This window comes from Balaenoptera acutorostrata, chromosome 7, assembly GCF_949987535.1.
Source record: "Balaenoptera acutorostrata chromosome 7, mBalAcu1.1, whole genome shotgun sequence".
NCBI lineage: Eukaryota > Metazoa > Chordata > Mammalia > Artiodactyla > Balaenopteridae > Balaenoptera > Balaenoptera acutorostrata.
In genome coordinates, this window is record NC_080070.1 from 116,062,611 (window position 1) to 116,206,789 (window position 144,179).

At 43.4% G+C, this 144,179-nt stretch overlaps 1 protein-coding gene across 1 annotated transcript; it reads right to left on the minus strand.

The window, feature by feature from the left end:
- Positions 1-3,578: 3,578 nt before the first annotated feature.
- Positions 3,579-116,489, minus strand: VWC2 (von Willebrand factor C domain containing 2). Its single transcript, XM_007178360.2, has 3 exons — positions 115,711-116,489; positions 93,244-93,373; positions 3,579-4,071 (listed from the first exon to the last, which is right to left on the minus strand). The coding sequence occupies exons 1-3, from the start codon at positions 116,392-116,394 to the stop codon at positions 3,920-3,922; spliced, it is 966 nt and encodes a 321-aa protein (XP_007178422.2). The 5' UTR covers positions 116,395-116,489; the 3' UTR covers positions 3,579-3,919.
- Positions 116,490-144,179: the final 27,690 nt, after the last annotated feature.

The following is a 144,179-nucleotide window of genomic DNA, read 5'->3' on the forward strand; positions in this document are numbered from 1 at the left end:
GTGTGCAATTGGGAGCATTCAGTCAAAATGGAAATCTTAATGTTTAGGAAACTAAAATCGTAGACTGGGGAGGTTGCTTTGGAGTGAGGAGCACGGAACAGTTCTACTGTGGAACCATAAGGAGTGGCAGCTGGAATGTGAAAAGTATGAACCGTAAAAATGCATTTAATCTAGAATAAGTGAGTTGCTCGCTCTAAACCAGATTATTCAGGAAAAATGACTGCATCAGCCATCGGAGTGCTAGTAAGTGGGCAGGTCTAGTAAGAACATTATGTTGCAAATTATATTGGCCAGAGAAGCCATATGCTGTCACCAATGGTGCCCACTAATTGGGACACCTGGAACTGTCCCCTTGTGCCAATGGGATGACATCTAGGTCACCTTTGTTAATTTTTTATTAATTCTAAAAAGTCAGATATGTCCTCCAGTACAACACAATAACATCTGACTTTTTAAAATTAATAAAAAGCAGACTTGCTCTCTCGCCTATTAAAGCAAATAGAGTGAGTTGTTAATATTTGCTAATTTGGCTTGTGTCTATACTTTTGTTTTCTCTATGTTTCAGTAATCTATATTCAAAATAATCGATGCAGTTTTCAATAATGCTTGTTGGAAACTGTATTTTTCATGTTTCAACTAATGGACACATTAAAAAGTCCATTTCAATGCTTAAAATCAAAACAAAAAAGTCAAAAACATCTGAATTCTCTGAAATTTTTTGGACATTTTTTAACATTGTACACATACAACACTTACATTAGGGGAGTGAAGAGAAGAGCTTATTAAACTTATTCATGATGCCACAAATTTTAAAATATGTAAGAATTTGTCTCATGTTTTATTGCACACAGGAGATGAAGACATTGAAGGTATGAAAAGATTGAAAAGAAACTAATCAAATGTGAGTTTCAAGGCATATAAATTCCTTGAGGTCAAGCATACGCTCACACCTCCATCTGTACTGCAGACTCTGGCACGTGGCTAAGGGTGCAGCTAACGTTTGTTGTGTACAGTAGTGAAATACGAGCGTCTGTGAAATGTACAAGTACTGATGGATCCATCCACCAAGGAAAGAGCCTGTGACTGAAAGAATGAATCTAATTTGAAAATCTAAAACATCAGATTAGAAAATTCCAGAATCACTCTATTGCTTATACAAGTAGCTTCAGGTTTTCAGATATTGATATAGGTTGAATAGTTTGAAATAAATTCATGTAATACATTGGTAAGCATGGTTTCCTTTTTTTTTCACTTGAATAAACCATTCAACAACATTTATTAGGTACTCATAGAGCAAGCCTATTTGAATTTTAAGAATTATGGCTCTCTAATCACTTCTGCACTAGAATTTTGAGGCTCCCTTTTTCAGTACTATGTCAAAACCGTATTTTGAAATCAATAACTTGGACCCATACTTTGCTCTGTTAGAGCAGTTTCATCATTAGGAATCTCAGCAAAATGTTCTATGGAAAGAGAGGAGGAAACCAAAATTTCCCCCGATATACCTTATGGATGTGAAAGTCTAATATCGACAGCATGAAATAAAGAACCTGAGAATCACATGTTTCTCTTGGACAACAATCAAATAGTATCATAGTATCATAATCCAGGTTCTGCCCTGTGTTTGGTTATGTAGCGTCCTTATGTGGAAAGAGGGGGGGGGTTACTTTACTGTAATAACGGCCCTGGGGCTCCAGCCTGGAGCATGCCTGGGACAAGGGTGGGTCACACGAGTTTAGACAATTGAACAGGATGGTGTCAGGTTCACGTTCTCTGTGCAACAAAATACCAGGTTTCCTGGAATTCTCACCACGTTTGAGGAGCCATCACCGTGATTTCCAAGCTCACTGCCCACCTGGGAGTGGTGACATCACCAAGGGGAGCAGGGAGACTCTGGGCCCCCTTGATGGGGTCTCTCTAGTTGCAGCATGTCTGCTGGGGTGAGAAAAGGCTGCTTGTGTGCTGAGACATCCCTGCTAACCCACCTCCCCAGGATGCTGGGGCCATTTGTTGACAAAATCATACCTTGATATAACCTCAGCTCATAAAAATCTTCCCTTGGATGATGGAGAGATGGCTGATTTCTAGTAGCCTTTAATACCAAAAAGTAAGTTCTGGAAAGCTGATCACACCTGAGAGTGTCTAGATGGCATTCCCCTGAGGATTTGCATGGAAAGCTGTGTGCAGAGCCCATTTGGCCCAAGGTGTTCTTGATAAACAAGATAAAAAATATAAGCATATGTAAATTTCTTGAGGATTCAGTTAGTGGTGGCTTTGCAGTTACTAAGGTCCACAATGGGTCAACATTTTATTGATGACAAAAGTATCCATTTTTCTTGGGTACTATTCAAACGTTAATGACTAAATGATGTCTTCTGTATGGAATGAAGCCTCTCTGACCACCCTTTGCTGACCTCTAGTTCAGCTCCCACCACGATGCACAGTGATTTCTTATTTGTGTTGCACCAGAGGCCAAAAGTCCATGAAGGCAGGAAACCATGATTTATTCCTTTTTTTGTGGTCACAATAATTTGTACTTAGATGCATAATTCAAAATTTTGGAATCAATAAATGTATGGGGGAAAAGCTTTTAAAGGCATTAAATAGTGACCATAGTTCTGCCTTTTCTCCCTAAACCTATTAAAACTCTGACTACTTTTTCATCAATGTGTCAGGTGTTGATGTGATTGATAAAGGCAGAAATATTCTATAACATGCACTGATCAGATCAGCGGGATTAGCAGTGGCTTCTTTCATCCAAATGAAGAGAAGTGGAGTTGGTTTGGAGTGACCTGTAACTCCAGGAACGTTGCCTGTGACCTTCGGCACTGTTGTTTTAATATATTCAACAGAACTGCTTTCTCACTGGGCTCTGGCACAGTGACTAATGCAGGGCTCTCATTCAGGATTCGACTGTGCCTGCCATGTAGGAGAGAGGATCGTCCCCAGGAGAACCACAAGTCCATGGACTAGGGAGGTGGGATGTCCGTGCCACATGTAGGTTGCAGGTATAGACTTGTTCAGGGGTTCAGTTTCCCTTACCTCTCCTCCAGAGAAACAGGGGTTCCCCTATTTGACTATGTGCTTCCGCATGAGGTCCCAATGATGCAAATAATCCAGCCTATCCTGTTCCTCAGTCTGGGGCATGATGTAAAGTCATACTTAGAAGAGAAAGTCAAGTAAGTGAAAATGAAATATCTGCGTGCATCCATCAATGGCCCACGACGTGGGAGCTTTGAATGAACAGAAAAAGTGTGTATTAGTTATCTTTGTACCTGCATCTCCCAAATGACTGAGAATGGAGATACTAAAAGCAGTAAGTTACAAGAAGGAAATATTATATTTGTGTGAATTCCACTGGATCTTCTAAGGATTGACACTATATATCTCTCTGTAATGAAAGAGAATTTGGAGAGGATCTCAGGGAAAATCAGTTCCCTTATCTTATGATCCATTAATGGATGCACTATTCCAAGATTTGAAGGAGAATCAGCGACCACAAATAATACCATGTGATGGAATCAGAAATGCAGAAGAAATGCAGGTACGCAGCGAGGACAGTTGACAACACAGCATTTTTAATCTGTATCTATAGAAAACATTTATAGAAGCTCTCTAATAGAGGGATTATAGAAATACATTTCATATATAATAGTGTACTTTAGTGTACTTACTGTGAAAATAGCACATTTATTTAGAAGTGGACTTTTTTGCCCAAAGTTCTTGTCGATGTTTTGAAATATGTCCATTTCCTTCTCCTGCAGTTGTTGTGACCAAGAAAAGAAAAAGTACCAACAGTTTTCCACGATTCCTCATCAAAAGTCTGCTCCTTTCGTTCGATATTTCCCAGAGGCATCCAGAACGTTCAGATAGATTGGGAAAGGATCCTAGAAAACATCTGTGGTCCGTGCGGCCAGTCCTACATCTGCCGGCACTCGTGCCTGGTGCACATGGCTTGCCTCTCAATCCTCCAGGTGCCCTCCTCGTAGGTGCAGTGACAGACGGTGCACTCGTCCGTCTTCACTTCCCTCCCAGCGGGGATGACAGCGGTCTCGGCAAAGCAATTTGGGCCTGGAAAGAAGAAACAGGTTGCACTTAATTAGGGAGTTAGCTTTACCCTGAATGTTTTATCCACTCCCTTTCAGGAAGGACAGTGAAAAAGTTACCATTTCAGGGCTATGAAGTGTTCCCACTTTTTTCCTGAAATGAAAGCCATGTTATTTAAAATGACACAAATGAGCTTATTTACAAGACAGAAACAGACTCACAGACTTAGAGAATGAGCTTAGGTTACCAGAGGGGGAAGGGATATTCAGGGGGTTTGGAATCAAAGGACATGTACACACTGCTATATTTAAAATGGATAACCAACAAGGACCTACTGTATAGCACAGGGAACTCTGCTCAATGTTATGTGGCAGCCTGGAAGGGAGGGGAGTTTGGAGAATGGATACATGTATATGTATGGCTGAGTCACTTTGCTGTGCACCTGAAACTATCACAACATTGCTTTTTTTTTTTTAAATCACAACATTGTTAACTGGCTATACTCAAATATAAAATAAAAGTTTTAAAGAAATTTAAAAAATAAAATTTTTATGAATGACAATCCTGTGTTTTTCACCGACTGTGATTTTCAATTCGGGGGCCTTCTACACGGGCCGGATCTGCAATCGTTTGATTCAATTAATTCCAAGTAATCATAGAAAAACTTGATTAATGGGGACTTTCAGAGAACCAGGCTTATTAGGAGAGAGAGCAGAAACAAGCGAAGTGCTTGACGTGACATAAATCCAGTGTTACTACCACACCTCTTAGAGCAGGTTTCAAAGGTCAGCTTACGGAACAACCACCTGGAGGGCTCTAGAAACACTGGTTAGTGGTCCCACCCCTTAGCACTTCTGACTCAGGTTTGGGCTGTGACCAGGGAATCTGCTTGGATAAAAAGTGCCCAGGTGATGGTGATGCTGGCCTGGGGCCACACTTTGAGAGGCACTGTCTCAGCATGAGCCAGGGGTACATCATCAACAGTCTTCCTTGAGAACTGAAGACCCCTCGATTCTTGATCAACATCACCTACCAGCTTCTCCACCAACAAAGGTGCCACATGTGCATCTTATTCCGTGTAAAATCCAGGACACAAAGAAATGGGTATCAGGGAGATTTCCAGGGTGAGTTTTTTCGGTTGAGACAAATGGTTTCTGTGTTACAGTTCATACCCTCAGCCATATGGGAACAACCGCTCAGCCTCCAGACCTTTCTCTGAAATGGAGACATCGGTCCTTACCACAGCCTGGAACACAGGGCTCTCACACTCATCCTCCCTCCTTTGCTTCTACAGCCTTTGATAACGTGCTCACACCAAAGCACGTCCAACGACACTGTATCAAGTCATCAAAGAGATGAAAAATGTTCATCTACAAAATTTAAAAAAATAAATGAATCCACCAAGACTCTAGGATAAAAACTGGCTTTTTTGTAATTCTAGTCAGAATAATTCTAAGCAGAGTAAGTCATGCTTCAGTGGCTTTGTCTTCTGTGTCAGCCAAGTGGCGAGGATCAGGGCTCCTGAAGGTGGCCCTGGAGACCTCAACCCCGGGTACCGCCCCTTCTCCCGCCAGGAACTCCGTTTTCCTCGGGCCCCTCCACTCAGACCCACCCTAGATTCCCCCCCTGACACCCGCCTGTCTCCCCAAGACCTCGAAGCATTAACAGTCATCCAGCAGAGGAGGACCCCAAACACAGATCCAACCCGGTTTTCTCTCTTGAGCACTGCTCCTGGGTTTCCAGAGGGCAGTGGTCTCTGCAGGTTGCTGACACTCCACGCTCACACGCCTGGAACCACTGCCTCTTCGGTCCCACGTGATGGCTGTGTTTGTGGTAAAGTCACTCCTGCATCAGCTTTGGTGAATCAGGATGCTTGAACTCCAGACCCTCCCCACCTGTAGGCCAACAGGAGGTCCCTGATCTCCAAACCCCCCACCCAGCCCACCTCCTGTTCCTCGGCCTTGGACTGTGTCCTCGGCTCTGTGAGGTCAGAGGCCAAAGGGCCACAGCAGCAGCTCCAGGTGGGACCCACCCTGTGAGCACTGGTCCCACTCAGCTCCTGGGATGCCCTGACTTTGACAGTTGACATCAGGTCTCTTTGGTGTGCTTTTTTCTTTGTTTCTTTTTATCTCTTTTTCAGAGTTTAATTTGAGGGTCCAATCGCCTTCTAATTTGCCCTAATATTTATCAGTGTGCTTTGCACATAGAGGGAACTCCATAATTGCCCAGAAAACCTGTACCTTTAGATACAGATATTCACGGAGACTTAACCTGTCTCCTCTTCAGAAAAATCTGGATTCATAATCTGGTACCACTACTTACTAGTTATGAGATCTTGGACTAAGGGATTTCATTGTTCTGAGCCTTAATGGCCTCATCTGCAGAATGGGAATGCCATACCTCACCGGGGTCCTGAGGATTAAACTAGAATAGATAGTACACTTCTGCCCTTAAGTTATTCAACAATTCCTATCTCTCTTGCTTGAATTAATCTATGTCATTGTAGCAGTCACTCCTAATGAGTTTTTATTAGTATTAACTTATGTCTATTTTTTTATCACTGTAGGACTTTGGATCTTTCTTTTTCAATGATTTGCAACCACTGCAGTCTTTATTCTTTTTTATATTCAAATTGTCCCAATTCGGCTTTTGAGTGGCCCCAGCTTTAGGCCGCTCCCTTGTCCTTCAGACACACTCCCTCAGCTGCTACCAGCCTCCTCCCCATCTGTGCCAACAACACATTTTCAGCTCACTTTCCCCACATCTGGAATCAGACTTTTCTCCGAGGGGCCCAGGTTCCTTTGATGGAGAGGAATATTGAGGATCCAAGGCCAGATTATTGCAAGTGTTCATTATTACTGGGGTGTCACTGCATCCAGCCCCTCTCAGTGGGCACAGGTGGGGACACACACACACACACACACACACACAGGTTTTAAATTGTGAGTTGACATTATTAGGATTCATAATTCTTTCTTCTTAGATTTTATATGTGTACATCTTTTCTCTTACAATGAAACACTTCAAATTGAACATATTTATTTATGTAATTGATCCTATTAACTCTTTGCTTAACTTTACTTAGATTTTAAGTTATGTACCTCCTCTTCCACTGAGACTCTTGTTTATTAAAATCACCAGCATATTCACCTATTTCCTCTCTCTCACAGTTACGTAAAAGAGTTTTAAAATGACACCGTAAGTGCTATTCCTAACTAACAGTAAGATTTTCTTAGTTCTTACAGTCGGTGTCCTTTGTTCAAAAGTCATCCAGCTCTTCTCTCCGCGTGGCCGTATGAACAGTGGTGTACAGCGTGAGGTTTGTTTGTCTCACTATGCTCTCCCACCCAGCCACTGAGATGACCAGCTTCACTAGCTCTAATGTATCCCCTAGTGTAACTTTCTTTAAAAGTATAAGCAAATTATTATTTATTTGTCTTTCTTTCATAAAAGGTAGCATACTCCTAACTCTACGTACTCGGCTTCTTTCATTTAAAAATATGTCCCAGAGGGTCACTCCACATCCGTACACAGGGCTCTTGTGAGGCAGCACCCCTGTGTCACCGTCACAAGCAAGGTCAGTGGGCATTTGGAAACCGGCCTCCCAAACCCCCCGCCGGGTATAGGAAATGCTTAAATACTGAGAGCATTTATTATCATTTGCTTCAGGCAAGGAAGAGATATGGTAAGCCTCTGTGAGGCTCACAAGAAAGTGCTGGTAGTGTATTAGTAAAATCTGTATTCACGAAGAAAAGCAAAATCCAACAAAAACACCAAGTGTTCAACAAAAACACCTAATCCTAGAGGTAGAAAGCAACAATTTACACTTTGTCTCATATAAGAAAGTGTTTGTTTCATAAGCTTTCAAAATACTTATATATAACGTCATCTCCTTATTACTGCTTAATGAATAGTGAGAAGAAACCCTGATTCTGGGTCTTCACTGAGCCTCAATTTTGGATTAAACTCAGGTCGAAGGTGCTACAAGCATCTGGACTGTCAGGTATTTGTCTCCCAGGCCTGTGATTTAAAAAGAGTAGTTGGGCTTCCCTGGTGGCGCAGTGGTTGAGGGTCTGCCTGCCAATGCAGGGGACACGGGTTCGAGCCCTGGTCTAGGAAGATCCCACATGCCACGGAGCAACTGAGCCCGTGAGCCACAATTACTGAGCCTGCGCGTCTGGAGCCCGTGCTCCGCAACAAGAGAGGCCGCGATAACGAGAGGCCCGCGCACCGCGATGAAGAGTGGCCCCTGCTTGCCCCAACTAGGGAAAGCCCTCGCACAGAAACGAAGACCCAACACAGCCAAAAATAAAAATTAATTAATTAAAAAAAAAAAAAAAAAAAGAATGTCCTGGAGGGATTGTTTAAAAAAAAAAAAAAAGAGTAGTTATTCCTGGTAAGAGATTTTACTATGACATAATTTGTAAAATTTTGACCGTTGCTGCATCTGGATTATGTTATAACCCCTCTCCTAACCCCTCGTAGAGATGTCTGTGTAGGTTCGGACACCACGTGGGGACACTTTTGTGTGACGTGGCAAGACTGAAAGGAGGGGAGAGGGAACTGTGTTCCAAATTCGTGCATTTTGTTCAAAAGTCACTTAACTCTTTTCTCTGTGTGGTTGTATCAGTGACACAGAGTTAGTCTGTACAAGTGTCGACCCTTGAAGAATTTATAAAATAAGCTTTCTTCATAGATATATAACTGAATCACTGTGCTGTACACCTGAAACTAACACAACACTGTAAATCAACTATACTGCAATTAAAAAAAAGAAGAAAAGTAAGCTTTCTTCATCTAAAATGATTTTAGTCTGAGTAGGTTATTCACATGACTTTTAGAATTATATGCACTGTTGCTATTTTTTCCTGCTTCAAATATTTACTTATGATATAGTTCCACAAAGTTACTGCTCCTGTACTTTGTAAATTCTTTTTGAATCAAAACCACATAAAAGTCTTTGGTAAGTTATGAACATTTCACTAAAATATAATTTCTACAACCTATTGATATTTCTATAACAGATTCCAATTACTGAAAATTTCTAAATCTTCCATCTTAAAAGCAATGTTCCTATAAATTAACCAAATTATGAGACTCTTGTACCGAACTCCCTCTGAATATGTGTGTGTACATACACACACACACACACACACACACACTTATTTTCCTATGAACCATATTACTTTAAAAATTTTTTATTTTGAAGTTATAGATTCCAGTCAAACCAGGAATTTGGTACCACAGGGAGAACCCATGTGCCTTTCACTCAGTTTTCCCGTTACATCTTACATAGTTATAGCACAAAACCAGTGGGAGGAGCTGACAGGTACAGTGGGTGTGTGCACACCTGTGTCATTTTATCATATGCGTAGTTTTGTGTGACCATCACCAGACCAAGATCCAGAACCGTTCCATCACCACCAAGATCACCCTCATGCCTCCTTTTTAGGGTCACTATTATCACCCTCCCCACCCCCCAACCCTAGCCCTGGAAATCACTATCCTTTTCATATCTATAGTTTTGTCATTAAAAGAATGTTATATATGTGGAATGGAACAGTAAGTGAACTTCTGAGGTTGGCTTTTGAAACTCAGCATAATACCCTTGAGACCCTGCCAAGTTGTCAAAAGTACCAATGGCTCATTCCTTTTACAGAGAAGATGTTTCCATGCTATGGATGGACCCCACTTTATCCATGCATCTACTGATGAACATTTTGGATTTTTTCCCAGTTTTTTGTCTATCAAGGATAAAGCTGCTATAAAAATTCACGTACGTGTTTTGTGTGAACATAATCTTCATTTCTCTGAGATGAGAGCCCAGGAGTGCAATTACTGGAGCCTACAGCAGTTGTAGGTTCAGTTTTATGAGAAACTGCCAAAGTGTTTACCAGAGTAACTATGAAATTTACATTCCAATCAGCAGTCAGTTTATTTGCATTCTCAATCATAATTATTTTAAAATTCTGGTTTGATAATTCCAACATGTCCTATCTGACTCTGGTTCTGGTCTCTTCAAACTGTTTGTTTGTTTGTTTTTTGCCTTTTAGTGTACCTCGTTAATTTCGTTTTGAATGGTTACCCATGATGCACTGGGGAAGAGGAACTACTCTAAATAGAACTTTAGTAACCCTGACAGCGAGGTGGCGGGAGGGTTCTCAGTCCCATTATTAGGTCTTAATCTTTTCGTATTTGCTTCTGGATTGTGAGCTTCACAAGTGTTTCTTAGCCCCCCACCTTGCTCCCTGGTTGTACGGATGGCTCCGGGGGCTGGAGTTGGGTATTTCCCTTCCCCCACTTCAACTGCGCTTTGATGAAACCTCAGCAGGTTAGGCTCTGGTCAAGTTTCTCCTGAGATCAGAACTTTTTTAAAAGAACAGAATGTTCTGAAATATTTCAAAAAGGATACGTACCCCCTTCTTCTGTGAAAAGATGTCAAAGTTCACGTAACTGTGCAGACCCTCCATGTCTGGGGCCCCCGGGGTTTTGACTCTCAGCAATTTGTCGCGTACAGGTTAGGTTTTCCTGCCCCGGCGCTGATTCGCATGGAGGTCTCTGCTCTGGTGAGTTTGATTCTCTACATCTGTCTCTATGTCTCTCCAAATTTTCGGGAGATTCAGTTTGCTTTGTGACCTTACTTCTCTGATGGATCTAAGAAGTGTTACCGATTTTTCCATTTGTTGAGCTTTTTACTTGTTTTTAGGATGGAGAGGTGACTTGAAACCCTACTGATTGATTTTTGAGCCAACTTTGCATTCCTGGGGAAAAAAAAATCCCTTGTGGTCATAACATAAAATTATTTTTATATATTGATGTATTTGATTTGCTAATAAGAAATGTTAAGAAATGCTGTTTATTTATTAAAGATATTGGTTTGTACTTTTTAAAATATTGTCTTTGTTTAGTTTTGGTATCAGGGTGACACTGACTTCATAGAATGGGTTGGGAAGTATTTCCTCCTCTTGTTGGAAGATTTTATAGAAGTGATATTAGTTCTTTAAATGTCTGGTATTTTTCTCCAATGAAAACATCAGGACCTGGAGTTTTGAGGGGACTTTTAAAATTATGAATTCAATTTCCTTAGTAGCTTTCATACAAGATTATCTGTCTCATATTGGGTAAGTTGAGGCAGCTCATATTTTTCAAGGAGTTGGTTCATATCCTCTAAATTGTTAAATTTATGTGTGTAGAACTGTTAGTATTCCTTTATTATCCTTTTAATTTCTGTGGAATCTGTAATGACATCTCCTGTTTTATTCTTAATATTAGTAATTTGCATCTTCTCTATTTTTTTTTTCCTGTGTCATGTTAAGGGTTGATCAGTTTTGTTGATCTTTAAAAAAACCACCTTTTTATTTCATTAATTTTCACAACTGAATTTCTGTTTGCAGTTTTATTGACTTGTTTTGTTTTTATCATTACTATTTTATTCTTTTTATTACTTTCAGTTTGTTTGCTTTTCTTTTTCTATTTTTTATAAATTTATTTATTTATTTATTTATTTATTTATTTACTTATTTATTTAATTTTGGCTGCCTTGGTCTTTGTTGCTGCGCATGAGCTTTCTCTAGTTGCGGCGAGCGGGGGCTACTCTTGGTTGCAGTGCACGTGCTTCTCATTGTGGTGGCTTCTCTTGTTGTGGAGCATGGGCTTTAGGTGCGTGGGCTTCAGTAGCTGCAGTGTGTGGGCTCAGTAGTTGTGGTTTGCGGGCTCTAGAGCGCAGGCTCAGTAGCTGTGGCTCACGGGCTTAGTTGCTCCGCAGCATGTGGGATCTTCCCAGACCAGGGATCAAACCCCTGTCCCCTGCACTGGTAGGCAGATTCTTAACCATTGCACCACCAGGGAAGTCCCTGATTTTCTTTTGCTAGTTTCTTGAGTTGGTGATTTACATTATTGATTCGAAAATTTTCCTCTTTTCTAATGTAAGCATTTAGTTCCATAAATTTCCCTTTCAGTTCTACTTTAGCTGTGGTCTCATAAGTTTTGATGTGCGGTAGTTGTATTTTCATTTTCATGAAACACTTACTTTAAATTTATAGACTTGAAGCCCAAGAACCACTAAGAAACTTGAAAAAAAAAAACCACATATGATAACTTGATGAGCTAAAATATAAATTACTGAAGAGAATCCTGATGTACAAAAGCAGACTCTGGTCACTATAATTATTCAGTGACAAATAAAGCCATATATATATATATGACTTCATTAGTAAGTAGGGGAATAGAGAGAAACAGTTTTTAATCTTATTTAATCTAATTATAATATCTTTATATTTATATGGTACTTTAAAAAATATGATGCATGCAGAAGAATTTTATAAATGGAAATGAGATTTAGAGGGAATAAATATTAGTCCAAGTCACATGGCTCATAACTAGTTATTGATACATTAAATTCTATTGCTGGCCTGGCTGTTACTCAAGGACGCTCAGGCTAAAAATGGCTAATTTCAAAATGAGCACAGCATATAATGCCTTTTTTGCCTGAGGAACAGTTGTTCAAGCAGGCAGTTGATGGGCGTTTGGTACCCTGAACTTTTCTGTGCTGCTCTGACTTCAGGGCAAGGAGTCCCCACCTGTCGTTCACATCACCTGCACAGTGACTGACTCGCAGTTTCAGAATAGCTTGTATCAGGCCCAGCCCAGGACCCGAGGTGCTGGTGGGGGGGGGGACTCAACACCAAGGAGGTCTCTCATCCCTTTAGGAGCCCCACATCCAGTCTCCCGAAATGCAGAGTCTGTGTCAAGCCCCCAGTTTTGCCCTAGTTACCAGTGTGAGTGAAAAAATGTCGCTGCCATATCAGTACACAAAGGATGTTGCAGCCATCAAGCCGTCACATTACAGCCTCCTGGACGGTGAGCCCTGAGGGAACTCAGGATGGAAACAGGATGCCTGCCATCTAGCAGTCAGCCACTGAAGCCCACCCCCAATAGTGTACCCTGAGGGGACTCAGGATGAGAAAGCACAGGACACTGGCCTCAGATGGCTGAGGTGCAGATCAAAGGGATGATTTCAGTGAGCCCAGACTCTTGCACCTTCCCATGCATAGAAAAGTGCTAAATTCCTTAACTTGAGATGCCTGGTTTTCTTTAATCAACAGTAATCCTTTGATGTTCCGACTCCCTGGTCTTTTTTGCAAAAACCCCTATGTACCCTGGCTCCCCCCTTACCTCTTTGGAGCAGTCCCTCAGGCTGCGTCCCGGGCTTAAGTTCTCAGTGTTGTCCTCCAAATAAAACATAACTCTCAACTTTTAGGTTGTGCATTTTTATTTTCAGTTGACACCAGCACAATCCAGCCCATGATATCATGTGTCCACTGACCTGACAATAAACTGGGCTGAGGCTCACAAATTCCAAACCAAGCCTGAACCTGCGGGGACATCTGTAATTAAGCGTCCCTCCTGGGTGCTCCTGTGTCTCTGGCAGAGCTGCCTGTCACAGTGCCACCCTCAGGGGCCCCCAGGGTCTCCCCGCCAGGGAGGAGGGAGGGTCATAGCGCACTGCACACAGCACAGAGCTGGAACTCAGGGTATGTACAATTGAGTTACAGTTTTACAATTAAATAATGAATTGACACAATGAAAATAAAACTGCCATGGCTACACAGAAGGGTAAATTGCCAACATGCTTTAGATTTTTACACGGCATGGTGAGTCACAAGAAGACAGGGCGTTAATGAAGAAAGGCCTAAGTGGGTGCCTGGGGACACCTCCTCCTCCCCCATCAGGGACTAAGCACTGAGGAAGAGCCCAGCACAGCAGGATAGCAGGGCAGCGAGGGAGACCCAGGCAGCCAGGAGCCCAGCATTCATCTTCTAGATCAGTGACACCCCCTTCTGCTCTGCCTCATCTTTTTAGCAAACCGTCTACTGAATTCTTAATTTGTTATTGCATTTTTCAGTTTCAACTTTTTCAGTATAGCTCAATTCTCACTGAGATTCTCCAACTTATCTTCGGTCTTCCTGTGCATGTTAACCTGTTACTTTAAAAACCTTCTGAAATAGTCACCATTATCTTGATAACCTGTGAGTCTCTCATTTCCTATTTTGCTTTTCTCTTGGTTTGGGGTCATTTGGTATTTCTTGGCTTGCCTGGCAATTTTGAATGAAATAACAGATACTGTGAAAGCGACATTGTACGGGCCCTGGATAGAGCCTTTTGGCTGACAGAGTACAGGAGGGCTACAGTGATCTGGCCGTGAATGGACTTGAGGCTTTGTTCGGGCTGGTCTTTTCCAGTCCCCCCTCACTCCTAGGGCACAGCCTTTCTTGAAGTCTTGGTTGAAAACTCCTGCTGTTTGCTGGGGCCCCTCCACACGCTCTCCTCAGCACTGTAGTCCTGGCAGGTCTCTGCAAGCTCCAGCCACCCAGCTGCTGCTTTCTGCTCGGGTTCTGCTTCTCTTGCCTGGCACATTGCAGCTTTGCAGTCTGCAAATGCCTTGAAGGAAAATTACACGAAGAATTTTGGCCTCACTTCTTTGTGGTTCCCTCCTCTTCTCAAATGCAGCCTCCCTCTCAGTTCCCAGCCACCCTGGCGGCCCCAACACCAACTTCCACCTCCCAGCTCAGCCAGAAGCTGCCACCCTGGGCTACGGCTTTCCGCAGGACATCTGTCCCTGCTCTAGATCCTGCAAATGCCCTGAGCAAACACTGGAGGGGTGAGTATGGAGCTTAGCTCAGTGAGCCTGCCTTTTCTCTGACAGCTAGACCTCCAAGTCCTTTGCACTCTGATATCTTCAAACCATTTTTTTAAAAAAATGCATGTATATTTTATCCAAACCTTAGAGTTGATCTCAATGGGAGAATTTTTCCACACACTGTATCATGGTGTGAATGAAAAATGTCACTACCACATCAGTACACAAAGGATGTTGCAGCAATCAAACCATCACATTACAGCTGCCCTGACAGTGAGCCTTGAGGGAACTCAGGATGGAAACAGGGTGCCTGCCATCACACCATCAGCCACTGCAGCCGCCAACCCCCGCCCCCTGCACTGAAGGTGCACCCTGAGGAGCCTCAGGATGAGAAAGCACAGGACACTGGCCCCAGATGGCTGAGGTGCATATCAAAGTCATGATTTCAGTGAGCCCAGACCCATGCATCTTCCCATAGATGCATAGAAAAGTGCTAAATTCCTTTACTTGAGATGTCTGGTTTTCTTTAATTAACAGTAATCCTTTGATGTTCCGACTACCTGGTCTTTGTTACAAAAACTCCTGTATATCCCAGCTACCCCCCTGACCTCTTCAGAGCAGTCCCTCAGAGCTACCTGAGAGCCTGTCTGGGCTTAAGTCCTCAGTGTTGTCTGCCAAATAAAGCAGAATTCTCAATTTTTAGGTTGTGCATTTTTTTTTTTCAGTTTACACTAACAATTCCCAAGTGAGAAAGGAGAAGATGATAAGTAGCCCTGTAAGATAGGATGTTAACCTGTAAAAATCGGTCAGACGTTTTCACTGTTTAGGCGAGTGGGGATGGTGACTCAAAGATGCTATGGACTTATTGATCTATAAAAAGTCAGACAGCAGGTTATGGAATTTAGCAATCTCCTATATGCATTCCTTTCCCGGATGATTCTATGCATCCCTGTATTTGAACAGGCTCTTTTGTCTTCCTGCTGGTTCTATCCTTAGCAAATTAAACACAATTTTGCATGTGTTGTCTACCCATTTATGTAAAGATATAATTTATATCAGGATTCAGTTTCACAGGTTATAGCAAGTACATCTGACCAACAATTATTAGGAAAATTATATGTGCAGCGTAAATGTATGTGGTTCTTTATTGCTAGGAACTCTTGCTTTGCTTTGCTTACCCTCCCTTTGTTCCTACAGGAGATGCGGGGTGGGCAAATTGAGGTGGAGAATGTTTGCACCACAGATATTAGACCTGGGAGGTCTTTTATTCAGACTCCCTCAACCCAGAGATGGGAAAGCTGAAACCTAGAAACATCAAGAGACTAGAACTGAGATTGTACATTAGACTTTCTTTTGCAAAGAATGGATTTGTCTCTCAAGCGTTTCTGGTACAATCTAACATGCCAGCTGGCCTGCCTGTTTCAAAATTGCAAGTGTGAATGACGACCACAGGGCACCCATTTGCTGTTGCCAAAGGCCTACTAAGGCTTTTTGAATTCAAATGGAATATTTTTAAAACATGTAAATCACGTTTTTCATTTATTTCCAATTTAGACCATTTCTCCCAATACAGTTTTAGTGGTCGCCGTGGAAAGCCGGGGTGGGAGTGTTGGAGCTCCTGGGACACACTGCTCACTCTCAGGGCGCAAGCAGTGTCCACACAGATGCCCGTGTGTGTCCCCAGATTCCATCCAGGCTACCACCCTGCAGCTGCCTCCTGGTTTCCTCCCCTTTGATGGCCCTAGGTCTCAGCTCCTGGGACCTCCTCCTTCAAGGGCCAGTCTAATGCCCGAGCTCCCAGATTCTGTCAGCATCTTCCGCCTTCTTCTGCAGTCTGTGTTTCCCTCTGATCCCCGCACACAAGGCACAAACATTCACCTATGTGGGGAAACACTGGCGCTGTTGCCAGACTGTTTAAATGATTCATCACCTTACTCTGGTAGTTAGACCTAGCTTTATTCAATACTACAGCACGTCATCAAGTTTAACCTTCAAAATAGAAGCCTAGGGAGCATCCTGAAAAAATGGAAGAAATGGCAGCTCCAGGAAATAGCCTTTTTCCAAATGCCATTAATATATCTGTGGACCAAAAAATGTCACCTGCCCTTCCAGTAAACAATGAATGTTGGGGCCACCAAGCCATCAGCCACTGTGGCCACCCCAGACCACAGTGGGCCCTGAGGGGAATTCAGGATGGAGAAAACCAGGATACTGGCCCTAGGTAGTCAAGGTGTGTATCAAAGGAATGATTTTAGTGAGCCCAGACTCTTGCATCTTCCCATACATAGAAGAACACTAAATTCCTTAACCTGAGATAGCTGGTTTTCTTTAAATAGTAATCTTTTGATGTTCCAGCTGCCTGGTCTTTGCTGCAAAGACCCCTATTTTTGGCTCCCCCCCTTACCTCTTCAGAGCCATCCTTCAGAGCTATCTGAGATACTACTACCTTCCAGGCTTGAAGTCCTGGGAAAGTCTGCCAAATAAAGCATAATTCCAACATTCAGGTTGTGCATTTTTTTCAGTTGACATATCTAAAAAGTCACCTGAAACATACACAAGGTCAGCAGTGAATATGAAGTGAATGTTGTGAGATCAGAAATGAGGGAACAGCCCACCATGATGCACCAGCAGCAACAAAAGGTAAACGGGCCATGGACATCTGGTCTCCCTTGCAGTTCCGTGTGTGGACAGTGACATAGCTGGCCTGTCCGCACATCCCAGCCATCCAGGCACTAGGATGAGCTTCTGAGTCACCCCTGAGGCAGTTCCTGGATTGGTCGGACCCCCCTCATATCGGGCTTGTACAAAGGCCGAGAGGGTCTCATCAATATTGAACGGTAAGCTTTGCAATCAGTAATAATGTTATGAATTAGAACAGAATCTATACTCATAATAGAATAAAATGTATTGAAACCACAGTTTTCCTAGCCTTCTTCAACACATAAATTGATATCTGAACAAGAACTGGATTTGGGAAATCAGTGAATGTCTAAACCACAGCTGCAGAGCTGACAACATGGATCAACACTAAGCTATTGTGAACAAATAAGGAAAAGTAAACCAAGCATTGCCTGTTATGTCACATGAGCCAGGATTCAACCTAAGGAGGAAAGAGAAGAAAGGAGATCTAGTGATGGTCTGGAAGGCATTTAACAACTGGCTGTCAGATAGAAAAAGGAAAAGGAAAGAAGACCTAGGAAGCAGAACTGCCAGTTATACTTTCATCAAGTCCACCCTGGAGCTGCCAACATGTGACTTTGGAAGAAGCTGCAGACTTGGGAACAGAAGTGACCTCCTGGGCATGAAACCCAGGCTGCTTAAGTAAGAGAAACTTGCCCTTAGCAGGAAGGTTGTTCGATGATTTTATCTAATTCGATTCTATGGGAAGACAAAACCTACGGCACACAGGACAGAAAATTATGAGACATTTTCAGTAGACCCAGAAATAGTCTGCTTCATTGAGAGTTTCCTCTTTTATTAATAAAAGTTCCAATTGCACAAAATATTCTCCTATACCTTTAAATTCAACTCCACAGCTAGTATCTTCTCTTTATTTTCCCTAGTTTTATAAAATCAATGCTTTTCATCTTTTTCCTTATTTGACTTGTTAGCAGTCATAATTTTATTGATTTGGTCGAAGATAGTTTTTGGTTTTATCAATTCTATTTTTTAAAATTTTCTAACTCATTTTTCTACTTGTTTTACTAGCTACTAACTTCTGTGTTATTTTTGGACTTTTTGTTTTTCTCTCCTTTGGAATCTTTGCTTGATTTATTTTTATCCTTGTTTAGAAATGGAAATATTTAAGACAATGATTTCCTTGAAGGGTAGTACACATTCACAGCTGACTAGCTCGATGGTTTGTTGTGTAGAATCCCTTCCTTCATTCTGCTCTCTGTGTCCCTTTAGTTCGAACTGGCCATGTTCCTGCTGGTATAATCCCCTCTCCATTCCCGGCTTCTGCTGAGACGGCTGATTAAGTCCACAGCTCACCAGGATCACTTTATCAAATAGTTTTTCAGCCGCACCCCTAGTATTCTCTTTAGAACCAGCTTTCTAATTTTCTGAAACATGGACAGGCTGAGAATGTTCCAAACCTCCAAGTTCTGATTCCCTTTTGCTTAACAATTCTGTCTGCAGTTCACCTCTCTCCTGAGAGCTGGCTGTCCTAATCCCTACAGCATCAAAGTGCTTTTCTCACCATCAGGCTCTGGGGGATTGCTGGCCACTGCTCTCTCCTCTGCACAGGACAGATCCAAGGCCAGTAAGACTTTCTCTTCTTTGTTGGACTCTTTCTTTCTTTACTCCAGAAATTTAAACATGAACTACTTTATGTCTGCATACTGGACTCCTCACCGCTTTTCACTGATGCTTGGTGAGGCATTTCCATTAACAGACTCAAAAGTCTCTTTAACTAAGAACATTTTTTGTTGTTGTTGTTAATTTGTGTTCAATCTGTTCACTGTTCTGATATCTCGTTTAGGAAGTGAGATTTCATGCTCTTCCCAACTTCTCTGTCAACGTTTTCCTTTCCATCTTTACACCGTTTGCCATGTCCACACCTCTAAGCTAACTCACTTCACTTCTCCACTGCAATATTTAAACACTGGAAAATAAAATTTTAGTTTTCTCATTAGCTTTCCTAATCTCCCTGAATTACTTTAAATCTAATTTCATAGATAGATCATTCTTTTCAACGTTTATTTTGAGAACCTAAATTACCTTTTATTCCAAATTTGTTTCCTCTTTCTTTTAGTACATTTCTTTCAGTACATTTATTTTTGCACATGAGTTTCTCTTTTTGGATCCCTAGGGCACCTGGTCACGCATCCATCACCCTGAGCTGCTTCTCCATGGCAGGGCCTTGCTTTGATGTCCGGCCTCTGATCTGGGAGGAGTCTCCCTGGACCAAGTTTCTGCTTGAGGGTACGGATCACCTGACTTACCATTCTTCCCTCTCTCCTCAAGGTCAGACACCTCCTTGGCCTCCCTCTTCATTTCCTCAAAGATGTTTCTTTTTGAAAATTTCTTGCCTGTCTAATCCTGTCTTGGTATCTCTGACTCAGAGGGCCCAGACTAGCACAATGAGGAAGACAAAGTCCAGGTTACAAGGTCGGGGGTGGGGGCAGGGAGGGGGTGACATAAAACACTTGAAGGCGTGTTGAGAGGACTGAGCCTTGGGGTGGCTTGCTGCTTCTGAGCAGGTAAGGGGGAGGAAAATTCAGACAGGAAAGAGATGCAGATGAAGCTTATAAATTGCCTTAATTCCCTTTTAGGAATTAAAGTAGAGAATCAGATTCCTTTTAATAATTTTTTGCCTGTGCTTCTGGAATGAGACAATTCTGATCTCATGGCTTTAGGGTCCCACATTAATCTCTTCATCTGCAGTCTGGGGGTGTGGAAGCTACAAGCTTGCCAGGAATCGACACAACGCTGTGTTCCAACACCTGTCTCATCTCTCCCTCCCTCCCTCCCCTGTCCCTCTCCACTCCTTTCCCCACACAGCTTGCAGAGTTGTATCCAAACTATTATAATGACACTCTAAATTACAGGATGTATGGGGAAAGAGACTAGAAGAGAACACAAAAATGAAAACAGTGGATGTTTTATTGATAGGAAATAGTAGCATGTTGTTCTCCTGTTTTCTAATTTATTTTTTATTGCCATAATATACGTGTAAATGTTTTAAGGCAGGGTGGCAGGGGGATGGGGGTGGGGAATGAAGCCAGGCTCTACAGAACAAATAGAACATTCCAGAAATCTATCCTACTTCTATTTGCCAACTTTGGACAACCTCCCTGTAAGGGTGGGTCACTTCCCTTAGTTTTGTTTTCTGTTCAATCAATAAAAGAATAGAACAAATATTGATTGTATCACCAGTTTGTTCTCCAGTTTTATGGCATATGTAAATCCACTCTTAAATATTTGTATACACTCATTCTCCATGTTAAATAATTTCTAAAACAGAAAAATAATCTGTGAGTAGCAGTTAAGCAGGCATGTGGTGCTTGGATGCTTACCTAGGGGCTGTTTTCCTTTCCTCTCAGGCACGTGAAATGATGCGAAAATACAATTTATTTTTAAGACAAGTTTCAACAAAGAATAGAAAAACTTAATCAGTTGCAGATTATACCAAATAATAAAAACTTTTATTTTAGTATTTGTTCATTCTTTCTAATATATCTGTAAATTCAACTCCAGATATATATCTCTTTAATAATACAAAAATAAATTACTAATTATTTCAGTTAACATTATTGTTATATAAAAACAATTTCAATCATTATTAAAAAAAAGAGAAATTTCCCTTCAAAAGCTTATTTATGGTTATGCTAATAGAAATCTAACCAAAGACATTTAGGGAAAATTGATACGTCCTAGAACAGTATCATGGTGGCATGTTTCAAGGACACAGGCAAAGCATGATAGATGCAGACAATAAGAATGTCTCAAAGAAACTGTAGAGGATAGCAGTTTGCACCCCCCCCCAATATGTCTCTTTGGCATGAGGATTAATTTAGGCTGATTATTTTGAAGACACAGAATGTCTTACATTTTTTAAAAATTAATTAATTAATTTAACTTTGGCTGCGTTGGTCTTTGTTGCTGCGCATGGGCTTTCTCTAGTTGCAGCGAGCGGGGGCTACTCTTCATTGCAGTGCGTGGGCCTCTCACTGTCGTGGCTTCTCTTGTTGTGGAGCATGGGCTCTAGGCACATGGGCTTCAGTAGTTGTGGCACGTGGGCTTCCGTGGTTGTGGCTCGTGGGGTCAGTAGTTGTGGCTCGGGGGCTGTAGAGCACAGGCTCAGTAGTTGTGGCGCACGGGCTTAGTTGCTCTGTGGCATGTGGGATCTTCCTGGACCAGGGCTCGAACCCGTGTCCCCTGCATTGGCAGGCAGATTCTTAACCACTACACCACCAGGGAAGCCCAGAAGGTCTTTCTTTTTACCTCCCCCTTAGCTGCCTAAAGATTTGAGATGAAGGGACTGTCCTTGGAACAGAATTATCAGCAGGGAGGGATTTCTGCAAAAAATTGGGGCGAGGGGTGGGGGTGGGGGTGGGGGGAAACTGGCAGAGCCCAGAGGCCAGAGTCCACTCTGTGTCCCACTGTCCCAGCAAATATTTGTTTACCAACATTTGCTTTTCCATCTCCACGTGAATTGCCTTCACCCCCTTTGAATTTCCAAGCCACTACTCCCAACATCCTCTTTCGTCTTTAACTGAAGACGGTATTTAAGATGAGGGCCTTGACCATTTTAGCAAGTTACTCAGTTTTCCTGGGTCTCTCCCATGTATACATATTATTAAATTTTGTTTATTTTCTCCTGTTAGTCTGTCTCATGACCATTTTACTCTTAGACCAGCCAGAAGAACTTAGAGGACATTTTCTTCCACCCCAATAAAACTATGGGACACATTTTGTGGGTCTAATCACACATATCTTGTAATTACATAACTAAGTAGTTTTCTAATTATTTCCCAGGATAACCCACACAACTAAAGCCATAACAGAAGACAAAGGGATATAGAGGTACGATAGGGGTGTGGACTAATGAGCTCTTTATTTTTTAAACATTCTAATAATTCACCATTATTCCAGATTTCCTGTTACCCCAAAAATAATTTCTGCCCTGGTCTTGTGAATGTCTCAAGTAGGACAAGCTGTATCGTCAGATGGGATGGAGTCGCTATGTAGGCGGGCAACACTCCAAAGATGTGAACTAGTAAAACCAAAAGAGAAACAGACTTGGAGAGCTGGGGCCAAACTGGACTCTCCTCTCCTCAAGCTCATGTACCTTCACCTCCTGGGCCACTTGCTCCTAAGGCCCCAGGACAACTGCAAGCATGTGAAACACAAAACTGGGTCCCAGGACCCAAAAGAACCAGGACCAGGAATGGGTACTTCCGAGCAAGGCCTCAGCCCCCAAGGAATGGAAAAGGAGCCAAGAAAGAGTGAAACATTTGAATGGATCAATTACCATAGGAAAGTTGGATAAAAAGTCTACTATTCAAAAAAGATGCCAATGCCAGGTAACCTGATGGTTGATTTTAATGTAACCTTTAACCCTAGAGCTATTTAAACTATTCTGTCATAGGATAAAATAAAGAGACCCCCCCCCCTGAGTAATATCATGAAGCCAGGAAAACTTTAATTCCAAAGTCTAGTAAAGATGGTAACAATGTACTGAGAAATGCAAGTATGGTTCAACATTAGAAAACTTATCAACATGTTTTATACTAATACCTATAACAGCAAATCCTTTATCATATGAAGTCTTTTGATAACATTTGGCAGATACTCTTAGTAAAACACTGCAAAGACAGAAAAGCTCTTAAATAAAAGGAAAGCTGTTTAACAAAATCTAATGAGAGTTGTCCTCTTGAATAATGAGGCACTAAAATCATTTCAGTTAAAATCAAGGACTGGGGGGGCAGAGTCAATATTGCGTACCAGGAGGATGCGGAATTCGCGTCTCCACACAACTAGGGCACCTACCAGGCACCCGTGGGGGACCATGGACACCTAAGGGGAAAGAAGGAACCCCAAGTAACCGGGTAGGACATGGGACGTGGGGAGAGTGAAGGGGGAGGAGAAGTGGAGGTGGGACAAGACTGGCACCCCTGAGGGGCAGCTGGGGGAGGGGAAGGGATCCCACACCCGAAGGGGGAAATTGGGGGACCATTTGGAGGGCAGAGGATCAAAAGGGAGTGTGACCAGGTTTCTCCTGCCCAGGTGGACCCCAGGAACCTGCTGAGATCCCAGGCCTGATCCTCTGCCCACCGAGGGCCCCTCCAGCCATGCAGGTCCTGAAGGAGAGGGAGGGAGGGAATGGGGAGCAAAATTAAAAGCCAGACCTCTGGGACCAGCACCCCTGAGGGGTGGCTGGGGGAGAGGATGAGTTCCTACACCCAGTGGGACCCAGCCACATTTAGGGGTCCAGCGGTGATGGGGGAGGCCCTGGGGGATACGGTGGGGGAGGGGCATGAAGGAACGGAAGGGAACGGGGCCAGCGCTTTCCCTGTCCACTAAGGCACCAGGGAACCTGTTGGGCTCCCAGCCTAATCCTCTGCCCTCAGAGCTTCCCTCCTGTCGTGCAGAGCCCAAGCCCCACCCCTACACCCCACCAAGGGCCCCATGTCTACACTCGGAGGCCCCCTCAGACAAAGGGCCTAAATCCCACCCACACACTCTCACTCAGGACCCTACCTCCAAACTCCGGAACTCCACACTCCAGAGGCCCTCCTTTCATGTGCTGCCGCTCCCCTTCTGCACAGGTCCTAAGCAGAGGCCCCGCCCCATGCTTGAACGATGTCCTGCCTAGCCCCGCCCCCAGGGCCTTTTCTGGCTGCCTGGGTCCTAAGCCTAGGCCCCGCCCCATGCTCAAATGTCACAGCACCACCCGCCTAGGTCCTGCCCCACCCAAAACGCCAGCTCTGACTAAGTTCCACCCCTGCCTAAACTCTGCCCCCATAGCCAAGACTTTATTATTTTTTCTTTTTTCATCTTTTAGATTGGGGTTCTGTTTCACTTAGTGGATTCATTGTTGTTGATTCATTTATATTTTTATTTTTTCTAATAAATCTTTTACTTTTCTAATTTTATTTTATTCTTTACACTTTGTTATTGTTCTCTCCTTTTCTCTTGTTCCCCGCCCCCCCCCCCATTTTTTTTTTCTCTGTTGTGGTTTTATTTTACCATGTTGCAGTTGTTTCAATTGTATTTTTATTTTTCCTAATATATTTTTTATCTTTCTAATTTTATTTTGTTTTATTCTTTGTTATTGTACCACTCCTTTTTTTCTTTTTTTTTCTCTTTTTTTCTTTTTTTTTGCCACACCACGCAGCTTGTGGGATCTTGGTTCCCAGGCTGGAGGTCTGGCCTGAGCTCCTGTGGTGGGAGCTCCGAGTCCAAACAGCTAGACTAACAGAGAACTTCAGACCCCAGGAAATATTAATTGGAGTGAGGCCTCCCGGAGGTCCTCATCTCAGCACCAAGACCCAGCTCTATCCAACTGCCTGCAAACTCCAGTGCTGGACACCTCAGGCCAAACAAACAGTAAGAGAGGAATAGAGCCCCAGCCATCAAAAAAAAAAAGAAAGAAAGAAACAACAACAAAATACATTACAGATAAAGGAGCAAGGTAAAAACCTACAAGACCAAATAAACGAAGACACAATAGGCAACCTACCTGAAAAAGAATTCAGAGTAATGATAATAAAGATGATCCAAAATCTCGGAAACAGAATGGAGAAAATACAAGAAACATTTAACAAGGAACTAGAAGAACTAAAGAGCAAACAAACAGTGATGAACAATGCAATAACTGAAATTAAAAATACTCTGGAAGGAATCAATAGCAGAATGACTGAGGCAGAATAATGGATAAGTGACCTGGAAGATAGAATGGTGGAAGTAACTGCTGGAGAGAAGAATAAAGAAAAAAGAATGAAAACAATTGAGGACAGTCTCAGAGACCTCTGGGACAACATTAAACGCATCAACATTTGAATTATAGGGGTCCCAGAAGAAGAAGAGCAAAATAAAGGGACTGAGAAAGTATTTGAAGAGATTATAGTCAAAAACTTCCCTAACATGGGAAAGGAAATAGTCAATCAAGTCCACGAATCCAGAGAGTCACATACAGGATAAACCCAAAGAGAAACATGCTGAGACACACATTAATCAAACTATCAAACATTAAATACAAAGAAAAAATATTTAAAGCAGCAAGGGAAAAGCAACAAATAACATACAAGGGAATCCCCATAAGGTGAACAGCTGATCTTTCAGCAGAAACTCTGCGAGCCAGAAGGGAGTGGCAGGGCATATTTAAAGTGATGAAAGGAAAAAACCTATAACGAAGAGTACTCTACCCAGCAAGGGTCTCATTCAGATTCGATGGAGAAATCAAAAGCTTTACAGACAAGCAAAAGCTACGGGGATTCAGCACCACCAAACCAGCTTTACAACAAAAGCTAAAGGAATTTCTCTAAGCGAGAAACACAAGAGAAGAAAAAGACCCACAAAAACAAACCCAAATCAATTAAGAAAATGGTAATAGGAACATACATATTGATAATCACCTTGAATGTAAGTAAATGGATTAAGTGCTCCAACAAAAAGACAGAGACTGGCTGAATGGATACAAAAACAAGACCCATATATATGCTGTCTACAAGAAACCCACTTCAGACCTAGGGACATATACAGACTGAAAGTGAGGGGATGGAAAAAGATATTCCATGCAAATGGAAATCACAAGAAAGCTGGAGTAGCAATACTCATACCAGATAAAATAGACTTTAAAATAAAGACTGTTACAAGAGATAGGAAAGGACACTACATAAAATCAAGGGATCAATACAGGAAGAAAACATAACAATTATAAATATTTATGCACCCAATATAGGAGCACCTCAATACATAAGGCAAATGCTAACAGCCATAAAAGGAGAAACTGACAGTAACACAATAATAGTGGGGGACTTTAACACACCACTTACACCAATAGACAGATCATTTGGACAGAAAATAAATAAGGAAACACAAGCTTTAAATGACACAATAGACTAGACAGAATTAATTGATACTTTTAGGACATTCCACCCAAAAGCAGAAGAATATACTTTCTTCTCAAGTGCACACTGAACGTTCTCCAGAGTAGATCACATTATGGGTCACAAATCAAACCTTGGAAATTTTAAGAAAATTGAAACCATATCAGACATCTTTCCCACCCACAATGCTATGAGATTAGAAATCACTTTACAGGAAAGAAACAGTAAAAAATACAAACACATGGAGGCTAAACAGTGCACTGCTAAATAACCAAGAGATCACTGAAGAAATCAAAGAGGAAATCAAAAATTACCTAGAAACAAATGACAATGAAAACACAATGATCCAAAACCTATGGGACACAGCAAAAGCAGTTCTAAGAGGGAAGTTCATAGCAATTCAAGCTCACCTCAAGAAACAAGAAAAATCTCAAATAAACAATCTAATCTTACATCTAAAGCAACTAGAAAAAGAAGAACAAAGAAAACCCAAAATTAGTAGAAGGGAAGAAATCATAAAGACCAGAGCAGAAATGAATGAAATAGAAACAAAGAAAACAATAGCAAAGATCAATAAAACTAAAAGCTGGTTCTTTGAGAAAATAAACAAAATTGATAACCTTTATCCAGACTCATCAAGAAAAAAAGGGAGAGGACTCAAATCAATTATATTAGAAATGAAAAATGAGAGATTACAACTGACACCGCAGAAATACAAAAGATCATAAGAGATCATACAGGCAATGATATGCTAATAAAATGGACAACCTGGAAGAAATGGACAAATTCTTGGAAAAGTACAACCTTCCAAGCTTGAACCAGGAAGAATTAGAAAATATAAACAGACCAACTACAGGTAGAAATTGAAAAATGTAATTAAAAATCTTCCAACAAACGAAAGTCCAGGACCTGATGGCTTCATGGGCGAATTCTATCAAACGTTTAGAGAACAGTTAACACCTACCCTTCTCAAACCCTTCTAAAAAATTGTGGAGGGAGGAACACCCCCAAACTCGTTCTACAAGGCCACCATCACCCTGATACCAAAATCAGACAAAGATATCACAAAAAAAGAAAACTATACACCAATATCACTGATGAACATAGATACAAAAAGCCTTAACAAAATACTAGCAAAGAGCATCCAACAGCACATTATAAGGATCAAGTGGGATTTATCCCAGGGATGCAAGGATTCTTCAATATATGCAAGACAAGTGATATGATACACCATATTAACAAATAAAAAAATAAAAACCAAATGATCATCTCAATAAATGCAGAAAAAGCTTTTGACAAAATTCAACACCGATTTATGATAAAAACTCTCCAGAATGTGTGTGCAGAGGGAACCTACCTCAACATAATAAAAGCCATGTATGACAAACCCACAGCAAACATCATTCGCAATGGTGAAAAACTGAAAGCGTTTCCTCTAAGATCGGGAACAAGACAAGGATGTGCACTCTTGCCACTATTATTCAACATAGTATTGGAAGTCCTAGCCATAGCAATCAGAGAAGAAAAAGAAATAAAAGCAATACAAATTGGAAAAGAAGTAAAACTGTCACTTTGCCGATGACATGATACTATACATAGAAAATCCTAAAGATGCCATCAGAAAACTACTAGAACTAATCAATGAATTTGGTAAGGTTGCAGGATACAAAATTAATGTACAGAAATCCCGTGCATTCCTATACACTAACAATGGAAGGACAGAAAGAGAAATTAAGGAAACAATCCCATTTACCATTGCAACAAAAAGAATAAAATACCTAGGAATAAACCTACCTAAGGAGGCAAAAGACCTGTACTCAGATAACTATAAAACACTGATGTAAGCAATCAAAGATAACATAAACAGATGGAGAGATATACCATGCTCCTGGATTGGAAGAATCAATATTGTGAAAATGACTATACTACCCAAAGCAATCGACAGGTTCAATGCAATCCTTATCAAATTTCCAATGGCATTTTTCACAGAACCAGAGCAAGACATTTTACAATTTGTGTGGAAACACAAGGACCCCAAATAGCCAAAGCAATTTTGAGAAAGAAAAACGGAACTGGAGGAATCAGGCTCCCTGACTTCAGACTATACTACAAAGCTACAGTAATCAAGATGGTATGGTACTGGCACAAAAACAGAAATACAGATCAATGGAACAGGATAGAAAGCCCAGAGACATATCCATGCACATATGGTCACCTTATCTTTGACAAAGGAGGCAAGAATTTACAATGGAGAAAAGACAGCCTCTTCAATAAGTGGTGCTGGGAAAAATGGACAGCTACATGTAAAAGAATGAAATAAGAACACACCCTAACACTACACACAAAAATAAACTCAAAATGGATTAAAGACCTAAATGTAAGGCCAGGCACTATAAAACTCTGAGAGGAAAACCCAGGCAGAACACTGTATGACATAAATCACAGCAAGATCCTTTTAGACCCACCTCCTAGAGAAATGGAAATAAAAACAAAAATAAACAAATGGGATCTAATGAAACTTAAAAGTTTGCATAGCAGTGGAATCCATAAACAAAACAAAACAAAAAAAACCCCTCAGAATGGGAGAAAATATTTGCAAATGAAGCAACTGACAAAGGATTAACCTCCAAAATTTACAAGCCGCTCATGCAGCTCAATATCAAAAAAAAAACAAACAACACAATCCAAAAATGGGCTGAAGACCTCAATAGACATTTCTCCAAAGAAGACATACAGATTGCCAACAAACACATGAAAGGATGCTCAATATCACTAATCATTAGAGAAAGGAAAATCAAACCTACAATTAGGTATCACCTCACACCAGTCAGAATGGCCATCGTCAAAAAGTCTACAAAAAGTAAATGCTGGAGAGGGTGTGGAGAAAAGGGAACCCTCTTGCACTGTTGGTGGGAATGTAAATTGATACAGCCACTGTGGAGAACAGTGTGGAGGTTCCTTAAAAAACTAAAAATAGAAATACCATATGACCCAGCAATCCCACTACTTGGCATATACCCCAAGAAAACAATAATTCAAAAAGATACATGTACCACAATGTTCATTGCAGCACTATTTACAATAGCCAGGACATGGACGCAACCTAAGTGTCCATCAACAGATGAATGGATAAAGAAGATGTGGCACATATATACAGTGGAATATTACTCAGCCATAAAAAGGAACAAAATTGAGGTGATTTCACTACTATTTGTAGTGAGGTGGATGTATCTCGAATCTTTCCTACAGAGTGAAGTAAGTCAGAAAGAGAAAAACAAATGCCGTATGCTAACGCATATATATGGAATTTTAAAAAGCAGTACTGATGAACCTAGTGGAAGGGCAGGAATAAAGACACAGACGTAGAGAATGGACTTGAGGGCACAGGGGGAAAGGGGAAGCTGGGATGAAGTGAGAGAGTAGCACTGACGTATATACACTACCAAATGTAAAATGGATGTCTAGTGGGAAGCTACTGCATAGCACAGGGAGATCAGCTCTGTGCTTTGTGATGACCTAGAGGGATGGGATAGGGAGGAAGGGAGGCTCAAGAGGGAGGAGATATGGGGATATATGTACACATATAGTTGATTCACTTTGTTGTACAGCAGAAACTAACACAACATTGTAAAGCATTTATACTCCAATAAAGATGTGATTAAAAAAAAAAGTCAAGGACTAGAAAAGGAAGCCCCTTCTCATCATTGTTTTATTTATACTTGGACACTGTAGAAAATGAAAAGGGACAAAGAATGAAATCACTCAGCAAACCCTGGGAAACTACTGAGGAGTCTATCCATTCTGCTGCTGGTTAAGAGGAGACACACAGAAAACCAAATAACTTTCCTTTCCGAAAAGGAAATGAGATAAGAATTCCATTTTCAATAGTGAGCACACCTAAAAATTCTAAGAATAAAATTAACAAAGTTAGCAAAGGGCTAACTTAAAAAAAAATAACTATGGAAAGAAATGACACAAGAACCAAAGAGAAGGACATACTGTATACCAAGAAGGGGACATTATACATCACAAATTCTGTGTCTCAGGGCCTTCCCATAGGGATGGGGCAGAGCTGTTTGTGAAGGCCACCAGCTTTGGGTCAAGACCCTGCATTGCTACCCCTGGAAGTCAGAGTGAAATAGGAGCAGACAGGCCCTCATGGGACAGAAGCTCTCCTTTGTCAGCTCCACTGCAGTATATGCAAGCTGGAATGTGCAAAGAGAAACCCTCTGTGGGTAAAAGAACATCATCTTTAGTCTCAAATCATTCCTACAAAGTTTTGCCAAGAGAGTATCCAGCAAATAATAAAAATGAATAAACACATTAGGAGACCAGTCAACAGGAATAAAATCTATAGATTTGAAACATAATTGCTCCAGATATTGGAATTATCTGACATAAAATTTTTTTTGAACTTTTTTTATACTCTGTTACAAGATGATATCAAGTAAAAATAAGGTTATTACCATTGGGTTTTATACAAGACTGCAGTTTGGGTCTATATGGAGACAGCAAATTTCCCTCTACTTTTCTATCTCTAGTCCTAGACCGTGTTAGGGTGTTTGGAACATAATCGGCTATAGTTAGGTAACTGTACTTCCATTTCTCCATGTCCTGAGATAGAAATTCTCCAAGACCAGAAAGAAATGAATGTAAACTCAATACATTAGTATAGCCCAAGGAAAAAAAAAATGTCACTCGTATAGGGGACTGATCAGCCATATCAGCATAGAAACAAAACAGTCACAAAGATAAATATCCAAGGGTATCACAGTAATTTGAATTTTATAGATAATTCCCCTGGTTCTAAGTCCATGCTCACCATGCAGACTTTTTTGCTTAATGATAAACTATTCAATTGTTTATGCATCATAAAAGTGTCACAGAATTTAAATGAAATTTGCTCACTATATTAAACAAGGTAAAAGACAAAAATTGAGAATTTTGGCAGAGAACTAGAAACTACAAAGAAAGAATCAAGTGGAAGTCCTAAAACTGGAGATAGTAATATTCAATATTAAGATGTCAATGGGGGAAGAAAAGAAGGCAATGGGAAGAAGTAACACAGAGTAGACACATCTGAAGATAGAGTGAATGAGCTGGAAGACAGGTCAGAAGAAAATATGCAGAACGAATCACAAAGAGACAAAAAATTAAAAGCTACGGAGAGTATGTGACAGACACAAAGGAGCCCTCAAGAAGATTAAACCAGGGGTCTGCAGACTCTTTCTGCAAAGGACCAAAGAGTGAACATTCTGGGCTTTCTGAACTAGACCATCTCCAGCAAACTCACCTCTGCCACTGTAGCATGAGCAGCCACGCACAAAACATGAATAAGTGTGGCTGTCTTCCAATACAACTTTATTTACAGAAACAGGCAGAGGGTCGAATTTGGCCAGTCATCCACATTGTTGAGTCCTGGTCTAACCTATGAGAAATTAAAATGCCATCAGTCAAGGAGAAAATAATTCATGGGCAGTTTTTAAAAAGATTATGGCAGAGAACTTTCAAAACTTATGAAAGACATCATGCCACAGATAAAAGAAGCCCTTTAAAAATAAAAGAGGAAAGAAACTCTCCAGAAAGTAAGCATAGAGGGAACTTACCTCAACATAATAAAGGCTATATATGACAAACTCACAGCCAACATCGTTCTCAATGCTGAAAAACTGAAACCATTTCCACTAAGATCAGGAACAAGATAAAGTTGCCCACTCTCACCACTATTATTCAACATAGTTTTGGAAGTTTTAGCCACAGCAATCAGAGAAGAAAAAGAAATAAAAGGAATCCAAATTGGAAAGAAGAAGTAAAACTGTCACTGTTTGCAGATGACATGACACTATATATAGAGCATCCTAAAGGTACTACCAGAAAACTACTAGAGCTAATCAAGGAATCTGGTAAAGTAGCAGGATACAAAATTAATGCACAGAAATCTCTTGCATTCCAATGCACTAATGATGAAAAATCTGAAAGAGAAATTAAGGAAACACTCCACATTACCACTACAACAAAAAGAATAAAATGCCTAGGAATAAACCTACCTGAGGAGACAAAAGACCTGTATGCAGAAAACTATAAGACACTGATGAAAGAAATTAAAGATGATACAAACAGATGGAGAGATATACCATGTTCTTGGACTGGAAGAATCAACATTGTGAAAATGACTATAATACCCAAAGCAATCTACAGATTCAATGCAATCCCTATCAAACTACTACTGGAATTTTTCACAGAACTAGAACAAAAGATTTCACAATTTGTATGGAAACACAGAAGACTCTGAATAGCCAAAGCAATCTTGAGAAAGAAAAACGGAGCTGGAGGAATCAGGCTCCCTGACTTCAGACTATACTACAAAGCTACAGTAATCAAAACAGTATGGTACTGGCACAAAAACAGAAATACAGATTAATGGAACAGGATAGAAAGCCCAGAGATAAACCCATGCACGTATGGTCACCTTATCTTTGATAAAGGAGGCAAGAATATACAATGGAGAAAAGACAGCCTCTTCAATAAGTGGTGGTGGGAAAAATGGACAGCTACATGTAAAAGAATGAAATTAGAACACTCCCTAACATCATACACAGAAATAAACTCAAAATGGATTAAAGACCTAAATGCATGACCAGGTACTATAAAACTCTTAGAGGAAAACATAGGCAGAACACTCTGACATAAATCACAGCAAGATCCTTTTTGACCCACCTCCTAGAGAAATGGAAATAAAAACAAAAATAAACAAATGGGACCTAATAAAACTTAAAAGCTTTTGCACAGCCAAGGAAACCATAAACAACACGAAAAGACAACCCACAGAATGGGAGAAAATATTTGCAAATGAAGCAACTGACAAAGGATTAATCTCCAAAATATACAAGCAGCTCATGCAGCTCAATAGAAGAAAAACAAACAACCCAATCCAAAAATGGGCAGAAGACCTAAATAGACATTTCTCCAAAGAAGACATACCGATCGCCAACAAACGCATTAAAGGATGCTCAATATCACTAATCATTAGAGAAAGGAAAATCAAACCTACAGTGAGGGATCACCTCACACCAGTCAGAATGGCCATCATCAAAAAGTCTACGAAAAATAAATGCTGGAGAGGGTGTGGAGAAAAGGGAACCCTCTTGCACTGTTGGTGGGAATGTAAATTGATACAGCCACTGTGGAGAACAGTGTGGAGGTTCCTTAAAAAACTAAAAATAGAAATACCATATGACCCAGCAATCCCACTACGGGGCATATACCCTGAAAATAGCATAATTCAAAAAGAGTCATGTACCACAATTTTCATTGCAGCACTATTTATAACAGACAGGACACCTAAGTGTCCATCAACAGAGGAATGGATAAAGAAGATATGGCACATATATACAATGGAATATTACTCAGCCATAAAAAGAAACGAAATTGAGTTTTTTGTAGTGAGGTGGATGGACCTAGAGTCTGTCATAAAGAGTGAAGTAAGTCAGAAAAAGAAAAACAAATATCATATGCTAGCACATATATATGAAATCTAAAAAAAAGAAAAAGGTTCTGAAGAACCTAGGGGCAGGACAGGAATAAAGACACAGACATAGAGAATGGACTTGAGGACACGGTGAGGGGGAAGGGTAAGCTGGGACGAAGGGAGAGAGTATCATGGACATATATACACTACCAAATGTAAAGTAGATAGCTAGTGGGAAGCAGCCGCATAGCACAGGGAGATCAGCTTGGTGCTTTGTAACCACCTAGAGGGGTGGGATAGGGAGGGTGGAAGGGAGACACAAGAGGGAGGGTATATGGTGATATATGTATATGTATAGCTGATTCACTTTGTTATACAGCAGAAACTAACACAACAATGTAAATAAATTATACTCCAATAAAGATGTTAAAAAAAAATTAGTAAACAGCTTGGAATATCATTATAAAACTGCCGAGAAAAAAACAAACAAATGAAAAAAATCAAATACAAAATCTTAATATCAACCAGAGAAAAATAGAGCAAAAAGCAGCCTGAGTGTAAAGTTGAACACTGGGAATCAAAAACAATGAAAAAAAAAATCTTCAGAGTTTTGAAAGAAAATGACAGTTAAAATAGAGGATACACTGAGGAAATATGATTTAAAAATTTTTTACATAAATTCAAGAAGACTTTTTGAGGTTTCACATATATAAATGATCATTGTCTGAAGAAAATGACAATATTAATGTATTGCTATACATGCAACAAAGTTGGAGGCATCATGTTTCCTGATTTCAAAGTATATTACAAAGTTATAGTAATCAAAACATACTGGTATTGGCATAAAGAGTGACATATGGACCAATGGAACAGATTGAAGAGCCCAGAAATAAACCCATACATATATGCTCAACTTATCTTCCACAAAGGCACGAGAATACGCAATGAAGAAAGGATAATCTCTCCAATAAATGGTGTTGGAAAAACTGGAATTACACATGCAAATGGATAAAATTTGACCACTAACTTAAGGTAAAACCTGACTTAAAGGTAAAACCTGAAACCATAAAACTCCTATAAGAAAACTTAGGTAAAAAGTTCCTTGACAGTGGTCTTGGCAATGATTTGTTGGATGTAACACCAAAAGCACCAGGGGAAAAAAAGCAAGAATAAACATTGAGACTATATCAAATTGAAAAACTTCTACACAGTAAAGGAAACAACAAAATGAAAACACAACCTACAGGATGGGAGAAAATGCTTGCAAACCATATTTCCAATAGGGGCTTAATATCCAAAATATGTAAGGAACTTATACAACTCTGCAGCAAAAACAAACAGATGACCCAATTTTAAAATCTGGCAGAGGACCTGAACAGACACTTTTTTAAAGAAGGAATACAAATGACCAAGAAGTACATGAAAAGATGCTCAACATCACTAATCATCATCAAATCCATGATATCATGTCACATCTGATAGGATAGCTATTCTTAAAAAAAAAAAAAAAAAAGTTAAGTGTTGGCAAAGGTGTGGAAAAAGAAAGGGAACCCTTGTGCACTGTTGGTGGGAATGTAAATTGATACAACTGCTAGGGAGAACAGTATAGAGGTTCCTCAAAAAATTTAAAATAGTACTGTCGTATAATCCAGTAATCCCACTTCTGGGTACATATCCAAAGGAAATAAAGTCATTATCTCAAGAAATACCTGCACTCTCATGTTCACTGTATCATTATTCACAATATCCAACATAAGAATCAACCTAAGTGGTTATTGATGGATGAATGGACAAAGAAAATGTGGTATATATACAATGAAATACTACTTAGCCTTAAAATAAAAGGAAATCCTGCCATTTACAACAGCATGGGTATAACTAGGTGATACTATGCTAGGTCAAATAAGCCAGACATAGACAAATACAGCATGATCTCGTATGTGAAATTTCAAGAAGTAGAACTCATTGAAGCAAACAGCAGAACTTTGGTTCTGCTGGAGGGGATGGAAAATGGGGACGTGTTGGTCAAAGGGTACAAACTCCCAGGTATAAGACAGAGAAGTTCTGGAGATCTAATGTAGAGCATGGTGACTATAGTTAATAATAAAGCATTGAATATTTGTGATGTATCTTAAGTGTTCTCACACACACACAAAAAACAACAAGGTGACCATGTAAGGTGATGGATAACTTGAGCTAATGGAAGGGGAAGACAATAAAAGACCCCAGACAGCCAAAAGAAATCAGGAAAGGAGAAGAAAATCTACTCCAAATGATATAGGATACAGGATGCTGACCCCTGTGACACAGGAATACACATTCTTTAACCACACTCACAAAACTCAGAGCACATTCCAGGGGAGGGGAAGTAGATGGGGCAGGCACAAGTGCCCACCAGTGGTGGCGGGAAATGTTGGAGGCGCCTTTGGACACCAGCACCTGTTTCAAAATAATACTAATAAAGGCTTCCATAAAAGCAGCCGATGCCTGAAAGTGACGGTGACTCTCCAGGGTATAAGTTAGGACCAGATATGAGGTTCTCTCTGTTCTCCCTCCCTGATGGATAAATCACAGCAACTACAGACCAGAATTGTCCATCCATGAGTCTGGATTTTGTTCATGGTAAGGCCTAACAGAGGAAGGCAAAGGATGAGTGGATGAACACGTGACTCGGGGACTATCTCTGAGCACCACCTGTGTGCCAGGAAAGCGCCACGTCCTTCTTCCCGATGTATTTTCTCATTGGATATTCACACCCCAGCGATGGATGCTGGCAGCAACATCTTTCCTCCCGCTTCCTTCTGGCATCATCTCTCATTCTGGCAGAGTCTGACATTCACATAGAAAGTTCTGCAACTCCAGGGTGTCCTAAGGAATAAACGTGGTTAAATGCATTTGAACCCGCCAAGCCTGTCAGAAGGAATTGGGCAAAACCACCGTGAAATGGGCACATCAAAAGCATCGCACTGATAAATTTAGACTTTGTGTTTTAAGTTGACTTGGCAGGTTGTGTCATATTCCTTAGATATGAAGGCTGAGCAAATAACGGAACTCTACCACTGTAATTAAGAGAATCGTTTTCAAGCTGATTAAGCCATATTTATGCATACCAAATGAAGCCGTGTTGACAGGTAATGATTGAATACACAAACAGGCTGTCAGGAGAAAGGAAGGAAGAAGGGGGATCTGAAAATGGGATAAAATGTCAAGGCTTCTGAAAAGGAAATTCTTCCCCTGACCCCGCCCTGAAGCTGCTCTTTGTTAATGCTCATATACTTTCTCCAAATAGGTATTTAGCTGAAGTTCTAAATTAAATATGAATTAGGTGAAAAGCATATCCCTGAATACACCTTAAGAATTACCTTATATTTAGATATGAGTTTGTGGTCTTAGAAGAGCTTTTACACACGTTTGATTATTTTTAGAACTCTGTGAGGCAGGTGCCATGGTCCCACTTTACAGATGTGGAAACTGAGGCTCATGGCTATTAAGTGACTCGTCAGAGGTGTCAACCACAGGTGGCAAGGAGAAAAATCAAAATCTGGACTTTTAAGTGAAAATCATATGTATTTTCCATTGCATCAACCATAACTGCTCCCCATGTGGAAAAGTGCCTCTCCCCCCGTATTTTCTAATTTTCTTGGACAGTACATCTTAGCGTCCTTCCACATAGACACGACTTAGTCAACCACTGACCCTAGAGTCCAGGTCCTCACCGATTACTCACACCCCTGAGACGGCTTCCGTATAAATCGTGGATTATTTCCTTAGAATGAACTTCTAGAAGTAGAATCCAGATCACACCTTCTAAACGCTTCTAATACTTTACATACATTGTCAAGTGGTGTATGATTTCACATCCTCGGTGCAGAGGATGATGCCTGAGCACACACAGCGCTGGTGCCTCTGCCCCTTCTTGCAGCTATTTGTTAGCTGTTGTAGAAAGTGCCAAGCTGAAAACTCCGGGTGTGGGTCCTGTCCTGGTGGGTTAGGGTTAGGGTGACACATACTATGGACACCGACGACAGCAAGAGCTACTGTCGGGTGTTCTGACCTGGGCCGGGCAGGGGTCCAGGCACTAAATACATATACGTGATCCCACCCTCATCCTGTCCTGTCAGATGCCCACGACTCCCTCATTGTACAGAAGAGGAAGGTGGGTACAGGGGTAACGTGGTGACCCTGGGCCCCAGAGCTAAGAAGGAAAGGGGCGTGTTCCCTGCACTCGGAGTCTCCTTCCATTAATGGAATAATCGCTCAGACGGATGTCCCACCCCAGGGCGCTCCCCAGGGACACGGCTTTCCTAGACTGTTGCTAGCTCAGCGCAGGGGCCCCACATGGTGAGTGGGTTGGATCCAAATGCTTGTACCTTTCCCTGTTATTTAAGTTCATCAAAAACTTTTCTTTTCATAGAAACAATATCATAAATAGTTTCTAGCCTTGTCTCCAAAACTTATTTTACCCATCTGAAACGACCTTAGAATGATAAAACTATTTCAACCACATCTTTGCACAATTTAAAGCTCATTTCCATAGGAAATGGGAATTCCAGGAATCTGGCTCCCTCCTACAAAGAGGGGCGGGTGGAGAGCAGGAATCTTCAGCAGAGGTCAGGCTGGAAAAGGACGGCCCACTCTCATCATCCCACGTCGCTTAGAAGGAAGGTGGCCTGGCCCAGGGCTGCCAATGGGGTCGCTCCATGTGTACAGTGAATTTATAAATCCCAGAAAAGAGAACAGAATACCATAAATGCCCTAAATCCTCCCACCCAGACCTAGCAACTCTATCAGCTTCTAATTGTTTTACGTGTATGTGTGGGTGTGTGCAGTTATTTGAGTTTGCTCTTTCCAAACTTCGGCTACAACACCCAGGGTGAGGGTCTCTTCTGCCCATGAACTCCAATCCCATTCTTTGCCCTTCCCCAGAGAAAACCTGTAGCAATCTATGCTTTGTGTGCTCTGGCTCCATCAACAAAACTACACACACACACACACACACACACACACACACACACACTCCAATCACAATAGTGCATTGATTTTAATCTGTTGGATTTTTACATTTAAACAAGCATATTGTAATAGATTACTATCAGAACTTGCTTTTTAAAGTTTTACTTGGTTATATGTTTGACATTTCTCCATGTTGACATAAATTTAAATTCTGTAAAGTGGTACATTATATGAAAGAATGGACCATAATGAACTTATCCATTCTTCTACTGATGGCCACTACGTAGACTGTTTCCATTTTCTGTGTTGTCAAAAACAATGATTTAACAAATATACTTGTTCATGTCTCCTTGTACAAAATCCACGAGGGCCTCTCTCTATGTACCCAGAATCAGAAACGCACAATCATTGCACATTGCCTTGCTATACACATTTACAATTTTAAAATATTCTGCCAAACGTTTTCCCAAAGCAGCTCTTCCGCTGCACGGTCGCCCCAGCTGTCTGCATCATCGTTCCCCCACCCCAAGCCAAGTTGTCTCATTCTTCAAAATAATGGATGAGAATTAGCTTTCTTCTGTATTGTTTTGCAGCTCCCAAAAAACTACTCAGGTTGAACACTGTTCCATATAATTCTGGTCATCAATATCTCCTTTCTGCTCCTGCCCTTTTCCCAAATATTTCTTCTTTCTAATTTAGGGTTTAATTCATTTTGGGTACCGAATCCTTATTTTCATGGAATTTTTGTATTTTATTACAGAAAAATATTACATATATTTTTTATCTTGATTGAGAAAAATTTCACCACCCCTTATGCTACAGATTCTCATAGACTGAATGACTATTTTGCACATGTGGAGTCCTAAACCACCTGGGATTGGTGTTTTCATACAGGATGAGACTCTCTGAGCACCAGGGATCAGATCGCTGGCAGCTGCCCTTATGGGCCTTTTTCTCTCTGGGTTCCAGCGGGGACCCCGGGTTGGGATGGGCTGAGCCAGGAAGTCTCTATACTGCAATATCCCCACTCCTGGCTCTTGATTTACAAATCATCATTTTGTAAATCTTTTTCTTTTGAGATGTTCCTGTGAATCTTTCCTTCCTTCAGATGCTTTTCTGGCTGAGGTACATCTTCTCTACATCTTTCAGCTGTAATCTGAGGGGATCACACGGTCTTGGTTCTTGTAAATGTAAAAATGCCTTCACTTCAGCCTTATTCTCAAAAGAGAGATTTAATCACTAACGAATTTTAGTTTACAATTCTTTCCTCACCGCACTTTCAAAAATTTAAAATGTGTGTTGCCTGTTCACGTCCATTATTGTTGAGGGCAAGATGATGTCACTTTCGATTTGCTGGTGTTTTATAGGGACCTGCACTTTCTCTCTGGGGCTTTTCAGGAATTTCTCCTGCTGCAGCATCACTGGGATGCAGCTGGGTGTCCTAACCGGACACTTGGTGGACCCTGTGAAGTGAAGACCTCGCATCTGTAAGCACTTCTCAAAACTCCTTCATCAGTTGCCCCCTGCCTCTACCCACCCCTCCCCCTTCACTAAGGGAGGCACTTGTCACTAGGCAATTGGAGTTTTACTTTCAATGACCATATATTTCACCTGTAGCCTTTTTTTTTTTACTTCTTTCTATATCTTAACTACCTTTTCTGTTTCATAGTCTGCTGTTCTTTAGACATGTGTCATTCTTTCATTAGTTTTAGTTTTGTTTAGTTTTATTAGTTTCTCCTACACATTGTCTTATTCTTCCTTGTCTCCTTCTTTCCTCCTTCTTTTTCCCCCTCTCTCTCTGTCTCTGTCTATGTATATATGCACATATATGTGTGTTTGGGGGTGTAATTTCCCTTAAGCCTGATTATAAAATGCATTCTACATTCTGTGGTCTCTACTTTTTTTGAAGAAACCATTGATTTGTTTCAATTTTTTCCCCCTTACCTAATCTAAATCCCCTGCCTCGTATTTGCATAAACCAAGGTATCATCCTAATGTGTTTCCTTCCATAACAGTCCATTCTCACATCATATAGGAACAAAATGAATAAAAACATATAGAGGTTTTTGTTTTGTTTTGTTTTTGGCCATGCCGCGCGGCATGCAGGATCTTATTTCTCCGAACAGGGATCAAACCCGTGCCCCCTGCAGTGGAAGCACTAACCACTGGAACACCAGGGAAGTCCCTAGAGGTTTCTGTTTTGTTTTGTGCAATGCCTCTCTTAGGAAAAACAACTTTTCTTTCATTTATTTTTCTACCTAAAAACACATCATGGAAACTCCACCAAGTAACTCATCTATCACTAAGTCATCTCTTTTAATCACTCTATATTAGCTCATGAATGTATGCACCATATTTCTTTCAGTCTTTCCATTACAGGTAAGCATTCACCATAATTCCTTATTTTCTCTGATTACAAGCAATGCCATAATAATAATAATAATAATAATAATAATAATAATAATAATAATAATAAACCCATGGCACAGACCTCCACATGCTGGGGTTTTCACTGCATGGTTGTCCCAGGGGTTGAACTGTTGGGTTGAAAGGTACGAAATTTCAGTTCTAGGCAACCACACTCTCCTATTTACCCGGAAGGCAGTAAGAAGTCTCATTAAGATACCAACAATAGATACCACCACTCACTTTTATTTTTACTACTCTTTTATTTATTTATTTGGTTGTGCCAGGTCTTAGTTTCAGCAGGCGGGCTCCTTAGTTGTGGCATATGAACTCTTGGTTGCGACATCCATGCGGGATCTAGTTCCCTGACCAGGAATCGAACCTGGGCCCCCTGCATTGGGAGTGCAGAGTCTTACGCACTGTGCCACCAGAGAAGTCCCTACTACTCAAATCTTGCTATAAATTGATATTGTATTTCTTGATCACTTTATTTTAAAAATACATTTTTCATGTCCATTTTGGATTGTTCCATTCTCTTGACATCCTTAGGGGCAAATCTCCAATTTGTTGGTTCTGTAGTTTATTTTTCACAGCTTTGTATTTTTTTAGTATGTTTTATCATTTTTGATAAAAACTCATATTCCAAAGGAGTTTTCTTCTAAAAAAGCCCAACTTATATCCTGGAGCAGTTTCATGGTCATTTTACCCTCGCACTAGGGAGTTCACCTGTTATTAATCAGTTTTTTGATAGTTTCTTAAATTAAGTTTCCCCCATAAAGATCATTATGAAAAGAAGTGGTTCTAACTTCCTGCCTTGAGGGTGACTCTTACCCAATCATGACTTACTATGCATAAGGCATTTTCACCAGTCTACATTGATGGGGGGAAATTTTCTGTTATTTACTCATAGTACTGTCATGGTTTCCCAACTCTTGTTTTGAAAGGGGAAGCTACTCTGATCTTCTAGATGCACATGGAAGCTGCAGCCTCAGCTCACCTGTGCAGGTGTGAAAATCTCAACCCTTAAGACATGTCCTATCCTTTATTACTTAAGTAACCGTCACCACTATCATTTACTCATCTTTTAAAATGTTTAGTTTTCTATAGAGTAGAATATACAAATGTTACAGGTTCATGAATATTTACACATGTACATACTTGTGAAGCTACCACCCTGGTCATAATATACAAGGTTTTCTATGTCCCCAAAAAGTTCCCTAATGCCCCTCACTGCTGTGGCACTATTCTCTATTCTCTCACCATCCATTAGTTATCTTGTTCTTGAACTTCAAATAAATAGAATCATAGATTACGTACTCTATTTTTAAGGTTTCTTTTATTCAGCATACTATTTTTGAGACTCAACCCCTGTCTTGCATATAAGAAGCAGTTGATTCCTTTTGATAGCTGAGTGGTTCTCTGCTGTATGAATCTGCCATAGTTTATAATCCATTCTCCTCTTGATGGGTGCCGAGGCTCTTTCCAGTTTGGGGCTATTCTGACTAAAGCAGACACGTGCACTGTTTCTCTTGGGTGTGTATCTAGGAGGAGAACTGTGTGTGTGGGGAGGCATGGGGTTAAGTTTGCCACATCAGGTTAGGAGAACGCCAGCTGCTTTTCTACAGTAATCAAAACAGTACAGTATTGGCACAAAAACAGACACATGGATCAGTGGAACAGAACAGAGAGCCCAGATATAAACCCACACACCTACAGTCAACTAATCTTTGACAAAGGAGGCAAGAATATACAGTAGAGAAAAGACAGTCTCTTCAGCAAGTGGTGTTGGGAAAGTTGGACACCTACATGTAAATCAATGAAATTAGAACATTTCCTCACACCATACACAAAAATAAACTCAAAATGGATTAAAAACTTAGGAGACATGACACCATAAAACTCCTAGAAAAGAACACAGGCCAAACATTCTCTGACATAAATCATACCAATGTTTTCTTAATCAGTCTCTGAAGGCAGTAGAAATAAAAGCAAAAATAAACAAATGGGACCTAGTCAAACTTACAAGTTTTTGCACAGCAAAGGAAACCATAAACAAAACGAAAACACAACCTACGGGGACTGGGAGAAAATATTTGCAAATAATACAACTGACAAGGACTTAATCGCCAATAAATACAAACAGCTCATACAGCTTAACAACAGCAACAAAAAACAACCCAATCAAAAAATGTGCAGAAGACCTAAATAGACACTTCTCCAAAGAAGACATACAGATGGCCAACATGCACATGAAAAGATGCTCAAATCACTAATTACTAGAGAAATGCAACCCAAAACTACAATGAAGTACCACATCACACAAGTCAGAATGGCCATCATCAAAGAGTCTACAAATAAATGCTGGAGAGGGTGTGCAGAAAAGGCAACCCTCCTACACTCGTTGTGGGAATGTAAATTGGTGCAGCGACTACAGAAAACAGTATGGAGGTTCCTCAAAAAGCTAAAAATAAAGCTGCCATATGATCCAGCAATCCCACTTCTGGGCATATATCCAGACAAAACTCTAATCCAAAAAGATACATGCATCCCAATATTCACTGCAGTACTATTTACAATAGCCGAGACATGGAAGCAACCTAAATGTCCATTGACAGATGAATGGATAAAGAAGAAGTGGTATATATATATATATATATACAATGGAATATTACTCAGCCATTAAAAAGAATAAAATAATGCCATTTGCAGCAACATAGATGGACCTAGAGATTATCTTGCTAAGTGAAGTAAGTCAGACAGAAAGACAAATATCATATGATACTCATATGTGGAATCTAAAATATGACACAAATGAACCAGAAGCAGACTCACAGACACAGAGATCAAACTCATGGTTGCCAAAGGGGAGGAGACAGGAGGGAGGGAAGGAATGGGAGTTTGGGATTAGCAGATGCAAACTATTATATAGAGAATGGATAAAAACAAGGTCCTGCTGTATAGCACAGGGAACTATATTCAATATCCTGTGATAAACCATTATGGAAAAGAATATGAAAAATAATAGATATACATATGTATAACTGAATCACTTTGCTATACAGTAGAAATTAACATAACAATGTAAATCAACTATATTTAAATTTTAAAAAAAATTTAAAAAGAGAGAGAGAGCACTCCAGCTGCTTTACATCCTTGTTATCACTTTCTATCAGCAGGCTTCTTAATTTTAACCATTGTGGGGAAGAACGTATCCTTTTTAAAGACTATCTTTTATTTTAACTCCTTTGACCAAAAGATATCAAAATAAGGATTTAAAATTTTGCAAAAGGATCGATATAAAAATCTAAGCTATTTAAAACTTAGAAATAACCACGACACAGAGATTGTAGCACCTATTTTATAGTATCTGAGACCATTCTTTTTTCCTATCTGGAATTTTCCTACCCTAGTGTAGGCCTTAATTTTCAAAATCTTTCATCTATCTGGAATACTTTCTCCCACCTTCTCCACCTGGACAGGTGAACATAGCCTTTCAGACCCCTCAACCATGCCTCCCTGAGGCCCTTGGTGGCATGAGTCCTCCATCCACAGTGTTATTCACAAATGCTTAATTTACAGCAATTATAACGTGGAATTATGGTCAATGTCGCCTCTCCTCCTAAACTTCCAGATTACACCCACAACTTACTGCAGCATTTAAGCACCTAGCATTCCATGAATATTCACAGAAAAAATATGAACGAACGAGTAAATGATCCCTCACTTGTAGGGTTTTCAAAAATTCCTTGTCATTCAGAAAGATAAACAACTGCCATTTTCCTAAGTTGTAGCTTATTCTTCTGGAAATTATGTTCCTGAAAACCCTACATAAATTCAAGACAAGAAAACTTCCTTCCATATAACGCCTTCCTCTACCTCCCTACATGAGATTATTTAAATGATGCATGTGAATGCTTAGAAAAATTGGTCATAGGTGTATGATCACCCACGTACAGCAATATTTGTAGGCATTTTCTCTACTAGGTGATTCTGATGTTTTATAACATATAAACATAATCCACTTATAGACACAAGTAGACATAGTGGCCCTGAATTAGAGGCACGTCATCTCACAAACACTGATAAAGTGTTGTCATCAGCTGATTTGTGATCAAGGAAATAAACCACCAATGGATATTTTGAAATGTGTACAAAATTAATTTGGCAAAAGAGGATCACACCTGGTGCCCGCTTTAAAACAGAGGATACATGTCTCCTACTAATTAAACCTAATCATTCCCTAAGCTCTACAGGATCCACGAACGTTACCTGAAAAGATAAGAACACAGTTATTGTAAGGGAAATGGATTATTACCTGAGTCCTTCTCCCCCTTGATGGAATTTTCCCAAAATAAAATCCATGCTGGTGTAGGCACTAGGCACCAGAATCCACTTGGGCAGGTCTTCTGATCTTCCTGCTTCTGTACATGGGGCTTGGGAGGATCCCCATGGCCTCAAGTTCATGGTTAATTGATAGGTGTACCTTAGGACCAGTCTCCTGTGTCCTCAGCCCAGAGCTCAGAAGAGCCAGAGCTCAGAGAAGCGAGTGCCTCGGGCTATCTGTCCCTCGGGCACAGTCCAGGCCTCTGTGAGCCTTTAGCTGTCCATCCATTCATTTATATTTTTTTAAATTTATTTTATTGAAGTATAGTTGATTTTCAATGTTGTGTTACTTTCTACTGTACAGCAAAGTGATTCGGTTATACATATATGTATGTTCTTTTTCATATTCTTTTCCATGATGGTTTACCACAGAATATTGAATAGAGTTCCCCGTGCTTTACATTCATTTATTTTTAACAAACGAGTAGCAAGTGTCGTACGTGGGGCGTGTTTTATTTAGTGTGGTGCATCTTTTCCTGACACTTTTCTTAAACCGGGCTGTGCTCCCCCAACCCCTCCTGTCTGTGCTGAGCAGCAAATTTTGACACAAAAAAAAGTTAATGAGAACTCAGCCTGTTTCATTTTCTCCTAATTCTTCCCTCCCAGCGATCTCCAGGAGTGAAAATTCTTTAAATATGTATTTCAGTGATATCTTGGTCAATATCATTTCCCTGTGGAATTGTTAAAGGATGTGGGACAAATAAAGGCTCAATCTCTTCACAGGAAGTTGCTAAAATGAAAAAGCTTTCTTCCCACGCTCTTCTGTATCCATTGGACCCTAGAGAGATGGCTCCAGGATATTTGCGGGACCACTGGGTATTGCCATTTAAATTTCATGAGCCATCTGTCTCCCCTGTGTTATAAGAATAATGATGTCTCGGTTCTGGATGATCCTTGCTCTGGGCTAAAGGCTCACTTGGGGTCTCTTAGCAAGAGGAGGATACAGACAGACTTCTGGATTTCTCTGTCCTCAGAGGGAAGGGGCTATGCCTCCCTGGCCCCTGTCCACTGGAACCACCCCAGGCTTGTTCCTGCCTCAGGATGTCCAAGTTGAAAGGAAGCAAATGCAGATCCAATCCAGCAACAGAGGGGCCAGCAGGTCCTAAAGTAGAGCTGCACTTTGTACAGAGCCCCAGCTGCCAAGGTGGTGTTTACGAGCATCCTGTGAAGTAGCCACTCGTATTTTATCCCCTCCTTTCTGACGAATGAGGAAATACTAGCACCCCTGACATTGGCAGTGACTCGGAAAAAAAATGTACCTCTGCCTCCTTGGTCCCCCTGACAGGAAAGAGGTGAGCCAAAGAAGGAACTATTTGGCTTACAAGCAGAATTTAGAGCAAAAATGGGAAAGCCAGAACCTTCTGGACTTGAAAAATAAAAGTTTCACGTGTCTAATACCCCCAACTGGCAGAAGAGTCTCAAAGGAAGAAATGGCCTTGGGAAAAAACATAAAATCAAGGCATGACTGTAAGGTCTTTTATGAAGACCTAAGAAGGACTTCAGGCGGTGCCTCGTAGGGTCTCCGCTGGACAGAAGGCACTGAGGGTCACAAGGACAGTGTGCCCCAGCACACAATGAGATGCTGCCCACAGTAGGGGATTCCTGGGCGCTGAGACCAGTGTGGTCCTGGATGAGAATTGGGAGGAGCTGGGAGGAGCTTGTTGCTTGAGTTTTGGAGAAGGGTGAGTCACTGGTGCTGAGGCTGGACGGGGCTGGACCACTGCCAGGACTGCCCGCTCTGCCGACGCCTCTCCGGACCGCATCCCTGCAGCGTCTCCACCAATCTGCTTCTCAGTTCACCCTGTGCCTTGCTTTGGACAATGAGACAGTAGGAAGCGACGCACAGGCAGGTTGAGGGCTGTCTTCTCCTTCTGCTTTGCAGAGCCCGGAGCCCCTCATGTGAAGAAGCCTGGGCTACCTGCCTCCCCGAAGGGGAGGGGCCCCCATTCTTTTGTTTTGGCCACACCACGGGGCTTGCGCGATGTGGGATCTTAGTTCCGAGACCAGGGATTGAACCCGGGCCCTCAGCAGTGAAAGCGCAGAGTCCTAACCACTGGACCACCAGGGAATTCCCGAGAGACCACCATTCTTAGAGGTCCTATTTTTTGTTGTAAACAATTGTAAAAGGTACATGCTTTCGGTCATGTTTTCTAACTGAAACTTTTGTGTGTGTAGAAATATAATTGATGTTGTACATTGATTTTGTAAGAATATGAAGTTCAGGAAGAGGGGACTATTTTTACTGTGGACCATGAGGTAAGGAGAGACCTTTAAGAACACGCGGAGAGAAGCCCCACTGCCATCGCCACCTGCAGAGTCATGAGCTACAGAAAAGAAGTCTTACCTGAGCTACTGAACTTTGTGGTGGTCGGTTACGCAGCAAAAGCCAATTGCTCAGTACTCATGTTATTCCCATTTTTCAGCTGAGAAAACTGTGGGCTGAAATTTTTAAGTAACTTATCAAAGATTACAAAATGGATGGGAGAGAATCCATGATTTGATCTAAGGTAATCTGATTTCAGAGTCCAACTCATGAGTCACCACCCATGGTCCCCTCTTCCTGAACCTCATAGTCTTACAAAATCAATTACATTTCTACACACAAAAAAATCCAGGTAGAAAACACCACGTAAAACATGTCCCACTTACAATAGTTTAAAACAAAAAATAAGACCTTTAAGAATAAATAGAGAGTGGTGTCAGCAAGATGGCAGAGCGGGCAGCTCCACAGTCCATTCCCCCACAGAAACATTGGAAAACAAGCAGGAACCATCAAAACCAATTTTGCTGGAACCGTGGACAACTTTCAAAGGTTTACAGCAATCAATGAATACTGAAGCCAGAAAGAGGCAATGTACAAATGGAAGAAAAGCCCTGTGGTGCCTTAACTTGCCCTCCCCACCTCAGCCGCAGTGTGGAAGAATGCAGCTCACTTTCCCTGGGTGGGAACTCAGCCCCTGGTTCCCGGGGCAGCAGAGCTGACTGTATTTGCACGTTACTGTGTGTGTCTGTTTGAAGCTGCCTGGGCCTACCTGAAGGAGACACACAAGGTCTCTGCTTCTGCTAGCTCAGAACCCACGAGGGCAGAAAAGCAGCAGACACTGTAAAAGACAATCAACCTGCAGCCACTGGGGTTAACAGATGACCCCTTTGCTGGATCAAAACATGACAGGCAACAGGCCACCTAGATCAAGGGAGTAGGAGCCTGGGAAGAGTTTATGTGGCATGTTTAGGCAATCAAAAGTGCTCATGCTCAAGGGGGTTCTAGAAAACCACACACATGCCCATGGCAAGATACATGCTCAGAAAATTCCTGAAGGGACCCTAAGCTTTCATTGCAGGCTGATCCCTATACTCAGCAGAAGCCCATCTATGGACTGAAGTAGGGCCCCAGCACAGACTGAGCCAGTCTGCAGAGACTGAGTTTTCTTTTTTCCTATCTCTGTTCTCAGATAACATAGGAAATCCTGAAGAATCCACAAGAATGCTACTAGAGCTAATAATTGAACTCAGCAAAGTTGCAAGTTACAAGATCAACACACAAAAATCAGTTGTATTTCTAAACACCAGCAAACAATCCGAACAAGAAAAAAATGTAAGTTAGCAATTCCATTTACCTAAAAGGATAAAATATCTAGGAATAAATTTAACCAAAGATATGAAAAACTTGTTCACTGCAAACTATAAAACATTGCTGAAAGAAATTCAAGAGGATACAAATCAATAGAGAAAAATCCCATGTTCATGGCTTAGAAGACTTAATATTGCTAAGATGGCAACATTCTCCAAAAGAACCTACAGATTCAACACAATCTCTATGAAAATCCCAACAGCTTTTTTTTTTTTAATAGAAATAGAGAGACAAACCTTAAATTCCTATGGAATTGCAAGGGGCCCCAGTTAGCCTAAATAATCTTCAAAAAAAAAAAAAAGTCAGAAACGCACACTTCCCAATTTCAGAACTTAATACAAAGCTGTAGTAGTCAAAACAGTGTGGACTACAAAAAACAATGGAACAGAATTGAGAGTCCAAAAATAAACCCACGGACTTCCCCGGTGGCACAGTGGTTAAGAATCCACCTGCCAATGCAGGGGACATGGGTTTGAGCCCTGGTCCAGGAAGATCCCACATGCTGTGGAGCAACTAAGCCCGTGCACCACAACTACTGAGCCTGTGCTCTAGAGCCTGCAAGCCACAACTGCTGAGCCCGCGTGCCACAACTACTGAAGCCCACGCACCTAGAGTCCATGCTCCACAACAAGAGAAGCCACCGCAATGAGAAGCCAGCACACCGCAACAAAGAGTAGCACCCACTCGCCGCAACTAGAGAAAGCCTGTGTGCAGTAATGAAGACCCAACACAGCCAAAAAAAACAAAAACAAAAATAAACCCAGACATCTAAGGCTAATTGATTTTTGACAAGGATGCCAAATCCATTCAATAGCAAAGAATAGTCTCTTCAACAAATGGCATTGGGACAAGTAGACAACCACATGCAAAAGAATGAAGTTGGACCCTTACCTCACACAGTATACAAAAATTAATTCTAAATAGACCTTTGGCTTAAATATAACAGCAAAACCCATAAAATTCTTAGAAGAATGCAAAGGTGTACATCTTCATGACCCAAAGTTTGGCAGTGGATTCTTAGATATAACACAAAAACATGAGCAACAAAAGCAAAAACTAGATAAGCTGGATTTCGTCAAAATTTAAAACTTTTGTGCATCAAAGGACATTTTATCAAGACAATGAAAAGACAACTCACAGAATGGGAGAAAATATTTGCACATTGTATATCTGTTAATGGCTTAATATCCAGAATCTATATTACTCCTATAATTCAACTATAAAAGACAAACAACCTAATTTTTAAAAATGGGTAAAGGACTTGAATAACTTCATTGTTACTTATTTACTTGTTTATTTATTTTTTAACATCTTTATTGGAGTATAATTGCTTTACAATGGTGTGTTAGTTTCTGCTTTATAACAAAGTGAATCAGTTATACATATACATATGTCCCCATATCTCTTCCCTCTTGCATCTCCCTCCCTCCCACCAATTTACTTGTTTATTAATCTCCCATCTCCTTTCTGCCTTTCCCATCCTGGCAAACACCCTTCTCTGAATATAAGATCCAGGAGAGCAGGGAACTCATCTGCATCATTTATCCATCTATCCCCTGTGTCTAGAGTGGGAGGCTTGCAATAAATATTTGTTGAATGAACTGTATAATGAATGAATAAACTCTCCTTTTGTTTCTAAAAAGAACAACAACAACAACAACAAAAACTGCAAGTCAAAAAAACTGCAAATCACAGTATTCGGGCCAGATAGCATTACTGGTGGGCCGGGGTGGGCTGGTGGGTGGTGGGAGTTGTCTGTTCATAATCAGTTTGTCTCTCACCAAAGAAATCAAGACCATGGACAGCAGCCGTGCCAGGCGAGGACTGACCTGAGATGACAGGGGTGCTCCCCCCCACCCCAGCAGCCTCGGGAGGAAGATCTAGAAGGTTCTGAGAAGGGGCGTTTGTGGGCACAGAAGGGGCACCAGCCCCAAAAGGCAGCCCTATACATCTGCACACATCGGAGGCCAGGTTAAACCGCAGGGCTTAGTTCCTCCACTGACTTGAGAAAACCATCAGCCTCCTCTTGCCGCAGCTCTGGCACTCTCACCAGATCCCTGGGCACCAGCCGGGAGCCGGCCTGCCCGGAGTGGGGAGGCCACCCCTTGTGGGAGGCCAAGGACTGAGCTGGCCCCAGGGGACTAGTTTTGGCTGATTCACTGCTCACCATCTGCTACCACAAGGCCCCCAGAAATGGTTTGGGAGAACTGCCCTGTTCTCCTCCAGCTCCGAGCATGAATCCTGTCCTGACGTAAAGGAACAGGATCTCCCTAAAGCCCACAGACCCCCTTCTCTCCCCTCACACCGTCCTGACTGGCCTTCCATCCTCACCTCCCCCCCCTGGACTCCCATCCTTTTTCACTCCTGGACCAGTCAAGCCGACATCCTCCCTTAGAACCCATCCTGGGAAAGGTGAACTCCCGTTCAGAAACACTGGCCGGGTCCCTGTCAAGTCAATGTACCCAACCACTAGCAATGCAGCATCTAATTAATCTAAGCTGTCAGGGATGATGAGAAGGATCCTGAAATATCACTAAGAAAGAAACTGGACTGTCAGTAAACTGTGACCCAAGGTCTTCTTCAACCACTGACTGTGAAACGTCCCAATTTCAAAGACAATAACATGCAAAAAAGGAAGCGGTGTCTTTTAGGAACCATGAGATACACTCATTGCTCTAGTAAGAACTTGATGTGAGCAAGCTCTTCACAACACGATCTCACTGATTTCTATTTTCACAGCTTTACTGAGGTATATAGACATTTCTATTTTAAAATGCAGAAGCTGAGAATTCCTCCTCTCTCCCAGACATGACACGACACAGTACCTGGCCTCGCATCTCTTAGCACAATAACTAATACTTCCTCCCTCGACCCTGGGCCGGGCAGTCACTAGTGCCACTCGCTGGACAAATAACCTTTCTGAGCTTCAGCTTTCTCATCTGCACGTAAGTGTGGCAACAGCTTTCTCACTCAGCACTGTGACAAATGTGACCTACTTAGAGCATTTAGCACAATGCTTGTCGCACACTAGAAATATAAGTGGTAAGTAGAAAAAAAAATGTACATAAAAGCCCTGTATAGGGACTTCCCCGGCAGTTCAGTGGTTAAGACTCCGCACTTCCACTGCAGGGGACGCGGGTTCGATCCCTGGTCAGGGAAGTAAGATCCTGCATGCTGCACACGCGGCAAACCCCCCCCCCCCCAGAAAAACACCCCCCAAAACCCTGTATATAAATTCTCTCATTTAGCCTCATCATAGGGTTCAGGTGCTACCGTGATCAGGAAATGTTAGCACCTGGTTTACCCACTGCATCCTTGCAACCGCGGACACCAGAGGGCTGACTGAGTTCTGGGGCCGTAATGTTCTCCCAACAGGCAGAGCGCAGACCAGCCCCGGGAATCCACCCAGGCCAAGGTCGGTTCAAGCGCATCCCCACGGGCCCTGGGGAGGACGAGGTGGGCGTCCCCACGCGGGTGCGGGCGACCAGCCGCCCACCCAGCCGTCACCTCCTGGCGGGAGGTGTGCTCCACCGCGCCTGCGCCCCCCGACCCGCCTCGCCCCCCAGCAGAGGGGTCCCGCCTCCCTGGGCTTGCTCCCTGATTCTGCAGGGATCCAGGGCACAAGCATGGCCATCCCGGTGACTGTACCCACTCAGAGACGTGATGCCTGCCCCTCCGCCTTGTGACCCCGGGGAGGCTGCAGCGCCGTTTGGCCCACGCTGAGTTCCTGTGGCTTTTGCTTCTGTCCTTTGTTACTGCTGTTGTTTTCAGTGTGGGGAGGAAGTGGGACGGGCGTTGGATCAGAAGAGATGTGTAGTAATACGGGATTTTATGGAAGCCGAATGACGCCCCCGCGCCCACCTTCTTCATCACTGTCACGGGAGTCACCGGCGGGTCACCCTCTGCAGGCTGTTGTCTGCGCTTGTAGTTCAACGATGCCGCCACCAGATGGCGCTGCCGTCCAGGTCGCCCCCAAACACACGTTCCATTTGGGGGTTTGCCGGACAAAGGAGGGTTCTTTAGGGCAAGTGGGGTACAAGCCCAGGTCCCCAAGGCCTGTGCCGGCCCAGGCTCTGAAGGAAGTTAATTAAGACAGACACACCGCCCCGCCCTAGACATAGGTCTAGAGGAACGAGGCCCAAACCCGCAGTGACTTCAGGTGACCAGGCTCTTCGTCCTCAAACACCCCCATCATCTCCAAAATTAGATGAAAAGCAAAAAGCCGCGGAATCAGGAACAACCACTAAATACGGTTCTCCGTGGGGTTGGGCTTGAGCCCTTCCGCCCCCAAGTTTAAAACAAAAACAAAGGTTTGGTTTAACGTGGAATGAAATCATCTCCCTGACGTGCTGGGCAGAGCCAAGCCCTTCAAGTCCATCAGCAGCACGTGACCCACAGCCACTGGGGACAGGAGGTCCGCAGGGCGGGCGACCTGCGATGGCCAACCCGTCCCGGGTCCTACAGAGCACACCCAGGTGCGGGATGCCCTGGACCAGGGATGCAGGGTCGGTGTCGGGAGAGGGGAGCCTGCGGGGAGTGGGGAGGGCCCGAGGTGGGGCGCGGCCTCCGGTGACTCTCCAGGGCGGGTCCCGGTCGTGGATGGGAGGCCAGGCCGTGCCAGCCGCTTCCCCACGACGCTCGCGCCGCAGGTCGCAGGTCTGATGAGTACGTAAGATGCGCAGCCGCAGGCCCGGTCCCGCTTTCCAGCCCCTCCAGCCCCCACGTGTGAGGCAGGGCATCCAGCGCACCAAACGGACGCCTGTGGGATTTCTCCCCAGGGGCTGGTCCAGGTTGGCACCCGGGTCCCAGAAGAGGCCCGTAGGAGGGACCGGCTCCACCCGCCTGTCTTTATCTCCTGTGTCCTGAGGTTTGACCCTGGAGGGACAGCCCCCCCCCCCAGGCTTGGCTAATTCCTAAACATAGTAAACCACTCCCCTGAGAGTGCGCTCCATATATAAACTAACCCATCCAGAGACCACCCCGCTACCCCCATCTGCCCTGTGGGGCCGCTGTCCCCCTGCCCTAATCCCCCCCGCGCCAGGTTCCAGACAACTAGGGACAGCCCCGTGCCCCCAGCCCTGAAATGATTCAAAGTGCCCGTCCCACGCCTGTTCCTCCCCGGGGAGCCGGAATCAAGCCTGTGGCCCACAGCTCCTCGTCCCTCGGCCCCCTGACGGACCCTGGTGCCTCCGCCCGCGGCGTGAGTGCCCCTCCTCCTGGGAATGGGATGCTTCAGGCTCTCTTGGGAACGGCAGTCGTCTGCTGATCTGTTGGCCTCATCATTACTAATCATCGTGAAACCGGCGTTGTGAAGCACGTGCTCTTCACGCAGGTCCCAGGGACAGCCCAGGGCAGGGGTTCACGGACCACCGCCCGGGTCTGCGCTCAGACGTGCACTCACCGCGTGAGCCTCACGACGATTCTACAACACAGGTGACGTCATGATGCCGAGTTCAGTAGGAAAAACCGAGGCAGACAGATAACATAACCTGTCAGAGCTCACGTAGCTGATAACCGATCAGAAATGGAACTTACAGCCTCACCAGTCATTATGTTAGAAAATGCCCTAACTTTTAGTTTCTTAATATTGTGTCCCACAGAAGACTCTTATCCCCTGGCAGTGACCCTTCTAAAATTCATCTATTCTTATAGCAAAGCCATCTCTAAGGCTTGTTGTTCTTTTGAAACACTTTGCAAATAATAAGCCAACATTTTCAAAGACATCCAAGATTTGTAACACAGACGCTTCTGCTCCCTGCAAGCTAGAGGGTTAAATTCTGCGTGTAGGAAATTCACAGCCTCATGCTGAATAATTCACATATGCAATCTGTCAAACTGCTAATTATTCCTTCAGAGAAAAACAATCAAATATTTGTTTCATAATATTTTTACCTCATCCAGGCAAAACTGCCAAGGTGTCAGCGTGATTAAGAAACCTACTTTTCTGCCTGTCAAATGCTGCTCGGGAAATTTACATATGCATCCATACACAAGACGGGGAAATGTGCGCCTTCCTATGTTGTGAAATTATGAGTTCATTCGACAGATATGCAGCGGGGGGGACTTCTGTGTCAGCACCTCTGGGCACCTCGGATACAAGACAAAAGTCTGTCTGGAGCTCACAGCTCAGTGCAGGAAGTTAAGTCAGTAATAGTAACACAGCGTGATTAGGATCCAAGGATCGAGTCGTCTGTCCCAGACTCCCAGGCTTTCTAGGAGACAGTGCTTGATCGGCGTTCTGCAGGGCCATGGCCACATGAGGAAGGCAGGGAGAGGCACTCCAAGCCCAGGGAAGGGCAGGTGCAAAGACAGAGGTGAGGGAGAACCCAGCTGCTCTGCAGGCGTCAGAATGCCCCCTGGGGAACAACAAGGTGGAGGCCAGAGCACAGAAGGACTTTAGCGAGAAGCCCCCACGTGAGACTGTCCATCCGAGATTTCCCGGCATCAGGGCACTGGGCAGGGATGCGGTCATGTCTCATCTTAGGTGATAGCTCAGCAGTCCTGTGGCTGGTGAGTGGGAAAAGGAGACGGAGGCCAAAGTAATAAGGGCCTGACAGGTGGAGAAGAAAGGAGAGAGCAGAGACATGGAGGAGACAGAAAAGGCGAGGTGTGGGACTAACTGGATGAGGGGAAAAGTCCATGAAGATTTCTGGGTTTGGGCCAGAAGAAGAGACGCCTCCTGGCGCTCAGAGTGGAGGGTGCAGGGCGTCCTGGCACTCAGGCTGGGAGGGCAAAGTGTCTCTACATCACTGTGGATGATGAAGTAAGGGCCCTCTGAGGGTGGTCATTCTAACCTCTCCACCTTTCAAGCAATTTAGAACCCTACAGTGTTGCATCTGGGAAGTCTTGCTAAATCACTAGGGCCCCGTTCTCACCACTCCAGGTAGGAAGCCCATGGGCATGGTGGGCTTTGCTCCAGTGGAGTCAGCTCACTCCAGGTGTGCTTCTAAAACCTTCCTGTAATTTGTTCCCTGGGACAACTCTCTTCCACGTTACTCAATCAGTTGTACGCCCATTAATGAATATAAATCTATACTTGTTAATAGGCCATGAAATAGCAGCAAATACAAGTCCTTGAATGGAGAGAGAGGGTAGAAAGAGGGGAGAGAAGTCTGGCCTTGCCAGTTTGGGGTCAAGGAACCTGGCGTCCAGAGGCCACCTCACCTGGCAAGTCCATCCTCTCCCATGTCTGCACCTGGGTTTCCTCCTTTACAAACGCTGGTGATGAAGAACGTGAATTCTAGCCCTCTACCCAGCTTTTAGAGTCTGTAATTTCTATGTAGACTTACATCTCCATATACCATCAATAACTTCCATAATACGACTTGTGATTATAACCATCAATACACTAGTAAGATAACAAACCCCTGACATGTAATGGTCTACCTACAAAAGAATGAGGTGTAGAATGGTGAGTGAATACATCTGAGAGAGAGGTGGCCACTGCATCTGTGTGAAACTGGTCAGATGCTAATGCAACACAGGATCTTTGGGGCCAAGAGGAATTCCCACGAAACACAAGTCAGTCTTCAAAAACAGAAATTCCGAACCTCAAGACACCAACCTTCCAAGATACTTCAGAGCCAAATTACAATTCCTCATAAAAGGTCTTGGCATTTAAACAAAACGAAACCCAAGAGCACCTCCCAGTACAAAAGTGACATCAGAATGACAGGGTCCATTTCCTCCTTGTCTATGGAAGAATTTTTGGGGCCACAGATGCCGAACCTTGTCACAAGGAGAGGTACAGGGCAGTATCCAGGCAGGAAGGAGAGGGAGATGGTGTGTGAGTGTGTGAGTGTGTGTGTGTGTGTGTACACATGTGCACGATTTCTCTTGGGCATGGATCAATGAAGATATTTCACTCATGAGTCCCTGAAACCAGCCCAGGGTGTATTTGGATCTACAGGCATCCTTGACACAGTCCTGAAAGAGGGATGCACCCCAGGGAGTTTACCTGTCATGGCTCTTCCCCAAAATACTTGAGGTGGCTTCCAAAAGAAGCACTCCTTTGTTTGCCAACATCATGTTGCTCCTTAGCGATACCCGTCCTGAGGATCTAGGCGAGCCCCAGAGCTCACCAGGAGACTGTCCCAGGGACACACCTGCCATGTTTCCAAGACCTTTCCTCCTCTGAGCATTGCACGAGCCTCTCCCACCACTCAGGCTCAGGACCCACTGCTGCTTCTCTGGGGGTTGTGGAAAAAATGATGGCAACCAAAGTAGCTGAAGTGCAGGAATCATGGATAAAAACCTTTCCTGCACTTGTTGAAATAATTCATTGAAGACTGATCCTTAGACTTTTGGGTTTTTGGTTGTTGGTGGTTTTTTTTTTTAGTAAAATAGGAAAACTCTTCTGGTTTAGGGGTTTGTGCTGGGCCACTGCCGAATAAGCTCCTTCATCACAGGCCCCTTTATCTCCTGAATAAGAACTGGTGCAGGAATGGAATCTCCACAAATGTGTGCTTAATAATTGCAAGACCTGTGTCTCTCCTTCACTCAGTGGAGCCTGGGGTCTGATGTTTCTGATCTGCAGCCTGATGGCTTCCTGTGCCCGGAGTTATGAGGCCCTAAGAAATGCAGCTCATCCATAGGAGAAAGAAGTTTAAGCCATAATTGGAATCTGGATTTATATGACTAGGCATGTTATCGGAATTCCCATATTTGCCACTTCTTATGGTTACAGTAAGAAAATTTAAAGGAAGAGGCAGTGGATAGCCTTATGGGATATCTATTAGTAAGCTGTGGAAGAAGGGGAAACATGACTCTTTTCCATGGGGTCACACTGGCCTTCATGTTAGCCAAGCTCTAGGGAAACAGTCTTAAGGCTACATGGACAAATTCACACTCCAACATTTTCCTTTATTTCAACATCTCTATGGGAATCACTGACAGTGGATTTGCACAACTTATTCCATCATGCCCCATATTTATCCCCCATAACATTAATGACAATTAGGTACAAGTGTACAGACTCTTCCTGACAAGAACCTTCTTACACCCACTATTGAAACCAAGCAGGACCCTGTGGGGCTCCTGGGTATGGAAGCCTTTCTGTGTCCCCTGTTTTTCATTTGTAGGGAATAGACCGCAGCCTCCATGACCTTCCCTGAGTTCCAACGGGCAGGTTCAAACAGTTGCTAATCAGGGAAGGGAGGGGATGCAGAGACAAGGGAGGAGCAGTCAGGAAACAATAGTGCAGCCTTGGGGCGGGGTCCTGGTTCTGCCTCAAGGGACACACATACCAATATCTTTAAGCTCTTCTGCAGAACTAAAACCCCCATAAATGGAAGATGTTAGCATTCTTCATTCCAGAGAAGATCACAGTTTGAGAAGCTCAACAGGATATCTCCTGAGTCCAGACTAAAGGAATGCAGGCCCTGCACACACTCTGATCCTTATCAGCAGCCCTGCCCTCAAACCATTGCTATAAAACTCCTCACCAAGTCCCCTCGGGTTGGGTCACACAGTTTTTGAGGCATTAGACCACTGTGTCCCCTTTTGCCTGGCAAAGCAATAAAGGTATTCTTTTCTACTTCACCCAAAACTGTCTCTGAGATTTGATTCGGCACCAGTGTGCAGAGGCCGAGTTTTAGGTATCAGTACCACGTGATTATAGGGTGATCTATTTCAGGAAGGATCCAACAAATGAGATTCACTGTCACTGGGTGACAGGATCACTGGGTGGCCCTCCCCAGCATTAATATCCTAATCCTTATTTTGTTCTCACATGATCTCTAAGTTTTTAGTTTTTAGGGTTTCCCCTATAGTGTTTATAGATAGTTTAAATGGTCACACCTAGCAGGCATGCACTTAAAAATACAGTTATAGCAAATTTGTTTTATTTTTTATTCTAAGTGAGTTAAAGTGGACAGGTCATATATTTTTAGATTTCTTTTTATTTTCTGAATGATCTATTCTCATATAAACTATGATGTTGCAACAGCCATTTTTTTGCTCATGCCTGTACACTAAAATTTAGCATATATTTACTGAGTATGAATATAATGCTAACGGCATCACTTAAAAGAGTTTAAAGGTTCTCCTCATGAGAGTTGCACACTTTCTATGAAGCATGTGAAATAAATGTCATGTCTTATGGCAAGACAAGAAAAATCTAAACATAAACATTTTTTCTGTCCTTTGACCTCCTCCCTCCCCGCACCGTGCATTGTGTATCTGCATTATGCATGGACCAAATCTCCCCCATCGGCAGAAATACCTGCTCAACCATAAAGAGCAACATTCTCCCAGCATCAGTGAGAAAAATCCTTCTTGATAAGATAACATTCCTTCTTGATAAGGGGTCACATGACCTTTAGATCTGGATTGTGTAAACTGACAATAATATGTCATTTAACGAATAGCCCTCTGTCTTAAGAAAACTTATATAACTGTGCCTTGATTCTAATGGGCAGAACAGTTCTTGGAGCTTTCTGAGATGCTGTTCCCAGGTTGTGATCCTAAAACTTGGCTTGAATACAATTTTCCATGTCTTAGGTTGACTGATTATTTTTTTTTGTCAACAAGCAGAATGTTTAATTTGTTTGGTCATCTGAGGAATGGTGAGAAAAGAGCCCTCACAGACAGGCTCTCCACACTCAGAACCTTTGAGGGGTGAACACTGATTTCTCACAAAAACAGGCTATATGAAATATGTCTCCATAAACTGACACATTTTCAGACTTGTGGGCAAGGACATCAAATAGGATGAAGCAGGCCTTTCTCAAACGGTCTCCACCACGGCCCCAGCTGCGTCCCACAACCCATCTCTCCTGCTAGAAGGTCTGAGGGAAAAAGCTCCACATCCAAACCATTTCTGGAAGTTTGTGACCCGTTCTAAGATCTGCAATCACACTGCCACACTAGAGCTTGGGTGTGAGCTTCCAAGGAAAAGACACCCTGCAGCTGTGTTCAAGTGAGGACTTTACATCCACATTTACACAGAGAATCCTTCCTGAAATTCACCAACATGTTTAATTTCTTCTCCCTACTCTGAAATCTTTTACTTTTGCTCTCCTACAGTACTTTGAGCTCACAGTTCTGCTTATTACTTTTGGCTGATTCTCTTACTTAAAAAAAAAAAAAAAATGATATAGGGAATTCCCTGGAGGTCCAGTGGTTACTACTCAGTGCTTTCACTGCTGGGGGCCAGGGTTTGATCCCTGGTTGTGGAACTAAGGTCCTGCAAGCCATGCGGCATGGCCAATAAAAAAAAAAAAAAATGATGTGTAAACATCTTAGGCTATTTCAGCAAATGCTAGTTTTCACAACAAGGCCACATTGCATTCTCAGTTGTGTTCATATGTGCCTGAAACAGGAGGGAAGGGGGCAGGGCACAACCTTTAAGAGAATGACATAGCCATTGAGGACACAACATAAACTGGTTAGAACCAACTAGGTCCAAGATGGCAGAAGATTCGACTTCCACTAGACTTTAAGCCTCATTATATGCTCACTATAATACATCAGCATCTAAATGACACACCCACAGGCGCCATGACAGTTCCAAGGCCGACCATAAAAGGTTAAAAAGGGGGCAGTGGCCCAATTCCTGGAAATCTCTGCCCCTTCTCCAAAATAGTTGGGAATAATCCTCCCACTCATTGGCCTATGAAATTACCTAGCCCATAAAAACTAATCACTCCATATTTCGGGGCCTCTCACCTTCTGAGATGGCCTACACTCTGTCTGTGAAGTGTGTTTCTCTCTAAATAAATCTACTTCTTACCTATCACTTTGCCTCTCACTAAATTCTTTTTGCAATGAGACATCAAGAACCTGAGCTTCATTAAGTCCTGAGACCAGGTGTGTGATCTCAATTAAAAGATGGTGGGTTCATGTCCCAGTCTGGACTGTGCGGTTTCCATCTTAGGATGTTTCCGGCTACTACAGGGGCTCCCAGCTGCACTGTTGGACTCCCAGGGTCCAACATACGGAGTCCTGGACCTTCCAGGCCCGGGCGCCGCACTGGGACTTTGGCCTCAGGATTGGAAACCAGGCCGAGTTTCCACATCCCAGCCCTGCCCTTACTGAAGGCAGCCATCCGTCCCAGGTCTCCTCCGGGGTAAGTCCCAGGCTTCTCTCCACCCCAGTCACAAGAATGTGAAACACAGCTCAGTGCAAACAAGAATTTGGGTGGGACTCCAGACATTTCGGAACAAGAAAAGTCTGGATGTCCCTCAGTGCCAAGGGCATGAGAGCATGTGGGACAGAGCCCTGCAGGTGACAGGACGCTGCCAGTGGTAAGTTAGCACCGTCACCCACAGGGATCCTGGCAGGAATGAAAGACCTCAGGGGACACACAGACCGAATCCACATTCGGCCTTTGCATCTTGTCTCACTCAGCTCAAGCTGCCATAACAGTACATCACAGATTGGGTGGTTTAAACAACAGAAATTTATTCCTCAGGGTTCTGAGAGATAGGAAGTTAAGGTGCTGGTGATTCCATTACCGGGGGAGCCCTGGGCTGCAGATGCCACCTCCTCCCTGTGTCCACACGTGGTACAAAGAGGGTGCTGGTGTCTCTTCCTTTTCTGATAAGGACCCCTATTGGATTAGTAGGGTCCCCATACGACCTATTTAAGCCTTATCTCCAAACGCAGTTATACCAAGGGTTAGGGCTTCAACATAAGCATTTCAAAGGGAAGTAATTCAGTCCGTAGCAACCCGTACTAGTTGTGTGACACTGGGCACCTTATACACCACCTCTAAGCCTTGTTTTTAGATTTGTGAAATGTACATTATATTTATTTCATAGAGTCACTAAAAGGTTTAAAGGCTATAATATAGGTTAAAAGCTCACAGAAAATCCTGGAAAATTTTGGATCTTGAAAAATACATGATAGTTAATATCATGACCATCCTAACGTGACGAGGATGTTGATTATGTTGGCTAATCCCTCCCCCAGGACTCTGCTCACACACACCCTGCTGCCCCCTGCTCCAAGAGGGGCAATTTCCAGGAGGAAGGCCTAGAACCCATGCTCCCCACTCCCATGGTGAGGGTCCCTCCTCCCCCAGCCCCTGGAAGGATGCCAGCTGTGAACATCTGCTTCCCCACGGACAAGACCTGGAGAGACAGGAGTCTGCTCAAATCCTGCCCTGGCTCACCCACCTCTGCCAAGGGCCAGACCCCCTGAAAAGTCCAACCAGTTCCTAGGAAGTGAAACCAAGGACTCATCTGCCAGAAAGACATTATTTAAAGAAGAGATTATAGGTAAATCTGATTATAAGTCTTTGACACAAGATCCTTCAGGAGTCCCGCGTGGAAGGGCGCCTTTGGGACATCCAGGCCTCATCCCACAGATGCTGTAAAGTAATGCTTGGATTAACCCAACCATCTGAGACTTGCCTATCCACCCTGGGGAGCCAGCTTCTCTTGGAACTGCTTTCACTGAGCTGTGCCTGGTACCATGCCATCAGCGACGTAGAAGGTGAGAAGCAGATATTCAAACCTTTCGGTTGAATCTCCTGTAAGGATTTCAAAGATGTTTTTTTATTATGATATATCATAAAAACTCATGGGAAAATTGCTCTCGGGCCTCAAAAAAAGAAATAAATATGCTCCTCTTCCAGCAATATGTTTTATTTGTATTATTAACACCATGGATCATGGAAGGGGTTAGATTTCTCCCCCTTGGCTACTAGAAAATGCAAAACAAAATGTGTATTCCATCTCCAGTAACTGTATATGACCTTCAGAAAGCATTTGGGGTGCTGATTTTGCTATTAGAGTTATGTTTTTTCTTCCTTTTCAAATTGCATCAGTTTAGATGATCAAGATGGAAAACAAAGGGCAAAATTCATTCCTGAGCATGTCTTTATTGTCCTTTTTCTCATCCTGACAGAATCATCTGAATAATGATAATCACCCCAGGAAATTTTTTTTTTTCTTGTATTGCTATTCCTGTGTAATTATTGGGGCTGCTGATACCATTCGGTGACAATGAATAATATCAAACATTCCCCATACATTTGTGTATAGGTAACAACTTACAATGTCAAGGTTAAATGAAAGGAGAAGTGCCAGTATCCATCTTAAGAGCTGCTCTTACAGTGTTTCACAGCTCCAGTCAACATGACACAAGTGCACTGTGAGGGCCTTTTCAGGGACTGCACAACAAGGGGAATAAGACCAAGTGATGTGGGAAGAAAAATTGCATCAGTTTATAAATTTTAAATCTCTTCATATTCTGTATCTTGCATGAGCCTTGTCAAGTACCTTTTCAAATGAAGTGCAGTGTAGCAGATAAAACTCCTTTTTCACGTAAGCTTCCCAACTTTGACCAAAGAACACACACAAAGCCAATGATTCCCCCAAGGTTGGGCCAGGCCAGGTAGCCTATTCTGAGGGTGGCCTGGATCCACACCCAGAACTCTCTCCACTCCCACACCCAGCCTTCAGGATTCCAAGGCAACACTTCAAGTGAAGGATCACTCTTCATTTTTAGCCAGTAAGAGGAGACCCTAAAGGTCCTTCCTGTGTCCTGGGGACACCCATGCTCCCACCTGGCATGGCAAGCTCATATCTGAGGTTAGTTGTCGTTACTGGTGTCCTTGCATTTAATACCAGTTTTTTTGTAGCTATCTTTTTGATAGAGACAATTTTCAGCAATTATTCTAAGAATGTCGATATTTAATTAAGTCTGATTACACAAGGCAGTATGAGAAACATTTGCATGGTCCATTGAGTTTCACAGAGCTCTGGTTATTTAAATATTCCCTCACTGAATATCACAGTTGCAGTTCTTAATTTAAAGTCCTCACATCTCTATGGAATACGTTTAAAAAAATATTTGAAAAGAACTGGGTCATTTTTGTTAAGGTTCTCAACTCACTTCAATAGCTGCCACATATTTTCATCTGTAAAGCCAATTTTTAATGTCACAAACCAAATAACTGAAACTTCAAAGACTAAAGTTTCAAGTCATTAGTGACTATATTCTTTAGCAATTAATTGCCCACTCATTCTTATGTCTTTTGAAATTTTGTTCACAGGCAGAACAAAGGTAGTGTGAACTTCTGACCTGGCTTCTCTCTGAGAAGGGAATACAGTATAGGTATATCTGTAACTAAACAATGGTTCAGTTTCTTTTTCAAAATATATATATATACATATATATATAATTTTTATTTTCTTGGCATATTGAAATTCTGAAACATTTTTCCTGACCCCAAGAAAAAATTTCATAAATTCTGTGCATGCCTAAGTATAGATTTTAAATATGGTTGGAAATAAAGCCATAGACAAGACATTACTTTAAGTGTAAAAATTTTCATGAATGCCATCAACCTACACGTTTATCTCTTAATTTATTTTAATTCAAAAATTTTTACCAGTTCGTTTTTCAGATATAAATATACTCCCTGAGTTACCTGGCTAAAATATTCTATCTAAATTAAATTTGATGACTTAATGCCATACTGGATTAATCTGGAAACAGCATCCCAGACTTTGGTTAAACCCAGAATGAAAACAAAATGCCTACCAAGTCCCTTCCTCTGGCTTCTGTTCATGATTATATTCAAGTTATCCTTGAATGTCTGGGAATGGATAACCAAAGAGTTGCATTTTCTCCCAAAGCAATTTAATTTACCTTCTATTGTCTTGTATAAAGAACTTAGTCATGATGTTATTTTAGAGGCTTTGTTTTTTTTGTAAAAAATTAATAAACAGAAACTCCAATTAAGTAGAGCTGGGAGGCCAGCAGGAGGAGCTCTTATACCCAGAGACCACAGCCCAGCCCGACAGGAAGAAGACAGACCCATCCTCTTTCCAGGCAGGGACTCAGCCAATGAGAGGCCGGGACTCTGTTTACTAAGCCCACCCACCTTCCTGTTCTTCTATAAAAGCATCCTTCTCCCCATGTGGGAACTTGCACTTGGCTCACCAGGGTTGCAGACCCTGACTTGCAATTCTCTACTGATCCTAAATAAACCCAAGTCTATTTATTTCAGGTTAACAATTTCTTCTGATTCAAAAAATGGTCATTATAACAAACTGGAAGAAATATGTTAATAAAGAAACAAAAAGTATTAATAACTTTCTAAGACAGATAGCCAATACCATTAACTAATATCTTTCAGTGATAATCAACAAATCAATAGCCTATTTTATTACATTTTCTGATTAGTTGTTCCAGGTGTATAGGAATACTAATGATTTTTTTTGTATCAACAATTTAGTGAGCTCTTTTATTATCTGTAATGGCTTATCGATAGATTCTTTGGATTTTCTACATTCTGTGTTCTGTGAATAAAACCTTCTTCCTTACCCTTGAAATTCTTATTCCCTTTATGATTACTACTTGTCTCAGTATATTTATTAGAATCCTCAGTAAGGCGTTGAATTTTTAAAAAATGGTGAGAATGGTTATTCTCTTCTTTTTCTTGAAGAGAATACTTATGTTTCAGCATTAATTACAGGGTTTTTTCATACTACATTCAGGTATTTAAACTTTGCTTTTGTTCTTATTTAAGATGATTTTTATTTTTTAGTCATGAGTGGGGGCAGAATTTTGTCATATTTTTCTATTGAATCTTTAGAAACAATCACACATTTTCTCATTTAATGTGTTAATGTGATTGATACCTCATTGATTTTCTTATTTTGAACATTTCTAAACCAGGGAATAAAATCTACCTGATCATAATGTGGTTATTGTTTCATATTGATGGATTTGGTTGGATGGTGTTTTATGTAGTATTTGTTTTATTTATGATTTTAAGTGAGATTGAGTTACAGATACTGTCTTTTTTCAAGGTTTTTTGGCCTCATAAAGAATTGGGAGAATTTCTTATCTTTATTCAAAGAAACGCAAGGTCCACCTCTTTGTGGAAAGTTTGATGAAACCTACCTGTAAAACAAATGGGACCTGTTTTTTGTGAACAGATTTTTTTAAAACTAAATCACCAATTCTATTTCTTTAATGTTTACATTGCTATTTAGGACTTTTACTATTTTTTTTCTTGGGTCAATTTTGGAAATACATATTTCTCAAAAAATGCTTATTTTACTTAAGTTTTCAATATTTTTGCATAAATTATTTACTGTATTCTTTTTCTAAATTTTTATAACTTCAATTATAGTTGTAACCAGGTCTCAGATCTTTTCTCCTTCTAAATATCGCTTGTCTTTTCTCTGTTTTATGCTCAATCTTGTAAGTTTATTATTATTTTAAATCGCGATCCCACCTTCAGTGCAGTTTTATAGTTTCTGGGATTCCTTTATTCTGACTTGTGAAAATGCCATCGCGTGGTCTGAGCTTCCTTCTGCCAGAATTCCACACATCTAAGTGTTCGTCTGTGATCTGGGAAGCCCCCAGGCAGCACACAGGACCACCCACCGAAGTGCTGAGACCTGACCCTTGGTAGCCGGGCTGCCACCTGCACCGCTGTCCGTAAGGCCACCCCAGGCCCTTAGTCTTTGCTGAGTCTTTTGCTCAAGAAAATGCAAAGCTGCTAAATGACCCTGTCCAGCTCCAGAGCTGAGCCACAGGCAGTAACTCTCCCTCACCCCTTTTCTGTCAAATTCCATTTCTCCAGAACCCCCATCCCCTTTCTGCTCTCTCTTCTGGTCCCTTACCTCGTGTCAGTGGGAGCTGAGTTTGTCTACACTGGTCTCTCCCCCACTGCTGTGGTCTGAAAAGGATTAGTCTTGCTGCTTTTAATCAGTGCCTAGTATTCTGCTCCAGGACAGTCTCCAACCCTGTTTTATCCGCTCCACGCCCCTTGCACACAGGAACATTTGCACCCCTGGCCCACGTGTGTGAAGGGGAGCAGAATAGGCTTCTTGGGAATAGGATTATTAGGGGCTGATTATTTTGAGTGGCTGCCAACACCGGAGAATCTCAGAAAACAGAAGTTGCCCTTTTGTGAAGGAAATTTACATTTATAAGGGAAATCTCCATTTGTGAAGGTGTCTCCCCCTCCATATCAGGAAGAGAAGAAGGATGGCTAATCACAAGAAGCTCTCCTCCAAGGAGAAGGCTCCCAACTTAAACCTGCATGACAGCCTTACCCCTGTTTACTGTGCTTTTCCTTTCAACTCATAACCGGTCCCCCCCTCCAACATCACTGGTCTTTTTAGTTAATAAACTTCTGTTTGTGTTTCTCTTGCTAATCTATCTGTTGTTATAGGGGGTCTCAGGCAAGAACTACAAAAGGTAGAGGAAAAATTATTTTTCCTTCCTTACATGTGTCATCTGTTTAAATATCTCTGCCCTCACTCACCATCACACACAGTCTAGTTAGAAAACTTTAATCAAAGGGTATGTTCTCGGGCTTCTGACTCACAGTGTCTACAGCCAAATTTCCTGTTGGGATCACAAGTCAATCCTTAGGGCTGCCAGCCAGTCCCAAACTCCCAGAGTCACTGTGGCACTGACTGTGATATGCTTCTGGTTTTTTACATCTCTCTTCATTTCTAGCACCTGACGATTTTACTTACTTTCTCTTCTTTCAAACAAAGCTATATTTTTCAAAAACAACAACAACAAAAATAAATATATATATATATATATATATATATTTACCCAGCATTTTGTATTTCCAGTAGGAGGGGTTTCATGAACCTCAGTTCCATCTGCCATGTTGTCAGAAACCTTTGTATTTTCTATCGATTCTTCAGGATATTTTACAGACACTTAGTAGGACTAACAAATCTGTTGAATAATCAACTTACTCATTAACTTGTTACAGGCGTATGTATTTATGTAATTGGAATCTGACTCTGATAAGCTTTGAATCTCCTTTCCAGCCTGGGCTTCTTAATGTGTGAAGAAAGCTCTGTGCCCAGATTCATCCTCCGTATAATTGAACTACTTGATTCCCACAGAGTCCCTCATGGAAATGAATTCGCCTCTGGGAATAATGAATAGAGGACAGAAGAACAGACAAATGAACTACATCAAGTCAACCCTGAAGTTTGCCCCAAGGCCTACACAACCCATAAAATGTTATTCAGCGGATCAGAACAGCCCTGCTCAAAGAGGAGAGAAGATTGGGAAAATGCAAGCCGACCTCACTCCCAAATCCTACCCATCAACCTGGGACCACTGCTGGTCTCACCCCACCAATACACCAGCCCCCCATACAGGCCAACCTTCTAGAACCCTGGATGTGATGATCCAAAGGCCATGTCCACAGCCACCTCTCTGGCCTGAAGCCCTCCTCTGAGTTCCAGAAGCTAACTCCCTACTTGATAAAACCACTTGGATTTCTAATAGGCTTATCAAACTTAACTCATCCCAAACTGAACTCCAAACCAACCCCACCCACCACCTTGCTGTGCCCACATCCCTCTTAGAATCAGCAAATATCAATCCCATCCATCTCGTTGCTCAGGGCGAACTGCCTGCAGTTCACCTCTCTGTTGACCCCTCTCTGTCTTGAATGCCCCAGTTCAACCCTCAGCAAATATTACTGGTCTTATCTTCTTTGATTTCCAGCCCTCTCTCTGCTCATCCTGGTTTCCTGGATTTTGCACATTTCCAACTCAAGATATACATGCTCTATAGTTGCAATTCTGGAAAAGTTTTTCTCCCTGGGACACTTGTAGAGTATGATCTCCTTGGTGTCTGCAATTTTAACCCTGGGGCCTGGTGGAGTGCCTGGCAGGAACGTTGCAAATCACGGAGAGAAGTGAAATGACCCCTGGGAACATCTCGTTATCAAGAAGCAATGGAACTTGACAATGCTGTTTCATCTGAAGGTCAAGAAATCTCCCCACCCTCTTGTGTTCTAGTAAACAGCAGGTTGCAAAGCATCTCTTCCCCATGTGACTTCTCCATGCGTTTCATCTGTGAGATGAAACACACAGATGCCTGCTTGTTTACCCAGGAAAAGGTCAGACCCAGACCCTCCCATTCATGCCTCATAAACGATTAGCTGAACTGTTTTATCCCCAGGGATCAAGCAGAACAAAATTCATGTTAACCTCTCTCCCAGCCCCTAACATCATATTACATCTTCTAATTTGATTTTCAGATGGTGAGAAAATGACCCAGAAATAAATAATATATAAAATGATAATTTTCATATTAACTAAAAATTCTAAGAATAGAGCCACAAAGAATCTAGGTGCATAAGCTGAACTAACCATTTATATTTTATTATGAGGACACCATGATCAATTAAAAATCATGGTTATGTGATCTTTAGTCAAATTATTAAAACACACACATTCATACAAATGAAGGATAATAAAATCCAAAAAGAAGCCTTTCCATGAAATCTCTTGAAAATGTTTTCTTACTCCCAAACCATCTCTCAATTCCTGATGGAAGAGCTGAGCATCAACGATTGATAATTCTTTACCTTTCAGTCTGAGCAGCAGACAGCCCACCCTGCTGCCCCTAGGAGAGGCGGGCCTCAGGTAGAATGTTCTCTCACCTTCTATCCATCATCCCCCTTTCATCTCCCCCCCGACCACACACACACACACACACCCAGTTCTCTCCACCTTGATCACTCCTCTCTATCACAGCAAACCTACTTGGCCAGGCTGGAGACACATGCAGGTGTTACGGGCACAGTGTTCTTGCCTGTGGCAATGGTTCCTTTCCCCACTTGCAATAATCCTTCTGAGTAAATGTGTCTCCTTACTAAGTTGGGAATTTTTTGATAGTCTGTTGCCTTGTTGAAGAACAGGATGGTATTTGTCCTTGCCCTACTCAGGACTTCCTCACTGTCACAAAGGCATGGCCACCCAGCTATCACCCACCCCCCTCCAGTGCGGGAGGTCACAGCCTCCGCAGCGTCCACCTCAGTGGGGAGCAGCCCCCGTTATTAGAAGCTTCTCTTTACACTGAGACAAAATCTGCCACCTGTTTATTCTACACACGCAGGGCCTTGGAAGCTAAGCGAAATAAATCCGGTCCCTTTCCCAGGAAATAAGTACTCAGTTATTACATTTCTCCCATGAAACCTCAACATCTTCTTTTCTCCAGGTTAAATAATTACACTAAAGACATACAACGTTTGTCATATTGTCCCTAAATCCTGCTGTCTACAGCATGGAATGATCTTCTTTATGACTGCCACTGAAAAAAAATAAAATAAAAATTAAGCTATCAACAACCTAAAGCACAGGATATGATTTCACAAAAAGAACATCCACGTCAAAATAAAGTAGAATGACCCCAAAGACCGATAAGAAATTAAAAAATCAAATCCACCCATGACAAACAAGTTTGATGGGACAACAGAAGAAGAGAGGGCAGCAGGGGACAGGGACCCTCCACTCAGGAGCCAGGAGCACCTTCTCAAAGCAAAAGAATGGTTAGTCCCTGGAAAAAGCAGACAAGCATATGCTATTGCACCGGGCATGCTAAAGCAGCGAATTCCAGGTGACTCAGGGATTAATAAACTTTCCATGAGGTGAAAAATACTGAAGAGGGAGAAATAATGAAAGAGTGATGTCATATAAACACCAGCCCAGGAAAACCATCAACAGCCAAATAGACATGAATCACAGTAATAATGAGGTGAACTCACACTTTTGAAATCGCATCCAGGAAACCCCACCTGGGATGAAATCAAGAGACCAGAGAAACCAGAGCATTCTCACAGCACAGAGCTCCCAGCACCCCGTGGAGGAGCGACTCTGAAGGAAACTGCTTCTCTTCTGTTCCAGGACTCCTACTTGCAAAGATATTTTTTAAAACTTTAAAGAAAAATTGAAGATCCTACAACGTGCCAGGACAAAAAGAAGGAGAGAGCCTCAGGTTTCTTCCTGGAGACTTTGAAAAAGGGGAAATCTTCAGGAATGTGCTGAGCACAGTCAGAAGAAAAGGAGGCCTCCCTGAAAATATGCGTCCCATGATGCTGACTGTTCCTTTGAAGGCAGGAGAAAAATGTCTCAGTCGCTGGAGGACACGAGAATAATCTGTAAACACACTCCCGAGGTTGTAAAAACATCATTACAAGCAGCAATAGAGGTCTGAGAGCAGCTTAACTAGAGAGAATAACACTAACCCAATGGACAGTGGGTGAGAGTCACAGGAGCCACTATGACGCTCTGCTTTCAGGTCGGGTATACAAAGTCTCAAGACGCGACCGTCCCCACCCTAGGGAGAAGCAGCCGGGGAAACTATGAAACCTAGTTTGCTGTGGTTGTCGTTTGTCTAACATGCTAACCCTTAGAGAGCTGAGGACCCAGAACGACCCAAATGGACTAAATCCAGAAAGGAGTGAACCTGCTTCGAGACAAGAGATGCCTTCATGGCAGCAGAACGACTGGCGAGGAGAAGGCAGTCAACATGGTCACCAACTTGAATGATCGTGAGTGGACCGGCTGATGCTTAGACCCCAGGAGAACACCGGCCTTGGAGGCCAGCAGAGCAGAGAAACTCCCAAAGCCAGGGAGCCAGGACCACAGCTGGGAGCAACCCCCAGAGCGACTCAACATTTCAGAAAGCTGGCCACTGAAGTTTAGGACTCAACAAAAAAATATCAAGTCAAACTGTGTTCAAATCCCAAGCCCTGCTAGAGGGAAAGTCCATATACCACTCTGATAACTTCTGAAGCCAGTGGGGAACGAACCCACCTGGGTGACAGCAGGGCCAGGACACACTAGGGGGGACCACCACCTGCCCACCAGAAGGGCCACATTTAGAAAGTCACAAGATCAAGTGCTGGTGTAGGGGTTAGCCCCCGAGGCTCTCTTAAATTGTTGAGGGAAGTGAAAAATGGCACAAACTCTTCTTGTAACTTTAAACACAAACTTAACCCACGGCCCACTTGTTATTTACCTAAGAGTCATGTTGGAGGTGCATGTCCATGACAAGACGGGCACGGAAACGTCCATGGCACTGTGCTCAGTACAGCCCAAATGGGAGAAACCCAGATGTCCATCAGATTGTAGGATATTTGTACAATAGATACAAGAAAAGGGAGCCGAAATACAAATAAGCACAGCGCCATGAAGGAATCTAAAAATATTACGTTGAGTGGAAGAAACCAGACACAAAATTTCTCTTCACTTATGTGAAGTCTAGAAACACACAGAAATCATCTATAGAGATAGAAACCAGAAAATATGTTTCTCTGATGAGTGGAGTGGGGGAAGTAAATGGTAATATACATGAAGGAATTTTCCGGGCTGATGGTTAGGTGGATGGACATAATTATCAAAACTTAGACTGGATGATTAAGATCTGTGCATTGTATTGTACCTAAATTATGCTTCACTAAAAGAACATAGAAGCAAACAAAGTTCATTCTGGACACATATTCGCAGAACAGCCTGGGGAAAGTGTTACATTTCATGATGGAAAACTGAAGGACTAAGATGTGAGGAGCTGTCCAGATGGCCTGTCCCCAACACAGAAGTCTCCTGGGAGGATGTTGGGGCACCTGGGCCATTACGTGCAGAGACCACGGACAGTTCCTTGTACAAAGCAGACATCCTAAATGTGGTTAGTCTTAAAAATAGGATGTGATGGTAAGAATGGCAGAAAATAATGAATGCAACTTCTTTGAACATCATAAATCCTAGCAAATACATTTAGTCACATACAATTACCTCTTGTCTCATACAAAGAAAAGAGGGTACTGTTCCAATGAGTAATAAATACAGAAACAAAAAGAGACTACAAAGGCCAGCAACAATGTTGAACATATGGGAAAATGAGTTCAGTATTAATAAAACACTCAAGTGGGCTGGACTGTTCCACAAAAAAGAAGATACTGCTGCATTTAAGGTGAAAAAAACAAATTAAAGCTGGTCAAACAAATTTGCTGAGTATAAAAAAAAACAAAATCAAAATGCATATTCTAAAGTTCTAGAATGGGCAAAGCTTCATTCTATTTGCATAAGTATAAAAGCTTCAGAATTGACTACCAAAACCCAAGAATATTAAAAGCTACATAAAATCTAAACAAACAAAAATGCAAGCCCTACTCAAAAATACAAATGCAAGCTGAGATATCTAATTGTGTTATCACAGTATGAAAACACCAGGCTAAGCAAAAAATAATAAAAATATCTGAAAATTTAATAAACATATGAAAACCTGTGAAGGTAGTAGGGAAAAGATGCCACTGATGTATAAGTAAATACAAGACAAACACAAAATAATTGTGGATAAACTAGTTTTTTCTGAGTGGCTGAAGACGAAAATTTTACCTAAGAAAATATACTGAATTCACGTAATAATAGATTTACCATAAGGCCAATAATATATAGTACTTGCTGAAAAAAACACACATGTATATTTATATAATACACCTATTAAGTGCCAGACTCCGTTAAAGAACTTAAGCCAGCTTTTGTGATAATGTTTTTCAAACTTTCAATTAAATACTTCAGTCAGTCGATCCAGATGCCTAAGAAATCTACTAAAGACCTTTTAAATGTAGCTACTGAAAATTTCCTACCAGTCTCGTAGTGTATAAAAACATTAATAATAAAAAATATCACTGGTTTTGACATGTAATATTTATTTCCATTCATCTTTAAACAGTGTATAATTTCAGTATGATTTCTTCTTTAAGCTAAAAATAACTGAGAGGAGGATTTTTCTTTGTTTCATTGGAATTTCCTAGATCATACATGCATGTACTCCCAGACACAGACTGCGGCTTGTTGATCTGCATATCCTACCCTTAGAATCACACCTGGTTTAGTCCTCAACTGAAAATCACTGACTATAAATTTTACCTTTTTAAGTCCATCAATAATTCATTTGGGGCCTAGTATATGATCAATTGTTTAAATGTTCTAAGATGTTTAGCAATTTATTTTCATTTTTGACTATAAGATTTTGTGAGAATACAGAGTACAGCTTGTTAAAGAATTCTCATACCTTCATCCTGAAAACTAAAAGCAGAAGATATTGGTAATGGTGGTGGTACAGTTGAAAAATCCTCTACAGATGCAAATGATGAAAACTAGATGAAAAGAATAACAATTAGAAGACACTGGAAAGTCACCAAAAGCAGACAAAAGCCTGAGAGACTTTCTTCTGAACAGACACTGAGAACAAAGGGTAAGAATCATGAGTTTGTGTCTTTTTGCTGATGGTGATCCCAACACCCACTTGCTACTCCAGTCACAGAAAAAATCAGTGTTACTGCCTCCAGGACAGAGTCAGGGAAAGCTGGAAATTGAGGGGGGAAGTCCTTGCAGTGAAAGAGCCTCACAAAGGTGAGAGGCAAAAGCTGAGCACAAAGTCTACTTGTCTCCTGGCCGACCAGTAAGCAAGCATCTGCGGCGGAGAGTCCGACAGGCTGGCCGGAAGGAGGTGTGTGAGAGGGGAGTGCATCCCAAAGGACAGAGCCCCACGTAATGTCTGTGAATACGCTGCATGCATCTCCCAGCACGCGTGAGGCTCATGCAGAAGTAGGCTGAAGCCTTCCTGGCTGGAGGTGTACAAGGACACAGGTGTGATGGGCAGAGAAGTGGGGAGTGGGGAGAGAAACCTGAAGCAGGGAACAGACAGTCTGGGCCTGAGCACCAGCAGGGACAGCACAAGCCCGGGGCCTCCAGATGGCACAGGGAGACCCCAGGACATCGGGCTTGGGAAGGAGCAGCCGAGGCACGAAGGCCTGGGGCAGAGCCCCTGCCCTGGCAGGAGAGATGCACAAGTACAGTGTGAGTCCGGGAAAGCCAGTGCCCACTGGGGCAGGACGCCAGTGATCCTCAGACAAACAACAGATCCAGAGGAGCTGCAGCATCCTATCTACACCGTACAGTTGTTTTTTTTTTAAATTGAAGTATAGTTGATTTACAATGTGTTAATTTCTGCTGTACAGCAAAGTGACTCAGTTATACACACACACACATATATATATATATATACATTCTTTTTCATATTCTTTTCCATTATGGTTTATCACATGATATTGAATGTAGTTCTCCTTGCTCTACAGTGGGACCTTGTTGTTTATCCATTCTCTCTATATATAGTTTTTAAACAAAAATGAGAAGCCGTAAAAAGAAACAACCACAAATACGTCTACCCCAAGTTGAAGGAAAAAGGCTGTAGAAACTGACTCTGATAGGGTCTAGATGTCGGATTTGCAGACAAAGACATCAAAGCACGTATTAAAACACCCAGAAAGAATTTTTTTTAAATGTGGTCTTAATGAGTCAATGGGTAAACATATAAAGTCAAAACTGAGAAGTGAGAACTGTAAAAATACTTCTGTAACATTTCTGGAGCTGAAAGCACAATAACTGAAATGAAAAAAAAAAAAACTCACTAGATGAACTCAACAGCAGATTGGAGAAGGCAGAAGAAAGAGTCAGTGAACCTGAAGGTATATCAATAGAAATTATGTAAGTGAAAAACAGAAAGGAAAAAGGTGAAGGAAAAATGAACAGACCCTCAAAGCGTGTGGGACAATTTAAGAAGTTTTCACTTGTGTACTTGGAGTCCAAGAAGGATAGAAGGGAGAAAAAGAAGCAGAAAAAATAACTGAAGAAATAAAGGTTGAAAATCTCACAAAGTTGGTGAATTTAGCAAGGTGGTAAGACAATGATTAATAAACAAAAATAAAATGTATTTATATATGGAAGCAGCAAGCAACTGGAAAATAAACTGTAATAACATTTCTATTTAATATTAGGAAAAATAATATGAAGAATTGAATTAACAAAAGCAGTACAAGACCTATACAATTAAAACTATAAAACATCACTGAGAGAAATTAAAGAAGACCTAAATAAATGGAGAGAGATGCTATGTTCATGGACTGAAAGACTTAATCTAGTTAAGATGTCTATTCTCCAATATTGATCTATAAACTCAATGCAATCCCAATCAAAATCCAAACAGACTTTTTGTAGAAACTGAAAGCTGATTTAAAATTTTTATGACAATGCAAAGTCCAAAGCAATCTATAAAAAAAGACTTAAATAATTCTACAGTAATCCAGAGTCCAACACTGGCATAAGGATATGTGCAGATCAATGGAACAAAATAGATGGTCCAGAAATAGGCCAAACTTATATGGTGAACTGATTTTTGACAAAAATGTCACGATAATTCAATGGAGAAAAGATAATCTTTTCAACAAATGGTGCCGGGACAACTTGATATCAATTTGGGGGAAAAGCAGACATTACCCCTTACCTCTCACCATCTATACAACGTATGTACTACAGGCAATGAGTCTGAGACCTGAAATCACAAAACTTCTTAAAAGCAATACAAGAGAAAGTTTGGTAACCTGAGTTAGTCAAATGTGCCATCGATAGGATACGAAAAAATATACCCCACAAAAAGAAAATTGATACAGTAGCTGCCACCAAAATGAAATACTTCTGCTGTTTGAAAGATGCCATGAAGAGAATGAAAATGTAACCCACAGACTGAGAGAAAATATTCACTATACATCAAAAAATTTGTGTTAACCTCTTCAAGTCAATAATAAGGATCAAATAACTCAACAAAAATTGAGCCAAAGATTTGAAAAGGCACTTCACAAAATAAGCTGTGCAAATGGTCATCGGCCACATGAAAAGATGTTCAGCAGTCATAAGGTAAAAGCAAATTTACGTCTACTAGAAGTAGCAGAATTTCTGAAAGTAAACACTGTCAAACCCAGTGTTTTCAAGGATATGGAGTAACTGTGTATTATGATGTGTCACGAGTGTTGTGCTGATCCCATCTTGAAATCAGGGCTGAAATCTCTCAAGTCCCCTCCATGGGCAGCTACTAAGCTCCCATCCCAACTTCTTCCTTTCTCAGGCTCTGACACTCCTGAGTTAGAAAACACACACCCCACCTACAGAGGTCCCGACACCTCCCACCCAGGAATGGCCCCCTTTTACTAGAGACCATGGAATTATTCAAAATACCCAAAATACCCAGAAAGCTCAAGTAGCCCCACCTGCCAACTGCAGGCCACCCCCACGTACAAGGTGCCCTGGAGGGTTCGAGGTTGCTGTCATCCTGAGCCTGGAGGCGTCGCCTTTGGAGCTGTAAGTAAGAGTCCTGCCTTTCATCATCCAGATGCCTTCTATTCAAAGAACCCAGTATCATTTAATTATGAGACAAACTGGAGCACCCATCCTAAAGGGAATGTAAAATGGAACAGCCACTTTGGGAGACTGCTGGGCAGTTTCTGGCAAAGTTAAACATACACACACACTCATATTTAGCAGTTTCCATTCCTAGGAATCTACCCAAGATATCTCATTTCTGCACGAGGGCTTACATGTGAATGCTCAGAGCAGCGCTACTGATATTTGTCAGAAACTGAAAACGACTCAAATGTCCATCAGGCAGTAAATGGATTACTTGTGGTATACTCATAAATGGAATGCAATAAAAATGTGGTTTATCCATACAATGGAATCTAATAAGATGTGGTGTGTCCCTACAAAGGAATATAATAAGATGTGGTGAACCCCTCCGATGGAATATAGTAAGATGTGGCATATCCATACAATGGAATATAATAGAATGTGGTGTGTCCACACAGTGGAATGCTACCCAACAAGAAAAGGATGCAAGAACAGTGTCGATGAATCTCAAAAGCACAGCAGATGAAAGAAGCCAGACGCAGGCCCATCTCTCTGATTCCAAGTGTATGAAATTCCATAAAAGGCAAGTTACAAACACTATCGTGACAGAAAACATGTCAGCAGTTGCTTGGGAACAGAGTGTATGGGATGGGGATTTGGGGAGGGATAACTGAGAATTGAACCACACAGCCAAAAGGGGGCTTTTTGTTATATGTAACTTAAAAATGCTAAAAAAACTAAAAACGCTAAAACTAAAGTAAAAACACTACATAATTTATACATGATAAAACAAAACTGATTGAACCATGAAGAAAAATCTGTACAAACGAACTTGTTAAACTCGCCCTTATCTTCCTAGTTACGCCATCATTTACCTACCCTTAGTCCCAAACTCCTTGTCAACTCTTCACAAATTTATGGTTTATTTGCCTAAAGGTAGAAAAGACTCCTGCTCTGATCGCTTCTTCAGATCTTCATTCTCTCGTGAAGGCTCCCACGTACATGTAAAATTTTAATAAAGTCTGCATGCTTTTCTCCTGTTAATCTGTCTTTGTCAGTTTTCTTTTCAGACCCAGCCACGGACCCTAACTAGGGCACAGTAGTTGTTGACCCTAAGAGGGTCAAGAAAACTTTTTCCTTTTGGTATATTTCATAAAATTCATTCCATTTCTTAACTATATAATCTCATTTTTGAGAGTTCTTTTTTTCCCCAATAGTCTTGTTATTTTAAATGTTTCATTAAATCATCTGCATTTTTTTCAGGTCACATTTTATGGTTTTATACATCTGGAATTATTGGTGCATTAAACTGACTCCTCTGAAGAGTGTATTTTTAATGGAGAAAACGCCTCTCTCTACAGATGCTGAGATGCTGGGTAAACTTAGAGAAAATCTGTTAAATGGAAAACGTCCTCCTTTTTAATCACTTACTTTCATGGATATGCCAAATATTTTCACAGGTACTATCTTTATAGCACTGTATAGGAACTTCCCTTAATAAATAGGTTTGAAGACAAAAGCACCAAATAATTCATCTCTATGATTTTTTTGAGTGGTCACTGAGTTCAAATGTTGGAAAAATCATGGGTCTTCTCAGTACAAAATATCTAGAGATCCAATTAAACATATAAGCTCAATCAAAACATTCTACCCACAAACTGATAGATCCCAAAACACAGTAAGAAAATTTGAAAATTAAACTTTAAACACACATGGAGGTCCCACTGTGTCATTCCCTCAGGTGTTCTGGAGACACCTCCGCACTATCCGGTTCACAGGTTTTGTTGCAACAATGGTAACCTTCTCAAACTTCAAAAGCAGAAGATTTTTTTTTCTATTTGTTGAATACTGATTAAGGATCTCCAGTTGATTTTGAAAGAAACATGCAGCCAAAATACAGAGAATTCATCTACAAAAATAAGTCAAAAAATGTGGCTAAGCACTTAGACTGACTTCACTGTAGTTCTTCCAAGGTTCAACCATTTCTAAAGAAAAAATCCAACTGGCAAAAGAGGCACTAGTCAAGCTGAGATTTTTTTTTTTTTTACTCACAAAAAGACGTGCTTAGAAAACTATTTAATACTTTTGACAATTATAGCTTCTACAGTTATTTCTAGGATATCAGTTTGTTTGGACACAATTATGAATAATATGTGTACCCCAGTCAACTTCAAATGCATTTCTACCCTACTGGTTCCTTAAGTTAGGTAGGTCATGTTTTTATAATGATGCTTTGCTCTGCTAAAAATGTATTCATAGTAGCAGTCAAAAATAATTTTACTTTCAACATCGAATTTTGAAAATGCACCTAAAACAAAATTAGCAATAGCATTAGTTGTTTTGCCTTTGATTTTAATTGATTTCAATTTCCGAAAGCTTTGCTTTCATTCCAGAAACTGAATTTAAAAAAAAGACAACTGACTTTGTTTTCGAAAGTAGCTGAATTGATTTTCTATCTAAAGCACACGAAAAACTGATGTAACACTGACATTAAGTTTTTACTATGTTTTTCTACTGCTATTGGAGCCAACATACTAACAGCTATGTTTTACTTTCCGTACAAATACACAAAACCCTGCAATTGAAAAGGAGCAAAGTTAATCTAGAGTAAGCAGCTCTCAGTGAGACTCCGTGGCTCAGATAGTGACAGGTAAGTCACGCTTTCTGCTGTCATGCCTGTTAAATCATTGTCTTTATTTTTTTTTTAGTTAAATTTATTTATTTATGGCTGCGTTGGGTCTTCGTTACTGCGCGCAGGCTTTTTCTAGTTGTGGCGAGTGGGGGCTACTCTTCACTGCAGTGCGCAGGCGTCTCATTGCAGTGGCTTCTCTTGTTGCGGAGCACAGGCTCTAGGCACGTGGGCTTCAGTAGTTGTGACTCATGGACTCTAGAGCGCAGGCTCAGTAGTTGTGGCGCATGGGCTTAGTTGCTCCGTGGCATGTGGGATCTTCCAGAACCAGGGCTCAAACCTGTGTCCCCTGCATTGACAGGCGGATTCTTAACCATTTAACCACTGTGCCACCAGGGAAGTCCCTAAATCATTGTCTTTAGACGGTCTTCTTAAAATGACCACCAACTTATGAACTACAAGCTGATACTTCTTAAACAGATGGATGTTTCCTAGTTCATTCCTATCTGTTTAGTGAATTCACTACAGCTCTCAGAAATGACTAGACAAAGTTGTGCAAATTACGGGCTAATCTTCAATAGCTTTGAGAAACAGAAAATCAATACTAAAGGCCTGTTAAATGTTCACTTTCTTCCTAATTTCATTCCTTTAAAAAAAATTTTTTTTTGAGCTCGTTGCTAGGGAAATCATTATTTGCTAAACAGTAAAGCATTATTCAGACTTCCATGTGGGGCGGGGGAACGGGGGGCACACAGCTCAGCTGTGTATCCCTGTCCAATCACCTTTTCAGGGACTCCTGTCCCGCCAGAGTGCTGCTTCCTTGGGGAAGGATTGTCCATTTTCACCGTTTCTTGGTAATTTCAAAAAGGATTTTGACATTTTGGATTTTTGCCCGTTGAGTGAGGTGCTGTAAATCCCTGTAAGTTTAATGACAGGGAAGAACAGCCAGTTTCAGCTTTCCTCTGCATTCCCGGTATAGGCACTTAAACATATTAACATGCCATCAGAACACAGAACAAAAATCACATTCTTGTCTGTTTGATTAGAATTTGTGAACAAAATATTACTAGTGAAGCATCTTACCGGCAGGTGAAAGACTTTTTGCAGGCACTGGCTTTCATTTTTACTGTTTTTTAAAAATAAATTTACATTCTCTCCAAATTTCCTCTAAAGTAAGACCAGACTGGATGAAAATAGCTTTCTTTAAAACAAATATCCTTTTATTCCACCCCCCCACCCTTGCTTATAAAATCTTAATGAATGAGCCCTTCCTGGAGGCTTTTCATTACTCACCGGGCCAGAGGGAAGAGTCTCACATCTTCATTATTCCGATGCTGTATTTTACATAATGAACAGCAGGCTGCCTTGGTGAGCATTGTTTCCTGGAGTCTGGGGTTTGAAGTGGTTGATGTGAGATGTTCCTGGCACTCAAAAATGGGTCAGAGCCCGAAGAGGCAGTGGAGTCAAGGGTCAGGAAGGTATTTACAAGAGCTGAAATGACAAAATTTGCTTCCAGGGTTTGGGGGAGCTTGGTATGATCAGTCTCTCAAAGTAAAGGCAGGAAGCTTGGTCTTATCTAGAAGGGATTAAGACCTTGGAAACATGTAAAGAAACAATATAGCTGACAGTTTATTCTAAACAGCCAAGAATGGAGGGTGAAACGAGCAAGTCCTGTGCCCTGGCCTTGGGGCCGTCCACGGCTGCACAGGAAAAAGCTGGCCGACATGGAATCACTCCTGGGGGTGGCGAACACAAAGGTCCGGGGGCCGCAGCGCTTCCTGTGATATGAAGGTGAGGAGCACGTGTAATGTGGGACACAGACATCGGCACTGGCCCTTGGAAACAGGTAGAGTTGTTGGTTCCAGAGGCTTCTGATGCCTTCCAGGTGGAGGGAGCGACTGCAGAGAAGCAGGTGAGGTGTGGTCACAGATCTGGGCAGGTTCAGCCCAGGAAGGCTCGTGGCGGGGAGGCGGGGACCCTGTGGGCAAGCTGGGTGGCCGTGTGTGTGTTGGGCCTGTCCAAGGGGTGGCAAGGGGGCTTCGAAAATCTAATTAATAGGAGATAAATGAATTTGGGGTTTTTAGGGGGAAATGTTTGAGGCTTTTCGTAAATATTAATCACATGTATTTTGTTTGCTAAGGCATATCCCTCCTTTAAATGATAGATATATAATAGGTTTTAATTTGCAAAGGCAAGTTCCTATATATTCTCCCCTATTTTATCTATTCCCTTTTACAGATAAGGAAAGTGAGGTCCAGATGTGGCAGCAGCAGAGGGTGGGTGGAACCAGAGCCGGCAACCCTGCCGCCAGCTCCAGGCCCCCTTGGGGAGGCTCAGATCTCCCTGCCCGGTTTTTATGTTTCTCTCCACGCACTTTAGAGGAAGGTGATACGGGGTCTTCTCTCTATTGTTCTTCAAAGAATAAGTGTTTATCTTGTCTTAACTGTTTATCTTGTTAATTTACAGAATGACTTAGTGATGTAACGAAGATGAGAAAAAACAAGAAAACGTCTGAATTAACCAAAGAAAGGAACCTTGTTCTTTCTGTGCCCCCAAAGTGGATTGCTGAGTCAGGATGCCTGGGACATCCTGACTAATGTATGCATTAGTGTCAAAGAATAATTGATTTTAGCACTTAAGTGTTCTTTAAGTCATCTGGAAAGTACTTATCTCTGAATTGGGCTCCCCAGCCTCTGAACACTGCTGAGGAAGAGTTCTAATGGTCAGAAAAGTCTGCCTTATTTCAAAGTCCACCCATTTTTAGCCTGTCTCTTCAGAGGTGACCTGGATTCAGATGTACCAGCATCTGGTGCTCTCAGGAGGTGAAGTTTAAAGTGTACCTTGGTACCCACTGTGACCTCACCGCCTCAGGTGACCAAAGGTTGCCCAAACAACTGCATTTTTATCCAGGGTTATGAGAGTCAGGTTATAACACAGGTTAAAATACAGACACTCTATTCAGAGGCCTATCATTCTTATTATCTAATGTGAGCGCTCCCTAAGTAAAGAGTGGTGATGTTTTTCTCTCCTATAATAATGCTTTACTCAGTGATGGCTGACGTGCTTTCCATAGACACTCAGGGAATGTGTGATTAAAGATAAATTCAGTTCACAGCTGTCAGGATTACCAAATTGTAACTACTCTTAAGCGAAGGCATTTGTTTGAGAAAAGATGAGCTGCAATTTTCAGAACCGGTGGTTTAAGGGGACCTCCTGGGGTAATGGGCTCTTTTATCCCTGGAGCTTATCTTCCTGAAAGACAAATAAGAGGTTTGGGTTTTGCTGTTAGTGTAAGAGCAGAATGCGTCTTCTGATCAACAAAGAGTGTATTTTACATCCCGTGGACGCACCCCCTGGAAGTCCTGGCTGAGAACATTCATCGCCTTGTTCTCCTGGAGATTGGGCGAGCTGTCCACGGGGCCATTTGTCTCACGCTGCCAGCCACTGGCAGCTCATTTCTACCGGAACGCATCCCATGGAAGGGCTCGGGATGCAATTCAAGTTACCTCTGGTAATGGCACAATTGATCAAGCTGTGGATGGGGTGCAGGTATCTGCCTGCCTTGGATGAATGGCTTTATTGTATCTTGTGAAAATTGATTTCCCTTTTGCTGAGGACACAGGCTGAAGGTATCTGAGACCACTGGATTAATGACCAAGTGGCTTTTAACAGATGAATGATGCCAAAGGAGTATGAATGGATAATCTTCTAGAGGACAAAGGGCCTTGCTTGTGAAATACAGCTGGAAATGTGACCTCTTCTGCAGCCACGATCCTCCCTCCTGGCTGAGGCTGGGCCAGCTGCCACAGCATTTGTGGTACAGATTTAGGGCTTCCGTGAAAGAAAATCTGGTGATGAGTAGTATTTTTTCTTTTTTCTTTTTCTTTTTTTTTTTTTTTTGCCACACCACACGGCTTGTGGGATCTTAGTTTCCCGATCAGACATTGAACCCAGGCTCTCGGCAATGAGAACACAGAGTCTTAACCGCTGGACCGCCAGGGAATTCTCAGGGTATTTTTAAGAAGCACAACTTTTTTGTTGGTAAATATTTAAAAAACATTTTTTAAATTGAAGTATAGTTGATTTACAATGTTGTGTTAGTTTCCGGTGTACAGCAAAGTGACTCAGTTATACATACATACACATCTACTTTTTTCATTCTTTTCCCTTATAGGTTATTATGAAATATTGAGTATAGTTCCCTGTGCTATACAGTAGGTCCTTGTTTGTTATCTACTTTATAAGAAGCACACCTTTAAGTGGGGCCCCGAGGAGGCCAAGTGGGGAGAGAGAAGAAGGTCCTGAGAAGTGACTGGGCAGCAGGCGCCTTGCATTTAATCCTCACAATAAGCCTGCCAGGCGCCCAGGGACCATCAGCCCATTTGCAGTTGAAGAAACTGAAGGGGATAAGCAAGTCCATCCAGGGCACATGGGTTCAGCTGGAGAGTCACGTCTGTCTAGCTCCAAAGCCGGGGTTTTCCAAGCTGCTTCTTCAAGGAATTTAGTCTAACTTGACAGCTCCACAGCCTGGACAAAGAGCATCTGCAAGCCGCGGTCTTTCCTCCAAGAGAGCCTACAATCTGCCCATCTGCGGGCTCTGGGTCCCACCACCAGAAGAACTTCTTCCGTTCAAATACAAGTGTGCCTCTTCCATCCTAAAGACCCTTCTCTGGTGCCTCGAGATTAAATCTGACCCCCTAACAAGGCATAACGATCATTCAAGAGCTAGTCTGTTCCATCCTTGTGCCCCTGCCTGGCAGGCCCCAGCTCTGCTTCCACCTCCAGGCCTGCAGGGCTATCCCAGCCCACAAACAGGGGGACCTTCACCCCTCCACCGCCCAGCCACCCCCGGGGCCACAATCCTCCCTGGCCCCCTCACAGCCTCCTCCCCCCTGGGGAAATCACCCCTTCCCCTCCCATGCTCTTTCCCATTGCCATCTTATCTCCTGGCATACAGCAGAGGATCAATCAATATCTGCTGATTGAATGAATGAAACTCTTCTAAATCCATCATATTACTTAATTGTCACAAAACATCCACAGATGTAGCTACATTTAATATGTCCATTTTCCAGAAAGGATACGGAGAAATCAGGTTACTTGATCAAATTCTTACTCTGAAGCCCTCATTGTATAACGGGGCAGTCCAATAACTGGTTTTCACATCAGTGATTTTCAGTAATCAAGAACCATGAAAGTTCTCTTTAAAGTTATTTTGTTAAGAAGGTAGAGAAGTAGAACACATTGTAGGAAAAATAGCATCGAAATACTGTAGAGTTTTCAGGCTTAATATTCAAACAATGGGCACAATTTTCTATAAATTAAATTAATGAAAGTTTAGCAATTTTATCATAGAACCAGAGATTTTACACTGTGCATGACATCCTGTAAAACAACATGGCAATATGTATCAGGATGATAAAAATGTTCCAAGCCTTTGACCTAACCATCTCACTCCCGTGACGTTATCCTAATGAAATAATTCAAAAGCAAACAGAGGCCACACACATGGTGATGTTTTACTGCAGTATTACTCAGTTTTTTTCCTCTGCTTCCCTCACCACTTTCCTCATCATCCAACGAAAGCAGCAGACAGGTTATTTACAGACCACTTCCCCTCTAGATGGTGAGCTCATAAGGGCAGGAACCAGAACATGACTCATCTTTGTATTTGATGTAAAATATATAATAAGTGCCTCTAACTTTTATAAAAGCAATATAGAAGCACACACCCACACACATACATACACACAGACTCCTCTATAAAAATCTAAAAAAAGAACCCAGCGTTCAACAAAAGAGCCAAAAGTTTAATAAAAGAACATGCTTAATTACATCAGAAGACATGTGATTCGGGTTCTGGGTTGTGAGAAGGACCCATAGGGGAATTAACCTCCTGTAGGAAACAGGACAGAGAAGGTTTTCCAGGTGAGGACATTTGAGTGCCAGTCTTTATAAAAAGGGGGAGACTGGGAAGGGACTCCAGGTGGGTCCTCAGCAAGTTCAAAGGGCACGATGTAAACTGGAAGTGGCCAAGCCTCCTGGAGGCTGGTCTGTGACCTGAGCCCCAGATTGGTCTAAAATCCACGGCCAAATGCACCCAGACTCTAGGAAACATGCAAATAAATCCACGGTCATACACTTTCTGCCTAGGTTCATGTGAGCACCTAACTCACGAAAGCACTTCATTGTGATAATTGGGTAGCAACGACTTCAGGGCAGTCTGTGTCTAACTTGATTTATTTCTCATAAAAATTAAGGTTTTGCCGCAATGTTTGCAAACAAAAGTGTCATTTTAAGCTATTCACAAATTTGCAAAGAGGAGCTGCTAATTCAAAGATCTCCAGAGGAGATGAAAACAAATTAAGTCCCTGAAATCAAGAGATCAGCCCCGACCCAACCCTTCTCCGTGTCTAACTTGTCAGAAGTGAGCAGAGCTGAGAGCTGTCTGCACTCAGGACGCCCAGCATCTTAGCCTGGCGTGGACCTCAGCAAACCCAGAGCTGATCTTAGTTCACGAAGGAGGAGGAACACAATGGGGCATGCAAGTGCTTCTCTAAAGCATAAGTATCGACGCTCACTGGGCTCTGGGAGGATTCATGGAATACAATCTGAATCATTACTCCCACTAAACCAAAATGTAAGTAAACACATGGATAAGAAATCCGCTAGCACTTTGGAGTTAAGTTCTTGGTCTACATTGGGAAACGCTAACAAGAAGGTGAATAAAGCTTTTACATTAAAAAAATCTATTTAGAGTGCCGTTTACATCCACATGGGTGGACCTAGAGATTATTATACTAAGTGAAGTAAGTCAGAAAGAGAAAGACATAGCATATGATATCACTTACATGTGGAATCTAAAATACGATACAAATCAACATATCTATGAAACAAAAACAGACTCAGAGACATAAAGAACAGACATGTGGTTGCCAAGGGGGAGGGGGGAGGGAGAGGGAAGGAGGGAGAGCTTTGGATTAGCAGATGTAATCTAGTATATACAGGATGGATAAACAACAAGGTCCTACTGTACAGCACAGGGAACTATATTCAATATCCTGTAACAAACAATAATGGAAAAGAATATAAAAAAGAATATATATATAAAACTGAGTTACTTTGGTGTACAGAAGAAATTAACACAACATTGTAAATCAACTGTACTTCAATAAAATTGAAAAAAAAAAAAAAAGCACACTGAACCAGGAAAAAATATACCATATGGCTCATATCAGCAAGTTACAAAATCACTGTGATCAGATTTAAATTCTCTTCATTTTAGTCTTTTTTAACATAAAAAATAAGGCCAATAATAAACAATTCTACACCTCCAGAAACTGTAAATTGGAACGAGAAAAAAACTTTATTTAGGTATTATTTTTTAGGAAAATTGCTTATTAGGAAGTCATTTCCTCTGGGGCGTTTCTCTGTGTAGGTGATATTTATTAAGTTTCTCTTTTCTGCTTCGGCTGCTAGAAAACTTATTGTCAACTCTGCAGACCGTCTTTAACAATGAGTTGTTATGAAACACAGGGTGATGGAAGCATGTGTCTGTACTAACCTTTTCTCACTTGCTATTCAACAGTCATTTTCTCTCTGCCTTGAGATTTCAATTTTTAAAATATTACATACTACATATTTCTATAAACTCTAAAATCCCTAGAAAAACAACAAAAATGCATCAAAATCTCAAAAAGATCTCATTCATGCCTAAAGCTGCACAGCCCCACTGTGTGCTTCTCTTATTAAACTTGACTGGGAGGAAAAATAAAAAAAAAAGTGAGAAAATGAGCGCCTCAAAGCAGTTGTTCACCAAGGGTGGTCCCAAGACCAGCAGCACCAGAAATACCAAGGGACACACATATTAAAAATGCAAATTCTCAGGCTCCAGGCCAGACCAACTGGATCAGGAACTCAGGGGAAGGAGTGCGTCAGTGAATCTGTGTTATAACAAGTCCTGGAGGTGATGCTTACCAAAGTTGAGCTGGGTGAACCCTGCCTCCTGGGCTCTGGGATCCCAGAAGAGCACGATACCTGCATGAGATCTGGATGTACCCAGCGACCTCCAGTCTCCCTGCATCTGCAGCCCCGTGTCCTGCGAAGTTGGGTCATCGTGAGGGAGAGTCTAGAATGACACGGGGGAGTGCAGCACTGAAGGGGGCAGAGACGTGTCCACACCGCGAGGGAAGAATACAGAAGAGGGGTTTGTGTGGGCTGCATGTCTGTGTCATGCACGGGGCTCCAGAGCACAGGAAGTCTAGAAAACCCCATGGGCCTCTATGGGTTTGTGTGTCTGCAACCCTCTATGGCATCCTAGCTCTTCAAGGTACATAACGGTATATACTTAGAAGGGCCTCAGCTTCTATAGGCTTAATGAAAAGATTTCATAGTTATCAAAGGCACCAGTACAGGGTTTGAAAAGGCACTCTCTCAGGGAAGATGAAAAGATGTGTAATCAAGGCTGGCCTTAGAAGTCAATCAAAGGAAATTACAAAAATTTCACTTGTCTATCTTTTAAAGAGACTACCCATATTTTTAGCAGCTTTATCGAGGTATATTTTAAGCACCATAAAACTCACCCCTTCTAAGTGTACAATTGAATGATCTTAGTAGTCAACCCAGTTAATAAACATTCTCTCACCTCAGTAAATTCCTTCCTGCCCATCTGTGATTAATTCCCCTCTCTGATCCTAGCTCTAGGCCACTACTGAGGGGCTTTCTCCTTGTGTAAATTTGCCTTCTCTAGACATTCCAAATAAGTAGAATCATACAATATGTGGTCTTTGCAACTAGCTTCTTTCATTTAGGATGTTTTTGAGGTTCATGCATTTTGTAGCATATATTTATCATTTGCTGATCTCTTTTTATTGGTGGATCTCTATTGCGTGGATATAATCACGTTGTTTATCCATTCACCAGCTGATGGACATTTGGGTTATTTCTATTTTTTTTTGGCTATGAAGGATAATACTGCTATGAATATTTACCTACACACCTTTGCACAGACATGTGTTCAGTTTCCTGGGATTGAATTCCAGGATGGAATTGCTAGGACAGATAAAATTTTTTGTTTCACTTTTTAAGAAAATGCCAAACTGTTTTCCAAAGCACATGGACCATTCCCACCAGCAATGCTTGAGGGTTCCAGTTTCTCCACATCTGTGCCAACACCTGATGTTGTCTATCTTTTTGATTAGAACCATTCTAGAGGGGGTGTACTGGTATCTCACTGTGCCTTTAATTTTTATTTCCCTAAGGACCAAGGAGGTTGAGCATATTTTTATGTGCTTATTTACCATTTGTTTACCTTCTTCACTGAATTGTCTGTTCAAATCCTCTGTCCATTTTTTATTGGGTTGTTCATCTTCTTATCAAGTCTTTTGATCTTTGAGACAGTACCACAGTGTGTTAATCACTCTTACAGTATACATTTTACAGCTTTGTTGTTCTTCTTCTGTATTTCACTGGCCAGTTTTTAACTTGTCTTTCCATGTGGATTTTAAAATCAATTTGGTAATTTCCACAAAAGAAGTCATTGTATTTTTTTTTACTGGAATTATGCTGAATACATAGATTTTATTTATTTAATAGACTAATTTGAGGCTGCTGACATCTTTACATTAGTGAGTTTTCCAATCATGAATATTGTCTATCCTTCCATTTACTGAGGATTTCTTTAATTTCTCTCAATAAAGCTTTAAGATTTTTAAGGGTGGCAATCTTGTCCAATTTTGTTAGATTTACTTCTAATTATTTGGTATGTATGATGTTATTTGAAAGAGTAGTTTTTAATTCATTTATATTTGTTTGTTGCTGGTATCTAGACATACAGCTGATTTTTACAAATTGATTTTGTAAAACAAACTTGGTATAATCAAGTATTAATTCTGATATTTGTAGTTTCCTTTATTTTTTTTATGGACAAGATCATGTCATCTTAAATAATGATCAAGTGTTTCCACAAGATTGGTATTATCTCTTTGGTAAAAATTTTGTAAAAATGTAATGTTGAAGCCATACAACGGGAGTAGGCTTTTCCTTGTGAGAAGGATCTTGATATGAATCACACACACAAACACACACACACACACATCATTAAGTGCTGTCCAACTCACTACATGTGGTTTAATTATGATCTTATCCTACTGTCTGAAATACACAAGAGAAAAACAAAAACAACCATGTCTAATTCTTAGTGCTTCTCACATGTTTTCCATGAAAGTGCTTCTAATAATTTGAAGTCTCCATATTTATCTTAAAAATTTCATAAAATTTTTCATTTTCCCCCCAAAATAGCCATATTCATTTTCTGGTGGAAATAAAGTTCTAAATAACTACCATCAAGTAGTACTGAATACTTCAGGGAGATATACAATCTCTATACTCAGTGCTTTTGTGCTTTTGGTGTTCATATTCCCCCTCGGGTATAGTATTCCACGTTGGAGAATCAGCGCTAATCCCAACAAGGCCCTCGTATTTCAACATCAATGTCTTACATTTGTCAGTTTCCTTCCTTTGAATGTTTAAAGTAAGGTAAGGTGCACACATGCAGGATGGAAGTCTTCTGATCTCCGGCTTGAAGGGAATGTGTGCTGTGAACGTGAGGCTCATCTGAGGTACACCAGCACCAGAGAAAACCTGAAATCCTGAAAGTCAATAGAACACTCACTGTTTGTATCAGTAGGAAAAATCCGAAAACCAGTCCTGAAGAAAAGAAAATCCTTGGGAGATTGATCTATACAAATCAACAAAGTGACTATTTTAAGTTGTATGTGATTTGTGATCATTTATTTATATTCCAGGCATTCTTGATTTCAAACTTTTGTTCCTTTGATGCAAGTGACTTTGGCAGCTTGCAACTGAATCGTGATTTTCCTTTCCATCCAAGCTAAGTCTATCCAAGCATTTAATTTTATAAGGCGTCACTTTTGATGTCCTGTAATCTGTGATCTATCAGATGCATAACTTTTTCTTATTGAAAACATTGATTTTTGTGCACAGCAGTAGGATGATGCACTAATGTCAATTATTCACTAATCTCAACCAATTATTACAGGACATTCATTTCTGATAGAAACTGTTCTTATTTTTCAAGCAAATTTTTCAGTAAGAATTCCGAACACCATTTGCCCTGTCAAGGTCAGAATACCCTACAGCTAGAGACAGATGAAAGACAGATTATATCTAGTGAATACGTTATAACAAAACTTAAGAGTACTTACATGATTAGACATTTAAATTTATTTCTGGGTGTATTCCTGAAAATAAAAAGTTGTTGCTGTTTCGATATAATTGGATCAAACCTTTGAATACAAATCCTTTTGTACCCTGTAATCTTTCTTAATCTAGTTTTAAAAAACCATATTTATCCTCCTTCTAAGAATCTTTAATACAATACCCCCAATCCTGCCTTATTTCATTCTATGCTGTCTCTCAAAGTGTAAAAGCAATGGCAGAGCATTTAAAAGTTTGCTATCAGGGCAACAACCATCTCTCTCCCCAAACCATCAGTGCAACATTAAAACATTCTGTGAATCTCTGACTATACCGTATTTATACAGGTTTTACTTTTGAACATTGTTTGATTATTCAAACAATAAAATTATATCTTAATGTTAAAAACTGAATCAAACAGAAATAAGTGACTTTAAATCTTTATAAAATTTTAACATATCCACACATGATAAAGAATTAATTCAAATAACTTCTAAGTTCTCTAACTCTATACCCTAAGTGGGATATATCTTAAGGGCAAAAAGAACTGCAAAAAAATCTTGAACTTTAACCTGTAGGTTTCATGCTGGTTGCGGTATAAATAGAAGGTATCCTGTGTGTATCATGAAAAAGAACAAATAAGCAAATGTATTGACAGTGTTGGGTTATATACAGAGATAGGGAGAGACGGGGACAGAGACAGAGCTCAAAAGAGATAAAACAAATAAAATGGCAAAATGTGAATAATAGGTAAATACAGCGAAGGATATACCTCTGTTCTTTGTGCTATTTATCAACTTTTCTGTAGGTTTGAAACTTTTCTAAAGTTTCGGGGATTGAAAAAATCCTCAAGGATGGAAATCATGTCTTTCCGTCTTTTGTAAACATAGAAATGAGGATTCCCTGACTGTCTAAGGCCAAAACTTTGTTGTTGTTGTTGTTTTGTCATAACTGACAAGAGCGACACAATATCTTGCATACTTAAGATGCCAACTATTTGAGCCACTTACATTCAAGCCATTCACTAAGTATCATTGACTCGGGAAGGCTCAGTCATGCCGCCGTGTGCAGCGTGCCGCGTGCTGCAGCCTGGACCTCAGTCCTTGTGGTCTCCTCACCGACCCCAGGCACCAGCGCCCCCTCCCCACGCTTACTTCACTCCACACCACCGGTGGAGATGCTGCCACCGTCCTGCTTCCACAGAAGCTTCACGTCCTCTTCTATTGATTCCTTTCAAGACTTTTAAAATTTCCCGTGGTGAAATCTGGGTATCTGTGTGCACTTGGTGAAAGGCATCCGTGGAAGCTCACAGCCCACACAGTGGGCATGACTGCAGAATCTCAGAATTGCCGCAGACACTAATAGTGGCCCCGTGTAACCATCAGCCACTGACAAAGCCCACACCACACGGCCTGATGTCCAGCAACCCCACAGATGATGAGCTGGTAACCTCACAGGTGAGCCCCTCCTGTCTCTGAAACTCTCAGGCCATGGAGTTGCCTTCATCTTTTTGAGACACTCTGCCCTGGCTTCGTCCTAGCACTGTGGTCTTGGGGCCACACAGAGACGGCCCAACCCTCTCCCAAGGCAGGACCCTCATGTACTTGAAGATGTGGTCTCATGTCCAGAGTCCACTCTCTTCTAAGCTGCGCTTAACTGCTTCATCCAACCACCATCCTGAGCCGCAGGTCTTCATCCCATCCTCCCTGGGAACCCACTCTTCTCAACACCCTCTTAAAGTGATACCCAGATGCACGCAGCATCCCAGGTACAAAGTACTGATCCTTTAGGATGAGGAAACACCCTCCCTTGCTAACCAAAGCCATCCTGCCATTTTCCTTCATAAAGCAGACAAGGCTTTTGATCTCCCCCAGGCTCTCACTGGGAGTAAGAGGGGGTTCTCTTCCTGCCGAAGTTGCTTATGAAAAATATTCAACGATGTTTCACATTTAATCCACTTAGTAATGAAAAGTAAGTGAGTCCAACAGGCATGTTTGATTTGTCTCAAAAAGAGAGAAACTGCTTTGCAAGAACAAACAAAGTTAAATTAAAATAAGCGACTCTCTTCAAGAGTGGAAATTGAATTTTCCCCCAAAGAACTAAACGTGTGTAAAACACTGTGCTGACACCGATAAGAGAGAGCAGGGCTTCCTGGAGCCCAGCTCCCGCGGGTCCCCGGGGCCCAGAGGGCAGGAACCCGAGTGCAAGGGCGTGAATGCAAATACTGAAACTCACATGCATCCTGCAGTGCATCTCGCACTGCATCCCGTGCTTCATCGGCGGGAAGCACGCAGGGACCCCTGCGTGATCGCGGGCCGGACGCGCGTCCACCTACCGTTTTTGCAGATTGGGCAGCACTGGTCGGGCTCGTACACGGGGTCCACGCACTCGGTCTGTGGACACGCGGACACCGCGCACAGCACTTCCCCGCTGGCCTCGCAGCGGCACCGCTCGCACGGCGACACCTGCAACACAGGCCGCGGTCAGGGCGGTGTCTCCATCCTCGGCCCTGAAAGTCACACACTCACCAGCCCCGGGGTCCCAGAGTGTGAGGACAGGGCTGGGGAAGAGCAGGCTCCCCCAGGGGAAAGGGGAGCACACCGATGGGGCCTGGGACGCTCACTCCCTCCCAGCTCCACACCTGAGCCTCTGTATTTTTATCAACCCACAGAGTGAGCTTCTTTATAAGCTTTCTGTTGAAGAAAGGGTTTTGTTTCTTAAAAAATTAAATAACACGTCATACTGAATTCTTGCCCACCCAGGCATCCTGCAGGTGAACCCCTTTCCCACAGCTCTGCCCAGGGCCACCCACCCAGCCAGCCCGGCCCACGCCCAGCATCTCTGCTGTGAGAAGACAGCAGAACAGGGCAGGAAGGGCGGGGTAAGGGAAGGAGAAACGGGGGGCTTCTCAGGGCCGGGGACCCGGCCGGGAGCCCTCCCAACGTGATCTCATGTCAGTCTCATGGCAATACTAAACACCCCTACTAACATGATCGCCCTAGTTTCTGGTGAGGAAACTGAGACCCAGAGGCATCAGGCCACAGGCTGTGGGCAGACCTTTCATCAGAGGCAGGGCTCCAGCTCGAGTCCAAGGCCTCTCAGGGGTCATCACCCAGTGTCACCATGGCCTTCATCTCCAGGCTCCAACTGGCCTCGCTGCACTTTCCAGCCACTGGCCCCAATTCTACCTTTCTGGATGGCTCCAATCAAGCATAATGGCCATTCCTGGCAATGCTAGACACTGCCAACAAATCCTCCTGTAGTAACTCAGGCAGTTCGTGATGGCGATGATTTCTTTTTTCCTGGAAACCACCCACAGAGTGGTTTTTCATCTGGGTTGACCCATGACAAAGCAGAAGCAGCACATGTGGACCCAGCAATCAGAAGCTGTGATGTGGAAATACGTGCTTTAAAGGACAGTGCGGGTGGGATGGGGGGTGCCAAACAGTTTTCTGGGCAGGGAGGCCCCACTCGACTTTTGCGTACAACACGAGTGGCATGACCAGCACTACACAAACAGCACTCTCGATGCTCCCTTGGTCTATACCGTGCAAAAACCCCAACTGCAATCTCCACCAAGCGGCCTGGTTACTGCATGAAGCAAAAGCTCAATTTGTATTTAAAGGCACTAGACCACTGTCTGGCTGGGAGTCATGACTTAGGGTGTGTGTGTGTGTGTGTGTGTGTGTGTGTGTGTGTGTGTGTGTTGACGCTTAGAAAGTAACAAAAGAAAGAAAACACTGAAAAAAAAAACTTTAGAGTGGCCCGGGACAAAATCTTGATCTGGTCTGCACTGTAGCCTTAGAAGTTAAAATCAATCTTACAACAATGTAAAGGCAGGTTTTTGAGAAGCAGTGCTGGCACGAGAAGGTTCTCTCGCTACCATAACAAGCACCTCTCTGCCCCCGCTCTCCTCCTTTCCTTGTCTCCTACCAGTTCTCTTTTCAGCCTGTAGCATCCTTGTGTCCAGGGTGGGTTTACTCAGCAAGCAGGGTAAGAAAAGTTTTCCGAATTTTAAAAGCAGAGACCCTGAGTTGCACAGGATGTAACCGAGCAGGACCCTATGGGTCCTTCCCAGAATAGACCCTCACCCATGTCCTCAGCCTGTCTTTTGTCTGTAGAAAAACTTTAGCCAAAGAGTAAATTTAATCAGAGAAGTGAGAAAATGCAGCAAGAAAGGAAAACAGTCAAGCAAGACAAAATAATACTTTAGCCGTTAAACAAAGTCAAGGACCTTTATTTCAGTTCCTCCTCAAGGCTTATAGACAATATTCTGAGCCGTGTCCTTTGAGCTGTTTTGCAGATACTGACATCCCCACCGGGTGGGAGAAGTTAGCTGCAAGCTGCCCACTAGCACGGAGACCCCAGACCAGCTGGAACCAGGAGGTTGATGACACCGACTCCCGATGACCTCACCAGCAGCCAATCAGAAGAATGTCCACGAGCTGACCACGCCCTGTTTCTGGAACACTGTAAGACTCCTCACTACCCCCTCCAGGGCGGGACACACAGTCTGGAGGGCACTCGCCCGCTGGGTCAGACGGTGGGGAGGCAGCCCCTGCCCCGGGTGAGGTGAGGACAGTCGCATCTGGAGGGCTGGATAGTCAGGAAGGAGCAAGAGGGCCGGGGATGACTGAGGTCTGTCCTCAAGAAAGGGGCACGGCCCTTCCTGTTCTGGAAGGCTGTGGGCAGACCTTTCATCAGAGACAGGGCTCCGGCTCGAGTCCAAGGCCCTTCCCACCCCCTTCCTGTTCTGCAGGAAGCAGGAAAAAGCCCCATTTCGGTTTGGAATTTGAAAGGCGAGAAGGGCCCTTCTGTCCTGTCCCCAGGACAGGGCTTCAGGAGAACAACAAAGGTGCAACTTCAAATCAGAAAGGCATCATCACAGGCCCCGAGGAGCCCCTCCTGGCCGCTTCCTGGGCAGGCCTGTCAACTAAACGCTCCTTCCTGCTCTGGGCCTGAAACATCGTCCTCTCCCACCACAGAGCCATGCTCAAACCACACACGCAGCCGGGACTGCTAATTCCTGAAAGGTCTGCAACGTGATCAAAAATTGAACTGTGGGTTTTACTATCACTACACATTGGGAAATCCTGCTTCAACTATGTGGGGATTTGTTTACTTCTCAAAAATCAGAGCTGAGGCTAAGAGTCGGGGTCACGAGTGTGTGTGTGCCCCTCCCCGGCCTCAGCTCCCGGCCCTGCTCTGCCTGCCCCAGCCCACTCGTGTGGCTGGGATCCACCCCACACCCCATGGTAGCAGATGGGGCAGCCGGCTCCGGCGTCTGGGGCCCTGGTGGGAGGTCGGCCTGCCCAGGCCCTGATTGGATTCCACATGCTGCTCTGATTCCAGGCACCAGGTCGGAGCACCACCCAAGCCGAACAGCCCTCAGATACCAGCTCAAGCACCAGAAGGCCTCCTGTCAACCCATGTTCTTTGTCCTTCTGTGCAAACCGAAGGTAAGAATGCCCAGTGCATTGCTGGATCTGCGAGCAGGAACATGAGCTTCTAAGGTGTGTTTCTGCAATCCCGCCTGCTAGCAATAGCCACCTACACCTTGTATAACACGCTTAATGACAGAAATGCCGTCCTCTGCAATCTTCCAGTTACAAATCAAGTTTTGTACAGAACTTAGATGAAGCACCTAGAGGAATACCCGGGCATCTGAGGAAGAGGAGCCATTCTCAAGGTACCCACTATGGGCTGGAGTAGTCAACCGTTGTGCTGGAGAAAAAGAGCACAGTCTTGCAGAATTGGGAGTGAGAGTAAAGAGGAGCTCTGTGCTATTCATTCATTCATCCCAGTCCTGAGTCCAGACTGATGAGACCCACTTGTGCTAGTTCCAGGAAGGTGGGAACATGGGTGATGGCTGGGGGGCAGAGGGGGAGGCGTTAGGAATCCTGGGGAAGGGCCAGCGCCTGGACCAGCCTTGGATCCAGGTACCGATGCTGAGGGCTGCTGCTGAGGGCTCTCACTGGCCCCCTCTTCTTTCAGTCACCCCAGCGACTGTGCCTTATGAACGACAGTGCTGCAAAGTGGATCTAACCTGAAGCAAAACCATGAAGAACAGACACGTCTGAGCATGTTTTCCACGAAGCAGCCGTGAATACAAAGTGCACAGCAGAGGAGACAGAAAGATCTTAACTTGATGGTAGTTAAAGTATTTGCATAACTAGTTAGACCCTTAGAATGCTCAGTAATGATATACATGTCTGTATCACATGTACATGGGCAGTAAGGACTGTAAAACACATACTGAGCCTGTTTCTAAACAACTAAGTAGGAACAAGCAATATAATTTACATGGGAAACAATTCTCAGATGTAGAATGAGGCCTTCCTAATGGATACTGCTTACATTCAGGGCCTCATACATAAAGGATCTACATGAAGTAAGTGGTGGTTTGGGAGGAGCTTCTACACGAGTTGTTTGTTAACAGTTGTATTTTATCTCATATATTTCACATTTATGGACTCAGGTGCAGTTAGATATCTATCTATAAGGAGTGTTGCCTTGTGTCATTTCATAACCCTGAGAAGGATCAGGCTCTGAAATACACCAGAACGCAGGCTGAATTTGAATCCCACTCTTGTCTGTGTCCCAAATGTCTTTCCACTCTGGAAGGCAGAAACTTATTTCATACATGTACTCTTTCTTGTCTGATTTCTTTCACTCAGCATAGTTATTTTGAGTTGTGTCTGTGCTGTATCCTATCATTCCTTTTTGACAATATTCCACTGTATAGACACGCTACAGTTTGTTTATCCATTTACTTGTTTATGGACATTTGGGTTGTTTCTAGTTTGGGGCTGTTACCCATAAAGCTGCTATGAAAATTCATGCACAAAAAAAAGAAACTAATTTCCAGACACTTCCTCCTGCTCTATCCTGCCTACACAGCTGCAGCTTCCGCCACCCAGCAGAATGCCCACCTACTTGGGAAGGCCAACATACTTTTCTTAAATCCAGCTTCAACACATCTTTCTGTCCTGTGCTGCCAGAAAAGGCCAGTGGCCTGGGTGAGAACTCAAAGATGCCTCGTGTCAGCTCAATCCTGCTCTCTGACGAGCAACCACCGTTATATTTCCAATCTGGAACTTCGTCCTGTGGCTGCTGGCGTGGGTGCTATGAAACCCCACTAATTCCAGGCTGAATGCAGATGCCTCCTCAGGAACAGACAAAGGAGAGGCATGAAAATCCCAGCACAGCTTCCCAAGGAATTGTAATGTTTTCATAGATGCCATTAATTTGTGAGCTAAGAGGTGTCAGCCCAGACCTTTCCCAGTTAAAACCATTCCACCTAAAATGAAGTCTTCTCTCCATTTCTCTATTTTGTCCATCACCAGAGAGGTTCCATTTATGTTTCTAACCCCCATAATGTTGGATTCTACAAGGACACAAACTAAGATTAACATGAAAACAAAGAGAAACCCTGAAATCCGGGCTTCCCTCTCCCTTCCTCTTTCCCAGTTCCTAGATCCTCCCCCCTTCCTTCGAATCTCCATAAGCCCTGGACCCCTTGAATTCCTCCGGGCGTGTTGGCCAAGAGCACTGTGTCCTGTCGCTGAGAGCCCGACTCCCAGCCTGCAGTCAGCTGCCAACTAGATTCAGTGCAACTCAAGGGCCAGGGCGTGTCATGTCTCTGTCACGTTCAGGATGATTATAGCAACTGAGCTGGTGCAAAACGCTGCACAGGCTCAATAAATATTGACTGAGTCAAGGAAGAAACCACTGAAAGACACAAGAGCTGAAATTAACTTGCACAGCACATGAGGAGAAACATAAAAAATGAAATCTACAGCTTTGCTTCAGGAAGGGCTGCTCACCACCGGTAAGGAGCTGCTGGAGGATTAAATACCCACACACAAGGCAAAGGAAGAAAGAGAAATCTTTCCATTATGAGGGATCAGGATGTGGATTACACATTTAATCCACAAATGGAAGAGAAGACACAGATGCTAGGATGATATAAACACGAAAGCAGAGGCTTTACAGAAGGGATCCGACAAGTGCATAAAGGGCATGGCTAGAAACAGGGTCCCTAAGGGCACAGCCTGAGATCAGGAAGCAAAACCTCGAGATTCTGGAGCAATCCAGTCCTGCACGTGGGGAGCAGGTGTCACACCACCCTCTGCCTATTACATCTTTCCTAACTATTCTGCTCTGTGTGTCAGTGTTTCCTATATATCGCTAACATTTATAAGGAGTAGCTGAGGACTCATATTCTCTTACTTACCCAGTGGACAAACTTCAAATCCAAAAGTGGAAGATATACGATGTGGACACACCCACCCTGCAGGCTGGGGATTATGCACACGTGGTTCCAGGGCAGCGATAGAAGGGCAGGCTTCTCAGCCCCACCACCAAGCCCTCCACCCTCCACTGACCAATCCCATAGGCTCACAACTGAACAGAATCCTGTATTCTCGCAGAGAGATACAAAGACACACCCAAGTCGCTCACCTCTGTGCCCAGCCTGGCTGGGGAGCTGACACATAAAAAGAGAAACTAACAGAAAAGCAGGCAATGGCAGATGGCAGCTGAGCTGTGTGCATATTACGGCTTTGAAAGGCAAAGCTGTCTCTTTGAGTGGGAGGGAAAGGAAAGGGATCAGACTGAATGTGGATAAGTCAGCTGGGGAGGATAGAGCAGGTGGAGAGGGGCACCACTGAGACAAGGAGGGGCCTCGCCAGCTCCACGGTTCCCTCCTGGGGCTGAGAACCTACCCCAAAGAGGCTTAGAAATCTAAACTGGAAAGCATAACGTTTCCCACCATCAGCAGAACTAAAAGAATTGTTCTAAAACTAAAGAACAAGATCTCAGTGTTTGTGCATTTGAGTTTTTTTTACACATTATGACCCTCTTGTATAATTATTCTGAAAATTTCCAATTAAGAAACAAGTTGCCGTGTACAGAGATAAATACAAATTTTAACCTTTTTTATCCAGGAGTAATTTTTCAATAGTTCTCAAAATAAAAATCTAAGGTAAGTGTTTTAGAGTTTGGATACTATATCGTTTTATCATTTCATTTTTTCTTTACCTCCAAAACAACAATCTAAGTTAAAGTTTTGCAATCAGATAATCTTAAAAAAAAAAAAGAGAATTCCTCTGTTCAAGCATATCTTCTCTCCCCAAAAAGGATGGTAACTTCTTTAATAACCTCTCTTTATTTTTCTGACATTACATTTTAACAGGATAATGTTCATTTTATTTTAACAAAAATTTAATGTGATGAAATCAAATGATATCTGAAACTAATAAAAACAAAGAAAGAAAAAAAAAAAAAGAAAAAGAAGAAACAAGAGGCAGGAGCTAAAATCGCCCTTCGCTGAAAGCAGCCCTTGGCTCGGCCCTGGATGACAAGCATCCTCCCAAAGCCACTGTCACACTTTTGTCACCAGATGGCGAAAGTGTCCTTCCAGCTGCTTAGTGTCTTCCCAAAAGTGCCCAGAGTCACACTCGTGCGTGCGTTGCACTTAAGGGGAATCCCCTTCTACTTAGACCACAGGTCTCATTAGCTTCTGATAACCCGGAGCTGTGATATTTTGGAGCTGGAAGAAAACGCAGGAGCAATGCTTTTCAACTCTGCTTTTTTATGGGGTGCACACACACCCAGGGGCCGGGTGAGTTGTCAAGAAACCCACACAGCAAGGCAAGGCAGCGGCCGGAACGCAGGGTCTGGTCAGGCCACTGGGCTCTGCTCACGTACCATCTTCATGAGTATGTCCTGGGCCACCCTGCCTGCTCTGACCACCTTCCTCTGACTTCCGGCAAGAAGCCTGGCAGATGCTACGCAGGTCCCAGCTTTCTTTTCAACAGTCACCTCAGACTAAATCCTTTCCCAACCCTACTCAAGTCTCCTCAACCTGAAATATCTTAAACTAGAGCAAGGCTCTGTCTCCACCCTGGGAAGCAGCAGGGTCCTGCCCAGACACAGAGGCGCCCACCCAGCAGCCCATTCTCCCAGGCTCCGCCCGCTGTCTGAGCTCCCCTTGTCCATCAGGGCCGGCAGGGAGGGCTCCAGCCCCTCCGTCCCCACCCCCCATCTTCCCTCCCATGGGAATAGCAGCCCCGAAGTGACATGAACCCGACCCACGGCCACCTTCCAGCCTCCAGCACAAGCCAATGGCCACGGACCTACAGCAAGCTGCTGCTTCCTGCGCCTTCAGAGAAGATTCTGGTTTTGTTTTGTTCTTTCTGTCTTTCCACTGGCTGTCAGAGAACGGATTTGCACACAAAGGGACTTAATTAAGAACTGTCCCCAGGAGCTGTCAGCTTCCAGTCTCAGGAAGAACACGACTCTACCACACACACACACACACACACACACACACACACACACAGAGAGCAGATGAACAGAACAACAGTCTGACAACCTGACAAGGCACTGCTTTCTTCTCAGACACCAAAGACTGACTTTTATAGTTTAGCTTGAGGCAGGACCCCTTAATGTCTTTCAAATCCTCTTGTGAATAAAATTCCCTCAGAAAAATATGGATCATGCAGGAACTCACTTATGAGGGGAAAGATGCAGGCAGTGTTTACATGGTGTATTTCACTTGGTGGCAAACAGATGAAAATGAAGAAGGGTGCTTCTTCTGGGCTGAAGACCTGGGGAATGTCCTGGAAGGGTGCTGACCTAACAGATCACACAGTCCGATCACATGCAGCAAAAACCTGCTGGCCTCCTGTTACAAACTGAATGCCCCCCCTAAATTCATATGGTGAAAAGCCCTCACCCCCAATACAATGGTCTCTGGAGGTGGAGCCTTTGGGAGGTCATAAGGGTTAGATGAGGCCAAGGTCATGAGGGTGAGGCCTTTGGTGGGTGGGATTAGTGTCCTTGTAAGGAGAGGAGGAGGGCCCTCTCCCCACCAAGTGAGGACATGGTGAGAAGGCGGCCGTGTACAAGCCAGGAGGCGGGTCCTCAGCAGAACCAGACCCTGCAGACACCTTGATCTTGGACTTCAAGCCTCCAGAACGAGAAGTAAATTTCTGTTGTTTCAGGCACTCAGTCTCGTGCATTTTGCTCTGGCAGCCTGAGCTAAGACAGCACCTGCACCCCCATTTCTGTGGTGGAGGCAAGTGTGTGCCCATGGTGGATCCGTCCCTGGCGCCCAGCCCTGGCCTGCTGCAAACAGAGCCATGCAGAGAGGAGGAGGAGGGGCCAGCAAGGCTCGGAGTAACCCCAGGGCCACAGGCAGATAGGCTTGGAGTGCTACCCTGGACCCTGGGCCCAGTCTCTCCTCCCACTTGGGAGTATGGGTGATGGTGAGATTTTTTTTTTAATTAATTAATTTATTGATTGATTTTTGGCTGTGTTGGGTCTTCGTTGCTGTGCATGGGCTTTCTCTAGTTGCGGCGAGCGGGGACCGCTCTTCGTTGCGGTGCGCAGGCTTCTCATTGTGGTGGCTTCTCCCGTTGCAGAGCATGGGCTCCAGGCGGGTGGTCTTCAGTAGCTGAGGCACGAGGGCACAGTAGTTGTGGCTTGCGGGCTCTAGAGTGCAGGCTCAGCACTTGTGGCCCTCGGGCTCAGTTGCTCTGTGGCATGTGGAATCTTCCCGGACCAGGGCTCGAACCCACGTCCCCTGCATTGGCAGGCGGACTCTCAACCACTGAGCCACCAGGGAAGTCCAATGGTGAGATTTTGATGGAGTAGCTCTAATAGATACTTTGCCTATTCACAGATTTCTAAATTAAGACCTTAACAGAATGGATGTGATGCCAACTGGGCGTGACCACCTACACACTGGGGCTGAAGGGGGGGTGGGGGGAGGCCCTGGGGGCAGTTTTGTTAAAGCCAAACTCCTCTTAAAACATGGGAAGCTCTAAACCCTTTGTTTTAGAATCAGTATAAAAGATTAAGGATAAATCATCCTTAGCAGAAAGAAGCAATGAAAAGGAAATGGTTTTCCTTTAACATATAAATGACTAAAAGTAACTGTCTTCCAAGAGTAGGCTTTTAAAAGATGGGTGTGAGGTGAGACATGGGGATTGGTTCTCTCAGGGATCACAGATTCAGATTCTTTCAGGGATTCGTCATGTAAGAACACGAGGCAGCGAACTAGGTGCATAATAGGGAGTGGTGGGGACTGCAGCAAACGGGGAAAACACTTAATGCATTGAAACCCATGTGCATATCTCTTCCTAATATAGACACACACACACATTCACACACACACACACACACACACACACACGCACACGAAGAAAACAAAACCATGCTGCTCCCTTTCGTCATTCTTCATTTGAGATGGCAGTAATAACGTTTAAACGCTAAGCAGGGAGCAGTGAAGGTGACCAGAGTGTATCTGAGCAGGACCCAGTGGGGACTCCCCAGGACAGACCCCTCCCCATGTCCTCTGCCTCTGGCGCCTCTCTGAAGTACCCAGATAACAGTATCTGATGCACATTTCCTGAGTTGTTTTGCAGATGCTAAAACCCTCACCAAATGGAAGATGTTAACTGCTTGATGACCATGAGCACGTAGCCCCAGGGCCTCCTGGAGCCTAAGGACTGATCATGTGAACCCCTGTGACCCTGCCCTGTTCCCTCACCATCAGCCAATCAGAGAACTGTGCACGAGCTGATCACATACCCTAAGACCCGCCCCACTCCCTCACCCGGCTTTTAAAAATGTTTGCTGAAACCCTTCGGGGAGCTCGGGGCTTTTTACAGCATGAGCCACCAGTCTCCTTGCTCGGCCCTGCAGTAAACCTTTCTCTGCTCCAAACTCCGACGTTTCAGTTTGTTTGGCCTCACTGTGCGTCGGGCACACAAAATTGTGCTAACGAGAGGAGAGCTGACCCAGCTCCGGGAACAAGGCTCACCATCGCCAACTAGGACGTGGCCACCTGGACACATCTGAGGTCGGAGCCTGGCTCCCATCAGCCTGCCTCAGCTGCCAATCACCCAGCAAGTGCTGGACCAGGGCGGGAGACCGGGGCACAAGCATCCTCGGCTCACACCTTTGGCCCCTGCACTTCCCCTTGAAGCTGAGCCTCTTCCAAAGCATCCTGACATTACAACAGGCCAGCCCAGCGGTTTCTCCAGTTAATGAGGTCCCTTTCCACAGTTAATGGGGTTTAAGAGACTGCGGGGCTCACTCACAAGAAAGGGATCCATCTCTGAGCTCAGATGCACCCCTGAGAGCTGACCACTCAATTGTGTCGGCCGCTGCGTACTGTCACCCTGGAGCAAGATGAGCTTATCTCTTTGACTCCCTGGAGGGCACAGGAGGCCACAGGGGACTCTGCTGCAGGAGGTGACCTGAGCTGAGGGGTTGACATCACAGCACGGTTTATCCCTCAGGCCACCCGCGTCCCCTGTTCCTCACAGGCCCAGGGAAAGGCAGCAGCCTCGTCAGAATTCTTTCTTTTCCTACCCCACACTCCCTGACATTTCTGCCAAGTGTGACATGGCTGAACTACCAGCCTATTGAGGCGAAGGTGCTCAAGGGGGCCCTGCTCCACGTGGGAAGGGACTGCCAGCATCCTGGCCAGCTGGGGACTCCCTGCACTGCGGCCCCAGGGGAGAAAGCTGCCACGGTGACAGCCGTCCACTGGCCAAGGGCCCTGTGTCCCCAGAACATAACTGTCAACAATGAGAGAGCATGACCAGGGGCAGAGCTACGGCTCCTGACACCTTAACAGGAATGAATAAATACGAGTCCTGGCTTGCTTGAAACTAATTTCGTATTTTGTTTCAAGCCTCCTGAAACAAAAATATTGAGATACTTTTTCAAAAAATGTATGAAATTTAAAAGTAAAATGTAAGTAAGAAATTGTTTGTAAAGTTGGACCAGGGAGATAGATATAAATGAGTGTAGCATGTCAACCTTTGACAAAAGCAAAGACATGATACAGAAGGGCCAACCTGTCTGGTACGGTGTATGTTAGTATTTATTTCTGAGCTGCTTCAGGAGCAGGGGGCATATCACTTAGAAGTGGTCTGAATTTTCTTCCAGGAAGGGCAGAACAGTTGGCCATGGCCTACTGGAGCTTGGTGCCACCTGTGACCTGTAGCCCTGGACGACAGAAGGAGCCTTTGAAAATGTTCACCTATTTCAGAATTTGGCCTAAAGCTGCACCAGCCCCCCAGCGATCATTTTTTTCCAAGAACATTTAAAAGTTGTATTTAATGGCATCTCCTGTTTAAGGATAAATTTCACAGCTCAAAATTCAGCGCAGGACACACCAACCCCTGCAAGGCACGGGAACATGAGCTCCACCACCAGCTCGGCTGTCATCACCCTGGAGACGCCCACTTTTGTAATCGGCAGTCGGGGTTCTCAGCCCCAGCACCCTTGATATTGCTTGTTGGGCTGTTCTGTACCCTGTAGGATTCCAGCAGCCTGTCTGGCCTCCGCCCACCAGATGTCGGTAACATCTGCCCACCCCAGTTATGACAACCACAAACGCCTCCACATGTGGCCAAAGCTCCCCCGTAGGGACAATGTGGACCCCAGTTGAGAACTACTGATCTGCAATTTAGTGAAGGATGGGTTTTGATCCCTTCTTTCTTAACTCTGTGCCTCTGCTTCTGGGATCCTGTTTTGCTTCCTGGATTTCAACCTTTAGATTGCATCTGGAACTTCTTTTAGTAAAGGTTTTTTGGTAGTATGCACTCTATTTTTGTTGAAAAATATTTTTGTTCAGGCTCATTCCTGAAAGATAGTTTTGCCAGGTACATAAATTGAATTAATGCTTATTTTCTCTTTGTTCTTTAAAGATGTTCTTCTACAGCTTTGGGTTTTTTATTCCTTTTTTCTTGGCCACGCCATGTGGTTTGCAGAATCTTAATTCCCTGACCAGGGATTGAACCCATGGCCCCTGCAGTGGGAGCACAGACTCCTAACCACTGGACCGCCAGGAAAATCCTGGCGGAAATTTTCTATTCTTGACGAGATGTCATGGGTCAGCCTAGTTACCGTTATTTTGCAGGTAAAGTCTTTGTTCTGTGTTCCCTCTTAAAATGTTTCCTTTCTCTCTGGTGTTCTGCAGTCTCACTAGGTGTGGTTTTATACATATACATACATATATATATATACACATATATGTGTATATATACATAAATATTTGATATATACTTAATATATGTGTGTGTGTGATATATATACACACACACATACATATATCTTTCTTTAGATTCACTGGGATTCCTGAATCAGGAAATAGGGGTCTTTCAACTAGAAAGTCTCCGGCACTATCTCTTCATCTTCTCCACATTCTCTGCTACTTCTTTCAAAATTCTAATTGGATGTATGTTAGACCTTCTTTCTCTATCCTCCATGTACCAAAACATTTCCTTCCTATGTTCCATCCGTGCACCTGTGTTTCATTCTGGGCAACTTCTTCAAATCTACCCCCAGATTCACGAAATTATCTCACAACCTGCACCTATCATCCTGTCAAATCCTCCCCTTGAAGATTCTATGTGATTCCTTTCCAAAGCTGGCAAGTACTTGGTATATACTAATGTGGTTTACCCATCCACTTGATTCCCACATTTATTTCTCTGTGCATAAAAAAAATATTCTCGTTTGTATCCCAACATCTGGGTCTGATCTGACTGCGTTTGTCTCGGCTGACTCTTGTTTCTGATGCTCTTTCTTCTTGTGTGTAATTGTTATTTTGACATCACATTCCTTGGAACCTTATTTGTGGGGATTCTCTGTGGCTGGAGAGTGTTTGCCTTTGTCAGATACCTGTGGGCCCTGCCAGCCTGGGACCACTTTAAATAAAAATATTCCACATGGATTATCCAGAGCACTCAGGGAAGCATGACTAGGGGCTCCACATCCACAGCAGGGCATGCGCAACTGCTGAGAGGGAAGCCTCCAGCTCCGCCCAGTGCTGCGGCCGTCCAGGGGGTGTGTCTACACTGCCCTCTTGCAGGACAGGCTCTTCAGGGGAGTCTGCTTTTATGAGAGGTACCCTGGTCTGACTCTCCCTACCTGGGGCCCTGGACTTGTGACGTGGCCCAGCCTGGCCTCGAGTACCAAGGGCATCCAGGCCCCGGGCATCAGTGGACATCCTAAGACAGCCTCCCCTGAAAGACTGACTTTCCTCTCTGGTTTCATACATCTACCTCTACGGACTAATTTCTCTTATTTTTTTGCCATTCCTGCTGTGCTTTTGAGAAGATGTGTTTTATTGGATGCGATCCAGGATTTCATGAGTTTTCTAAACAGTGGGTTTTCAGCCTATGAGTCTTCCATATTCCCAGGTAAAATCATTTCTGCCATGAGGGGAAATGCACAGAGCCACACGGCATCTTAATTTTCCATTGCTATGCATTTCCACTGGCCTAGGGCTTCCCAGAGAGCTCACAGGGCCACGGGCAGATGTCTGACATCATCCTTTTCTGCATCCATTCGAAAGGCACCCTCTGTCCTGGACGCACCCCAGTGCCCGACAGAAATAGAAGGAGAAGTGAGATCCAGCTGGCAGGATCTCAGCCTTGGAACAGATAAGCAGCAAGAAGGATTTCCGGCTACATAATCAGAACCGTGCCTTGAAGGATGGCTACAGGGGATGCAGACTTGAGCGGAAAACCGTATCCTTTACTCAATCTCACAACTGCGCTATCTGAAACAGGCTCTGGTCTTTTCCCTAGAAAGCTGCCCCAGGATTCTTCTTCCTCTGCCATTTAAACACAAAGCATTAGCAGCACTGGGATCTAGGTGAGGGGCCTCCACCTGCCTACCCTGCAGACCACGACCCCACCTGACCAACCCCTGGGCACATCACTCTCTATAGGGTCACTGCCCCTTGATTGGAGGGACCTGATGGTTTGTCACTGTATATCCAGGATGTAGCCCAATGCCTGCAAATATTTATTCAGAAAAGTATTTTTGAATAATTAAATGCAAGCATGAGCTTTCTGTTGGGACTTATCAGATCTGAGAAGGAAATACTTCGGGGAACACACAGCCCCCTAGAGTCACTCTCTAACGGTGAGGAAATTCACAGGCCATCTTGCTGGAGACCAAGCGCCGTGCTGGGGCAGGCCTGCCGCTGAGATGCACAACTCCCCAGGCCACAAGAGCAGCAGGCTTTTGTTCTGCTGTTTGTGCGGAGCTCTGCAGGTTCCCATCTCTCTCATTTCCTTCTCATTACGAGAGAGACAGCAGCACCCTCTCCACGTTTTCCCGCCCGCTAATAAGAAGGCTCGGAGTATTGCCCACGGGCACAGGGATGAACCAGAACACAAGCTCACATCTTCAGAAGGTAAGGACTCTGTGCTCAAAGTTCTAGAAACTGACTGTCCACCCCAACTGAAGGACAGGACTGGAGAGCATGGCCAGGGTCCCTCCCTCCTCTGATGCCGCCAGCTTGTCTGATCTTGAAGAAGGTAGCCATTTTCTAGGGTGAAATTTCTCCACTTGTGAACAGAGAGCATGACAAAGCCACATGGCTGCAGGACCCCGGGTAAGTCACGCCAAGGGAGGAGGTGGTCAGCTGGGGAGCCAGTGCCCTTCTCAAGGAGCAGCTTGGCCCTGGCAGACGGCTGCCGCCTGGGGCTCACCCCGTTCTCACAACAAACCAGCAATTGGAGTATTTGTAAGAACCTCTCACTTGTTAAATGTCTGCTCTATCACACAAACATCTGATGTACCTTGAGCCAAGCAGAGCACCTTCCTGGGCCGGAGCTGGCTGTTGGGCCATCAGTCTGCCCCCGCGTGGGCCTGATGACCTCTGAGGTCCTACCCACGGTCGAGATCTGGTACCCGGTCCACTGCGTGCTGGAACCTCCCTCCTTGCCCTCAGGGAGCTCCTGGGATCAGTGCTCTTCTTCTCCTTACAACTCAAGATTTTATACTTTGAAGGCCACAGATACTCATTTTGTCCTCAATGGCTTGAGCAAAACACAACATAAGTCCACATAAACAAACACTTACCCAAATTGATTCAGCGTTTACCGGACACAAAGTGGGCCAGGCACTCCAGGCCTGTATAAGCCTTCCCTTTCCAATTACCAGAAATTCTCCCAGCCACACACAAAATGCCCCTCCATCCCCATGGGATCAGGAAGGTAAAGAGGCAGAGTTGGAAGGAAGTGTCCAACAGACCAGGACTCAAATCCTGGCTTCCCCATCACTAGCTTGATGACTTTAGTCAAGTTACTTAACTGCTTCGAACCTTAGTTTTCTCTCCTTTAAAAAAAAAAAAAATACCACCAGCTCATCAGTCTATTGTGTAAACCCTGCCCCCACCAAGATATAAAATGTATAAGCAATGGATGAATGTTGGTTTCCTTCTTCCCAACATAAAAGACTAAACGTTTAGGTTAGCAGATATTGGTCTTGTCTAAAACTTCCATAAGACATTTGGTCCACACCCAGAGGTCCTTGAAATTCGGTCCTATCCAAAGAGTCCATGCCAAATGGCTTTGGACAAGACCAAATATCAAGGACCTTTCTTCTTTTTTTATTACGTACAGTTGACTTACAATGCTGTGCTAGTTTCTGGTGTACAGCAAAGTGATTCAGTATTATATTATATTAGTATATATACTTTTTCAGATTCTTTTCCATTGCAGGTTTTTACAAGATACTGAATACAGTTCCCTGTGCTATACGGTAGGTCGTTGTTGATTATCTATTTTATATATAGTGGTGTGTATGTGTTAATCCCAAACTCTTAATTTATCTCTCCCCCTGCTTTCCCTTTTGGTAAGCATGAATTTGTTTTCTATGTCTGTGAGTCTATTTCTCTTTTGTAAAAAGTTCATTTGTATCTTTTTCTTGGATTCCACACATAAGCAATATAATATGATATTTGTCTCTCTCTGCCTGGCTTACCTCACTTAGTATGATCATCTCTAGATCCATGCATGTTGCTACAAAGACCTTCTGCTATGGACCAAATATCTTATGTAAGTTTTGAACCGGACAAAATGGTCTTGCAAATATCAAGGACCTTTTGGCAGAGATGGAATATCTTATGGACCAGAGGTTTTATGGAAGTTTTGGATAGGACCAAATGTCCTGTGGGAACTTTTATAGCATTTGTCTCATACATGCAAATAAAGTACTACATGGAACATGTAAAACAGCAGTCATTCACGTTAGGTTTCCCCTACCTGAAAGGTCTAGGGAAACCATATGTACTCTCCTTTCTTTAAAAAAAAAAAGTTAACATTTAAATGGCATTAAACAGAAAGGCAGAAACAAAGAAGTCCAGAATTTGCCAAATCTTCCTAGAAGCCAAAACAAACTCAGTCATAGCAATAGCACACACGTGAAACTGACTTACAGGAAAGAACATCGACTTTACACAACTTAGTTCATTTTCCTCGGCAAAGGAAAATAATAATGGTATTGTTTTGGTTTAAGTAACATCAGCTAAAAGAATATAAATACTATTAGACTGAAAAATATGGAGAATTGTGTCTTTCTCTTTATTGGCACTTGCTTATAATTGCAGTAGAGATCTATTGAGATGGGGCTTTTGATTCCAAATTTCACGTAAGTTGTTTTTCATTAATAAACTCCGAGAAAGGAGATTTTGCAACAAGTCGGTTGCTGAGGCCCCAGGAGAGGCTTGTGACTCAGTGGTCCCGGGTCATCTCACCTGTGACTACCTCGTTCACTAATCTTCTGTCCAACAGTCCCCATGCTTTGCAAGACAGCCCAGCAAGCAGCACGTATCAATAATTCATTTTCTCTTTTTCTTCTAAGACTTAATACAATTGCCAATCAGACCTCCTCATCGGCTACGGTAACCAGCGTGGACACACAAAACTGATATCATCCCAACCGAAAGCAAAGTGAAATTTCAGTTCTGTTGTATCTCAGGGAGTGGCATGCATTCTGTTAGGTTCTACAAAACACGGAAACAAGCTTGCAGACCCTGTTTCTGTTTTCACAGTTCCCCAGAAATCAGGATTCCCAGGAGGGGAACAAGTTCTTTTGTTGCTCAAAATGGAATTGTGTTTTAATTAATGAATTTCAAATTTGACTTGCTGCTGGCCTGTATGGTAGCTCTCAGGGGCAAATTTAAAAGTGAGGCCCTCATATGTATGACACAAGGACCCACTGACATAAGTAAGCAGCACAGTAATTCCTGAAGTGGAGCTCAGAATGGAATAGACACTAAATCACCATGATCTGGGTGGGCGGCTTAATTATGTTTATCAGGCATTCCGTGTATCACCCATCACTCTGTGCCTTCTCTACAAATTCTTTCTTCCAGTCATACTTGCTGATGCTTCCTTGCCCCACTGCATTCCCTACACCTCCTTGGACCCAGGCCTACGAGGTCAACTCTGGTCACTGACCCTATGTTACACGCTGCATTGTGTCCCCTCTCAAACTCAGCTGTTGCAGTCCTAAACCCAATACCTCAGAACGTGACTGTATTTAGAGACAAGGTCTTTACAGAGGTAATTAAGGTAAAATAAGGTCATATGAGTTGGCCCTAATCCAATATGAGTGGTGTCCTTATAGGAAGAGGAGATCAGGACACAGACATGCACAGAGGGACGACCATGTGAGGACACAGGGAGAAGGCGGTCCTCTACACGCCAAGGAGAGAGGCCTCAGGAGGAACCAGCCCTGCCCACACCTTGATCTCAGACTTCCAGCCTCCAGGGCTGTGAAGCTATAAATTTCTATTGTTTAAGCCACCGGGTCTGTGGTACTTTGTTATACAAATGGCATGCCCCAGGAAGCAAGAGAGCACATGAAATAGCATTCATGTATAAAAAATATAAACGAATAGACCAGCTTCCTTACTCAAAGTTGGAGGCCTGCTGGTGTAAGAACAGGACACTTGGTATAATTTCAGAGGCAGTGGAGGACATTCTACTAGAAACTATGTTTTTATTTGAATATACAAATTAAACTGCAAACATCCCTGGAGGGAGGAGGGTATTACTCTAATTGTTATTAGCAGCTTAATGGTATTTCACTGAAGGTCTTCTGCTGACATCCGCCTGAGATCAACCAGGCTGTAAGGAATGGGAGTTTGAATGGGGTAAAGAGCCTTGGTGAGAAGGGGAAAGACAGGACTGAAGCACAGAGAGAACTGGGCAGAGAGTGAAACCCAGCAGGACCTTGTGGGGCCCTCCCAAGTACACAAGTCTTTCTGTGCTTTCTATTTCTTGTTTGTAGGAAAAAGGTTTCTGCCTCCAAGACCTTCCCCGAGTTCCAAAGGGCAGATTCAAACAGTCACTAATTAGGGGAGTGAGGAAATGCAGAAAGAAACAGTAGGGCAGGATGTGGGAGGGTCCCAGTTCCTCCTGAGGGATGGGCACAGATATCTGATACATATCCCTGAGCTCTTCTGCGGGAACTAAGGCCCCCATCCCGGTGGAGGATGGTGACTTCAGGCTGAGCACAGATCCCTGGAGCCCCGCCCTGTGACCTCACCACCAACCAATCAGAGGAGGGTTACACATCCTGAATCCCGCCCCCCAGGTTTTGCCTATAAAACCTTCTTCCCTGAAACCCACGGGGTCTTCGGAGCATGAGCCAGCCATACTCCTGACACGGCTCTGTGATAAATAAACCTTTCTCGGCTCCGAACTCTGACGTTTCGGTTTGTTTGGCCTCACCGTGCACCGGGCACAGGGACTGCAGACACATACCCAGGACAGAGAAGCACGAGAGGGCAGGGAAGAGACACGCTCTGTCCAGAACACGTGCGCAATGGCATCACAGGCACAAGGATCCGGGGTTCCACCTTCTCAGGCACCCACCACGAGCTCCCAGCCTCCCTCAGTAGCCTACTCTCTCTCGGAAAGCAGAGAATAGAAAGCGCCTGCGTGCCTCCCAAGGAAGGAGGACCAGAACCGGCCTGCCCTTCACCTCCCCTGACCTGGCCGTGATCAGGAGCGTTCCAGACATGACCCTATGGTACCACAACCCCCACTGAATTACATTTTTTTCAGAGAAGCACAAAGCGCTTCAGATGTAAAATGCTTTCCTTTCCTGTCTTCCAGGTACTGTGTGCTGTGCAAACTGCAGGCCTTGATGGGTCTCCTGGAAGCCTGGAGGACCCAGAGCAGCTACAGGTGCAGTTGTGCCCCACAAACCCCTGGACTCACAGCTGACCTTATACCCCTCTATGCTTATCCTCCCAACACTCCCAGAAAGCACCGCACCCGCTTTTGTTCATGGAATGAAACTTGCACAAAGCCACCCTAAGTTAGGGAAATGCCTACGAGTGTTCCTGATACTAACAGAATGAACAAGCGTGATATATACAGCGCAATCGTTATGCAGTTGTACCTATCATAGGAGCAGGAATATAATGAAAATTTTATAGCAGCTGGGCACAGTGTCATCCTAGCAGCTGGTAATGACTGGATGAAAGTTAAGAACAAAGGATCACTTGAAGATGAAAGATGCGCTTAATACTCTAAAAATAGCTTTATTGGTATTTTAATTCTTCCTGAGATTATAATCTTTCCAATCTCCCTTTAGTTGCTATCATCTCCCATCTCAGAGTGGGAAACACATTCTACTTATGCACCAATTTTTGAAAACAGGAATCCAATACAAGGCATGTACGTATATACACTACCAAATGTAAAACCGATAGCTAGTGGGAAGCAGCCGCATAGCACAGGGAGATCAGCTCTGTGCTTTGTGACCCCCTAGAGAGGTGGGATAGGGAGGGTGGGAGGGAAGGAGACACAAGAGGGAAGAGACATAAGGATATATGTATATGTATAGCTGATTCACTTTGTTATAAAGCAGAAACTAACACACCATTGTAAAGCAATTATACTCCAATAAAGATGTTAAAAAATAAAAAAAATTTAAAAAAACGATCCCCCACCCCCATACACACAGGCAGCTTCATGGCATCCAGCACTTAGCAATGAATAACCAGAACAGAAGTTTGAATTCTTCCTTCTACCTGTGATGGCTGCTCTGGGATGCGTTTGGGCTTTTGAGATCAAAATGCTAGTAATTCCTCAGCCTACCTCATGGGACACTTATAAGAAATGACTATGGAACTACACACAGTGCAAACAATAAATAGTATTAATTAAAAACTAATTCCTTGTCTTTGATCTTGTAACACTTAGATTTTCCTATGAATCTAAAACTCCAGAGAATCGTTTGGCTACAGCCCCGTCCCAGGCCAACATGGAAGGCCCCTCCTCTGGGCTCCACCACCTCCCATGGCCAGCTTTACTTATGCACTTCCAGGCTGCACCCCAGAACATCTGGGGAGGCATCTGCCCAGCTCCCCAGTCCTCCAGGAGCATTTTGAGGGCAGGGTTCCAGACTTACTTCTGTAGTATGGCCAGGGCCTGGTTCCTAGTAGGTTCTCATCAAAGCTGTCTGTCTCTCCAAAGGGCTGAAGCCAAGAACTGTCTTAAACAGGTTTGCCTGGAGATAAACCCTGGGTGTCAGGTTGTTAGAACTCCAAGGACCCTCAAGGAATGTAGGGCCCTTACCTTACAGATGAGGAAAAAGAAAGCCAGAGGGGAGATGTGCTTTGTTCCCATCATGCAGCCGATTAGTGGCAAAACCAGAATGGAAACTCATCTTTTCTGACCAAATCCCAGCATCTCCACACTTTCTACATTACCTATAGATCCGTCCTTCTCGGCTTTTATATTAATATTTCTACAACACTCAGGAATTCATTCCTAAAACTCACTACACGCTGTCACATCCTGGGCACATTCTCAACTTGCAGATCTCAGAGGCTATGGTCTGGGCACCCTGAAGGATTCCTTTGCACCTGCCTCCTTGTTCAGCTTTGGGGGCTGGAGGTGCCAGGATGCCCTCTGCTGCCCGGGAAACCTCTGGCATGCCAAGTCAACTGGCCAAGTCCAGTTGGACTGAGCCGACCATGGGGGACTGGAATGACTGAGCAGCTGTGCAGTTGTCTCCCAGGCTCGGTAGTGAAGAAGCAGGGCTTTCGGGCGGAGTTCAACCCCGGCCAGCACAAGCGCTGGATGGCATCTCCATCCACGCCAGTGCCCCTGTGGGGCTGGGCTTTTGGTTCAAATAAGAGTGTAGGGGGTAAAAGCATGCTTGACACATGAATCTGCTTCTTAACAGCTGTGTTGCCTTCGACACCTTTTAAAAATATTCTGTGTCTCAGTTTCCTCTTCTTTATCATCTGGAGATAGTAGATAATAATCTACTTTACTGCGTGGTTTGAGGTTTAGCTAAGTTAATACAGGTGAAAAATGCAGCCTAGAGCCTAACATACAGTAGGCATTCAGGAAATAGCGCTACTAATATTACTACCAGTACTCACCTAAAATAAAACCATTTTTAACCATAACCTGGACTCCTGGTTTTTGCTGTGGACTATGTTTTGGCATCCATTGAGCAAGCATTTTTTTCTTTTAATTTCTAGAACATCTGCCTGATACCCAGCACATAATCTAGGGAAACGGCTTATTTATGTGAATAGTCTCCCTTAATGAGCTATTAGCTCAAGAACACATCCCAAACAGCAGGGTAAATTACCCTGTGTTTGAAAACAGGGCGAGCATTTCGGCAGCAACACTTTTAACTCAGGAGCAGCCAATTAAGGTTAAAAGTACAGCCAGTGATTTTGCTCGGGCTGTTCGCCTTGGGGCCATGGGCTTCACTCTAAGGAAACCCTTTTATCGTGAAGACCGAGCGAATGCACGGGGACTGAGCACACGGCTTGCAAAAATTACCTCTGCCCTGAAAAAGAGGGGTCTTGCTGAGGGGACGCGGCCACAGCGCCGCCCCCCTCTGAGAACCACAGAGCGCCTCTTCTCCAAAGTGGGGACTCAGAGCCGGATCACCCTCTCCTGGGACGGGCAAAGTCGCCCGGGCGCTCGCCTCTTACCACGAACTCCTCCAGGGTCTGGTAGGTCTTGCCCCGGAACTCGCAGTAGTTCTTCCTCTCCTTGCACTGCGGGCAGCACTGGCTCGTGTCGACGTGGATGCAGCGTGGGTGCAGCCGCGGGCACTCGGGCTGCGCGCACAGCGGCCCCTCCTCGGTGCACAGGCATGGGCAGGCCGAGGGGCCCGGCGCGAACTTCTCCCCGATCGCGTACACGAAGCCGCTCTCGTCCACGCAGCCCTTCCCCCGGTAGTCCGGGTACGCGTACTCCTCCGGCAGCTCCGGCGTGGGCTCTGGGCCCGGGTCCGCCGCGTCCTGGGCGGCGGCGGCGGCGGCCGGGGGCTCTTCGTGCGGGGTGTCCCCGCGGGGCCGCCCCTGCAGGTCCCCGGCCCCGGCGCCCCCGCCCTGGGCGGCCCAGGCCTGTTTCTGCCTGCTCCACGCCTCCCGGCCGGCCGGCCCGCGGCCGCCCTTGCCCTTCCAGTCCCGGCCGCCGCCGCCCTCGTCCCTCGCCGGGCGCCCGAGCTCGCTCACCCGGCCCGGGCCGTCCCGAGACGCGTGCTCGCGCTTCTCCTGGCCCGGCCGCTCGGGCGCCCGGGCCAGCTTCTCCAGCGGGATGCTCGGGCTGCACAGAGCCACCATCAGGCAGCAGGTGAGCAGGAGGGAACCGGACAGCGCGCCAACTGCCATCGCAGTGGAGCTCGGCAACCCCTACCGCGTCCCGGCGGCCGGGCGGGCGGGGAGCGAGGTCGAGGGGCGAGTCGCATTCACAGCCCGGGGGCGCGCCGCCGCCAGTCTGGAGCCGCCGTCCCTGCGGAGAGAAAGCAGCACAGCTGAGCCCCGAGGCCCGCGCGCGCCCGGCCCGGCGGCTCCCGAAATGGACGCGCCGGACCCCGAGGGCAGGGGCGGCATGCCCGGCGCCGGGGCGCGGCCCGGGGTCCTACACATCCCAGACTGTGGACACGGCCACGGAAGCGGGTCCCAGAAAAGCACCGGCCCGCAGTGTTCCCCGTGCCTTCGTGATTAGCGGGTGGCGGAGCAGCGGCGATGCGGCTAGCAGGGCCCGCGCCCCCTGCAAGGCTCGGATCGAGCCACAGAACTCCGGAGCCCGGCGCGCTCTCCGGTCCCGGCCACACTTCCCTAAAGGCTACTCAGTGGAGAATTCCGCAGTGGAGCGGTCGCTGACGGCCGTGCAGGAAAATAAGGGGGTAACCCTTCCTCGCTTGCCCGAGGGTGTTTGGGGAAGAAGGGCGCGAGGGGGGTAAGAAAGCTCCCAGGACCCGGTGACTCATCCTAACAACTTTGCAGACGCCACCAGTGCGGGGCGCAGACGCCCCTTCCCCGCCCGCCGCCCGAGGCCCGGTTGCCCAGAAGAAGGTCCGTGACTGTCCCCCAGCCCAGCCCCCGTTCCCGGTTGCGGGTCGGGGCTTTCGGAGGCTTTGGCTCCTCCACCAGCCACCCGGCAGCCGCTCAGCGACTCGGGGCGCAGACCAGAGACCCCTGCGTGGGCCGCAACGCGCAGTCGCCTAATTTCTTTGACCCAGGAGGGGTCGTGGCGGTAGAGCAGGGGGGCCCGGCAGCACTAGGGTGTGCGGTGGAGGAGGCCGGGGATGGCGGGCGCCGGGCGGGGCGAGCCCCCCTCTCTCTGCCTGTCTCCGAAAGCCTCTCTGGTTCCCAAACTTTATGCCGCCCAAAGGGGCCGATGGAACCCTAGACGCCGCAGGATGCTGGCCACCCAGCCTCTCTCCACCAAGCCCTCCAACTCCCCTCGCCCTCAAATTCAGCGCGCCTCCAGGTGGCTTCCTCCCCCTCATCCCCACCCCCCTCAAGCAGGCTCGGGTCGTCCGTGCCCTCTGCCCACCCCCATCCCCGGCCCGGCGGACTTCAGCCCGGGCGATCACCCATATGTACAAACTTGGGCTTGGGTTAGGGGGGCTCCTCCCGAGCAGCAGGGAGGCGGAAGGGCGCCCCGGGCGCGGACACCCAACATGGACCCTCACCCCCCGGGGGCGGGAGCCCCGCCTACGTACATGAGCACAGGGCGCCGGCCGGACGCGGGGCTAGCGGCGGGCGCTGGGGCAGCAGCGGCGGGCGCGGCCCCGGGGCGCCGGCGCCCATCCTCCGGCCGGCGGGGGCCCGGCGCGGGGCGCACCGCGGAGAGCGCAGCCCCACCTGCGCGCTTCGCCCGGCGCGTGCACCGGCTAGGGCGTCTCCGCTGGCAGGCTCATCGCACCGCCGGCGGCCGGGAGCCGTGGCCCCAACTCGCGTCAGTGCCCGGGCCGCCCTCCGCCGCTCATCCTCAGGTCTGGTCCCCGCGTCTCCGCGACGAATCGTGCCCCGGGGCCGCCCCGGCTCGGCCTCGCTCCTCTCCTCCAGCAGGCGCGGGGAGCTCCCCGGACCAGGCAGCCGGAGGCTGGGGTATCCGCGGCGCGTCGGAGGCAGAAGAGACGCCCGGAGCGCGGCGGGCGAGTGGCGCCGAGGCCGGAGTGGGAGCCCGCGCGCCCGCCTCTCGCCTCTCGCCTCCCGCCCCGCGCGCTCCCCGCCCCTCCTCTGCGGCCCGGGTGCGGGAGGCGTCGCCGCGGCGGCCGGCGCTGCCCGGGGGTTGGAGGGCCTCCCGCCCACCCGCCCACCCGCCCCCTTCCAGGCCCGAGACCCACCTGTCAGTTTGCAGCGCAGCCGCCTCCCCACCTCCGCCCCCGGCTGCCATCCTCCGGCCTTGTCACTCACTCTCCGCTGGACCTTTCATCTGGGCTTTTTCCTTTCCTTTATTCCTCCCTTTAATTTCTTCCTTCCTAATTGGCCCCCTCTGGCTTTCCTCCCCGTGGACGGCTTGGTCTTGCGACTGTTGAAAAACCAGAACCAAAGTGTGTTCAATATGGAATTCGAAGGCCGTGTTAGCTTAGCAGCCTGTGGGAGGGTTTTTTTTTTTCCTCTTTACATTCAGAAACCCGGAGGTATAGGCGTGTAAGAGTCAGAAACTCATAAAAGCCCGTTCAGCGTGCTTTCCGACTCTCTACCCATCTCTCCCCGGTCGATCCCTATGTCCCCCCTTTCCTGCCCACACTCTCCTGTCACCGAATAGAAACATTTCGGGTTAACTTCGCTGGAACGCTAAACTGTCAAGCAGAGGCCTGTGTGATTCAGACTTGTTTTTACTCTTTGATCTTGATCAATGGACATGCTACTTTTCTTGGATAAAGGAGAAAAGGAAACTTCACATTAACCCCTAAAATGGGATTTTTATTCTAGGGATGTCCATTCCCAAGGCAATGGTTCCTACCCTGTCATCTTAGAATCACTGAAAATGCTCAGATGTATAAACACACAACCTTTCCCCTACAAGGTCAGGCCCTGGGCTGGGGTGGGTGCTTTGAGACCAATTCCTGTTCTCTCCCACCTCTTGATAGGGGAAAAACCAGATTTAAATGAACTGCAGAAAGGCCCTCTCCCAGCCACAGAAAGACTGGGCGAGAAGAAGCTTCTCCTTATCTACCAAAACAAAAACAAAAAAACAAGAAAATGAAAAAAAGGGTTGGGTGGAGGGTTTCAATGTCCAGAAAGATTTAAGCCTTTCTGCCTCTGCAGTCCCTACCCCCCTTTTCTTCCTGTCACTTTGAGGCAAGCTACGGGTCGCACTTGCCTGTGGGACAGAGCAACCTGGCCCTCCGGTCATTACATATCATGTTTGTTTTTGTTTTGACAAGAAGACCTCTTAGAAGGTTACACTGACATAGCCCCAAGTAGATGTGACGGATCAGAATAAAACACTAATAGTATGTGCAGAAGATTCTACTTTTGGCTGACAAGTTGGTTGGGGGTCCGAAGGAGAGAATCATGAAGTCTCTTCCGATCCCACCTCAATCACGGGGCCCTTGAATCAGAAAACCTCTGTGCCAGCGCGCGTGGGCGCAGTGGAGAGCCCTGAGGATGAGACCGTAGGGCCCCCCGGGAAGGGGCCTGACGGAATGAGGGGCTAATCATGCTGCCCAGTGTCCCAACCTCTTCATTTGGGCAGTGACTCTCAGAGACAGTGTGGTAGGTCAGACGAGATGAGGGGAGAAGTAATTTTAGAAGGATTTCTGTCCTTAGTGGCGAACAATGCCCAAGCCGCCTTGATTAGTTGAAAGATTCAAGGAAGCAGCAGGGACTTTGCAGGTATCGAGGGAATCTGATCCACTCCCCCCCCCCCACAATCCCTCGCTCCCTCTCTCTTTCTCTTTCTTTCTCTTTCTTCTTTCCTTCCTTCCTTCCTTTCTTCCTTCCTTTCTTTCTTTCTTTTATCTACATTCTTCTCAGGCTGCAGAGTAAGAGGTGGCAGCAGAAAGATCTCTGGTCATGGAGTAAGGTGACATGGGTCTCACTGGGCTCCACTAGGGGACAGTTTTGTGACCTCGGACAAGTCAACTGCTGTTTCAGGGTCCCCATTTTCTTATCTTTAAAAGGAAGAAGAAAAAAATCTCCAAGTGGATAGGAACCCCAAAGTGCTCTGGGACTATGGCATGTTTCTGCCCGCAGCCCTGTTTTAATCTGCTTTATTAGTCTTAAACCAACCAGCAGAAGCCCTGAGTCTGCGAGTCTGTGCTCAGCCCCAGGCCCATCCTGAGCAGCAGGCAGGGCAGGTGGGTTCCAGGCCAAGTTCAGAGTTGCCTCCTCCTCACCTTTTCGGTGCCCTGAGGCATAACTCATTTACCTTCCTCTTCACCAAGGCTTGTTTCTGTCTCTGTTTCAGGTCTTGTAGCCTCGGACTGTGTCTTAGCTCCATGGAGTCTGCACCCACCTCTGAAAACAGTGGCTTATTAGACAAGGGGCTGGAGCTGTGCTTGATTCATCTTCCTGTGCTTACAGCCCAGGAGGCAAATGAGGAGGGAGGGAGAGAAGATAAAGGGAAGGAAGGGAGGATGGGACCGGAGAGGGAGGGAGGGAGGGAGGAAGGAAGAAGAGAAGGAAGGGAGGATCGGACAGAGGGAGGGAGGGAAAACTGGGAGAACAGTGCTTGTGTCTCACAGAGTCCTGGGCCCATTCATAGCATCTCACTTATTTCACACAGTGCGCCTGGTCTTGGGGACACCATTATTGTTTGCCATTTTGCCAGTGGGGAACAACACCTCAAGGAAGTTGTGAGTTGGCTGAGGTCCCAGCTCACAGGGCAGGAGCCAGGTGACCCTGGAACCTCAGACTCTAACTCCAGGGCTTCTGGTCCAGTACCACAGCACCCTGCCTCGGTGGCGCTCTGTTCCTGACTTACTGTACGTGACACGAGGTTCTCCCCAGCTTCCCAATCCAGCTGGTCCCACGTGACTTCACATTCTGGGCCCTACTCTCCTGAGAGCACAGAGAGGCAGAGGGGATGGGAACGACCAGAGCTGTCAGTTCCGGGGACGTCCTTGTGGTCACATGTTTAGACCAGACCAACCTACCCTGGGGCTCAGTCTCTGTCCGCCGAGGAATCGGGGATGGAGTGACACCTGCAATACTGAGGGAAGGTAACTCATTGGAGGAAAAAGTCAGACCAGGTGCCCTGGGAAGGGAGGTACATCAGAGGATAAAGTGGGAGGAGATGTCAGGAAACTTGGGTCTGCCCCCTGCCCCCGGGGGATGAAACAAGGTTGTCTGTGGGAATCGAAGGGGCAGAGGTGGTGTTTGTGGCTTGAGAGTAGAAAAGAGACTGTGGGATAAAATATGGCATGAGGTTAGGAGGATGAAAAAAAAACCAGCTGCGAAACAGAGGGCCTGGTGGAGACTGGAAAGCACATGCTAGGGGCCAAGCGCCCTGTGCATTTTCTCCACGAGTGAAGAGCTGCTTGTGGCTGCAGGAAGAACTTCTCCAGGGCTGGCCATGGACGGGGAGGGCGCTGCCAGCGCTGCCAGCCTTACAGGGAGGGGATGCAGAGTGGCTTCTGTGGGAAGGAGAGCCTTCTGGAAACTCCTGTTCCAGGTAAAGATGGGGCAGAAAATGCAAAGCCTCGAGCCTCTCATGAAATCCTGCTGTTCCCTGATTGCCTGGGCCCAATGCCTAAGGGTTGCTTTTATTTAGTTCACACCTTTGCAAAGCCGCATTTACCTTGAATTCTGGACTTGGGCCAGAGAAAAGGAAAAGCTGTAAAGTCTTCATCTTTCCGGGTTAGAGGGAATAAAAGCTGCTCACACCTGAAATCAGGGTCAGCAGGATTTTTGTGGTCAGGCAGAAGGCGGACCACTAACTCAACGTAATGAGTGAGAGAAGCCACCTGAGGCGCTCAGGTGGCTTTTTATGATGTGCACAGAGCAAGCTGGCTACTAAAGCTCGGCTCTGGATCAGGCTACTGGTCAGCAGAGGCAACAGCTCCATCCCGATCAGCCTTTGACCCACGGCTGGGGTGGAGAGTTACTGCTCCCGTGCTGGCCCTCTGCACAGGCTGCCTGATTACACCACACCTCGGGGACTCATCCCTCCTGCTGTTCTGCCCAAAGTCAGCAGCATCTGTTCAGATAATCGAATGGATGACTCACAGATAATTCTTCTAAAATCAGTGGCAAAAGCATGTTTCTTGAAAGGAAGTGGCCAGGGATCCATTTCGAATATACTATAAAGGCCTGCACTGTATTAACATCCCAGACCCCCAGACCACATACACGTGGACCAATACAGAAGTTTCCAAAACAGTCCTAATGGAACCCGGGCCCCTCAGCATGGCTTGGCCTAAGAAGGATAGCACAAGGCTGTGGGCTTCTGCTGGCAAATGCCGTGCCCACGGAGGCGAGGGTCTGTGTGCATCGAGCGAGGGAGAAAAGCCTTGGGTGACACCATTTAGGTCGTTTTCCTCCTCCTTTTGGACAGCTCCAAAGGAGGCAGCCTGGCAGGTGCTGGGCACCATGCTGACCCCGGGCAGGGTTTTCCTTGGTTGATAAAGGGAGCCTGGGGTCCACTCTGGAGCACTTCTGAGATGGGATGTGTTTTCTAAGGACTGCATCTCTGGCTCCTGGTCTTCCCAGGAGTCATGGACCAGACTGGGCAGTGGCACAACCAGAGACCTAGCTTTGTTTGTACTCTGCTCCCAGGTCCCCCAAAGTGGGCCATGGCAACGCACAGCAGAAGGCAGAGTACGGGGCAGAGCATATTTCCAGGAGGACCCACAGCACACGTGGGTGGCACACATGTCTGCTGGAGAGTCAGGCAATGTATCTTCCTGGGATGGCTTCTCCCCCAGGCCCCAAACTGAGTGGCCTCTTGACCCTTCCCTGGTATGCCGAGGACACTTTGAAGTTCTCTGGGGGATCTCCAGGCTCTCCAGATGTCACCAGCTCCTGGAGCAACGCCAGCACCAGAGGAAGGGAAACCTGGCCGGGGACACTGCTTGGGCTCAGGCCCTGGGCTTCCGACATGACCATGTGCCTCACAACGATCATAAAAAGTGCTTCCTTGCCGCAAACTACTTCTGCATAGACCCCAAACGTGGGACCATCCAGACATCCAGAACTTAGGGGGACGGTGTCTGAGTCATAAATCTGAGATACAGCTGGAAGGAAATGGTCAGTGGTTTGCGTATAAACCAGGAGGAATCAAGGACCAAGGGAGAGTGTGGGAAGCGTGTGATGGACAGGATGTCAGTCAATGTCATTCATCACGTATCTCATGTTAACCATTCCTCCCTTTCCTGCTGCACACAGAGCCTTCCGTGGAGTCCATGTCTATGGTCCTCCCTGGGTGGGGGTGGTGATGTGGACCTGAAAACCAGGACAAGGCTGACACCATCAAACTGCCCACACAGCCAACAGCCTTTTATTTTCAAATCCACACTACTGAGCATCTGTAAGACAGTGTTGCATATACTTGCTTAATGAGCCCTCTCACCTTCCGTGCCCCAACTCCCTTACCGTAAGTCACTCCTGTATCCCTAGCTCCTGTGGCCTGTGCAGTATGTAGCTGGGCCGTGACAAACGTTTATCAGATGAATTAGGGAAGAATGCAGACAGCGTGATCTTTGAGGATCTCACCTTGCCTGCATCTCCAGCTCCTCCCCGACCTCCACACTGTGCTTGGTCACGCACTGAAGTCCTGCAGGTGCACTCAGGGGCCTCTCGACTTCCTTCTGCCCTCCGCCAGGCTCTCTTCATTCCTACCCTTCTTCTTCTCACTCAAAAATATGCAAGTTAGGTTTTATCTCTAGCTCTCGAGAGAAACGCCTTTCTTCCAGCACCAGGCATAAGGAAGCGTGAAGCTTCTCTGTAGTCTTGAGCCAAGAAGAAGTCTCGTCCACTGCTCTGTCCATGCCCTCTTCATCCTGTTCTCCCTCACTTTCTTGCAAGATTCAAGAAAGAAATCCTTTGAGAAGTTGATTGAGGGCTGAGGGATTCAAAACCTGGTCACCACCACTGGTCAGTGAAGAGTTACTCGGGTCTCCACTGGCAAGGGTTCTCCATCATATACTTGTGGAGTTGGTCCTCTGTACACAATCATCAGTCTTCATTTTATTCTTTACATCAAGTTATTCAATTTGGTCCATTATTCTCATGATCCTCATTCTATCTTCCCATAAATTAACTCATCAGCTGAAGTTTATTTCGTCCGGAGATGTGATGAGCACAGCTTTGTGTTTCTGTAGCCAAGGGTGGGTCTTCTCAGGGTACCACTGCAGTTTTGCTTCCAGGTGGAAACCAATTCACTAATTAGTATTCTTGGAATAAATTTTTTCAAACAATTCCAAACCCACCTTCTATGCTGCGTTCAAAACATATTTCTCCCTTGTGCCCCAAAGATACTGTTATTATTTCATGCATTAGAGGTTTACTTATTTATGCTCACACTGATTTTACTGGATGTTTGCCATCCAATATCCGTTCTCTTTCTTCTGATAACACACATTGACCATTTTCCTCTAGAGAACCAAGCCCTACTCCATCCTCAACCACCTGCTTCTCAGGCAGAGCTGTCAGATGGGGCAAGGGACCAGGTCTGGCCGGGGTCACCGTCCCTCGGCCACGGTTGCATCAGGGATGGTCGCGTGGTCCTGCTGAGGCTGTGAGAGTAAGGTCTATCATTTTTGCTTGAATCATCTGAGAATTGAAGTTTTTTTCTCTTTCTCATTGACTGGAGTCTTGTAAAACTTAAGGCTGGACCTACCAGGGGCATCACTGGTTGTAGACTCTACCTGAAATGGAGACAGTACCGAAGAAAGTCGAAGCAAAATAAGATGACAAATTTAGTCCTGAAAATATATGTGAGATCCTCACAGCCTCAGAGGAGACTGGTGTCTTCAGTGGTCAAAGCCAAGGCATATCTTTTTTGCCCAAGTCTATTTGAATTGGAGTTTTCTATCCCTTGCAAACTCACAAGCCCTGGCAAATATAATGGTTCATTGATGGAATTCAACGATATCATAATTCAAATAGCAGTGCCCAATATATCTGCAGACACCAAAATCCCACCATAATGGTTAGACTGTCAACGGTTTTAGTCCTTTTGTCAGCATTCGCAAAAGTGCCCTCTCACTTAGAAACGAAGCCACTGCTTTTTCTACACAAGAATTCCTTTCATGCCATCCCAGCAAATCCGCCTCTGTGTGCTCAGAGGCAGAGCTGTTTCTGAATTGTGCAAAGAGTTACCATTGCCAGCGCTGCTACATTTTTTTTCTGGCAGCCCCAGCATTCAATCAAGATTTCTGGGTCTCTTCCAATTATAACACCATTTAGAAATACTCAGCAGCTCCCAGCCTTGAATAATGTATTGATCCCTTTAAAAGGAGAAATATTCTCACAAACCCCCCAATGTTTACTTCAATTCTTTTTATTGTAATTTTACTTAAACGTATGCAAATATTAAACACTACAAACTCTTAGGCCTTTAGCTTTTAAGCACCTATAAAAGTAAATTTACAGATCAGATAAAAAATAAACTACGAACCCAATAGAACTGCAATGAACCATATTAGTTTGAGGAGACAGAGGAGGACCACCCCTGAAGATCTGTGGGCAGTGTCGGCAGCTGTGTCCTCATTTACATAGGTTCTGAGCTCAGCATGGTGAGTGGGTTCGTGCCTGGTGGGGTCTGGATCCTCCAGCATTTTCCTGTATTCAAATTACTTCAATGAGCGTGGCTTCATCTAAGGTCATTGGCCTCTACTTATCACAACTACAGCATTTATTTATGAAGTCGCACTGCTGATTCTTTTTTTTAATAACCATTTTTTAAATTAAAGTATAGTTAATTTACAGTGTTGTGTTAGCTTCAGGTGTACAGCAAAGTGATTCAGTTTCATATATATATGTATATACACAGAATATTGAGTATAGTTCCCTGTGCTATTCAGTAGGTCCTTGTGCTTACCTATTTTATATATAGTAGAATGTGTACGTTAATCCCAATCTCCTAATTTATCCCTTCCTCCCCCCTTTCACCTCTGGTAACCATAAGTTTTTTTTTTTTTCTATGTCTGTGAGTCTATTTCTGTTTTGATAATAAGTTCACGGCTATTTCTTACTGAGTCTGTGAGTATTAAAATTGTACCAAGTGTGGTGTCATCATGGTGTACTCATGATTGTAACTGAGTTGTGGGAATTAAATCATGTCACCGTCTTCCGTGAGGCGGTCACCTGAGGGTCTAGATCAGGATTATTACATTTCTCACCAACTTTATTGAGGAACAACTTACAAACAGTAACTTGTATAGACTTTGTATACTGCGCTACACTTTGACCAATGTGTATACCTGAGTCACCACACACCAATCAAGATGCACATGGTTGGGCTTCCCTGGTGGCGCAGTGGTTGAGAATCTGCCTGCTAATGCAGGGGACACGGGTTCGAGCCCTGGCCTGGGAAGATCCCACATGCCGCAGAGCGGCTGGGCCCGTGAGCCACAACTGCTGAGCCTGCGCGTCTGGAGCCTGTGCTCCGCAACGAGAGAGGCCCGCGCATCGCGATGAAGAGTGGCCCCCGCTTGCCACAACTGGAGAAAGCCCTCGCACAGAAACGAAGACCCAACACAGCCAAAATCAATCAATCAATCAATCAATCAAACATACGCATCTGATTCAAGATCCTCATTAAAAAAAAAAAAAAAAAAAAAGATGCACATGGTTACATCTCAGAAAGTGCCCTATTAACACCTTCAGTCAATCCCTTATCTGACTACCAACTCCACCCCTCACTCCCCAGTCCCCAAAAACTTCTTTCATTTTGCTGGTTAAGGACTTCCTCTCCCTGGAATCATGCAGCACCTTAGAGCCTTCTGTGCTTGGCTTCTTTCAGTGTGTCTGCGATTCCTATATATGTTATGGGGACCAGGAAGATGCTCATTCTCATTGCTGACTCATGTTCCTTTGTATGGCTCTGCCATAGCTTGTTTTTTCGCTTGCCTGCAGACGGACATTTAGACTGTTGCTGGCTTTTAAAATAAAAGCTGACATGAGCATTCTTATACAAGTCTTTTTGTGGATACACGTTTCCATTTTTTTCCAAGTAGAATTGCTGTGTCTGTGATAAGTGTGTACATAACTTTATAAGTAATTACCAGGGACTTCCCTTGCAGTCCAGTGGTTAAGACTCCGCACTTCCATTGCAGGCTGCACAGCTTCGATCCCTGGTCGGGGAACTAAGATCCCGCATGCCACACAGTGCGGCCAAAAAACAAAAGAATAAAAAAGAAAAAGAGAAAGAAATTACCAAATTACTTTCCCAAATAGTTGTAAATATTGTACATTTCTACCAGCAATATGAGTGCTCCCACTGTCCCACATACTCACCAACAAATTTGATCAAAGTTTTAAAATTTTAGCCACTCTAGTGGGTGAGGTGGAATCTCAGTGTGGTTTTCACTTGCATTTGCAACGTTGACTATTAACTATTAACTAAGTTAGATACTTTTTCATGTGCTTTTATGGGCTTTGGCGTATCTTACGTTTTGAAGACTCTGTCTGAAATTGCCTTTTTTAAAATTGGTTGTCTATCTCTTATTGAATTTCTGGAGTTTATACATTTTCAATAGAATTCCTGTAAGTATTATGAATGTTTTCTCCCATTTTCATTGTTTTAAAAATCTTTAAAAGGTTACATTTTCAATTTTTAACAATGAAATTAAAATAAAGTTTTAAAAGTTCATAGTCTCATTTCTTGAATTGTCTCCTGAAGAGCAGTAATTTTTAATTTTCATAAATAGCCTATCAAAGTTGTGTTTCATTCATTAGTGCTCTTTTTTTGTGTGTGTATGTGCTTTGTAAGATATCTTTGACTACTCCGAGGCTGAGCACAGTTTCTTCCCTGTTTTCTTCTGGATACTTTATAGCTTTAGCTTTTATGTTCAGGTCAAGATAATTTTGTGGTTTATCCAAGGTTAGAGGTCAAGATTTATTTCTTTACTTTTCACATAGATATCTAGTTTTTCCAGCACCACTGTTAAGACAACTTTTCTTTCACAATTGTCAAAATTCTATCAACCACCATGTGTATTTTTTGGATCTCTTGTGTTACATGGATTTATACAAACATCATTATGGCAACAGCTATCCTGCCCTATTTAAATAGCTTTATAGTAAGCCTTGAAATCAATTAATGTAAGTCCTTCCAACCTTTTAAAAATTTTACTAGCTTTAATAAGTCTTTTGGGTTTCCATGTGAGTAGCTAGCTGAACCAGTATGTCAATTTCTACAGAAATGCTTGCTGGGATGGCATTGAGTCTTTAGATTCATTTGGGGAAAACTGACAACTTAGTAACATTGAGTCAGTCTTCTAATCCATGAACATAGTATATCTCTGTATATGTTTAGCTCTATTTTCTCTGTGGAATTTTTAATGTAAAAATCCTACGCATACTTTCTTAAATTTACTAGAAAGAATATTTTCTGTTTTTAGATGTTATTGTAAATGATACTTTAAAATTTTATTTTCCAATTGTTTATTGCTAGTATATAGTAATGCAATTGGTTTTTACATACTGACCTGGATAAATTCACTTATTAATTCTAATAATTATTTTGTATATTCCTCAGAATTTTCTAAGCAAAAATTTATATGGGCTTCAAACAAAGACAGCTTTAATTATTTTTCAATCTTTATTATTATTATTTTTTTAATGCTCCATTGTATTCTTTAGGGACCACCAACAAAATGTGGAAAAAAAGATTCAGAGCCTTGTCCCCTATCCCACATGGAAAGCATTCAAATTACATGATTAAATATAATGTTGGCTGTAGGTTTATTTGTGTATTACCTTTATTAGATTGAAGAAATTTCTTCTTATTTTTTTTCTTTGCTGATTGTTTTTATGGTGAGCAAGTGTTGAATTTTGTCTGTTTTCTGCATCTATTAACCTGATCGCATGATCTTCTCTTAATGTGTGAATTATACTGCTTGATTTTTGAATGTTGGACAAATACTGCATTTCTGGGAGAAACCCAACTAGGTCACAATGCTGGATTCAATTTTCTAATATTTAATGATGACTTTTATGTTCATGTTCAACAGAAATATTGGTCGATATATATTTTTCTTGTAAGAGCTCTATCACATTTTGTTGTTAGTTAATGATGGCTTCACAGAAGAAATTGGGAAGCATTTTCTCATCCTCTCTTTTCTGAAAGAGTTTAAGATTCATATTATTTCTCATTAAATGTTTGCTAGAACTCACCAGTGAAGCCATCTGTACTTGGGGGCTTCCTTGTTTTTGGAGGTGGTCATCGAGAGGACGTGACTGCTGGTTGACCCTTGAGCTGGACCCAGGCAACTGGAGGCTCCTCACCCCTCACCTTCCTTGGAAGGTGTGACCTGCTTGCCTTCCCCAGGATAGAAGCTGCCTGAGGAGTAGAGTGTTGTTGAGACCACTTGGATGGTACATGTGACTGAACCCAGGTAAGGCCTCCTGGGTTTGAAATCTTAAACTTTAAGATTCTGGCAGGCAGATGCCAAGATCTACTCATCTTGAGGTGCCCAAGACAAACCTCAAATAAGTTCCCTGCTTGTTAAACCTCCCACCTGCCCATCTGGAGACTCTGCCTTTTTCTTCATTCTCTCCCTGCCCCCTGAGTATGGGGACCAGTTTCAGATCTTACCTGGGAAGCTCCTGAGGCTGCAAACCCAACATTTGTGAGTAGAATTTCAATTATAAATTCAATTTTTAAAGTAAATATATCACAATTCAGATTTTCTAGTTTGTGCCACTTTGGTAAGATATTTTCAAGAAATTTGGTCATTTTATTTAAGTTGTCAGATTTTGGCATAATGTTGTTCATACTATGACTTTGTTATCCTATTAATGCCTGAACAATTCAATCTGTAGCTGTCTTTCCAATCTCATCCTTACAGCTTGTGTTTTCTTTCTATTTTTCTTGAAATTTCATTAATCTTTTTTTTAAAAAAATGTTGGGCTCCATTTATGTGTTCTGTAGTTTATTTTCTGTTTCATTGGGTATTTCATGTTCCATTATTTTTCCTACTGTTTTATGTTGGAAGCTTAGATAATTAATTTTATATTATTCTATTAAAATATAACCATTTAAAGCTACTAATTTTACTTTAAGGAATACTATATCTACATCCTATATATGTTGATATGTTGTTGTTTCACCATTATTTCAAAATATTTTCTTATTTTTTTGGAGATTATTTTTCCTTTGATCTATTTCTTGTTTAAAATCTGCCACAAATTTGCCAAATATTTGGAAAATTTCTAGATATTTTATTATTACTGAAATTGAAATTTAATATAATTTAAATAGCAGAGAAAACATAATACTTAGGATTTCAGTCTTTTGAAATGTACTGGGCCTTTTTCATGACCCAATATGTGATCTATCTTGGTCAATATTCCTAGAGCTATGGAAGACATTGTGTATTCTGAAGTTATTAGGTATAGTGTTCTACGAATGTCACTTATGTCAAGTTGGTTGATAATATTATTCATATCTTCTATATTCTTAGTGATTTTTTGTTTACATTTTCTATCATTTGCTGAGAGAGAGGTATTAAGCTCTTTATGGTGATGTGATGAATTGGGAGATTGGCATTGACATGTATACACTGATGTGTATAAAATGGATGACTAATAAGAAACTGCTGTATAAAAAATAAATAAATAAATAAAATAATAAATAAATAAATTAAATTTAAAAAAAAAGAAAAAGATGCCCACACACACACACACACCTCTATATATGCTTGTTTCTATTCAGTTATTATAAACTTATTTTTTCTGTCATTATGAACTTAACATTAAAGGAAAAATATACCTTAAAAAAAAAAGATCTTTATGACTGTGGATTTGCTTTTAATACCTTTAGTTCTGTCCATTTTTGCTTGCTATATGTTAAAATTATTATGCATTTTCATACACATTTAGGATTGCTAAATTAAGAAATGATCCTCCTCCTATCTGGCTATGCTCCTGTCTAAAATTCTTTTTTGTTTGATATTAACATAGTCACATCAATTTTTAAGCTCTTACCATTCGTATAGTGTGTCTTTTCCTGTTCTTTCAATCTTTCTACAGACGTTCATATTTAACATTCATCTCTTGGAACCAGCATAAAGGTGAGCATCCCAAGACATAAGCATCTGTGTCCCTTCTTTATGGCCTTTTAAATGAAAATCTCTGCCTTTCATGTAAAGAGTTTAGTGCATTTTCATTTATTGCAGTTATTCATGCAATCAGGTTTATGTCTACCATCTATTTGTTTTCTATTTGTCCCTTATGTTTGTGACTCCTTTGTTCCTCCTTTGTTGTCTTCTTGTGGGCTCATTAGGTGCTTTTCATTATTTCATTATATCTCTTTTATTGGCTATTAGCTACATATTTTTGTGTTACTTTTGTCATCATTGCTATAAGGGTTACAATGGGTATCCTTAACTTGCCAGTCCACCTTGATTAATGTTACAGTACTTTATGTGTAAGATAAGAACTTTACAACAATATAATTCCATTTACAGCCTATCCTATTCTTCGTGCTACCATTGCTAGACATTTTACTTCTCCATATGTTATAAACCCCAATATAATTAATTAATATATAAAAGCATGTATATATATTGCTTTGAACAGTCACAATTTTTTTTTTCAATGAGAAAAAAAGCAAAATAATATTTCTATTTGCTCACATGCTTATTCTTTCTAGTGCTCTTCATTTCTTTCTAAAGATAGAAGTTTCCATCTGGTATCCTTTTTTAGTTTCTTTCTAACTTGAAAAACTTCCTTTAGCTTGTCTTGTAGTACAGGTCTGCTGGCAATAAAATCTCTCAGCTTTCATTTATCTGAACATTTCATCTTCATTTTAGAAATTTCTTATCACTGGATATTGAATTCTAGGCTGATAGATTTTTATTTTCCCTGGAACTTTAAAGATGTTGTTTCATTGTTTTTGGTCTTCCATTGCTTGGAATACAAAGTCTAGTATTTTCTGAACATTGTTTCCATGTATCTAATCTGGCATTTTTCTTTAGCTTCTTCCTTTTTTTAACCTTATTATTTTATATTGGAGCATAGCTGATTAACAATGTTGTGTTAGTTTCAGGTGTACAACAAAGTGATTCAGTTATACATATACATGTATCTATTCTTTTTCAAATTCTTTTCCCTATTAGGTTATTACAGAATATTGAGCAGTGTTCCCTGTGCTGTACAGTAGGTCCTTGTTAGTTATCCATTTTAAATATAGCAGTGTGTGCATGTCAATCCCAAACTCCCTAACTATCCCTCACCCCCACCCTTCCCCCTTAGTAACCACAAGTTCATTCTCTAGGTCTGTGAGTCTGTTTCTGTTTTGTAAATAAGTTCATTTGTATCATTTTTTTTTTTAGATTCTGCATATAAGCAATATCATACAATATTTCTCTTTCTCTGCCTGACTTACTTCACTCAGTATGACAATCTCTAGGTCCATCCATGTTGCTGCAAATAGCATTATTTCATTCTTTTTAATGGCTAAGAGAAGAGCTAACATCTATCTTTCTGAAACTGTTCCAAAAAATTGCAGAGGGAAGAAAATTCCCACGCTCATTCTATGAGGCCACCATCACTCTGATACCAAAACCAGACAAAGACACCAGAAAAAAGGAAAATTACAGGCCAATATCACTGATGAACATAGACACAAACATTCTCAACCAGATACTAACAATCCAAGTCCAACAATACATTAAAAGGATCATACACCGTGATCCAGTGGGCTTTATCCCAGGGATGCAAGGATTTTTCAATATCCGCAAATCAATCAATGTGATACACCACATCAACAAATTGAAGAATAAAAACCATATGATCATCTCAGTAGATGCAGAAAAAGCTTTTGACAAAATTCAAAACCCATTTATGATAAAAACTCTCCAGAAAGTAGGCAGAGAGGGAACACATCTCAACATAGTAAAGTCCATATATGACAAACCTACAGCTAACATCATACTCAACGGTGAAAAGCTGAAAGTGTTTCCTCTAAGACCAGGAACAAGACAAGGATGTCCACTCTCACCACTTTTATTCAACATAGTTTTGGAAGTCTTTAGCCTCTCTAAAGATTTTCTATATGTGGCTTTAAGCCATTTAACTATGCTGTTCCTTGGCGTCATTTCATTTATACTTACCCTGTTTAAAGATTGCAGAGCTTTCTGTATCTCTGGATTGCTGTTTTTGATCAAGTTTGAAAAAAAAATTTGGCCAACATTAAAAAACAAATTTCTTTCCTCTTTCTCTCCTCTTCTTTTCTCCTGCTGGGAAAGGATGCCCCAGCCCTTGATTGCTAGGACAGCCTAGAGCTTCTGGAGTCTCGTCCTTTTAGATTTCTTTGCATCCACAACTCCCCAATGCTTCATTAAAACACTTTCCTATGACTTTTTATTGGTATAATAGGAGTGATCTTTTCACATCCTTCTAAATATTAACTGAAGTGAAATTTGCTCATATGATTTTAAAAATTAGTTGATGAGTGAAACTTAACTGAAAATCATTGAAACAAATACAAAAACCTCAAAGGCTATGTGCAAAAGTTTTCAGGATCCTCAGGTCTCACTTTAGAAAAAAAATTATTTTAGTCAATCACAGCTCTCTGGGAGGCTAAGTTCATAAGGAACTTTTCCTTGTCCTGCAAGCTTTATATAGAATATTGGAACAGTCAGTGGTGAGCCCTCTTATTTAACCCAGAAAACTGAGAGCAAGATCCTCAGAGCCAGGGCAAGAGTCTGAGCTAAAAAATAAGGCTTCTTAGCCTGGATTCTTTCCACTTGGGATTGTAGATAAATGCATAAAATACCGTATGAGACATACTTGTATCAAAAATATTGTATGCTGTTTATCAGAAACTCAAATTTAACTGAGAATCCTGCATTTTTATTTGCTGAAGCGGACAACCCTATTTCCATTGATTGCATAATGCTGACTTTTTGTGTTAAGAGTTTCTATAAGAAGACATGATAATGACAGCTTCTCCTTTTTTTCCAAGTCAAAAGGTAAAAATAAATGCCTATTTTAACATTCTACTCCTCTCTATGACCAGAGCTTTGTAGGTAGAGATTTTTGACATTCAGTGAAGTCACTTTATGATCCTGACTTCTGGGGAAAGGATCCAAGCAAATGTTTTGTGGAACTAAAGTTTCTTTTATTATACTGTAACCTCCTTGCAGGCAAGGACACACTCTTCTTACTGATATTAGAAGGGCATTTAATAAAAAATAATACATGCTCATTTAAGGACATCTGGGGAATTATAACAATGCCTAGGAAAGTAATAAACAATAATGTGACCGCTCAAGAAAAGCTTCTTCACGCTTTGACCCATTCCTTTCACTCTTTATAGACAGAAGAAGGGTGTGTATGTGTCATATTTTTAGAATTTCTATGTCTCATACTCTAGCAGTCAGCCTGTGACCATAGCTATACGTGTGTTTACAGAAACAGCTTTCTGTTAGCCTGCAAGATAACTTTTACACGCTGACTGCATACCTGTTTACACACACGTGCAATTCTGAAGGCCTAAGATGACTCTGCCTTTCGTGTCTTAGTAACTGTTTTTTAAATTTTCATTTGTTTTTAAATTTGGAGGTGGTTAGTTTTTGTGTATTTTTTATGTCTATTTTTTATTGAAGTAGAGTTGATTTACAATGTTGTGTTAGTTTCAGGGGTACAGCAAAGTAATTCAGTTATATATATATATATAAAATTTCAAATTCTTTTCCCATATAGGTCATTACAAAATATTGAATATAGTCCCCTGTGCTCTACAGTAGGTCCTTGTTGGTTATCCATTTTATATACAGTAGTGTGTATCTGCTAATCCCAACCTCCTAATTTATCCCTCCCCCAGCCTTTTGGTAACCATAAGCTTGTTTTCTATGTCTGTGAGTCTGTTTCTGTTTTGCAAATAAGATCATTTGTATCATTTTTTTAGATTCCACATATACGTGATATCATATGATATTTGTCTTTCTCTGTTACTCTAGACCTCTTACGTGCTTCTCCAAATGATACAGACAACCTCACACCTCCCGGTGAGCATCTCTCTGATTTCTCCTTGCAGATACCCACCTGTTCCAGTCACAGCAGCTAATTGCTTGCTGTTTTGCAGTTTTGAGTCCGGCCAGCAGTTGGCTTTCCCATCCCCCTGAACTTGCTCTCGGTTGGAAGAGCTGTGTCCATCCTGTGCTAAAGTGGGCAAGAGTCATCTAGAGTGGAAGCCATCCATCACTGAAGAAACCATACAACTGACTCAGAGGAGGAAGATGTTGGAATTCTTAGAGGTAGGACTAGGCCATCTCAATAGTTCAGAAACAGCCTTTGATGTCCCTTTATTGGAGGATGAATGTTGTCCACAAAAATTTTACTGCAGTGACAAATAGGAACTGGGGGGGCCATATGATAGTCTGCATAGTTAGTATCTGTGGCTTTATCCCTGGCCCATGCATGGAGCATTTCAATTGTAATAGGGTGCTTAAAATTAATAAATATCTTTATTTGACAGGTGGCCCTGGGTATTCTTTGCTTTGGAAAATCCCATCCTGAAAAAAACTAGTCTCTCCACAGATCATGAACATTGGGGAACCATGGCACAGAAGTGAAAGGAAGCCCCTGCTTTCAAAAATTGGTACTTCTACGGGCTGAAAATAGAGCTTAAATTTCAGGGGTCTTGATTACCAGGGAGTCCTGTTTGATATTCCCCGAATTTTTTCTTCAAATAAAATTTCAAGGAAGCTTCCAAGTCTCATAAATCCACCTGCTTCAGGGAACTGAGCAAAGTCATTTCCATACTTGGTCCCAAATTAACTGAATAAATATTTCTCCACCTGCCAAGTGTCTGGAACTGAGCCACTCTCCTCTCCTACTACAAATCTCTCCCAGCCTTCTAAAGTGACTCTTCCCTGCACACCCAGCTCTTTTAGAGAAGGGGGCTCACAGCAGAGCTCTTGGGGCTGTGGGTGACACAGGGATTTCAGCTTTGCCTTTTCCTTCCTAGAACAAAAAGATCCCATGGAAGGCAGCGAGGTCAGGCCAGGAATGGTCAGTACAGGCCTGTATGCTCCCTGTTCAAGTGCTTGGGGTTCGGCTGCAGATTTTCCCCAAGTCCAGCTTCCTTGGATCGGTCTGCACTTATGTAAGTTATGGATGTGAGCAGGGTTACCTTCTTTCCTGGGTAGCCAGGCTTCCATGCACCCTGAAGACTCTGGGTCTCCCTCAGAAGTGTGGTCAACATACTGGGGAAAGAGGTTCTGCTGGTATTTAGTGGCTTATAAGAGGCCTCTTTTCCAGACAGTGTAGTTGAGAAGAAGTATCAATTAGTGGTGCAAGCCTGTCAGCCAGACTGAGTCTTCCTGCTTCCTTTTCTTCCTCTTTTCATCTTTTTCTTTAGATCCCCTCCGGACTCCTCCATCAACTCGGGCCTCCCTTTCATTGAAAAGCTCATTTCAGGTGACTGCCTGCATTTAAATCACTTTCAGGGTGGTAGTGATGGGACTGAAATAGTCTCTGAAAGCTAATGAACATGGGCTTCCATCACTTATTATCTATAGATTGGAGGACAAGTTTGATGCTTTTCAGTTTACAAAACTGAGTCAGTGATATTCTCTCAAACAGGGGGTGTACAGCTTTGTGATTTAAGGCACATATTTTCCCAACACGAGGAAGTCATTCACAAAGGGCTTAAGTTCCTCCTCCTCTTCCATTCTGCCCAGTGAATCTGTCTTAAGCAGTTGGGAGTTTTGTTTGTGGAACGTCTGATGAATTCACTGCCAGCTCTTATCTGGTGACTGTCTGCCCTACATGTCCACCCTGGGCCCCCTCCTCCCCACTCAGCCTGGAGCTGGTGTGGCCCCCGGACCCCCAGGCTCTGGTCTGTCTCTCCTGCCCTGCATTCCGCATAGGCTGTTCTTTCGTCACTGAGAACTTTTCTAGTCGACTTGGAGCTGAGAGTCATCATTTTCAAGCACTCAATCAAATGCCATCTTTTCCAGAAAACCTCCTTCCAGTCCCCCAATGGGACATAGCTAATGTCTCTGTATAATCATGACACATTTCTACACCCATCTCACTCACCCATAAAGGTCTCCTCACCTGTTATGTGGCTTGTCAAATAAAAGTTTCTTGGAGGAACTTGTCTCTTTCCCCATTACATAGTAAGCCCTGTGAGATCAGAATCCTGGTCTGTTTCATCTTTATTTCTTTTACAGAAGATAGCCATGTATTCAGAAGACTCACTGCAAATGGTTTTTAGTAAATTGATTCATTTATTAAAATATAAAGTCCTCGCCCACACAGTCTCCCAAGATCTTTTGCCATTTTATGTCCTTAAAAGTCCATCTTTATTGATAAAACTTCTTCTCTAGCCTCAAGCTAGCCATTTTAAAATAAATTATGGGATCCTCAAAGCTGTAGTTATTTAAAATGATAAAGCTATTTTATTTATTACATGGAAAGCCTTGCATTCGAAGAGAGAAAGTAGATTAGTAAAGGCAGAGAATTATTATACACGTATAGGCATATACGCCTGGAAGAATATAAACCACTGCATGAATTGTGGTTCTTTCTAGAAAATGGAATTCTAGGTTACTTTTTTTCCATGTCTGTTTACCTGCATTTCCTATTCTCTTACAATGACTATATTACTTTAATTTATTGAAAAAAATGAAAACAATGAAATGCCCCAGCTAAAGTAAAAAAAAGAAAATAAGAATGCCATAATTTGGGGGAATTATCTGTTTTTCAAGGTGTAAGGAGCTGTTGCCACGTGGTGCTTGGTGAGCCGCAGATACAGAAGTGGCTGGACTTCCCTAACAGAAACCCTGCCAGACTTTTCTCACTTGAAAGAAAGCATATCAGAGCATATTTAATCAGAGCATACCAATCAGAGCATATTTAACATTGTAAGCAAGGAAAACTCTGACCTTTGAAAATTAAGAGAAGTTGGCAATTTATGAGCCAATGTGTTTTCAATATAGAAAAAAGGTGGTGGAAGACATAAAGTAGGGTTACATTTTCCAAGCAGAAAATATCCAGGTAAGTGCCGAAACGTTGTTCACCTGAAAGCCACTTTCAGGAATTCTCTTTCATTCTACTGCTGTCTCTGACTTTCCCTTTCTCCTTCTACGGGGACTTGGCAGATGGAACTACCTTTGACATTTGTGCTCCACAGGTCAGACACCAGAGACACTTTCACACAGTTTTTCTCCCCTGTTATTTAGAGTCGTGGGAAATCACGGTTTAGCAGCCACATATAAATACTTGGTTTTAATTAAGAACTGTATTCAGGACTCTCTTAGTTCGTACTTCTCCGAAGGTAAGTAGGCGCTTTGGAATCCTCACCAGAAGGACCGTTTGGGGAGGTCAGTGTTCCCATTTGTTGATTTCACTAGAAGAGGGTGAGTGTACAAACAACTTCCAGCCTTGAAATGTGTAAAATGCCTCACTGTTTGCTACGCCCTTTTAAGTTCTGAATTAGAAGATAAATGCTCATGTTTCTCCTGTCATCCTTTTTATTCCTATAATTCTTCTTCTTCAGCCTGATGATGGGGAACATTCGTGTAGCAGTGCCACTCTGTTCTAACGCCTGGCTCACAGATGAGGAAATTAGAGCAGGAGGTGGCAGTGTGGTACCCCATCACTTGGCCCTTTATCCATCAGGGAGATGCCAGTGGAGGCTTTTCACCTCACCTGACCTTTCATCCCCACACCCTAGCAACCCTGGCAGTAGGTCTCCCTCCAAATTTGCCCAAATGACCTAAATTTCCAAATGACCTATTACTCTTGAAGAGTCACATTATTTAAAGAAAAATATTATTTCATTTTATGGTGGTAAAAATATTTAACATAAGATATATGATGAACGACACTGACTGACTTTCAAATGTTGAACCAGGTTGCATTCTAGGGATAAAACACACTTGGTCATGATATATGACAATTTTTACATATTGTGGGATTTTATTTGTGAGGGTTTATTAAAGACGTATGCATTCATGTTCGTAAGTGATATTATTCTGTGGTTTTCTTTATTTGTACCATCTTTGCCTGGTTTTGGTATAAGAGTAAGGCTTGCATCACAAAATGTATTCTCCTTTTTGTATTCCGGATGAGTTTGTGTAGTTTCGGTATTATTTCTTTCTTAAGTGTTAAAATTGAACAGTGAAGACATCATCTCCTGACATTTTCTGTGCTGGAAGATTATTAACTGTCAATTTAATTTCTGTAATAGAGATAGGACAATTCGGATTATCATTTTTTAAGCACAATACCCTCTAGGTCTATCCATGTTGTTGCAAATAGCGAGATTTTATTTTTTAAATTAAAATCTAATTTAATATTTCATCATCTATATATATATCTCACAATTTCTTTATCCATTCATCTATCCGTCTAAGTGGATACCTATTTGCTTCCACGTCTTGACTATTGTAAGTAGTGCTGCAATGAACATAGGGGTGCGTATATCTTTTTGATTTAGTGTTTTTGTTTTCTTCGGAAAAATACCCAGAAGTAGAACTGCTGGATCATATGGTTGTTCTATTTTTAATTTTTTGAGGAATCTCCATATTGTTTTCCACAGTGGCTGAAGCAATCTACATTTCCATCAGCAGTGAGTGAGTGTCCTTTTTCTCTACATCCTTGCCAACACTTGTTATTTCTTTTCTTTTCAATAATAGTCATTTTGACAGGTGTGAGGTGACATCTCATTGTGGTTTTGATTTGCATTTCCCTGATGATTAGTGATGTTGAGCATCTTTTCATATGTCTGTTGGCCATCTGTATGTCTTCTTTGGAAAAATGTCTATTTGGGTCCCCTGCCCACTTTTTAAATCAACGTTGTTTGTCCTCATTTTGCCAGTCTCTCTGTGTTGTTTCTTCGTATTAGGTATTTCAGCTACATGTCCTGGTCTTGAAGGGGTGGCCTTATGTAGAAGGTGTCCTGTTGGGTCCAGTGGTGCAGTCTCCCTGTCTCCAGAGCCGGGTGCCCCAGGGTTATCCCCCGGGTGTGCTCCTGTTGTGGTTGGGCTGGGGCTGCTGCAGGCATCCTGGGGGGCGAGCCTGGGCCCCCTGGTGGGAGGCACTTTAGTGGGGCACCTGCTCTAGTGGGGGGAGGGCAGTAGCTGCTTTGGAGGGGCAGGCTGGGGTGGGTGGGATGGGCAGGGCAAGTTCTCAGGGGAACAAAAAGGCAAGGTGCACAGGGTGAGGTAGTTTGATGGAGAGCGACAGAAATGATACCCAACAGAGACAGGCCAGCAAGGTGGAAGGAGAGTGAAAAAAACAGCGGACCTGCCAGTGCTTGCTTCCATCCCCAAGAAAGTTCCAAAGGTTCCAAGAGATCCCTGCCCCCCTGGCGCACTCCTTGAAATTAGTCAGTGTGTCTCCTCCTCCTAAGACCCAGGTGCTTTTCAAGCTGCTGCCTCTGCTCTGGAACTCGGAAGGAGGGGGTTCATGTGGAAGCCCTTCAAGAGTGAGGTCGGCTTCCTGCAGCCCTTAGGCTCGGCTGGATGTAAGCCTGGCTGGTTTCCAAAGTCAGACTTATGACGGGGCTCATTCTCCTGGTGTAGGTGCCTCAGCTAGGGAGCCTGAAGTGAGGTCTGGACCCTTGTTCCTCAGGGGGGCCTCTGTGGTGGTGATATTCCCCCCACTTGTGAGTCAGTGCCCTGAGGGTGCTGGTTCTGACTGGACCGTATCTCTTCTCCTCTTCCCCATCCCCATGTGGCCTTTTCTTTATATCCTTAGTTGTAGAAAACCTGTCCTGGGTCTTCAGGTCATTCTCAGAGATAGTTACTGTATATGTAGTCATAGTTTTAGTGTGTTCCTGGGAGGGGGTGAGCTCAGGGTCTTCCTGCTCTGCAATCTTGATCAGACCCTACCTGGAGATTCTTCTGTTCAGTTTTATATTCATGCTATCATGTCTCAATTTTTATGAACACTTTACTCTTTGCTGAATGTAATACATACAACAGAAATGTATGCCACATATATGTCAAATACATACATATATTGGATGTGCATACAGTTCTTATTTATTAACAATTAGCTATGATTATATGATTAATTATATATATTATGTATACAAGATAGATGTCATATATTTATCACATATATCTCTTAATTATATATAATTACTTACTTCATTTATGGGATAGTTCTTTTTTTCCTCTGAGCATGTTAACTTTCGTTGTGTTTTAGTTTTCTCCTCCCTGCATGGTCTTTATTGCCTCCAAGTTGTTTTTATGTCTGTTCCTATTATTTCAGGAAGTCTCTCTTTTCCCTGATAGGAGCTTTCTTCAGATACGTGATAATACATGGCTGCTGTCTCATAATTAAGAGTCTGAGGGCTGAAAAGCTGATCAGAGGCTCTGAAATGGGTGACGCTTGTTAGCTTTGACCCCATCTGCAGGGGAGCTGTTGTGGGGTAACCACTAACATTTCATCTCTAGGTCCTTCCTGTTGGGTTCGCTGAATTAGCCAGAGAAGAGCCTTTCCACTGTGGGGTGAGGGCCATCCTTCCATCATCACTGAGGAGCTTGGTGTGGGGAGTGGGGGTTGGATGCTCTGTCCCCAGCAGGGCCCTGCCCTGTCCCTGAACTCTCCTTTAATGGTGAGCACGTACCTGTGCTCTCAGGTGAGCTTTGGATCCCCTAAGGCATTTCCAGGCTTCTGGCCGCGCCTAGCCGTGTAGAGTGGAAGGCATCTTAGGACAGCATTGCTTCTCTTCTTGCTGTCACTCAATACTCTTTTTTTAAAAAAAATGTCCAAAGGTTACTTTTTATTCTAAATAAAACATCTTTTATAAATTTTAAGGATACTCTCGAAGATGTAGATCTTTCCCTGGGTTCATTAAGAAAGGGAAGGGGGCTCTGGGTGGATCAGTGACCACGTGCAGGAAACACACACGGCCTCTGAACACACGCAGGCCTTGTGCTTCCTCTTCTGAGTGCAATGAACAAATACACAAACACAGCAAAGCTGCACGCAAGGCCGGAGACTCACAGGAACGGATTTTTTTAAAAATTTATTTTGTTTCAAGTATAGTTGATTTACAATGTTGTGTTAATTTCTGCTGTACAGCAAAGTGCCTTAGTAATACACATATATACATTCTTTTTTACATTCTTTTCCCTTATGGTTTATCACAGGATATTGAATATAGTTCCCTGTGCTACACAGTGAGGCCTTGTTGTTTATCCCTCCTATATATAATAGTTTGCACCTGCTAATCCCAAAATCCCAATCCTTCCCTCTCCTAACCGTCCTCCCCCTTGGTGACTGCAAGTCTGTTCTCTATGTCTGCAAGTGTGTTTCTGTTCCATAGATACATTTGTGTCATATTTTGGATTCCACATATAAGTGATATCATATGGTATTTGTCTTTCTCTGTCTGACTTACTTCACTTAGTATGATAACCTCTAGTTCCATCCATGTTGCCGCAAATGGCATTATTCCATTCTTTTTTATGGCTGAGTAATATTCCATTGTATATATGTACTACATCTTCTTTATCCATTCCTCTGTTGATGGACATTTAGGTTGCTTCCATGTCTTGGCTAATGTAAATAAAGCTTCTATGAACATTGGGGTGCATGTATCTTTTTGGATTATAGTTTTGTCTGGATATATGCCCAGGAGTGGGATTGATGGATCATATGGTAGCTCTATTTTTAGTTTTTTGAGGAACCTCCATACTGTTCTCCATAGTGACTGCACCAAGTTACATTCCCACCAACAATGCAGGAGGCTTCCTCACAGGAAGGGATTTTTGCCAGAAGTCATTTGGTTCCTAGAGTTGTTTGTCGAAGCTACTTTCCCTATATATTCTCCCATTTGTTAATTCATTTGTACATTACGTGAATATTTCTGTGCTTTGCTTAGTGTATCCACCTTTAGGTCCATAAATAGAATGTTGTTTTGAATATTAAATTGATGAAAAATACTGAAGTTCTACATGACATTGCAAGGAGAAAAAAGGCTTAACATGTGAAAAGAAAGAATTTGTATGTTACAGACCACTAGCCAGTAACCAGTGACTCACTGTGTTTCTATAAATGCCTAAATACTTTAAAATCTGAAATAAAATATTCATCTATGTTCAGTATCAGTAACCATTATAAATCCTCTGTAACTCTCCTTAATTGTATGTTGGCACGAATCTTGACCAGAATCTCATAAAACACATGAGCTCACAAGTTTCATACATATTACATTATCTAATAGACTTTTGGTAAATACTTTAAAAATGCAGGTTAACTTGATTTTTGCTTCATGTTTTATAAGTAAGCTAATGAAGTGGATGTATGATATGAAAATGCTAAAAGCACTCCAAGAAATATATTTATCCTAGTTTTTCATGAGAAATACTGAAAGACATACTTAGAAGTAAAAGACTATCTGGTCTCCAAAAAAATCCCTTTAAAAAAGAGCTCTGAATTGCATCTGCCAATTTCTGAAGCATGCGAGCATGTGACTGCCAAACAGAAATGTACTTTCTCCCCCGGGGCATCCCAGGCACTGGGTCCTGTACCTCCATCTGCACCCTGTTGTTGCCAAAGCACAGGTGCTGCAGATAGCCAGCAGCGTTGGTCCTACTTGATGACTCCAGGCAACTGGGGATCAAGGCAGACAGGCAACCTCCCTGGGGTCTTTCTGAATGCTGTCCATTGCTGGGGATCGTGCGGTGCCCTCAGCCGACGCTGTGCGCTGAAGCTTGTTACAGTTGCTCTCTTGCATCCTATTAATTGGTGGGTTGGGCTCCATGTAGGTATCTGTTGCTCACAGAGCATAACTGTTTCTTCCATGTGCAAGGGTACTTCATCCTTTGCACATTTCCAACACGTACTGTGCCTGTTTGCTGCAATGCTGCCTGTGATGCTTGGAACTCTACAGTTCGTGGCCTGGGCTGTGGTACCCTGGGCTGTGCTAGGTCCTCCTCTCATCCCCAGGAATGATGAGCAAGTTGGGGGACACAGCTGAAGAAGGGCTTGAGCAAGCTGGTCTTGCTCCCAGCATAGGGAGTCCACAAGCCTGTCAGGCTGTCTGGCCCAGGTGGACACATCATACCCCTGCT

Excerpts from the sequence above, each read along its gene's own strand:
- VWC2 (XM_007178360.2), bottom strand. The coding sequence starts at position 116,394 with ATGGCAGTTGGCGCGCTGTCCGGTTCCCTCCTGCTCACCTGCTGCCTG. Across the intron at positions 93,374-115,710 it reads AGACCCTGGAGGAGTTCGTG|GTGTCGCCGTGCGAGCGGTG; the intron begins GTAAGAGGCGAG and ends CCTGTGTTGCAG. Across the intron at positions 4,072-93,243 it reads CTGCCCAATCTGCAAAAACG|GCCCAAATTGCTTTGCCGAG; the intron begins GTAGGTGGACGC and ends TCTTCTTTCCAG.